General features: G+C 41.2%; 1 protein-coding gene and 1 pseudogene across 6 annotated transcripts; both read right to left on the bottom strand.

The window, feature by feature from the left end:
* Positions 1–824: 824 nt before the first annotated feature.
* AK4 (adenylate kinase 4) lies at positions 825–73,704 on the bottom strand. 6 transcript variants are annotated; one of them, XM_033114627.1, is made up of 6 exons: positions 72,598–73,704; positions 71,837–72,110; positions 31,847–31,966; positions 5,253–5,425; positions 3,325–3,443; positions 825–2,206 (listed from the first exon to the last, which is right to left on the bottom strand). In XM_033114627.1, exons 2-6 carry the CDS (start codon positions 71,979–71,981, stop codon positions 2,092–2,094), a joined length of 672 nt encoding a protein of 223 aa, XP_032970518.1. In that variant the 5' UTR covers positions 71,982–72,110; positions 72,598–73,704; the 3' UTR covers positions 825–2,091. The 6 variants fall into 6 exon arrangements, with proteins under 6 accessions (XP_032970518.1, XP_032970519.1, XP_032970520.1 ...); XM_033114628.1 differs by having other exon boundaries at positions 72,687–73,704; XM_033114629.1 differs by having other exon boundaries at positions 72,477–72,608.
* A 3,835-nt stretch (positions 73,705–77,539) lies between these two features.
* Positions 77,540–77,651, bottom strand: LOC117027901 (uncharacterized; annotated as a pseudogene).
* Between the last annotated feature and the right edge of the window lie 41,565 nt (positions 77,652–119,216).

Raw genomic sequence — 119,216 nt, 5'->3', positions numbered from 1 at the left:
AAGGGTACCTATTTTGTGTTTGCCTTAGTGTGAGAAAGGGTATTAACACAGCCACGTTTTCAAGTTCTAAGAAAGTAGGAAGCCTGTCAGGAGAATGGAAAGCAAAATGAATTCAGAGCTGATTGCAATCACAGATTGTGAGGACAGGTAGGGATCTTAAGAGACCATCCAAACTACTCTTTCCATGTAAGAATGAAGGAACTATGCGTGTGGCAGTCGAAAGAAAACCAAGAAGAGCTGTCCCTTGAATTTTACGTTTGTCAAAATATTTTCAAGAAAACTTTAATTTTTTACAAAATCATTGAGGGACACATTGGTTTGTTGAAAAACAATCAGAAATTGATTTTTTTAGGCCATTGAGCATGAAACAAGCATCATCTTTCAAAGACCACAGAAAAGGTCTTTTATTGGTGTCACCCAAGAAAGGCTCTCCGTGCTGGGCCATCTCAGAAACAGCAAACGTGGTTGAGACATACTGAGTGACCTGATGCTGCTATAACTGTTTATTTTGCTGGAAGGGAGAGAAAAGGGAAGGCTGGAAGAGTAGAGAGAGTATGGAACCAAGGAGCAGACCATTTTCCACTTCCTATAACCTTTCCCCAAAACTCCAAAGGCAATGATGACACTGAAGTCACTCCCAGGAATAGTAAAGGACCCTTCCTGGGGATAATCATGATACATGAAGAGGGATATTCATTTTTAAGGCAACAGGAATAAATTTCATTGTCCTTTCCAGAGGAGAGCAAGAATTATACAAGGTGGCCGCCAAGTCTGGAAACCAAGCAAATCCTTAATAAATGGTTTATTGATATTACTATACAGAAATAGTATTATCCATATTTCTAGACTTAATGGCCACCCTACAGAAAGAATCTTTGGAACAGGGGGGAAAAAAGGAAGATTTTGTTTTGTCATAATTGTAAAGCTGTCGTACTTAGTCCAGGCACAGCTAGTGCAACATGTTCCCTCAACCTCCCAGGCTCCATGGCTTTCACCAGCTATTTATAATATGCTTGGGTCAGTCACAGGAGGAAAACACTCTCAGCATCAACATTTAGCAGCACTTTCAAAATACAGTTTTTCTGTCTTGAATAAAAAGCTACACTATTCTTTTAGTCCAGTAATTCCATATGGTCTTATTAAACCTATACATAAGATATTATCTTTTAACACTTCTGAAGGTGAACATTTCTTCTTTTTTTTGGAGGATTTCCCAAAGACTCTGAGAATTTTATTTTTCCACAATAAAAGAAAGGAGCAGTGTCCACCTATGAGAGTCTGACCAGCACTTTACGTAGACGCTCTGCATAGCTCAGTTCCTGGTGCGTGAAGTGATTTGACATCGTCCTCTAGCTTTCAGTCTTAGAAAGGCATTTCAGAGGGATGAAAACAGTAACTATCTGTATTACTTACTAGCCTAGGAAGGGAGAAAACAGATGTCAAAAAATACAGTTTAATAAAAATAGCAGAAGCCAAATCTGTTCAATCCAGGATGTCTGAAAAGGAGAGTCTACGGAATGTGTTTGCAGAAAAGAAGGTGTCACTGCAAACAGGAAAAGTGAATTGTGGACACAGTCCAAGTCAAAGAAGTGACCACTGAGAGCAACTGGCTTCAATCCGTTGTCACCAAAGGGACACATCCCAGAGAACATGGGACAAAGCCCAGGCTACAACCCTTGGCATTCTCAGGCCAGCTGGGGCTATGGTTCAACAGCCTTTAGGGGATGGAGAGAACCAGAGACCACCACCATCACTGTAAAAAGGCTACTGTGGCAACCACAGGACTGTCAAAAATCAGCTAGCGCTGGGGTTAGACACCGCTGAAGTCCAGCCTGCACTTGCTTTCTTGTGAAGGGCTTGAGACAGGTGCAGAGACATCTTAAACATGTGTAGGTCACCCTTCCTTTGAAAGGCAGAGAAGAGCCTCTTCATCAACTCTTTCTACTCATTAGTTTTCATATCAGTTCACCATTTAAACTAGAAAAGATGTTGCAGACTATCTCCACTAGCTTCTAATTGGGGCACAGCACCAGTACTACACATACAATTGAAAGAATGACCGCATCTTCCTAGTTCTTCCACTGGGCGGGCTCAGTATGCTTCTTTGGACTGAATAGGTGTGATCTTGTTCGAGAAAAGCGTGTAAACATAAGGCCAGATTTTGTTAGTCTCCGTTCCAGAAAATTGGTGGAGCACGCCTCGGCTCCTGCAAAACAAAGTCCAACACAACAAAAGGCATTTTAGATTTCCTTTTAACACAATATTAGGGCGGATGAAGATCCTGGGTATAACGCAAGCATGATCTCATGGTCTCTATTACACAATGCTACGTGCCAAACAGCCCCTTCAAATGTATTAACACCCCCGCCCCATTGGGGATAGCTAAATAAATCATAGCTTTTGCAATTCTGGCATACTTGTCATGATGCCACCTTTTCTTCGACATCACTCTTTGGGGACAATCACAAATCTGCCTCACTACACACTTGAAAATCAAATCATTGACAAAATTTGGTACTGTAAAACGTTTATTACTTGCCATGATCATGAAATACGGGATGAATCATAATAATCTGATTAGGAACCTTTGATTGAAAGGCTTGCTAAACTATTTGAGGGCTACAGGTCAAAAGGGGATTATAGCAGAGGCTGCAAACTGCTGTCCTGAGTGCCGTCTGCATGTGGGTTTGGTTTGGCTGCATGCTGCTGAAAGTTTTGAATTAAATAAATTAATTTGTTGCCAATATAAAAATTGGGATTTTTTTTTTTTTCTGCACAGCAAGCCAGATTTCTGCTTCTCTTGAAAGACAGAGATCACTGGTCATATTGTGCCTGACTGCCCCGTGTTGACAATTGGCAGGAGCAGCAGAAGAGCTCAGTTGCAACACCTGCCTGGCCCTTCCAGCCATCTGAATTTGCAATCTGCAGCTTACAGTGTTAGCTTTTGTTAAACTCCTAGACACATGTAGGCCAGAAAGTCCCTTCTAATATACTATCCAAATAAGACATGTGGGATGTCAAAATGGAAACAATTATTTCGGCCACTTAAAAAGCAAAATGAAAGTAAGTCTAGGTGCAATTTACTACCAAACAGACAGAGACAATCAGGTTTCAGAGCTTATAAGGTTTCAGCATGAAAGTACGGGGTCTTATCCCTACAAACAACTGGAGCATTTCATCTGACCTCTGGCGCTGTGCTGGGCCTTTGGGGCTTATCTGGCCGATAGAAACACTACCTACCCTACATCAGCCCAAGGCCCTTCCCACCAGTCTCCACACCTTCCTTGGGGGCCAGCTGCCATGAAAACGCTGAAGCACACTCACTTGTATAATTCGATGACTGGCTTTGCCACATCCTTGTACTGTCGTAGTCTGGCCGCAACTGCTTCAGGTTTATCATCCTCCTGCTGGACTAATGGTTCACCCGTGACATCATCAATCCCCTACAAATACCAGAGAAACCAGTTAATACGGGCAACAGTTGGGCCACTCCACAGGTAAAAACTTTCCTGTGCAAAAAGCACATGTTCACCTTTGATTCCTACCACACAATGAGTTAGGCCTGGGTAACAATGGTTATGGTGGAGGTACTTGGAAAAAAAAATAGCACTCTTAACAGCATGTTAACTTTATTTCATAAGAACAGACATTAGACCTTTATTAACTTCTCGGGCCTTTCCACACATGTTCCAGCGCTGTTGATCAATGATACCTTCAACTCACAGCTTCAGTTCCAATACAGCCTCCCCCGGCAACAAGCAACCGTTAGACGACGTCACTCTGGCCCTCGGCTTCTTCCTAAAACTGACTTTCTTTCTAAAGCCTGAGTTCTTAATATAGAAAACAACATGTCTCAAAGAACCAACTGGAATACTTAGGAAAACACTAATCTAGGAGAAGGTAATTCAGTCCTGTCTCTGCTAACTCTCAAATTCTATCCTGTAGCTTTTCTGAGATTAATCTACTCAGGTTATTTTATTAAATCGAATAATAAGTTATGTAAGCGTGAATTAAAATAGGCATGAACCATTGATACACAATAATCAGGAACAAACAATCTGAGAACTGAAAAACTGCAATTGGAAATAAAGACAAAACAGATTTTCAATGTATTTTAGCCTCCTCAGGAACCATGCTTCTAAATAGCAAATTGGATGGATCAGAATTTTGCCTCCCATTGTCCATGGTTATTACCCACCAGGGAAGATAGTCAAAAGAAATAAATCTGTCAAAAGGCAGGCTAGAGCAGAACCAAAGTCCCAGTCAACTCAATTGAAAAATCAGAAACTGGCTATAAATTTGAAACGCACTAAAATTCCATTACAGCTCAGAGCTTTGGGTACATAACTTACACTTACGATTTATTGGTGAGCCACACAATTATCACATGTGAATCCCATGGCTGTTACCCTGACATAACAGGAGAGATGGGGATGAGAGAAGCTGTTCATCACCCACTCCCCTCCTTTATTTTACTTATGGCTGCAAAGCTCAGAAGTCATCTTCAGGACTTGAGAGGACCATCCAGAAAGAGCAGAAGGATGCTAGGGCAACAGCATCGGCTGGTGGAGTTGGCCCAGACAAGCACTTTCACTGCTGCCTTTGGAAATAGCATAAGTAGCATTATAACTGCAGGTGCTTTTAGGAAACCCCCGTCTTTGGAAAGCAAGTCAGTATTAAAGCTTCTCAAACTTTATGAGAATCTTTACAAAAGCAGGTCTAGGCACACCAAAATGTGAAGCATCTGTGCTGGACATCAGTGCATATGCAGAACTCTCTTTTTATCCCCATTCATTTTTCTTCTTTTTTCCTGTACTAGCTTCTTGGGATGGAAAAGAGAAAAGATCTAATAAAGGGATTCAAGAACCACTTACATTTTAAAAGGAAGACTTCAAAAGGCATTTAGTGCTCAGCCAAAATGAAAAAAACATTGAAACTTAACTGAACCTATGGCACCCAGGAGCTGGGAAGGCATCCTTAATGGTGGCTGCCAGGTTGCTTTTTGAAAAGACTTAATATTGCATATTCGTAATCAAAATGAGAGTACCATTTTTCCCAGATCCCAACCAGCAATCAACGTTATAAACTTTAATTTGCATTCCCTGACTACTAGTGAATGAAAATTTTAAATATTTGTTGGCTAAGTACATTTGCTTTTTTTTTGAACAGTCTTCATATCTGTTACCCACTTGTCCATGGAAATATTTTGCCTCTTTCTGGTCAGTCTGTGAGAGTATGTTGGGCATTCTTACTTGTACATGAGGTGGATTGAAGTCCAGGTTATAGACCCTCCCACTAGGTAGGTGGATCCAACGTCGGCTGAGCCGATCTTTGAGTGTTTCAAATGGAATGTTCAGAGTGATCACTATATCCAGGTCACAGATTCTGTCCAGGGCTTCCGCCTGAACTAATGTCCTAGGAAAACCTAAATGCCAAAAACAAAACATATCAAATGCAAGACATTTCTCAGTTCCCATTAGTTGTTGAAATATTATCTACCTCCAAAATTGAATATTAGAAGAAAATATGCTACTTTATCATGTGGTTCCAGCATTTGTAATATTCAAAGGGTAAGGAGTTACATACTAAAAGTAGAGTGCACGAACTAAAGATTGCTGGACTAGTCCCAGCTCCAGCCTCGGCTTTGCTCTTAACTACCTGTGCGACCTTGGGCAAGTGACAGCACCTCCATGTCCTCTTCTGTTCAAGAAGCAAAGGGTCAGAATTTGTGTCCTTTCTGCTATAAAACTTTATATTATTCTTAGGTTACTACACGTACATGCACCACACACACACACACACACACACACACACACACACACACACGAAGGTCTGACAGTTAAGTTCGTGAACTTGTTGCAAGGATGCTTCTAACCTTTTTTGATATCAGAGGGATTATTCATTATGAATTTGTACCAACTAGACAAGCAGTTAACCAAGTTTACTATTTGCAAGTGCTGAAAAGGCTACGTGAAAAAGTTAGACGACCTGAACTTTTTGCCAATAATTCATGGCTCTTGCATCACGACAATGCACCAGCTCACACAGCACTGTCTGTGAGGGTTTTTTAGCCAATAAACAAATAACTGTATTGGAACACCCTCCCTACTCACCTGATCTGGCCCCCAGTGACTTCTTTCTTTACCCAAAGATAAAGGAAATATTGAAAGGAAGACATTTTGATGACATTCAGGACATCACTGATGGCCATTCCAGAAAGAGAGTTCCCAAATTACTTTGAAGGGTGCACTAGGCACTGGAGTCAGTGCATAGCTTCCCAAGGGGAGTACGCCAAAGGTGACCATACTGATATTCAGCAACGAGGTATGTAGCACTTTTTCTAGGATAAGTTCGCAGACTTGTCAGACCTCGTGTGTGTGTGTGTGTGTGTGTGTGTGTGTGTGTGTGTGTGTGTAATGCGTGTGTATTCTTTTTAAGAGTCAAAAATCAATTAAAGTAGTATCCTTCACTCAGGTTTCAGCTGAGCCTGCACTTTAAGGTGAGCAAAAGTCCACTCTCAAAAAGAACTGGTGCTTTTAAAACTATTTGGTTACTGAAAAACTTATAAATTCAGCCTGGTTTTCCACATGTGGGAAAATAAGTATGAAAATTGAAATTTGTGTTCATAGGCATCACTTCCTTTTTTTTCTTTAAGCACAAAATCTAGGTAACTTCAGGAGTTAGGGTGACTCCAAATTAAAATATTTTCCCAGGGATTGACCTGTTTTAAATGTATGTCCATGTGTGGCTGAAGTATCTTTTTCCTCAATAGATCACTTCAGGTTGCCTGCTGTTGAAAACCTTACTGTATCTAATATCACTTAAAAAAAAAATGTCCTTTAAATTTAAGTAGAAGAGCCAGGATGGAGACCTGGTGGAAAGCATAATAGAAAGTGCAACCTTCAGAAGAGACACTTTTAAATCACTTTCGATAAGGACCTATCTCCGCCCTTCCATCATGGGAAGTATCAAGACAGCAATGTAAATTCAGGGCCCTAACACACTTAACATTTGAAGGATTCCTTTTCCTACTGCAGGAAGTCAGTGGTTCAAACATAAATATCCACGACTGTGCTGCACTCTGTTGAAATCCCAAAGTGGTGTGAATGGCAAGTTGATTTCAGAGTGCTTGCTGAGTTAAATGTGACAAATCCACCAACAGGTTGTCTCTAGGCCCTGCTTCAGGTACCAACTGCTACTGAAAACTCCCTCCAATACACCTTTAAAAGCCTTCCTTGTTGCCTATCCATGAGGCCAGGCCCCTCTCTCCAAACCCCATCCCTCCCAGGCTCCTCATTTAGCATTTTTTCCCTAAAGAAACAGGCCTCCTTTGCCCTCCCCTTTCCACACAGTAGGACTCTGGGCTAAGACATGGATGACATTCCTGATTTTCCTGGATCCTACATATTTCCCAGTTGCAACCCAACTCAACTGTTCCCACAGTTTCACCTTTTTCCTTATCTACACTTCCCTAATTTAGTCTTTTATCCAGTATCAATCGACATGAAGCCCAAAGATAACTTTGGCCACATCAACTTACTTTCAATTTGGCTCTCTGTAGGTCTCACTAACACTTCTATCTTTGAATGTGTCAAAGATACCACTACCCCAGGGCCTTTGCACTTGCTGTCCTCTGCCCAGAATGTTCTTCCTGCAGATCTCTGAATATCTGACTCTTTATAATTTGGGATATGTACATATATGTAACTTCTCAGTGAGACTACTTGAACTAATATGTTTAAAATAGCCCCATTCTCCTCCCATTTTCTATCTTATTACTCTTTATTTTCCATTTATCACTATAAACAATTTATTAGTATTTATTTATTTTCTATCCCTACCTCACTCCCTGAGAAAAGAGACTTTTCTGTCTTGGCCATTGCAATACCCTTTATGCCCTGATGAACTTGCTTATACTTTGCATCAAGGTTGCAAATCCATCAGAAGTTATCCGTTCCCTACATCTTAGAAAATTCAACCTGTGCTCTAAGGTCCAGTGCAAGTCTGGGTCACAGTAAGTATAGAAACAAGAAAAAGCACTTAGGAATTGTATCGCAATTCCACAGAGTACTTTTAAATCTGTTGAATCTAAAATTTGGGCTTGAATTTGGGTTTTTCCTTTTAATTTTTCTAATAATTTGTTTTTATTGAATCTGACAAAAGGATTGCTCTGCAATGCATTAGAAAAAATTAACACTGACTTGCAGTACACATGGTTTGTTCTAGGCTTCCCTTGGAGTTTACTTTCTGATTTCTCCATTCAGGTAAACTAACCAATGTCCCTGGTGTCTAACTTTTGATGTTGTGTATTACAGAAGGGATACAAATTAAGTTGCATCTCTTCCCAAAGGGACCTGAGAAAAGAGAGAAGCAAACCTGGGGCACGTTTCAGCTCTACCCTTAAGACAAGATAGAACAAGTTCAAACAGACGTGGGGAAAGGCTTATCTTGCAGGTTACATCTCAGTTCGCTAGCTATCATGTGCCTAACCCAAGGTATGCACATGTGCCCACCAGGCAAAAGGATTGTTCCAGCATTACAAGATAGCATCAGAAGAAACTGCTTTCACATTCTCCTAGGTGTCCTCTTATGATCCATCTTGCAATCAGGCTGGTTTCAACAGAGAAATTGGTATTTCTGATCCTGCCCAGGCTCATGTGCCAACAGCCGCCCAGCCATCCGTCCTCCCACAATGGCTCTGACTAAGCATCCTCTTCACATAAAGGCACCCGCATGTTGGGAAATTATGCTGGAAAGTATGTTCATGGTGATTTTCTTTGCAGTGAAAAGACAGGATTGTTTTCTGCTCTTCTACCATTTCTAATTGAGCGCACAGGATTTTCAGAATGAAAACAAATGTTGCCTTTAAATAAAGTATCGCTAACTACTCGATTTTTTTTGAAATCTCAACATAATTTCTGTTAGATCAGGTTATGCCTATTTGACATTTGGGGACGTGAAAGGTCAAATTGTATTTGCCTGAGATCAAGTATACCATGGAAACCTTAGCCTTAGCCTTGGGTGGGAGCAATGCCTGGCACAGTGGGCAAACATTTAAGTGGAACACTAGGGTAGTTGTTTTCTAGTTTTCCATTCCATGACCATACTTATTTGATCCGTTTGCCTTATTTTAAAATCCCAATTTAATTCCATAAAATTATATGGCTCGGGACGGCCGGACGACTCAGTTGGTTAGAGCACGAGCTCTGAACAACAGGGTTGCCAGTTCGATTCCCACATGGGCCAGTGAGCTGCGCCCTCCACAACTAGATTGAAGGACAACAAGCTGCCGCTGAGCTGCCGGAGGGGCAGCCGGATGGCTCAGTTGGTTAGAGCACCGACTCTCGAAAACAAGGTGGCTGGTTCAATTCCCACATGGGATGGTGGGCAACTGAAGATTGAAAACGGCAACTGGACTTGGAGCTGAGCTGCGCCGTCCACAACTAGATTGAAGGGTAAGTCTCTGGAGAAACACACTGTCCCCCAGTATTCCCCCAAATTAAAAAGAAAAATTATATGACTCTTTTGAGCTCTGTAAACTCAATGTGTAACCTTCCTTCTATTATGGAATGGTTTAATTGCTTTAATATCAATTTATTAAGCAACTTCTCTCGATTATTAAGTTCAAAAACAAACTGAATTTTAGAATTGGGGCTTTATAGCACCTGGGTGTATTCTTGAGCCCCAAAGATATGACAGCTACCAGACAGATAACGATGTGATGCTATCTGAGTCACCAAGGAGCAAGATTTGGTCCCTCAAGGCTCAATTCAGTCTATGGCTACACAGAGTGAAGGGTGGGGAAGGACTCTCAGGAGAGTTCAGATAAAACCATGCCTCCTTTATCTTTCCCATCAAATACCTTTTTAGTATTACACACACCCTCTACTACTGTGTTTCCCCGAAAATAAGACCTAGCCAGCCAATCAGCTCTAATGCGTCTTTTGGAGCAATAATTAATATATGACCCAGTATATTATATTATATTACATTATATTATATTTCCGATCTTATATTACAGTAAAATAAGACCAGGTCTTATATTAATTTTTGCTCCAAAAGACGCAGTAGAGCTGATTATCCGGCTTGGTCTGATTTTCGGGGAAACAGGGTAGAACCTTTTCTCTGCCTCCCTTCCCCCAACAGATCACTATAGCTCAGACTGTGCCTGCTACAGAACACAAAGAGGGCCTGGGCACGACGCTAAGTCTATCAGTCAACTTTAGCCTGACTTCCCCTACACTGTCCACCAGAGTCTGGCCCTAATGAGCTTCTTGAGATGGAGATTTAAGACTTGTCTTACTCCTGTTTTTACCCTCTGGGACTATGCCTGGCACATTCTACACTGAAATTCCCGCAATGAGAGGGCACTGAACCTTCCATATAAAGGCAATCTCTCTCACTGATTTCCAGGTCCTGCCTTTCCCTGTATAAACACCCTCTGCACTAAAGCTACAAGACAACAACAGGAATTAGAAAGATGCCTGCAGCCAAAACCACCCCAAGATCAATCTCTATGCTCTTTCCCCAGTCCCTGTTCAAAAAACGTCATTTTCTAAAGCAGCAGCTTCCAAAGTGACCCTCACTGGAGCACAGAAAGAAGATCATAGAACTTCTACTGTATTTTTTTGCTCATGCTTTTAAAGTTTCTATTTGAGGGCACATTTTATAAGGTATATATTAATAAAGTTGTACAACACGTAATTTGTACATAAATATCTATATATTGAAGACGTGAACTAAACATTTTTACTGACAAGTGTGCACAAAGACTTTTAGAGATCCTGTTGTTAAAAGACCTGAATTCTTAGGCCTTGCGTTCTAGCATCACTAGCCACTGCCCTGACAAGAACACATTGTTCTGTATCCTTTGGATAGAGGTTGAGAGCTGAGAACAGCAGTAGGAAAGAACAGGGAGCTCTAAAAGAGAACATAACAGTTCTTCCAACAATTATTATAAAAGCTCAAATCCTATTGGCTAATGTTTCCCTAACTGATGAGGCTATAAGCCAGTCTGGTCAGCTTCCCAACTGTTCCTGAATTCTGGGGCCATCTGGAGGAATGGGTGGAAAATGCAACTGTGTTCAAAAAAAACTGACCTCAGAAGGAACAGATTTCAAAAATATATTGGGTTGTGCCTACCTATTGTGGGCTTACATTTAGACCTACTAACACCACACAGAATAATTAATTCTGGTGGCTTAGAGGTCTTCTGTTAGGACAATGGCTCTTATCATGTCCTCCCAACCTCAAAATATGTTAAAGTTGAAAGAACCATGGAAAATACAGAAGTCTATGAGTAAATAAGGGAAGTTAAAATGGAAGAGTTTTATGATGTTAATATTATTGGAATGCAACCATTTCAACAGTTTTAGAAGTACCAACAGAAATGAGTCATTCCACCACTTCATGGGTTCCCCATCTGATGGGGTACATCAAAATTACCAGGGAAGATTTAAAAGGAGGGCAAAAGGTTATGGGCACCCAGATTCCACCCCCCCCCCCCACCCCAGGCTTCCTAAAATGGAACATCTAGGATCAGGACTTGGGTATTTTTTTTAAATTACCCAGGTAATTTTAGTATTTCCCCCTGATTAGGAGCCACCAAATTTCTCAGCAACGGTGGAAGTCTTATATTAAGTACCTGTTATCTGCCCATTTTGGGGATAAGTTCCACATACTTCTAAGCAGGTACAAACCACTTCGAAGAACGCATCTCCATCATCTCTGTTCATGGGAGAACTGAGAAGGGACGTCCCAGAGGCCAATCTTCCCGATTCGCTGAACCCCTAACTCAAGTCACCTGTTTATACCATTCCTGTCCAGGATCTCACCTCTAAAGAAAAGTGTGGCAGCGGAGAAAGTACGAAATATTAGTGAGAACAGTGGACCTGATGTCAAATAACCTGTTCATTGTGGGCACAAGCTTTGGAATCAGACACAGAGGGATGTCAATCCCAGCTCAATCCAGCCACCACTGTGAGAACTTCTGTAAGTTGTGTCATCTCTCTTTCCTCAGTTTTCTCAGATGTAAAACAAGGGTGTATTAATTTGCGAGGGCTGCCATAGCAAAGAACCAGGTGGCTTAAACAACAGAAGTTTACTTTCTCATAGTCCTAGAGGCTGGACGTCTGAGATCAAGACGTCAGCAGGGTTCGTTTCTTCTGAGGCTTTTTCTCTTCGCCTTGCAGACGGCCATCTTTCAACCTATGTCTTCACAGGGTCTTTCCTGATTGTATCCAAATTTCCTCTTCTCATAAGGGCAGCAGTCATGTTAACTATGGGCGCACGCTGATAACTTTATTTACATGTAATTACCTCTTTAAAGACCATAAATCCAAATAGAGTCACATTCTGAGGTCCTAGGGGTTAAAATTCCAACACATGACTTTGGGGGAAACACAGCTCACCTCACAACAAATGGTAATGTCTACTGCATAGGGCAGTTGACGATTGAAAGAGACAATCTCTATAAAATGTTTAAGATGCAAAGTGTTAAGCACATAGTGAGTGCTCAATAAATGGCTGTGGTTGTTCTTGGTAGAGGCTCCTAGAGCTCAGCTGGTTTCCCAGTTCACCTCAAAAGGCAGCTGGAAGGCGAGGCCCCCAATCCACCAATCCACTCGCCCATACTGAATCACTTATCTGAGATTTTTAAGAACTTGGGAGTTGCTGGGGCTCTGTGCTTTCTGTCACAATTACAGCTCAGGACTTCTGTCACAGACTCCACATTCTGGTCCCCACCCACTCGCAAGGGAGCTAAACACAGCTGAGACCCCAGGCACAGCACAGCTTCCCACTCTGTGGGTTATCTGCTTGCCTCTCCAGTCACCTACCTCATTGTTTAGGAGTAAAAGCTCCTGAAACCCACTTTCCTGATCCAGTTCAATACCTATCATGACAAGCTTTAATTTGGGTTCAAGTTAAATAGACTGGTAAATCAGCACACAAAGATGCTGCAGCCTTAAGCTACCAACAGACCTTGAGGCAGCAATGGGACACGCTTCCAAGGAGCTCATCCACACGCGGGCTTCCTTCACTGGAACACAGAATCCAAGTCAAGAAAGGTAGAGCCGTGCAGTCTTTTCTCCTAGTGAGTGCCCCACTCCTAGAAGCACTCAAACAGACAAGGGGCCCCTCTGCTTGGGAGAAGCTGGACTGGATGGCTCCCAAGTCCACGGTTCAACGATAATTCAGCAAACAGTCTTTATGCTTCATACATATTGGAGTTTACTATTTACAAAGCATTTATATACATTTACTTATCTCTTCGTCTTCAGTTCATCCCCATGGGCAGGGCAGGAATTACCACCCTCAGTTTAACAGATGAGTAAGTTTGGATTCAGTGAGGTTCAACGGCTGAACTTGGATTTAATACCAGGTATCAGGTCTCTGGTGGTTTACGTGCTCTTTCTATTCTCTGCTGTTGTTCCAGGGGTATAAAAAAATAATTCAAAGAATCCAAAAGATCACTCCACTTTTCTTCTGCCGAAAGAGCAGAGCATCATGGTAGCATCCTCATCACCACAGGTACTATTTGTTGAGCATCCCCAACGTGCCAGATATATTATACGCAGAAAAAAGCCAACCCTTGGCAGTGGCCTCCGAAGGCCTGCCTTGCTCCTGGAGCTCTCTCACCTCAGGTCCCTCTCCATCACTGCATCAGCCCCACCGACATCCTTGCTGCTGTTTGAAATAGGCAGGCCCACTCCCACCTCGGACATTTGCAGTTCATGTTCCCTCTGCTTGGAACACTCTTGCTCCAGATTTCCACGTATGCTCTCAGCTCCCACGCGTCATGGCTCAAACTGCGTCTCATCAGTGAGGATGTCTCTTAACATCCTGCTAAATGGAGCCTCCACCCTGCTGCCGGCACCCCTCTGGACTTTATTGTTGAGTGCTTCTGTTCCCACCAGAATGTAAGCTGAATGAGGGCAGATCTTTTAAAGTTGTTTACAACTATTATCCTTAGTGCCTAGAACAGTGTCGGGCACAAAGTAGGCAGCAAATAAATATTTGTGGAATGAATAGATGTTATCTCAAAAGTCACAATAATTCGGCAATGGTGGCATCATCCCCATTTTAAAGTTGTAAAAACGGAGGCTCAGAAAAGTTAAGTGACTTGCCCAAGACCACACGTTTAATAACTTAGGAATCTAGATGTGAACCAAGTGTTATCTGACTCCAGAATCGCACACCATGCTGTCTTCCTCCTGAGTAGAAAACTGAAGAATGTGAGAAGCAAATTCTCAGATGGGGAGAACTACCTGCCCCTGGTGACTAAGCAGTCAGCTTACAGAATGACCTGAGAAACCCCAATCCTGGTGGCTTCAGGGAGCCCACCTGAAGGCACGGACATGTCAGATTCTCTCCCCATAGATGCTCTGTACCTTGCTTTTTCCTTTTAATATATCTTGGAGATTTTTTCTGTACACAGTATATACTGCTTTCTCACTCTAATAACTGCAGAGTACTCTATGGTCTGGATGGACCATAATTTAACCAATCCCTTACTGACGGACACCTACATTGTTTGCAATCAGACTATAATGAATATCATTGCACATGACTTGAAACACATGACTAGGGAAAAATAGCTTAGCAGGTAGGAATACAGATTCTAGAGGCAAACTGCCTGGATTTGAGGTCCAGCTATGCCACTGACTCACTCTGACCCTGGGTACCCAACCACTGTGCATATAAAATGAGGGCAATAATATCTAATCCAAAAAGTTGTTGTGAGGAATAAGCATATTACTACATGTAAATCCCAGAATGGTGGCTAGCACAGGGTAAACTGCAGGGTGAGAGGGTTGGCAAAACGAGCAAAGAGAGAAAGGAAGGCAACATGGGACTGGAGGTAAAAGGGCAAATCGCAAGTCTGATCACAAAAACATGAAGGACAAAGATATGTTTGAGCTTTTATAAAAGTATGAAAGAGAGTGGGGAAACAGAATCATGCCACCACCGTCACCCAATATGATGTTTTCATGTGGGAGAATGCGTCTCCTTGACAACAGAAGAGACAAGAAAGAAAGGAGCATCCTAAGGGGAGACCAGGTTTCCTTTAAGGCAGAAGAAGGTAGAGCATTCTGCAAAGAGCTAGAGTGTGTGGAAAGGAAGGTGGAGAAAAGTATAAGGAAAGAAGATTCCAGAGGGGACAGTGGAAAAGTCAAGAATAAGGGAGGAGGGGGTGATCCATAAGAGAGAAAGGGAAGAGGATAAAAAAGAAAAAAGGACATTGAGGGATGACTCACTTCCATTAATAACCAAGCATCACAGAGATGAAAGACACAGTTGAAAATGACTAACTTTGCATAATATAATTTTCAGGGCAGATGTGGTGCCCTAATCTCTGGAGTGGCCACAAAGTCCCTGGGGATGGGCTGAGGATCCCACTGAAGTTTGGGGTGCAGTGCCCCAGGCCTGGAGCCAGGCTCTCTGTCGTACGTGTCAGGCATATGGGCAGAGGCTCCATAAAGTGAGCAGCAGTATTTATTTGTCTCCAAGACACTCAAAATATGGCTATGCTTTAGCCCACAGAGCCTAACTTAAAGGCTTCAGGGCACACAATACGAAAGGGTGGCCTAAAAGGCAGGCATGGCAGCTCCCGCATTCCTTGAATTGATTTCCATCAGTGTCTCAAATTGGGTTGAACAAATCACGAAAGTCATTCAGGTGCAATTTTCACATCGATCAGCTGCCAGAATGTGAGATAAGGTGCAATCTGACCAACACATTTTACACCATTTTCAGCAGAGCGTCATTATCCAGCCACGCTTAGTGTTAAAAATGAACATACTGTCAGAGGAGCACAGTATGAAGACTAGTGGAAACCTATCAAGCAAGAACGTCTCTTTATCAGGACCTGAGCTGTTCAGTCACTTGGGGACGGGGATATGAGTATTTTGCTCTCTAATACACTTAAGTTATCATTTGCTATCCACTTATCCAAGTTCTCTTCTAGAGAACTACTCCTAGTATGAGACTGAATTCCTCGGTCCTTTGAGTTCCTAGGATATTGGGATTTGAAAGGAAACAACTAATTAGCAGATGCATGGAATGTTAAAATATGATCTGTGGAAATCTTCTAACAGAAAATCTGTGTCTAAATCAGAATGGCCATTCTGAACATGAAAGTATTCAATGCATGTATAAAGTATTTAAAGTATTCTAAGAGATTATCTTCTCTTAGGTACGTGATTTAGACGAGGCAGGCTTTGATTACATTGGTGGGCCCAAGGAGAATTTGCCACTCTAGCTGGGGGTGTGTCTTCTTCTTCACATATGCTTGCTTGTAGTCTCTATTAAAATGAGGAGCTCCCTGAGGGCTGGCACTATGTTTATTCCTGAAGTGCCCAGGATACAGGCTCCATGTGGATATGGTATTCCTGCTGGGCAGGGATTACTGACCAAGTGGACCAGACGCACACCAAATCCTGTCAACAGGTGGCAGCATTCTAATTTTTCCTTTCGGAACTGCGACAAAGTTGTGGTATGCTTTCATTCTTACTAAAAGTAAGCCTCAAAGACATGCTTTCTAAATGACTAGCCTAGTCCAGCTTCCTTCGATAGCCTATTCCAAATGAATATATTCCATTAATTGTTGAGGAAACCAGAAAACCCAATAGGCAAAGTAAAATAAAGATCACATGTTAAGCAGAGAAAGCTTGCTTTCCTCCCTTTAACTACACACGAGACTGTTCCATCACAGGATTTCTCACCAGGTATATGGGAAACCTACCTCATGCTTCCCTACTAGGCTATCTTCATCCGTCGTCTTCTAACCCAGCCCAGAAAAGCTGCTCTGTCCTGTTGAATCAAACAGCCAATACACATTGAAAACTAAAATTTTATGTAGTTTAACTTCTCCCCAAATCTGTCATGCTGTATCACTAATTATGGTGCCTGAGGTTGTTTTTTAGATTGCTCCCCATCACACCGCCCCACACACACACATACAGATTCTCTAAATGCAGAGAGATGTCACTAAATTCCTGACTGGCATTGTGTTCCCAGCAGCGCTGGCCACTGGGCCTTGGCACCTGCTCTTCTCAGCCATGCCAAGAGCCGGAGGGAGGTGAAGCAGCTGAAGCAAGAGGTGCCCCAGCAACAAGCTGCAGCAGTAGAGGGGAATAGGGAACTAGGTCACTTCTGTTTTTCTAATTTGGAGTGCATTCACTCCAAAGGAAGGGCGCAGAGCCAGAGTCTACCGCCACATTCCCAAGCAGAAAAGCAAGCCTTCCGTTTGATGGAAATAAAAGAGCAGTTCCGAAGGGCAACATCCGCCTATGATGGCAGCCTGTGAAAAGGCCACGCAACATCCAGTGTTCTTTCCACCTCCACTAAGAACTGGGGCCAACATGGAAGAGACCACGTCTCTTCTCAGTTTGTTGAGAAAGCAAGAACCAAATTACAAATGCAAGCCATTGCTCATCACAATTTATCACTGACTGATTAACTAAAGCCGAAAGCAGGCACCTATTCTTCCACAGTCTTCCCTAACCCAGAGGCATTCAAACCATTCATGCCACCAACCAGAAACCTTAACAGCAAGTTAAAATTAATCACCATCAAAACCTGTTTCATGAAGGCCTTTTCTCATCTTATAATTACCTTATCTGTTTACATAATATTTATTTGTACATGTATCTAAGGCCTCCACATTCCACTTCACCTAGTTTTTATGAACAGATGGTGAAAAAGGAAAGCAGCAGCTGTGCTCCAGATGTCGGCAAACAGAGCTGAAGCTACACTGTATCACTTTGTGAGTTCCACATTTCCCATTGTGCGAGAGCCCTAGGACCCATTTCCTGTTCCACGAACCCTTCCTGGGACACTTGGAACCCAGCAATTGTATATCCTAGAGTTTTACAATCCGAGAGACTTACAAGTGGGTCCTGCACTCGAGAAGCTTGTAGATTAGTAATAAATCATTTAAAAACCTAGATATGCTATGGTCACTCCTTCCTGATCCACTGATAAAGAGAAGATAGATATTCCAGAAAATTTGGTTTTCAACCGTAACTCTGCCTCTTCAAAGTGGCTTAGTGAAATAAAAGATGAAATCCTATTAGGTAGGCATTCTGATCCTCTGGCATCAGCATGATGATTTTTCCTGTATTAGGACACAGATAAACACTACCTTATAACCTTTGTTTTTATACTAAAAGCATCGAGCCCTTTCTTTCCCAGTAAGGGAGGAGGCATACTGAATTAAGGAATGATCTGTCATCTGCAAATTCCTTGCTTAAAAGCTCCTCTGTTTAAGAATTCTGCTTTTTTCCTCTAAACAAATTAGGAGAAGACTGCTCCCATTGTATCTCAATTAAGACAAAAGGAATTTATAAATAATTTCATCATAGGTCTATATTCTCACCCCGAGGAAAAATACAGAAGCTGAGAATCCCCCCTACATTGGTCCAGCGACAGTCTGCAGGACATATATTTATCAGCCTTTTCTACGTGTCCAACACAGTTGTAGGTAGTGGCAATAAAGCCATGAACAAAACAGACATAATCTGCTTTCTTAGGGCTACACTGGCGGGGGTGGGGGGTGAGGGTATAAGGAAGGTGACAAACATCAAATATGCAGACAAACGTGTAATGTCATGTGATTATAAGGTAAGACGAAAGAACAACGTGCGTACACAGGATGGTACAGGAAGGATTCTCTCAGGAGGCACATTTGAATAGAGATCTGAATGCAGCAATCCACATGGATATTTGGAGGCTGAGCATTAAACATAGAGCATAGTACGTGCAAAGGCTTTTCAGCAGGAGTATACATGGTACATACAGGCAGAGAAATTACAAAGTAGTTATAGAACATAAGCAAAGCTTTGCGCTCCCCTGCCTTCAATTAAAAGGTCTGAACACATTTGAGGCCAAAAGGAAACACAGAAAAAATTTTAAACAAAATAGGACAAAGACAGAAAACATTCAATAGAGTATCCAACATAACCGGAATTCTTGAAATAGAAAAACTGACAAATGGACAAAAAAGATGTAATACAGGAGATTTTTCCCTAAAGGGAAAAAAATGAATTGCAGATCGAAACATAAAGATAGGGAGAAAAAAACCCAATCTTGAGATATTCTATTTACGTCAAATATGAAGAAACAAGTCTTCAGGAACTCTATATAGAAAAATAAATAGGCATGGGATATGGAGTATAACACAGGGAATAGAGTCAATGGAATTCTAATAGAGATGTATGATGTCAGAGGGGCAAAATAGATTGGGGGAGGAGGGTTATCACTTTGTGAGGGGGCGGGAGTTATCACTTTCACTAGTTTGAAATGTCAAACTAGTGCATTGTTTTGTACACCTGAAACTAATGAAGAAAGAAAGAAATTATTAGTATAGCTCTCAAGTTAGTTAGGCATTAAGCTCAGATTTTTTCAAAGTTACTATCCATTCTCTATTTACAAAGGTTAATTATTACTTGGACAACTGCAAGTAGATGTTTCCCTATCAGCGACTTATTTGCCAAATTACTAACTCCAAGTTTGCTTTGGTGGCCAGCAGTTTGTTGATGTGGAGGAATTTTTCCAAGACCTAAAGACTTGAAAGTAAGTTGTACCTTTTTATAATGTTTAAGCTTTCTTATATTAAATAGTAGCAATGCAATTTTTAAAAAATCATATTCAAAAGGGGCGGAAAGTCAGACTGGATTTAGGCTTGTACAGAGCAATAATCCAGGCCAGAAGAAGATAAAAAGATAAGGACTGCAAAATTCTGAAGGACACAGGACCACTCCCGGTCAGCTGAATTGTTCAACAAGGAGACACTCTCACACTTGGAAACTCATGTCCCACAGCACCTCATGAGCCCTTCTGCAAGGAGGGAGAGAAGGAGGGAGAAAAGGGAGCAAGGAAAGAAGGAAGGAAAAACTAACAAAATCCAGTCAACCAAGTGATGAATGGAAAAGTGGTGTTAAAAAAACAGTGCAGGGCCAGCCCGGTGGCTCAGGCGGTTAGAGCTCCATGCTCCTGACTCTGAAGACTGCCGGTTCGATTCCCACATGGGCCAGTGGGCTCTCAACCACAAGGTTGCCAGTTCAATTCCTCGAGTCCCACAAGGGATGATGGGCTCTGCCCCCTGCAACTAAGATTGAACACGGCACCTTGAGCTGAACGGCCACTGAGCTCCCGAAGGGCTCAGTTGGTTGGAGCGCGTCCTCTCAACCACAAGGTTCAGAGGGATGGTGGGCTGTGCCCCCTGCAGCTAGCAACGGCAACTGGACCTGGAGCTGAGCTGCGCCCTCCACAACTAAGACTGAAAGGACAACAACTTGACTTGGAAAAAAGTCCTGGAAGTACATACCGTTCCCCAATAAAGTCCTGTTCCTCTTCCCCAATAAAATCTTAAAAAAAAAAAAAAAAAACACAAAAAAAAACCAGTGCATTTCATCGCTATGTTGGACACCTGAAACTGACATAATATATCATATGTCACCTGTAATTGAAAAATAAATAATAAAACTTGTCAAAAAAAGAATATTTTATTAAAAGCAGGCTATTAAGACATTATGATTATTGTTTTGCAATGGGTTAGAATACGTGCTAGAATGTCTGAAAATCTTTTTAAAAAATGCACCTTTTTTACAAAATGCCAGAATTTTTAATCAATGAGAAAAAAAATGGTTGCAGATTATTTGGCTGCTTTCACCAGCCTACATAACAATGTTTTCTCTCATAAAAATTTGGAAAAACTTATGAGCTGATGGGCATTCCATATAAGCAACAAACTATGAAGAATGAACATGAATGAATACTTTAGTTTCATTATCAAATAAAGTTCACAACCAGGTTAATCTAACACCTTCCCCCACCAAAAAAAGCAGTGCTTTATTCAGATATAATTCATATATCATATAACTCACACATTTAAAGTTTACAATCCAATGATTTATATAGTATATTCACCAAGATATTAATCAAAATAAAATGAACAGATAAGTGGTAGTGGGTAAGAAAACCAGAGCACAGAATTCATCTAAATTTTTTAAATGTAAGACCAAAAAACGGGTAAAGATACAGAAGAAAATTTACAATAAATCTTAAACAAAAGCCAATGAAAATTGGGAAGAAGGGGAGAAGAGGTAGGAGGACGTATATTGAGTAAACATATAATTAAGAAGTTACGGTTCACTGTGGAGAGACAATATCTGCTGTCGACATTTGAAATGTGAAGGTTTTTAGAAAAACAAAAAACAATAACAAAAAAACGTAAATCTCCTACCGGCTTTCAAATCTTAAAGAGCTCCCATAGGAATTCATATCCCTGGTGATGACGAAAGGTTTATTTGAAATTCAGTTATAAGTCCTTCAGGTTCACTTTAGCTTTCGCTATTGTTAAATTTGAGGAAAATTAAATACTTTTAAAAAGTGTGTAAAGGATGATGCCATTCTTACACATTTCTATCTGTACATGTGCATGGAGAGGTGTCTAGAATGATGCTTTTCAATTGTTAACCCTGGTTATTTCTGATTAGTTGGATTTTAGGTGATTTGTTGCTTTTCTTTTCATTTGTCCATATGGTTTGAATGTTTTATAGTGACCCTGTATCACTTTTATAAAAACAGTGTAAAAAGATAAAAATGAAATTCTCTGCATTTTTTCAACATCGCATTCTACTTTTAACCCTAATTAACTTGTTCATCTTTCCAAAGTCTGGGTTTTCTTATTAGTGACAGGACAATCAACAGAATTGTATATATATTGTTTTGTTTTATATTATTAGGTAAGATTTAATGGAAGATGAGTGGTTTTAGTTATGCATTCCCCAAGTATACTTAATGAGGGATGAATATGGTGATCCTTACTTATTAGAATGACATTTTTAAGTTCTCAGCAGTTTATTATTGAAACATTAAGTTCTAACATCTATACCAGTACGTAAACACACACACACACACACACACACACACACACACACACACTTCTATATACACAAGAACTTAACATTGATAGTAACAACACATATCTACCATTTGACCACCTCGTATGTTTCAGAACTCCACTAAGAGTTTTACATTTGCATTTGTTAGCCAATCCGTGCAAACCAATGCCATACATACTCCTATTTTATGGATGAGAAAAAAAGAATACAAGAACTTTGCTTCCCAAGACTACACAGCTAATAAGTTATTCATGTCTGACTCATAAGTCCATGCTTTCCCTACCACATTACCGTTTTCTTAGTATGGTGCTTTCTGCATACTTAGTGCACAATCATTGTTTAATTTTAAACTAGCAAAGTATACCTCTGATGCTTTGGATGAAACTCTTCAATTTTCTTAATTTACCCAATTCCCAAGATACCTGTTTCATAAATTGGGGAAGTAGGCTCTCCTAACATCTAAAATTAAGATTTGAAGACAGTTTCATCCTGTGCCTTACTTTATAGACTCCCAATTAACTATTAATAGCAGTAACAAATGCACTAAGTGCATCTGAAAGTGTATGAGACGACATGCCACAAATACAGAGAAACCACAGTTTAATGTCTACTGTACCTAAATTTAAAAGTTTTTATATCTAGTTGTTTTTTAAATGTTAGTTGGTAAGAAAGTTAAAGAATTAGTTATTCACTCTTTCAAACTCAAAGTTTTAAAGTTTATTTTAACTTCCTTCCAGCCATTTTTAGTTTTAACTTTGATGCTTACTCAATTCACTGTTTTTGAATTGCATGCAGTGTTAAACTTTTGCCCTGACCCACTTTTCCAGCCTCATCTGCTCCTATTTTCAGCTCTAGGATTATCCAGTGACTTGTGGTTTCCAGAACACTCTATGTTGTTTCATGCCTCTGTACCATTTGCACATGATCTTCTTCCCTCTCTGTCTAGAATGTGCTTTATTCCCACTTTCAAAATTTAGCTCTTGGTGTAATCTATTCCAGGAAGACTTCCTAATAGCTGCCTCCCTCTTCCCCAAAAGAGGGTCAGGCATTTTCTTCTCTGGGCTATCTCTCGACCTTTCACCCCCTTCCCTTGGTACTCCTAAGATTCTATACTGCAACTGTTTATGCAGCATTTGCTCCTCCTGGACTGAGGTCAGAAAGTGGGCTATTCCCTCCTCACATGAACCAATGCCAAGCACACCAGGACACACAAAAAATGTACACTCGATTCATTCTTTCATCTCTGAACCAAATTTTTCTAGGGTGTGCTCAAATATCTGTATACATGTTTTCCAATGGCCCTTAATGTATACATATTAAAATCTAGTCATTTTGCTGAAAACTCAGGATGGCCTACTATATTAAGATTGTTCCTCATCCCAAGGCAGCAGTCAGATCAATCAGAAGAAAGCCACCCAGAAAAAGACACGAGGACAACGTCTCAGGAGAGAATCCAACCAAATGAGGAAGAAACTCAAGACCGCCATGTTTTTCCCTTAGATACTCTTGAGCTCATATTGACAAAACTGGTAAAAACCAACTTCTGATAGTTTGGATTTAAATCAAAAATGACCCTCACTGGCTAGGGTAGCACAAAGGCTGAATCAACACTAGGTTCAGATTCCAAGAGGGCTAGGTCCTGCCCACTCTTTTCGTTGCTCCACTGTGATGTCTGGACAGGGACTGGCACAGAATTGGTGCTCAATAAATGCTTAGTTGTAGGAAAAATTATGAATACTTAGAACCAAAAGAAATTTGCACAATCACTTGTGACTATTAACAAGGGGTTGCAATAGCTTTAATGCAATCAACAGCTAGGTCTAAAATCTGAACAAACTATGCACTTTAGATAAGGTGTAACATAAGATGAAAAGTGTCCAAAATTTCAAGTCAGGTGTCATCAGAATGACTTCATGACCCAACTCCACTGAGTAATTGTCTTTCCTGTGTAACTCAACCAATATTGTTCTGTTTAGAAAACTGTTACCTAGTCTTACTTAAAGTAGATACAGATACTGTTTCTTCTTTTTGCCTACCTTCCCCTGATGAAGTCATGTGTTCTTCCTCAGTATACTATTTAACCTGAAATTAATTATGTGTCTACAAATCCTTTCATTTAAGAATATCCAAATACTTAATCATGTTTTATCCAAAATACTTAATCAGGAAATATAATCAAACACAGATCTAGGGTTTTATAATCCCTTCTTCTAAGAATATGACTAAAACTGACAAGTCTGTTTTAAAACACAAATGTAAAGATGCAGTTTTGGAGAAGACTATTATTGCTTTATGGCTATAATAACCATTTTGAAATCAACCAAATCCAACAAACAGATGTCAATGCTTCAAGAAACTCAAACATACAATAAACAGATACCTGACCAAACTCTACCTTCAAAGCAGTAAAATAGTAATAATTAAAAATGTGCCTACAGAAGGTAAAATGGTACAGCTACAATGGAAAACAGTGTGCAGGTTCTTCAATAAATTTAAAATAAAACTATCATGTGATCTAACAATCTCACATCTGGGTATATATCCAAAATAATTGAAATCATATTTTCTCCTGTGTTTTCCTCTAGCAGTTTTTCATTGTAGCCCTTACAGTTAGGTCTCTCATCAATTTGGGGTTGATTTTTGTGTATGACACGAGGTGTCAAATTTCAGGGGTTTTTTTGCATATGTATACCCAAATTAAAACTGTCAAGTTATGAAAGACAAAAAATATGTGCCCACAAAGAAAATGAGCAAAACAACATTCTTTTAAGGGCTACTGCCCAAATTGTCCCTCAAATGAGAATTTTGGATGCAGGAAAAAAAACAAAAAACATTTGTCAGACATATTTACACTGTTTGGGGGCATAAATGGGTCTCCAGGAATGTGGCACTAAGACTCATTATACACACACCCATCTTTGTTCATGCTGTAGTTTTCACCAAGAATAGCATTCCTTATTCGTCAAAATCTTTCCACTTTCTCCCAGAACACAGATGCTATTTCACCTGTACGATGGTGCACTGAATATATGTTTTCGTCAGGAGCTCCCTGACATGCTTACTCTACTTCTACTCTCTCTCTCTCCAGTGATTTTTTTCTCCTTTTTTCTTTACTGCTATTATCTCAATGCAAAGTCAGACCTATACTTTATTCACTTTAGAAATACCCAGGATCACCGAAAGCAAAGAAGGAAGCCCCAGCCCCTCCCTCCCAAAGCGGAAACCAAAGCAGAGGCCTTGAAGGCAAAGAAAGCTGAGTGAAAGGCGTCCACAGACACAAAAAGAAGATCCACACATCACCCACGTTCCAACGGCCCAAGACACTGCAGCTCCAAAGGCAGCCCAGTATCCTCAGAAAAGCACCCCAGGAGAAACAAGCTTGACCACTGTGCCATCACCAACTTCCCCTGACTACCGAGTCGGCCATGAAGAAGAGAGAAGACAACCGCATTGTTCACTGTGGATGTCAAGGCCAGGAAGCACCAGATCAAACAGGCTGTGAAGAGGCTCTGTGACATTGGCGTGGCCAAGGTCAACGCCCTGCTCAGGCCTGATGGAGAGACGCAGGCATATGTTCCACTGGCTCCTGACTATGATGCTTTGGATGCTGCCAACAAAATTGGCATCACCTAAACTGAGTCCAGCTGGCTAATTCTAAATATAAAAAATTTTCACTGTAAAAAATAAAATGAAAAGAAATACCCAGGATCTAACAGGTATTTCAACCCATTTCGGTATATATAGCAAATGTCTGTCGAACAAACAGTTACAATGAGGGGCACGTCCTGAGTATGTCAGGAAGGGTGAGCCTGATGAGGCACCAAGATTTTGATTCTTCGGTCTATGTTTGGCAGGCATAATAACTGCCACAGTACCTTAGGAGCGTCCCATCCATTCCAACTATTCTCCATTCCTGAGGAACCATTCCCATTGCTTCCGATCTTCCATTCAAGGTATGAGAGTATGCATCTTCGCCTTAACAATGATCTAAGATACAAAGCTTATCTGATAATATTTTTCAGGACTGACTAGACATCTGAAGGTAAATGAGGAAGATAATCTATTACCTTATTACACATATATGCACACACAGAGTGAGAGAGAGAGAAAGTCTGATTCTTTTCTTTTTTTTCCCAAAGAGAATGTCTTCGGTGACCTTCAAACAAATCTATTATACATTTTATTCTTGAAATATACCCTGTGTTCACAAGGGCAACAGAAAAACAAAATTGCCCTTGGCGTTTCTTTAAAAATGTGATTCAGAAGATATGTGATTATTGGCTTTTTGCTGTAGACATATGTTGCCCAGTAGGATCTAACACTCTTCAGAGTGTCTGATTCAGAAAGAAAAATATGGAAGGGATAAGGTTAGAGCAGTTATGTAGCAGTGCAATGTGATAAACCATATCTGCAAAAGTAGGACAAAATACTCTAGTTCCAGCATCTGTAGCTTGGTTTCCCAGCATCTACCTTTTATTTGGATACCAAGGGCTCTGGGTGAGCACGTACCCTGGAATACCTTAGGTCTGAGATCATTTAACTCTCAGGGAAAACAAACATACACAAAACATGGCACACATTCAAGCAGTTCCCATTTCTGCTTTAAAAAAAAAAACACCAGAATTACCTAAAGAAAGCACCAGTTCGTCAGTGTGCAGCACTGCTCAGAACGAAACAAATGAAACATACGACCATAGACCAAATGACGACTCTCATTCTACAAGTATCTTTATCTCCAATGAAAAGGCTTAAATTATATTGCACTTATAATTCCAAATCTTAAGGCTGCTTTCTGTGAAACCAAACTTTTGACAACAAATTTAAAATATTTTGATACCTATACCTAAAATTATCTGGCAGACAAGTCTGTCACATCTTGCCACCTAGAGATAAACTAGGATTCAGTTTAAGAATGTATAGGTTACTGTTTAAAATGCATAAGCTGGCAGCCAAGTTCAGAAATGAAAAAAAAAAAATCTATTACACCCACCCCGCCCCCCCACACTGGCCCCAACACATTGCCAGCCAAAGTGAAGAATTTGTATTTTTTTTAAAAAGCTGGTTATTATTCCCTGACTGCTATTTCACCTTAAGATCACCTAGTAAGCAGTAAATACCTTTTCTATGAAACTAAAAAACATGGCTTTATAACAAAATTAGAAGGCTTGTGCATTCCATTCCTCTGGTAGAATATCTATCTTAAAATTAAAGAAAACTATTTTTAAAACACTGTTCTCATACATTAAATTTCCAAGGCAATTAAAGAGAAAAAAAGTGGGGAAAACCAACATGTATATAACACATATTAACCCATAAAAGAGTGTTTCTCACCCAACTGGAAAGTACACTGTGAAGGTAAGGTGGTGCTCAACTTTTCTTAGCAAGGACGGAGCTGACCAAACCACACAGCATTCAACCAACCCCCTTGGTGTACCATTGGCTTGTATCCACTCAACTCATTTCCACCCACCATTTGCAGGATGCCTCTCCACAGCCATTCGGACCAAGATGATGAGTCACCTGTCATCAAGAATTCTTCTTGTCCTGTCTACACTCAATCATCTTTAGCACACTCAACGGGCACATGCTCCGCAAAGCATGTGCCTTCCACCCTAAGAAGTTTAAGGCTGAACACAGAACTCAGCATTCCTGACACTCCTCACTTCGCCAGATGGATTTAGTCCAGAACGTTCAAGAAAAATCACAACTGCAAAAGTGACCAGATGGTTGTTCAAGAAGAAAGAGACAGACTACCTCGGTTAGGAGACTGGCATGCTTGACTAAAAACAGGCCTACGATGTAAAAGAACTTCACCCTGAGAAGAAAAGTTATGGCAAAAGCAAAGCATTGGAAAGAGAGACAAAACATTCCATCACTGAAACCGACTTTTCAACTTCTCCTAGCTAAATATTTTTAAAACTACTTTTGAACTTAATACTTTATGCAGTCACCAAAAAAAAAAAAAAAAAAAAAGGACCAGCATATCAAGTACAACAAATAATATTAACAAAATCTCATACTTAAATAGCACTTACAGTATGGCATGCATTCTTCTAAGCACTTTGCATACATTCACTTCATCCCTACAAACCCTTTCCTAATCTGTTTTCCATGAGGAATAAGACATACAGAGAGGCCAAAGGCATCTCGCCCAAGGTCACACACACTGCCAGTAAGTGGCAGAGCTGGGATGCAAAGTGGGCAGTCTGTGATAAGGGGTACAGGTTTCTTTTTGGGGTGGTGAAAGTGTTCTAAAGTGAGATAGTGGTAATGGTTGCATAACCTTGTGAACACATGAAAAAGCATTGACTTGTACACTTTAAGGGGGTGAATTTTACGGTATATGAATTACATCTCAATAAAAATATTATGTTAAACATTCTGTTTAAAAAGGGGGCAGTCTGGCACTAACGGGGTTAGTTGCTATTACACTAACCACCTTCCCAAAAAAGTGTGACATAGATGATCCCTTTTTAAAACAGGTTTTTAAGTTTGCTAAAAAAGTTCACTTTATGAGGTGACAAGCCTTACAATTAAAGAATTTAAACTCAAGAAATTACTGTTAGGTGGTGCAAAGCCGAAGTTTATCACTCATGGCAAACGCCTACAGAAGAAGTACTGGAGAGCTAGCTTTCGTGAGTGAAATGTGTAGAGTGTGGAGAAATAAACCTGGCTGGAGAAGTGAAGGGAAGGTGATGATAGCTAAAAAAACAAAAAACAAAAAACTCAAAAAGCTCAGAAGGCAATAAAAGAAAACCCAGGGCTGTAGTTGTAGTACCTGACATCAGTCACAACTCCTGTCAATTCTTCCGCCTCAACCCAGTCTCTCCTCAATGGTGCCCTCTTTCCATTCCACTGCTATTGCTTAAATTCAGGTCTTCGACGTCCCTTGGTGGAACTATTCTACCAATCTTCTAGTCACCACCACCTCCTTGCCCCAGCACCTACTCTCTCCTCTGCTGCTAAGCAAACAGTTTTGCTGAGACACAAATCTAATCACGTTACGTCGCTACTTAACAACTCTTCAATGGCCCACCCAGGCAACAGTTTCCAGTTCCACCATCTCTGTATGGAATCAAACACGATCCATCCACCCAAGGGTTTCCCTTGCTGCCTCCAGCTTGTAGGCGCAGGAAAATACTAGGCTAAGGCATTCCTCTCATCCCGTTCACACTGCCCCTCTGCTGAAAAAAATCTGCCTTCCCTACCCCCATCCATCAATCTGTACAGTATCTCTCATTCGTCTCTTTTTCCATAAAGTTGTTCCAATCCCTCCTCCCACCAATAGAACATAATTTTCTCCTTTGTGTCCTCAGGGCACTAAATATATATGCTTCTATTGCACTGTCAGTAATTAATTTTTTACACACGTGACTCCCCTACTGTGATATAAGTCCCTTAAAAAGTAGGCACAATGTCTTACCATTTTATCAACAGCACTGAATAGTGTCTGACACACAGTAGGAGCTTTTTTCATTATTGCCTAATGAATAAACACATGCCTTCCACAAGCCATTATAGCCTTTCTCTTAACAAAAATATTCAGTTCATTGGTTTTCTTCATACCCATGAGGACATAGTTTCAGACTTTTTTTAAGGAAGGTGTTACAGAAACATATGATCTACTTTATAATCAACTTTTTAGAATACCTACAAAGTGAGGAATATATTGAATAGTAGTTCACAAAGAATGTTCCACAGAACAAACCATGGAGGTTCTCAGGGCGTGTAGGGAATGAGGTAGAAGATTCTATAGCCAAATAAATTCAGAAAATACCTCATGATATCTCCTTCTGTTAAGAATTAAATCATATTATCATATTAAAGGTTCGATAAAGTCCTGAAGTAAAGGAAACTGGTTAATTTTGGCACTTTAACTTTGGGCAAGTAACGGGACCCCACTTTGTCTCAGTTTTCTCATCTAGTAAATGTGAATAATAATATCTACCTCATACAGTTATTGTAGGGATTGAATGAGATAATATCAAGTGTTCAGAACAATGCTAGGTACACAGTAAGTGCTCAATAAATGCTAGCAAGTTTTAATATTGAAACTGCCATTTTCTAAACATATTTGGCCATAAACTGTTTTCTTGTCTAGCAGTTACAAACATTGCAGGCTACACACCGAGAAACACTGATGTAAAATACTCTACCATATTAGTCATTTGGAGATTCAGGGCTCTAGACTTCAGGAAACACACAGGCACTCTGATAGTTTAAATATAGGACAATTCCTCTGGTTTCTCTGTGGCTGGCAAACATCAAGATTTGAACTGTTACAACTTTCCCCAGGCTTCAGTTTCACCAAGTTAAGATAGAAATGAGTGCATTGTGTGAATTGAAGAAAAATTGCTCTGTACTGGAAAGAAGTTTATTACAGCTAAATCTCACTATCCGCATTTCGTGTTCACAGAGCACAGTATGTCTATCAAGTTTTATTTTCTATGCACCAAGGAATCTTGCTATTTAATAAAACAATCCACCCAGTCCATCATTTTCCTTTAGTAAATCAAAAGATTTATACTGGGCAAACTTAAAGTAGAAGATTCTGTATTCCAGCTTGTTGGAGTAAAAAACTGCAATATTCTGTGTGTGAGCTTCTGCGTGCATTTTCTTGGGTGAAATAGCAAGTTGTCATCAAGCGATCCATCATGCCTAAAAAGTTTAGGAACCACTGAGCTTTTAAATCAGGCCCATGTGTTGTTTAAATACACATTAAACATCAAGCAGTATCAAAGGGTATATACAGTGAAAGTTAAGTCTCTCTCCCAACCTTAATCCTTATCCAGAGCCAATCCTGTTATCAATTTTTATATCCTTCCAAAGATAGCTTAAGTGTGTGTTTGTAAGTATATATAGTAATATTATACCATCCCTCCATTTTTTCATAAATAAAAATACATGATACACACTATATTGCAGCTAGCTTTTTTCACTTGGCAATTTATCTTAGAGATCTATCCATGTCAACACATAGGTAGATTATTTGGGTAATAAACATACCAAAACTTAACGCATCCCTACGATAGATACTTAGGTTATTACCAATGTCTTGTTATAATATTTACAAAAAATGATGAAAATAAACATCCTTGAAGATTCCTCTTTAGGCAAGAAATCTAGCGCAGAATTGCTGAATCAAAAGTATAAAGATTGGGCCGGCCCAGTGGCTCAGGCGGTTGGAGCTCCATGCTCCTAACTCCGAAGGCTGCCGGTTCGATCCCCACATGGGCCAGTGGGCTCTCAACCACAAGGTTGTCGGTTCAACTCCTCGAGTCCCGCAAGGGATGGTGGGCAGCGCCCCCTGCAACTAAGATGGAACGTGGCACCTTGAGCTGAGCTGCCGCTGAGCTCCTGGATGGCTCAGTTGATTGAAGCGCGACCTTTCAACCACAAGGTTGCTGGTTCCAAGGGATGGTGGGCTGCGCCCCCTGCAACTAGCAAGGGCAAATGGACCTGGAGCTGAGCTGCGCCCTCCACAACTAAGACTGAAAGGACAGCAACTTGAAGCTGAATGGCACCCTCCACAACTAAGATTGAAAAGACAACAACTTGACTTGGAAAAAAGTCCTGGAAGTATACACTGTTCCCCCAATAAAGTCCTGTTCCCCTTCCCCCCCCCCAAAAAAAAAAGTATAAAGATTGCTGAACTGCCCTCCAAAGGTTGCCCATTTTATACTCTCAACCATACTCAATAAAAGATTTTCAGATTTTTCCCTCTTTTGTTAATCCGACAGGCGAAAAATGGTAACTCCTAGCTTTAATTTGTGTGGCCTGTTATGAATGAAAGAACCTCTGATTTCAGATGAGTTACACTTAATGAGGATTTATTTAGTCATGGAAATAAAAGGCATCTTCAAAACTGGAACAATCACGGAATTCAACAGAGGACCAACTACTCACAGAAACCCAGCTCACCCACAGGTGCAACTCACCATCGAGCAGCCAGTGCTGATCACGCCTGTTCTCCAGCTCCGACATCATTAGGCGTGTGATCACATGATCTGGAACCAAAAGACCTTTCTCTATGTACTGCTTTGCCATATCACCAACTTCTATTAAAAAGACAGGAAAAAGAGATACTCAAAAAAGCTTCAAAAAAGTAAAAAAGCTTACAAACTCTTTCCTAACAGTTTAGCGTTCTGCCCCCTTCCTCCCTGTTGGTAATGGGAGGTAAAGTTATAGGTAGATGTTTTCAAAGTAACGCTTTAAATGTTGGCTTCACTAATGGTGGCACTGTCTCACATTTGTCTCCCAAAGAATTTTTAAAAAGCAGCCCTTGAAAATATAGAGACAGAAATAAAAATCAAATATAAATTAGGCAAAGAGAAAATAACAGTAGGAAACAAAGTGTGAGTCTAGTGGGCGGGTGGTACAAAAAGGCAGAGAAAGAAGTCCCAGAGGCGAGCTAAATGGGATACTGAGCCTTCCAACAGTTTATGATAAACAAGGAAATGCGGTCAACTACCGTGTTTCCCCCAAAATAAGACCTAGCCGGACCATCAGCTCTAATGCGTCTTTTGGAGCAAAAATTAATATAAGACCTGGTATTATATTGTATTATATTATATTATATTATACCCAGTCTTATATTAATATGAGACCAGGTCTTACATTAATTTTTGCTCCAAAAGACGCATTAGAGCTGATGGTCCGGCTAGGTCTTATTTTTGGGGAAACACGGTATATGGTTCATGATACACAGAAAACTAAAGGCAGCTGAGAAGCACAATCATTACTTAGAGACCAAAGGAAAACATTTCCACTGGTCTTCTTGAAAGAATGCTGGGTAATACAAGACCACAGATTTTCTTTGTTTCCGTGCACCTTAATATAAGCACCACATATTTGTAAAAGCAACTCGGTGTCATCAGTGGAAAGCTAAGCTCATAAAAGGATGAGAATTTTTAAGAAGTTATTTTCAGAGGGAAAAAATGCTTCTATCTTAATTTAAAATAACCAATGCGTATTTGTGGAAGTTGTGAGTTGGATTCAACAGAACCAATTATCAGTTTAAAGCGGTTAAATACCTAGGAACTGAATTTTTTTGAATCCTCTTGTTGTCCAGGGAACTGATCATGAACCTGTTAAGAACCACATTCTCAACAGGCCCGTGAAGTTCTTATAGAAACATCCATCAGAATTAAGTGACTGAGGAAAAAAGCGCAAGAATCATCCTGCCTTCCTTTTGAAGTTAAGGCAGAGCCCCTTTCTTCCCCAGACTGAGTCTCCACTCCTGACTCCAACTTCAGCACTGAAGTGTGGGCTGTGCAGAGCTAGCTCCACACCACTCCACCAGCACTGCTGGACAAGGAGCTCCGCGTTCGGCCCAGAGACACACAGTCTGTAACATGCTGCAGCCGCAGAACACTAGAGACAAGCACATGCCTGAATGTGGCTGAACGTGACTGAACAAAACACACTCATTCAACAAGTATTCACTGATGGCATACTATGTGACAGGTAATAGTCTACAAATACAGCAGTGCCGAAAAGTTGCAGCTTCCTGATAGTCAAGCAGTATTCCTTTCCTTCAGAGAAATAATAACAATCATTAACTGAGTACACACTGCGTCCCAAGCACTGTGCTTTAGGCACTTTGTGTTATTTCATTTAATCCTCACCTTCCGATAGGAGTTAACACCCATTTTTTCCCTAATGACAGCTTTACTGAGATACAACACATGCCGTAACATTCAGTGGTTTTTAATTCATTCTCTACGTTGTGCAAACATCACCACTACCTAATTTCAAAACATTTGTATCACCCCAGAAAGAAACCCTGTGCCCACGAGCAGTCACTCCGGATTTCCTATTCCCTCTAGCCTCTGGCAACAACAACCTACTTTGTGTCTTTATAGACTTGCCTGTTCTGCACATCTCATGTGAACGGAATCATACAACATGGGGTCTTTTGTGTCTGGTTTCTTTTACTTAGCAGAATGATTTCAAGGTTCATTCATGTTGTACTATATACCAATACTTCACTCATTTTCATGGCTGACTATCATTGTTCCACTGGATGGAGATACCGTATTTTGTATATACATACATCAGTGAACAGGCATTGGGTTGTTTCCACTTTGGGGCTATTACAAACAATGGCGCAATGAACATTCATGTGCAAGTTTTTGTATGAACATATGCTTTCGGGTCTCTTGAGTAATACCTGGATGGTATGTAAGTTTTGTATCTGAAAAATCGCTGGCAGATCAGGTAGTATGCGTGGAGTAACGGACAAGCATTGGTGCTGTCCTGCTCGGCCACGGTCAGGCTAACCAGCCCCAGAGACCCGTTCTTAGTCCCACCCACAAAAGAGGAGGACATGTGGAAAGGAGAAGACTCAGAGGACATAAGAATTCATTCATAACCTAATACTTGACACATGAAAAAGGTATTATTTTATTCAGTCCCCAGGGCAGAGAATTAGGACTAGTAGCGAGAATTAGAGATGGATAGAAAAAGTTGCCTCAGGAAATGTTTGAATGGCAACTCAAAGACTGCCTAGGAAAGGACTGCAGAGGGATTCTGACAACTGGGCTAGGGCCTGGGCTACGTGAATGTTTCGGGTCCCTGCAGATGGCGGGGATTTATGGTACAGGGGTACATATGGATTCAGTAATTTAATGAAGAACAATATCCAAAATGATGCCCCTCAGCCCTGTGAATACCTGCTAAACAGCTCCGTATGTACCTCCCACTGACACCTCAAACTTATGTCCAAAATCACACTTCCCCTCCCACTCTGTTCTTGTCCTGTCTCAATCAATGGCATTGCTCTTGTTGTGTTGATTTTTTTTTCACTTCTCCCATTCTTTATACCTGATTGAACATTAAGTTCTTGAAATTCTACTTCCATGGTGTCCCAAGACAACGGATTAAAACGTAATAGTGCAACAGTAACTGCTGTGAACAAACAAGAGCAAATTGTGAGGATGGTTGCGGAAGAAGCAATGCCATTGTGAGGTGAGAAGAGCACAACGTTGGTCTTGGACCCCCTGGGTAGTTAACATCAGTGCCTGGCTCATCAGAAACCAAAGTCAAAGTGAGGAAGCAGTGAGTTAAGCTCCAAGCCTAATTTACAAATCTTTACATAGTGAAGAGGCTAAAGAATCAACAGACGGATAAAGGATCCCACAGCTAAGACCAAAGTGGTCCTTTACCCACATCAATCCTTGACCTGCTACAAAATCAAAAGATTGTTTTTGGGATCTTCTGCACATCAGTCAACCAAAATAATCACAATACCTAAAAAGTCGATTCTCAATTCTTAGCTTACTTCATCTCTCCATGGCACTTGAGGTGGCTCCTTTGCATAAATACAACAGGTAGAATGAGCCTTTTAAAATGTAAGCTAACTGTAAACCTCCAATGGCTTCCCATCTCACTCAGTATAAACCCAAGTCCTCACCTTGGTCTACAAGATGTGGACAGGCCCTGTTCTCTAATTCCATCTCCCACTTCTCTCTTCATTTCCCACTCTATTCCAGCCACTAGCCTCCTTGTAGTTTCCTGAAGATCGCAAACATATGCCCACTTCAGGGACTTTTCACTTGTTGTCCACTCTGCCAGGAATATTCTTTCTCCCAGAGTTTCACAGGGATCAAGCCCTCATTTCATTCAGGTCTCTGATTAAGTAGCACCTCCAATAGGCCTCCCCCAATCTAAACAGCAGACACACACACACACACACACACACACACACACCCATCACCCACTAGTCTCTTATCCTTCTCTAGACCTTACATGTTATATATTGATGCACTTGTGAATTTACTTTCTGCCTCTCCTAACTAGATTATTAATTCATTGAGAAAAAGTGAAGTATTTTGTTCAGTGCCATAGCCTCAGTGCTTAGAATATAGCCGGCATGTATTAGATGCTCCATAAAAATTTGGTGCATGAATGAATGAATAAATAAAACACCCTGAAGATGACAGAAAAAAATTTTTCTCTGATAAAAATCCATTTGATCATCCTGCACAGCTGTTACAGAACCATGATCCCAAGATGAAACGTGGCCCTACATGCCAGATGCCAGTTTTTTCAAGGGAAGTAGGAGGCGAAGAATGATCAGTAATCGCTGAGTTGGCCATGTTAGGCTTCACAGCTGAGTCTCATTTTCTCAGCATTTCAAACCATGAATAGAGATGAACCAGGTCACGGGAGGGGAAACGAAGAGAAGGAAACACCACGGGCCAATGGTTCAGAGGCACGGGGCTGCGCGGCATAACCGGAGGAACTGCAAGTAATGACATCTGGAGAAAAGCACACCATGAGAGAGAGAGCTAGATAAGGAGGAGGAGAAGTATGAACTTTTACGGATTTTTTTAAAAAAGGTAGTTTCAGAAATGCCATTCTCACAGCCAAGACCAGCTACTTAATTTGCAGGGCCCATGCAAAATGAAAATATGGAGCCTCCTTGTTCAAAAATTACAAATGGCATGGTGGAAGCAAAGGAGGCTGTGAGAGTATTCAGCACATAAGGTGAAGGCCTGCACTAAAGCAGAAGCAATGTTAGAAAACCTTCTGCCCCTGAGCTAACCCAATGTAGACTGCACATCTCCAAGTTTAAGATAACTCTGTGGGAGACATCCACAATCATCTTAATTCAACTAATAGTTAAGAGAAAGATCTATGCGCAACATACTTTTCCAACTATTCCTGGCAGCTTGGCTCTTCTCTGGAGCAGGACAGACAGCATGTCCTCAATCTCATACAAAACCAAACTCCTGCCACAGCTCTCAGTTCCCACCATGAAAACCTGGAAAAGTCAACAGTCACAGCAAAATAGATTGTCATTATTTAACAATGTATCTGCATCTGAATGAAGACCTCACTACAACAGCAAACAGAAATAAAATATTGGTCAGAAGATAGAGGCCCGTTCCAAAAAAACAAGACCTTCATCTGCCCCTGTCAGTTTGCTCGGAAGAGAAAGCGGCGTCATGAAATGCTACTGCTAGCATGTTGGGATAAAACACATACTTGCTCCAATTTCTCAAGAAGAATTCCAAAGAAACGCTACAGACACACATATACCTTGTTTTTTTGGTCTCATTACCTATAAATCCCTTTGAGGGCAAACTGGATCCAGAAGACAAGAGTTGGACAACTGTCCACAAAACAGCAAATTCCCCAAGATGCCAGGCTAAATCACCAGAAACAGGTAACTACTCAATGTCGTTTTCATTGTGCGTGCAAGAAAATGCTCAGAACGAAATACCCCTGTAAACGAGCTTGATTCCATCCTAAGGCTGCCTACAATTAGGGGAAACCATTGCCACTCCCAGTATCTTCCCTTTTCCAGAAGGTCACTGAAAATGTTCCCCCCCACCCCCAAACGCACACACACAAACACAAAGACACACACCGACACACACAGACAGACAGACACACACACACACACACACACACACAACCACCTCGTACAAAGCATGGTCAAAATGAACCATAGCTTTGTGATTCTTCAAACTACAAGTTCTTGATCCTTCACACGTAAGAATATTTTGGCACTGAAGTAGTTACTTGAAAAAAATTAATAAAATAAAGAAAAACTTCATTCTATAAACTGTTTATACTTGATATCGCTCTGATGAATCCCTTCTAGTTAAAGAAAATAAGCTTTAAAAAAATATTGGTTCAGAAATAGGTACCAAAGACCTTTAGAGGGAGAAGTTATGGAAGAAACTCCTACATTTAAGGCACTTTGCTCAAATGACTCATTTCAGATGTCCAGTATCCACCCTTCAATCAGTCTTACTCAAAGCCAGTGTTTCTTTTCCTTCACACCAAGCAGACATGGTTTGCTTGACACTCCATGACACTTGCTCTTGGTAATTATGAAGAAAATTCTGAATCTAGTGTAATGGTCAAGAGCATATACTTTAGAGCCTTACTTCCTGGGTTCAAATCCTGACACCGCCACTTAAAGGCTTTTAGGACTTTGGTCACATTGTGTGGTTTTGCCTCAGTTCTTCATCTACAAAATGGGAATGATACAACCTAGGGTTATTTTGAAAGTTGTATGTGATTAATACATGTAAAGGACTTAGAATAATGGCTCTGCAAATTTCGCTCAAGGACATGAATATAGTATTTGCTGCTCTATGCCTGATGTTGTTCTAAGCAGTTGATAAAGATGAACCCACTTAATCCTCATAAACACCTATGAGGTCAGTGCTATTATTTTCCCCATTTCATAAGGAAGTCAACTGAAACACAGAGAAGTTAAGTAACTTGCCCAAAGTAACTCAGCTAGTAAGTGGTGGAGCTGGGACTCAAACTCGAGCAGACTGGCACCACAGTACCAGAGTTCATTTTTGTAACCACGCACTACGGTAGATGATACTGTCTCACAGTGTTTGTGAGCATTTCCTTGAACAGAAGCACTTCGAACGTTAGCACACATGTGCAATATTGTGATTTAAAAGAACTATATACTTGGTCCAAAGTGGAGCTCACAGCTCCCAAAACCCTGGGAATTTCCTAAGTGATAAGAGCAATGAGAGGATCTTTTGTTATAATACTTGGTCTTTTGTCCTCAGTTCCTGAAAATGTTCCAGAGCCCTGAAGGTAGAATGGGTGTCTTGTTCTTCGTCATAAGCTCCTTTCCACAACTGGGTTGATAGTAATGAGGTGACTTTTGGGAAGCACGTAAGGGTGGGCACCGGTTGCCAAGGGAACGAACTATAAATAGAGGGGTGCACTTTCACTCCTGCCCCGATTTCCTGAAGGAGGGGCTGGAAGGTGACTCAGTCACAAATGGCCAATGATTTAATCAGTCATGCCTATGCAATGAAAAGCCCCCATAAAAACCCCAAAGGAGAGGGTTCTGAGAGCTTGCAGGCTGGGGAACCAGACACTTCAACGTGCTAGACCCCAAACTCCACAAGGACACCAGCTCCTTTGTTGGGGACCTCACTCTCTGTATCTCATCATCTGGCTGTTGATTCATATCCTTTAATATCCATTGTAATAAACTGGTAACCTAGTGAGTAAATGGGTTTCCTGAATTCTGTGAGCTGCTCTAGTAAATCAATTGAAGCCAAGGAGGGAGTTGTGGAAACCTCCGACCTATAGTGAGATAGCAGAATGTTGCTTAATTCGATAACTTGTTTTTTATGTTGCTTGTTCGGTAACTATAGTCAGTAGGTCAGAAGCACCGGTGACAACTTGGGCTGACAGCTGGCATCTGAAGTGGAAGGCCGTCTTGTGGGATCTGAGCCCTTTCCCTGTGGGATCTGACCCCATCTCCAGATACAATTCAGATAGTGTCTGAATTGAGCTCAATTGTGAGACACCCCGCTGGTACTGGAGAACTGCTTGGTGGTGGTATGCAAACTCCTCCCCCCACATGCCAGAGCTGGAAATTGGGTGCAGAACCTTTTAACATTCTTCCGGAATGGCAAAGCCCGTGTACAGGGACAAGAACATGGTAAGAATTGAGTTTCTTTGTGAACTCTTGCAAGCTCTGCCTACCTGGTGACAGTATGCCCTGTGGGGACATACCTGGTCCTGGTCTGTATATCCACTTGGCTTCCATTAGGCGCTATATCTTCAACGAACTAAACAGAAAAACTACAGCAAGTGTTTCTGAGCAGCTGCTTCCTCCCAAACTCTAAGAATGCTGCAACCCGTACCTCCTAACTCGTCGGCCACGTCCTCTGCCTGAGGCCCTCTCTCTCCTCTGACCTATTCTCCACACCGCTCCCAGAGGCACTTCCCCCACACGTTGGCATACATCACTTCCTCCTCCAATACCAACAGTGCATACCCAGTCCTCCAGGGTGACATGGAAACTCCTTTGGATGGCATTTAGGGTCACTCTGATCTGGCCCAGAACTACTCGAACCTTACCTCCCACTGGTCCTTTACTGCCCACCTCTGACCCCTTCGCTATGCCCGGCACAAGTTGAGTGAGACTGTGGTCCCTTCCCTCAGGCAGTGTACGGACTCATGGAGGAAAAGCGGGTCAGGAGAGAGACAGTGCTCTTACACAGACATGCCCAGGGCACGGACACAGAGGTGGACACCTCAAAGCGACCTCAGACCCAACGAAAGCTTTCAGCCTTGGAGCTGGCCCTTGCAAACGTGAGCTGGAAGAACCACCCTTCTAGTTCCATGTATAACAGCCACCTCACAGCCACGCATTTTCTGCTACCTTCAGAGGAAAAATCCTCTTTTCTGTATACACCAGCACCTGGGCTGAAGCTAATTCATACAGTACCTCTGTGTAGGTTAGAAAAAAGATGTCCCCTTTGGAAGACGCCTATTCCTCTAGGCGGAGTCAGCTGTATGCCAGGGAACAGCTTGGTGGACAGAACCAAGGGTGGAGTGCAGCCCCACACACACTCGGCCAAGTGTCCTGTCCCCCTCCCTCAGCCCGTGCAGGTCAGTCTGTACAACCATATGTGATGGCACCTCCTACCTACAGCTCACTCTTCACTGTCGAATGGGGGTTGTTTGCATATCCTCCACACCAAATTACAATCCCCTTGGAGCCAGATCAGTAAGAGCCACTCTACTCGAGATACTATCTACTAAAGAAGCATGAGATACACTCTACTAAAGACGCTATCATATCTTTAGACGCTCCACCTTCGTGTCCCCAAAGTCCTTTAAATTATTAGATGAACCTTCTTCTCACTGCACCTCTGTCATATCTTGTGTCTGTTGTATTGCTCAACAGTCCTGATAACCAGTTATGACTGTAAGGCAATTAAAACTTAGAAAGACATTCTCGATCACACTGTAAGGATTATGAGCAGCAATGCTTCCTTTCTTTAAATGTTATTATACTGTCTAATTCTTTGGCAAGCCTGGAATAACTGAGTAAAACAAGTTATCGAATTAAGCAACATTCTGCTATCTGATTAGTCTACACAAATGGACATTTTGTACTTTTTGTCAATGGTTCTCACAATTATTGCTTCAGTCCATTCAAGCTGGTGCAGAAAGATTATTACCACAGGTTGCATGCAGATCTCAAGCCTCTGAACAAGATGTGATCTGTTCCTACAAGTGGATGCTGGCTGCTCCTCAAGCTATCTGACATTCTTACACACCCGCAAAATATGGATGAGTCAACTCTTAAAAGATTTCTGAGACTAAGATTCCAAAATATTCTCTAATAGAAGCAGCAGAAAGTTTGGCAGGAAGGAAACAACTTATTTTCAAACTAACATGTAGGTACGTAGAAGTCACCCCAAGTGAGAGGTTATACTAGACTAAACCACCAAAATTCTGCCTCCTCTCTTGGAACTGTCTCTTCTGGGTGTCTGTGTGACACAGATAATCTTTACCCTAAAGGTTTCCTGAAAAATCACAAGACATTAGGGATTATAAACTATTTCTGAAGAAGGTAAGAAAGATAGCTTTATAACTTATTTAATATAAAATAATACAAAACTTTGAAACTATCAAGTAAGACATTAATCCGATTTGTTCCTTTGGCTCCCTGTGGCATCAAGTCACTGACAGGTCTCTCCTGAGGCACAGTGACTTCACACAGAGTACACCCATCTTACAAATCTTTTTCTTTTGCCATTCATCTTAGGGTACAATGTTTAGCTCGTCATAGGGACAATTATTATTGGTGTTTGAACCAAAGGAAATTGTAACTAAAATGATTTGAATCTGTGATCTGTATAATTGATCATTCCCTAGGTCAAAAGAAAGTTAATAGGAAAAATTTTTTTTTCTTTTAACCTAGACTGGAACCCAAATTTATGTAAAGTACAAATGTGTGTCTCTTTACCACTAATTGTGATGTTGAAAATGAAAGAATTTGTAGTACGATTTCTTTTCTTATTGAGATATAATTGTCAGATAACATTAAATTAGTTGCAGGCATACAACATGATTTGGCATTTGTGTACACTGTGAAATGTTCACCACAGTACGTCTAGTTCACATCTGTCTCCATACACAGTTACAAATTCTTTTTTCTGGTGATAAGAACTTTTAAGGTCTACTCTTTTAGGAACTTTCAAATTTGCAACACAGTATTATTAACTACAGTCACATTACTGTACATGATAGCCCCATGACTTATTTATTTTATAACTGGAAATTTGTATCTTTTAAACCCCTTCATCCATTTTGCCCACCCCACCCCCACCCCCAACCTCTGGCAACCACCAATCTGTTCTCTGTATCTATGACATTTGGTTTCTTGTTTTTGTTTTAGATGCCACATCTAAATGAGATCATACAGTTGATTTACTCTTAATATCTGCATTTTTATCAAAGGAAAATACCCTTTTAAAAACACTGGAATGGTTTCATAATGAGGCAGAGTCTATACGATACAAGGAATCCCCACCAGGCTGAGAATCTGGAGTCTGGGCTCTTCGTTCTGCTTCCAAGTGACTGTCCACAGGACTGAACACATCAATGTACTTCAGTGCGGTCTCAAGTTTCCTCATCTGCATGAGAGAGTTGGGCCATTCTATCTCTTGTCATCTCAGACCGTGGGATTTCAATTCCCTGTATCTGGCTTTGTGGCCATGTGTGACGGGGAGAGGACTGGCTTTCCTAGTATGCCTCAATCCACCAGTGTTTCCACCACTGAGATTCCACTTCTGCAGTGAGGTGAAGGACCTCAGAGATGAAGGAGAGTCTCCCTCCTTTCATGGGCAGCCAAGTCACGGATCATTATACCTACTCTAGATGTGAGGAGTGGAGTCCAGACCAAAACTCAAGCCCGAACTGCCTGTTAGTGTCCCATCATACTTTCCCTGGAAGATTTCCTGGGACGAAGAGTCAATGCTTTTGTTAGGCCTCTTTGCTCTTTTCTCTCTAGCCAGACTGGATGTTTACATTCACTTAGTCTAATTTTGTAACTCTGGGTCCAGAAATGTGTTGGCAGTGGGTCTGTTTCTACAATAGCCAAGATAAAAATATTCACGGATAAAAGCCAAGACTTTGGGTAGGGGAGGGGCTAGCATCACTGATACAAGAAAGTGATCCAATATCGAAGCACAAGGGCGATCCAGCAGATTCTTTATCCCACCAGCAGATCAATTCTTATTGGACCCTCCATCCTGATTCCAAGGATGAGATAGTACAGTAACCTCATTTTAAGACTTTAAATAAATCACAAAACAAAAAGATGCTGGGGTTTCATAAGCCAAAAAATCTTGGATGTCCTATGTCAGGAGTATTTTCTTGGCCCAGAATAGGAATACATGCACTTATAAACACACCAGGAGCATCTGGCGTAGTACCATGTGCTGCCTTATGTAAGCAGCAGAGGAGAAAAAGCAGATTGAGATGGAGGGAACAGAAGTTGGGCAAGGGAACAAGTGGGGAATGGCAAGTAATCTGAAAGTTTTGCCAGAATCATAGATGAGTGTCAGACCCAGAGTGTTTAACCACCTCCTCAAGCGCGCGTTCTGTAAGTCTGCTCTGGTATCTACCACGCCAGGCACATTCAGCCCCGAGGGGTAGGATTACACTTCAAATCTCTTAAGCTCTCTAGATTTTCTCTGCCTCCCCTGTAACCTGATCACAACCCAATGACTAGCGCCATTCAGAGGCAAAGGAGGAATTTCACTTGTCAAGCAACATAAAAAGGAATTCCTTCCCATTGCAGAAGGCCCGGGATATGGCTCTAGCTGTGCCAGGCACCTTTTCAGCTGCCTCTCTGTGCAGAATCTTGGCTGTCGATCAGCACGAGGGAAGCTGCTGTTTCCTCCAGTGCCATCTGCTCACACAGGATGGACTGCTACTGGTGAGCAGAGAGATTCTTCTCCCTCCCACCCTCCCAGCTCTCTGGCAGTGCTCTGGTGGAGAACTACGGGAAGGACACCAAAGATGTGCTGTGCTCACCAGCTGCTGAGAGCTGGTAGCAGACAGTCCTGCGAACAAAGGGAAAGAGAAGGAGAGACACAGCTGATGCTAACACTTTTTTCTGATAGGGCTGCCAGTGGGGTCCTGAGGTCCACTGAGTAGGCAGACATGCAACACAATCATCCTTTAACACCCAGCAAGAACAACAATAATACCAGAAGACAGCCACTATGGAAAACGGCATAAACTTTCCTCACAAAAGTGAAAATGGGGGGGGGGGGGCCGGCCCAGTGGCTCAGGCGGTTGGAGCTCCATGCTCCTAATTCCGAAGGCTGCCGGTTCGCTGCGCCCTCCACAACTAAGATTGAAAGGACAACAACTTGCCTTGAAAAGTCCTGGAAGTACACACTGTTCCCCAATAAAGTCCTGTTCCCCTTTCCCAATAAAATCTTAAAAAAAAAAAAATAAGGAAAAATGGAACTACCATATATGATCCAGCAATTCCACTTCTGGGTATTTGTCCAAAGAAAATGAAAACACTAACTCAAAAAGATAATATGGACCCCCATGTTCATAGCAGCATTATTTACAATAGCCAAGATACGGAAACAACCTAAGTGTCCATGGATGAATAGGTAAAGAAAATATGGGACATACAAAATGGAATAATTTTCAACCATAAAAAAGAATGAAATCTTGCCACTTGTGACTACAGTGATGAACCTTGAGGGCATCGTGCTAAGTGAAATAAGTCAGACAAAAAAAAATACCATCATATGATCTCACTTACATGTGGAATCTAAAAAAAAAAAACCACTAAGCTCATAGATACAGAGAAAAGACTGGTGATTGCCAGAGGCAAGGGGGCAAAATGCATAAAGGTATTAGAAAAGTACAAACTTCCAGATATAAAATAAATAAGTCACAGGGATGTAAAATAAAGCATGGCGACTATAGTTAATAATAATGTATTGCATATTTGAAAGTTGCTATGAGAGCAATTTTTAAAGTTCTCATCACACAAAAAAAACTCTGTAACTATGTATGGTGATGGATATTAACTAGACTTATTGTGATCATTTTGCAATGTATACATACATCAAGTCATTATGTTGTACACCTGCTACTAATACAATATTCAAGGTGAATTACAGTCATGTTACAGTCACGTGTTGCTTCACAATGGGGATCTGTTTTATGAAATGAGTTGTTTGGCCATTTCATCGTTGTGCGAACGTCATAGAGTGCACGTACACAAACCTAGATGGCATAGCCAACTACACACCTAGGCTGCATGGTATAGCCTATTGCTTGTAGGCTACCAGCCTGTAAGCATGTTACTGTACAAAATGAAATCAAGCACAAGAGAAAACGATGCAATCAAGAGATGCGGTCAGCACCAAATGTCGGAGGCTGCTGCGGGCGTGAGCATACTGCTCCTGCTTGACGGCAAGAAAGAGCACACTCTAAAATAACGACAAAAAGTATAGCAAATAACATAAACCAGTAACACAGTTGTTCATAATCATTAGCAAGAATTACGTCCTATACATAATTGTGCTTTAAGTGCTGGACCAGTGGTTGTCGAACTACCGTCAAGATCACTACATACTTTTATGTGAAACTGAAAAATGTTTTACACAGAAAAAAGGGAGAATGCTGTAAATTGTAAAATGTGTTGTCAGTTTTATGTATTGGTATGTATACACTTAATTGTAAGGTTAAATTCCTACTGTTAACAAAATGATTCAAGACCGCGTAGGCAATACAAAGTTTATTTAACACTTCACCAAGTGAACAGTCTCCTTCAGGAGAACTGCAAAAACATAGTAGAAAGCTTTTATAGAATAAAGAACAAAAACAAAGAAAACATCTCATTGCCTGCGGCCACACACTCAACCTTGCTTAAGGTTAGAAGGCCCCGGACTGGAGGGTCGTTGAGGGACTGGCTGCCTGGATCTACTGCGTTTCTGGTCAAGGGAGCATATACGGGACATGACAGTTACGGTTTCCAGGAGAGAATTCCCACCCGTTCTCAGGAATTTTTTTTTTTTCTTTTTTTTTTGCTTTCCAGTTCCCAAATCCCAAGAAAAGTTGGTCGGGAACCCAGGTAATTGGCAGTATCAGCCATCACTTTGTGGAAACGATTCATCGTCGAGACAGAAAACAGTTTATATCTCGGGATTCGGGAAGGGGAAAGCAAAAAAGATTCCTGGGAACGGCGGAAACCCTAGTTTCAGTATGCTGACATGGCTCCCCCAGGCAGAGTGGTTCTATCTTGGGCTTAGAAATTTATTTCAACATTATTATGGGTCACATTTTTTAAAATTAAACATTTTATTAGAATAAGCTGAGCCTTACTCTGATCCCTTATATGCATTATCTCATTTAATTCTTACGATAACACTAAGAGGCACTACCATTATTCTTGGTTTGTAGTGGGAGAAACGGAGATACCAAGTGCTTGAGCAACTTGCTGGCTGGCTGGCTTCCCAGGCAGTGTGATCCCAGAGGCTGCAGTCTTAACACATGTCCCACAGTGGGTGGCTTCCCAGGCCGGGCCTCCAAAGCCTGCCTCCACTTCCTCAAGCAATTAGTCTCTTCCTCCCAGTTCCTCCCACACTGGAATCCTTTGTTCAACCATCTGCCCTCTCCCCTTCTGAGCACCTCAGGAGCAGGTCTTAATCAGCTGAGTGACTTAAACTAAGCCTCAGGGAGCAAAGGGTCCCTTCAACAGTTTTTAAGGTGAATAAGTGAATACATAAAGATGGGATTAAAAAAAAAAGGAAGAAAGAAAAGCAAAATAAAATGTAGCAAGAAAATAATAATAAACCCTGACACTTCTGGGTCGATCCCAAACGAAGCGAAACTAAGTCTTAATAACCCTCATTTCTTTCTTAGATACTTGAGGGGAAATAAGACACTTTATGTAAAAATTTAATCAGGTTAAAAAAGCACACACTCTGGGACTGCACGGTGGCTCAGGCAGTTAGAGCTCCGTGCTCCTACCTCTGAAGGCTGCTGGTTCGATTCCCACATGGGCCAGTGGGCTCTCAACCACAAGGTTGCCCGTTCAATTCCTTGAGTCCCGCAAGGGATGGTGAGCTCCGCCCCCTGCAACTAAGATTGAACACGGCACCTTGAGCTGAGCTGCCGCTGAGCTCCAGGATGGCTCAGTTGGTTGGAGTGTGTCCTCTCAACAAGGTTGCCGATTCGAACGGATGGTGGGCTGTGCCCCCTGCAACTAGCAACAGCAACTGGACCTGGAGCTGAGCTGCGCCCTCCACAACTAAGACTGAAAGGACAACAACTTGACTTGGAAAAAAGTCCTGGAAGTACACACTGTTCCCCAATAAAGTCCTGTTCCCCTTCCCCAATAAAATCTTAAAACACACACACACACACACACACACACACACACACACACACACTAAAGTTTTAAAGCATCTGCCTATGCTTTGTTCCAGGTCCTTTGTTCATGGAAAGCAATTTTTTAATCAGCAAAGGCAAGGGTAGGATTTATTTGGAGGGTTGAAGAAGGTGCCTGGATCAAAAAGTAACAGGTATTGAAATCTGAGAGACAGAAAAAGCAATTCTCCAGGAGGGAAAAGAGCAAGAAGAAATTGAAGTCTAAGCTAGGAGAGAGTCTGGCTGGGCAGAGGGAATGCCTGACAGGTGTGTTAGGGCAGTGACTGATGTCTAAGGTGCCATGCCAAGATGCTGCCGCTGCCAGGCTCTAATCCTCATCACCCCCAAACCCTCAATACAATCACCTTATATTAGGGGTCCTTTAGGAGAGGAAAATAAAGGTAAAGGGTAGTGTTCAACATAGGGTGAAGGAACGCAGGAAAGGGCAGCCCTTACAAGAAGAGACTGGAAAGATTAAGTGAAGAATTCCAGAGATGCATGAAATCTGAGAAAGACATGATTAGGGAGAGTGGCCAGTCCTGCAGACAGTGGAGTGGAGTAGAATGCTAGGTACCCATCGAGTGGGTAATGAGGGCCCATGTCTTTCTAATCCAACAGATAATGTTGGAGGACCAGCCAAGTGCCACAGACTGTAATACCCAAGTGGCACCAACCACCTCCACTGTGGGAGCACATGTTGTCCTGCGCCGTGCCCTCATTCCCATGCCTCCTGTCGTAATGACTCAACACTAACAACCAGGATTTGTGGTTCACAAGTCTCTAAAGCTCAGTCCAAGCTGGCCCCAAAACAGAAGTAGTAAGAAGGAAGAAAGCATGGATTTCACGTCGCAACTCGGGAAGTCCTACCTTACTCATGAATCTAAAGATTACCCAATAGGAAACATTAAACCCCGCACATTAAACCAAGGATAGCTTTCTGGGTAAGACAATCTATTCTCACAGTTGCCTCTATTCAGTATGAGTTCCTAGACAGCTGAGGATATTTCCCTCATAAATCAAACTGCTGCTAACGTACTGGCCTCTCGACTTCAACCTTTAAGCTTATTCTCTACTCAAGTCTCTACATCTTCTTCTGCTATCTATATATTGCTATTCCAAACAGCATATACATGAAACTGAGTGCTCCCCTGGACACATTAATTTTAGACTCATTCTAAAACTTTCACTCTTTCTCCCCCTGCCAAGTGAAAGAAGGAAAACAAAGCAGGCATATATAGTTCAGCTGCCGCAGCTGCTCTCAAAAAACTGGTACAAAGAAGGTGACATATATTCTTTTTGAGATAAGAATTTCCCTCTCTTGTTGGGTTTTGTGGTGGTGGTTTTCTTTTTCAATGCCAAGCCAGAAAAAGAGACCTGGAGTCTCTAAAAATGTGCAGTTAAGCTACCCCATCACAGAAGGCAGCCAACAAAATAGTTACGTTTTAAGCTCATTCCACTTCTCAAGTACATACTTGGATTCCACTACTTTGCAACCTAAAAACAAAATGATAACATCTTCAGATAAGCGTAGACCTAATCAATACCAATGAGAACTGCTATGGTGATTACTAGTTTATTCAGCTCCACCCATTGTATGCAACGCATCAACAACATCCAGTTTCTGTAACCTTTTAAGAGACCTATTTCTACTGCTTTGTGCAGAAAGCAACATAGAATAAATCTGTATTACAAAGAAAAAGACCCAAGAGAGAAAAAAGAAAGGGAAGGAGGAGAGGGAAGGGGAGGGAGAGTGGGAGGGAGGGAGGGAGGGAGGAAAAAACAAAAGAGAGGAAAAGAAAACGTCATTACAATAGGGATGATGTTCTAACAGAGAGCAGCTGACTTGGACTGCCACGAAGAAAGCTTTAAAAATTGATTCTGTAACGTTTTTCGGCCATTCACAGGCCACTGACTATGAAACAGATTCCCAAGATGTTTATAATCAGGTTGATATAACTAAAAGCAAACTGGAGCAGAACCAGAATGACAGAAAGATTCCATCATCGTAATTCAGCTCCTGAAACACCAGATCCCACCCCACAGTGGGTTCCTGGCGTCTGCCTCTTAGAACGTCCCGAGCCGACTCACAGTAGTTCCAGTGATGGCTCAGCCACCATCTGTGGCTCTTTCACAGTCCTGGCCATGAGGGACAAGCAAGCAATGGCTCTGTGCTGTTTGGCTTGGCTGCATTCTTCTAGACATATGCTAAGTGTTCACATTTTTTATTCTCTGGGGTTTGAACTCCAGCAGTGTTTGAAACAGGGCATTCAATACCTAAAACTGACCATGATTATCAGATTTGGACTGGCACTCTGAGACGACCTAACAGAAACATCAATGTTGGAAATAAATCCTTCCACGGGGCTCTTAAAATTCACTTCCTCTTCAAAACATCCTTGTAATTGAGGTGAAGCCAAGTCTGTCACCCCAAAATATGCCTTTCGGGATACTGATTATTTTAAGCTCGTTATTTTCGAGAAATGAACACCTCGGGAAAAACTGCTGACCTTCCCTCTAACTGCCTAAAAGGAATTTTGACAGAGGACCAGCTCCAGGAAGGAAGGGAGTTATTATAGATAACTAGAGTTTAGTATGACCTAAGTGTGACAGACTGGAGGAAACTGGCAAGTCCTCCTGTGTCCCATTGTAAAAATGGCCCAGCAAACCTTTATTTACCAAACATTCATTTTTCAATCTCCCTGCGTTGCCTTCTGGCCCTTTGAAGTCCCAAACCACAACCCTTCACCCCTTCTGCTTAGCTCAAGGTGGCATGTACGCCTTAACTGTCCCATCTGTCCTTGGGTCCCCTATTCATAAGGGACCCCTATATGTATATATGTAATAAATTTGGTCATTTTCTCCTGTTAGTCTCTCATGTTAATTTGATTAGTTAAGCCAGAAGAGCCTGGAAGGGAAGAAGGAAATTTATTTTTCCTTCCCCACCCTGCAAACACCATCATCAACACAATGGTCTGCAAGATGGATGAGTGAGGCACTCACCTGGGGCCAAAAAAAAAACAAAAACAAAACCCAACAACAACAAAAACACCTCTAGTAATCAAGATAAATAATATTTTAATGCAATATTTTGAAAATATCAACATTAATGCAAAAAATACATGATGAAAACTTTAAATAAAGACAGGATACAACCCTGCTCTTATACTCTCATTCACCTCACTCGAATGTCAATCCTGTCGGATCTGGTCTTCATTTAAAATTTTGGTATTTTGTTCATTTTATTGCATTAAACTACTATTTATCTAGATCATTGTTGTTTGGTTGTTGATTTGGTTTGGGTTTTTTTTTTGGGTTTTTGGTTGTTTGGGTGCTTCCTTAAATTTTTCACTCAAGCAAAGTGCCTCACTTGCCTCAGGATAGCCTCCGCCCAGCCAACACTATTAAGACTCACAGGAAATCCTATGAGGTAGCCCTACAGTTACTCTCATTTGTAAGTGAATACACAAAAAAAGGTTGGCTACTTTGCCTAAGATCATAGAGCTAGGGAGGCCAAGTCAGATTCCAAACCCAGCTATGTGGTTCAGAGCCCACACTCTTATTGAAAGACACCAGACTGTCTCTCAGAGATTTGCATCACTAAGGCATTCAGCATAAAGCTTGACAGCCCTGGATTTTAGAAAATAATACGTGGAGGATAATCCAAATAAACTATTATTAATGACAATTTGGGCAGATTTAGTCATAACCTGTTCGCTGATCAATGTCCCGCTGTGTTTAGGCTAAGTGTTAATTCGACCAAACTCCTGGAATATTTCTAATTATTTGTCGCTAATTCTTTAGCCATCCTCACCCTCAGAATGAGCCAAGGCAGAGAGAGTGTATCTGGCTCCTCACTCAAAGGACAGGTCTATAGATTTCAGTAGCCTGAAGTAGCTGGTGCCAATCCAGTCTGAGCTGACCCTGATATATACCCTCAAATACGGTCAGTTTTCCAAGACTAATTGAGCTACAGTGTGCATTGCAGGACAACGTTCAGAAGTACGTACTCCCAAATAATGTGTTCATTTACAGAGGGTCAATTTTAGAAACAAATTCACTACAGCGACAATGGTCCCACCACATTCAGCCAGTTCTTAGTGGCGGTGGACATTTCAGTTAAAATGGGTCATAGTGAAACAGACTGAAAAAGAATCTAGAAATAGCATACCATGGCAAGAATGGTGAGGGAACGAGGGCTATTTTTCTTGGAGGGAAAAAAAATAAAAAGACAACTTAAAAGTCGGCGAAGTGGTGCCTAGCAACTATTTTCAATTATCTGAAGAGCTGGTGGATTTAATTTATGTGACACCAAAAGACTGAAGTTGGACAAATGGATGACAGTTTATGGGTAACAGTTTCAAGGAGTTGGCTTTCATCTCAGTATAAGGGGAAAAAATCTTCTAACAATTAGACCTGTCCAGCAATGAAAGAGCCTGCCTCCAGAGGAGGCAAGTTGGCTGTCAGCTGCCACAGAACGGATCCAGCACAGAATGGCCACTTGGACAGAAGGACTCAAAATCCCTTCCAGCTCTAAGACATAAAGCAATGGAACAAATAATTAAACTTAACACAGTCATTGTTATGCAGAGTGTTTAGTTCCTAAAAACCCTAGAAAACTAAAACAAAACCATGAGCTTAATGGAAAGTAGGTCTTACACTTTCATTTTATTCCAAGCTAGAGTCTTGATTTTTAAAATACTAAGCCACTGAAGTAATGCCAGTTAAAAATCAATCTCCCTTCTGGAACAACTAAATTGTGTCCTGAGACGGTATTTATAGTTTCCATTTAAGAATACTGAGAAACTACTCATATATACAATCAATATTTTATAGCTCTCCTGCAAACTACATTGGCTATTCTTACCAAGATCCACTGCATCATGTAGAAGGAAAAAAAAAAATACAGAAGTAGTTGAGTTAGAATTTAGGAAAACAAAGCAAAGCAAAAGTCAAATCAGATGTATCAGCAGCCCAGCACATTAAAAAACCTTGGGAAAATCTATCCAATCAGGCAAACAAGGACAGGTCAAAAACTGTCCATCTTAATGACGACACAACTTTTAAAAAGCAATTTTGCATTCAGGGAGCCTTCCAAAAGAGACTCACACATAACTTTAATGTAAGCATTTTGTTTGGACAAGAATAGAAATAAGACACATTCAAAGGAAAATAGGAGAACACCACAATAAAGAGTTTTAACACAGTGAACAAGTGCCTGTAGTCTTTTGCTGAATGGTTGTGTACACACACACACACACACACACACACACACACACACTGCCTAAACCCCACTGGATTGTGCCAGTGATTCCATTCAGTGCACCATATTCACTAGGGAAGATTTTAAATGAAATCAAAGCCTTATGACTCCAGGAAAGAAAGGAACAAACTACAGAAAGAAGGCTCCTACTTGCCAGGCATTTTACAGAGATGACCCTATCTGACCCTCTCAATAGCCCTGTGAGGTAGGGATTCCTACAAAGCAAGAAATTACATTAAGTAACTCCCCACCCCCTCTGCCCCCGCCACCACCACAAATTTACAAAGCCAGTAAGAGGTTGAGCCAGAGGTACGTCTGATTCCAAAGTCCACCTATATTTCCTCTATGCCATATAGCCAACTCCTGTGCCCACCACTTGCTATGCCCAAACCCACTGGATACTTCCATCTGGAACTTCCTGCAGGTATGCAGATATGTTAAACTTGTTATCCCGCCCAACCCTGGACTGCCCTCCTTCTGCTAAGTGGGACCACTTTCCCCTCCCCCCCATCACTGAAATTCAGCCCTTCCAAGGGCTGCAGTGGGCTCTGCTCATCCCCCATCCCCACACAATCATACTAGGGCTGCCATCACTACCTCAACTTCTCCCAAATCCCGTTAGCCATCACTTTTACCCACTACCCGATCTAAACTGTTCTTGGCACTATCTTAGCTGTGCTCCCCTTTCTCTCTACTACAATTCACACTTTGCTATGAACAACAACAATCGTGCCACTAACAGAGTTTGAGGAAGGCACTGACTCCCCACAGCCTTCCTATTTATAAACTCAATCTGGAATTATAGGTAAGCCTCAAGGGACATTTCCTGCTTCCTTGCCTCCAACTCTAGGTTTCAATGAAAACACCCTTAATTTTAATCACCTACTCCCAGACATGATATGATTCCTCCATCAAAAACACCCTGCTCCCACTTTTCCACCTGCCAGTACCCTACCCATCCTTCAAGGCTCAGTTTTAATGCCATCTCTCCTACAGCTTTCATTTACTCTTTCATACGAAGTATAACAACTATTAAAAATGAACTCAATAAGAGTTTATACAAGTAACTTCTCTCTTCGCTGTTCTTATTATAAAACGTTTCATTCCTTTTTTATAACACTCAGGTTAATCTGCCTTATAAAACAACTGGGCTTATGTTTTACCTTGTCAACTCCTTAAAGGTGGAGACTATTTTTTATTCCCATTAACAGGATGCTATTGGAATACACTGATTTAACAAGTACTTACTGACGTTTAAAGTCTACCAATTTGTCTGTGGATACTGTAACAACCTCTTAACTGTTCTCCCTAGTTTCATTCTAGAATCTTCCAATCCAGTTTCCAAATAGCCTGAGTGATCAACAAAAAATGTAAAACAGACTGTGAGTCCCATATTTAAAAACAATGGCTTCATCTTGGATTTGGCAATGGTTTATTATCTATGACACCAAAAGTACAAGCAACAAAAGAAAAAGATAGATAAACCAGACTTCATCAAGAAAAATAAAAAGACAACCCACAGAATGGGAGAAAATATATACAAATCATATATCTAATAAAGGACTTGTATCCAGAGTATATAAAGAACTCAACAAGACAAGGACATTTAAAAATGGGCAAAGGATTTGAACAGACATTTCTCCAAAGAAGATACACAAATGGTCAATGGCATATGTGAAGACATTAAGCATCATCAGTCCTTAGGGAAACGCAAATCAAAAATCACAATGAGATACCATTGCACAACCACTATGGTGGCTAAAGGACAAATAACAAGTATTGAGAAAGGTGTGAAGAGGATTGGAACCTCATTCATTGCTGGCGGGGATGTAAAATGGTACCGCTGCTTTGGAAAACATTTGACAGTTCCTCAAGATGTTAAATACAGTATTTCCATATAACTCAGCAATTCCACTCCTAGATATACCCAAGAGACATGGAAATACATATATCCACACAAAAACTTGTATATTAATGTTCATAGCAAGAAACAACCCAGGTGTCCATCAACTAATGAATGAAACGAATAAACAAAATATGGTATATCCATACAATAGAATATTATGTGGCAATAAAAAGGAATTAAGTATAGATACATACTACAACATAACTGAACCTTGAAAACATGCTAAAAGAAGCCAGATACAAAAAGTCATATATTATGTGAGACCATTTATATTATATATCCAGAATAGGCAAAACCGTATAAACAGGAAGTAGATTAGTGGTTGCCAAGGAGTGGGAAGGAGCAGGGAAGGAAGAATGACTGCTAATGGGTACAGGGCTTCTTTCTGGGGTACTGAAAACATTCTGAAATTAGATAGTGGAGATGGTCACACAACTCTATAAAATACACTAAAAACATTAACTTATACACTTTAAAGGGATAAATTTTACTGTATTCAAGTTATGTCTCAGTAAAGCCATTACACATAAAAAAAAAAAAAACTAACAAAAATAACAACAACAAAAAACCCCCAATCACCTCCCATCCAGTTTTGCAGAAGCTCAAACCCCTGTTTATGCCTCAAGGGCGACATTTCCGGTCTCTTCTTCTACCATCTCCTTCTTACTAACGGTGCTCTGGAGACCTCTCCCCTCCACTTACAGAAAGCTCACTCCTACATCAGGGTCTTTTCACATGCTGTTCCCTCTGTCCCCAAATCTTCACTCATTTGGCTCCTACCCTCCATTCAGAGCTCAGCTTCGACATCATCTCAGAGAGGCCTTCTCTGACATCACCATCTAAAGCAGCCTTCCCAGTCACCTTCCTTCACTGCACTGTCATATTTCCTTCATAGTACTTATACATAGTACTTATACTCAGACCAAAGGTACACCAGGTGATCTTGATGATTTCCCCCTTGTTTATCGCATGTCGTCCCTCCTGCCATAATAGGCTATCAAAACATTTATTGAACTGAACTGCCATGAATTCAGATGGCAAAAGACTACAATTAAAGTTATGCAATAAGTCATCTTACAGGGAGGTGATAATGAATACCTTATGTACAGATTGGAAATAAGAGGAAAATCAGAGAAGAAAATGACGCGTAGCTGCAACAGCCATGGAAAAGCTTCATGGAAACAATGAAACTGAAAATAGACTTGGCGAGATGAACAGAAGTGTGAAAGGCATTACAGGAGAAAGGTGCGTCTGAACAACGCCCTCCCAGCCTTTGTCCAGGACCTCAACACGTCACCCACACACATACAGCCCACTGTGACTCATGAGAACATAATGCAGAATCTAGAACTTGAACCCCAGACTGTAAGTGCCTCATAGGTACAGACCATGTTTTATTTTTGCATGCCTCCCTATACCTCCATCTGTCACAAGACTAATGAGATATCAAGTTCAGGTATCATTCCAGAACTCTTACCATTATGCTGAGAAGCAATTTCTACCGCCTCACAATTACATATGATTTCTATTTTAGACCTTTTTTTGGTCCCTTTTGGGAGAGGGAGGAGGAAGTCAGTGTTTCCTTCTTTAGACTTTTTGTTTTGGTTTGTTTTAGGAACACAACAACAACAAACCACAAACCTCTAGCCTCCCCTTAAAGAACCTGCTGAAGCTCAGTGTACTTGTGGAGAACTAAGCTGCAGTAATTCCCTGCCACCCACTGTCCCAGTGTGGCATTTATAAGACATGACGTACATTGCACTAGTTACTGGAGTACCTGAACGGCGCGATGTCATCATGGGAAGTTTCACCCTAGATATGGTGTCCCAAGTTTGAATGCTAGCGTCTCTGTTTAACTAATTATTTCATCTAAAGCAAGTAACTCACCTCTCTGACACCATTTCTTTATTTGTAAGATGAGAGAACAACTGCTCTGCAGATCTGTGTGTGAACTAAAGGATAATATGCATACATTAGCCCTTGCAAGGCCTATCACATGCTTGACCCACTGCAAATGTTAGTTATGATGACCAGGTCACAAGAATTACAAAGTGCCAGGGTCACAGGTTGCTGGTCAAGAATAAATTGCTGAAAAGGAGGAAATCACTGATTTCTAGCTTCTTGACAATATGCAGAGCCGGAGTGACTCTGCATTATTTCAATACTATCACTCTCTCTGGCTAAGTAATGTAAGCCTGACCTGTTACTTAGTACAAGAACTCTCGGAATTTGGAAGTGAGACTGTTAAAATCTAACATCCGCTCTCTACTTGGACTTAGTAAAGCTGTACAAATGAGACCTTTGTACTACGTCTTAAAGGCCAACCTGAGAACTAAACATCAAGTGATGGGGCGGAAAGGCACAGAGTAATCCAAAGCCTCTACTACCATGTTTCCCCGGAAATAAGACCGGGTCTTACATGAATTTTTGCTCCAAAAGACGCATTAGGGCTTATGTTCAGGGGATGTCATCCTGAAAAATCATGCTAGGGCTTATTTTCCAGTTAGTTCTTATTTTCGGGGAAACACGGTACCTACTCATGCTTTCAAAAAAATCTTGTTTGCTAAAAGATAATACGTGGTTGATATAGCTAACCCAATGTGAAAGCATACTGTCTAAAACTTTACAAGAAAAACTTAATTTCCAAGTCCTTAAACCTTCTCACCACATGGACCAGACAGAGTGCTAAAGGGCAGACTAACATAATATAATACCCTTTAACGATTTACTTGGTAGATTTTCAAGGAAACAGGCAATGCCATATGTCCTCTATAAGTGGCGGATTTATAGCTCAATAGTCTGGCGCCCAATTTACTAATTTCATGATCAGCCACCATTACTTGAGTTCCAGGAAGTTTGAAGCAGAAGTTTTAAGTTTCATAAACTATGATGGCACAGTATGTGTATGTACTTTAAAGATAAGCACAAGTAATGAAAGATGAAAAAGATGATATAGAGAAGGTATAATAATCCTTTCTTTTGATGGTATAATTAAGAGACAAATAAGGACTAAAATAATAAACAAGGTGTGATCAAGCCACCAAAGCAACAATCTCTGGTGGACCACAAACAAGCTCCAGAAGAGGAGGAGTTCCAGGTTGACTGGGCAACGACCACCCCATTTCCTCGCCTGGTAGCTGGATTCATTTGTCAGAACTCCACTCACAAATCCTCTCCTCTACAAAGCCCTCCCTAATCCCACCTTCCCCTGAATGCTGGCTACACCTTGCCTCCTGACAACTCACAGGATCTACACGTGCACAACTCGCAGCCTCCATGACTGTATACTTGTCTGCCGGCCTGCCTGCCTCTCTCAGTAAACTTGGTAGCCCTTCAGGGAATAGAACTGGTCTCACTCTTCGTATCCCACAAGCCCACACTGTCTGGCACTCAAACATCTGTTGAAAGGCATCTACCAGGGCATTCAGTTCGGCATGCTTTGTACACCAAAAGACTGTAAACAATCTGATGTCCCATCAATAGGAGACTGGTTAAATAAGCAGTTTGCAAAGTGTGGTTAGAAGACTCCTGGGGGTCCATGAGATCTTTTCAGGAATCTAAGAGTTCCCCCTTTCTCTAGCTGCGTATCTATGTGTAGCCAGATGTTATTCCAAAACTTTAACCAAAACAACATAGCATACAGACTGAATGAAGAATCAGATATAAGAATCCAGCCTTCTTCTACTAAGTCAAACATTATAGAAACTTGCAAATATATGGAAACAACATTACTCTTATCATTAGATTTGTTTTGGCAAATAGTTATTTTTCACTGAAATATGTTACGTTAACACGTAATGGATTTATTATTGTTATTTTAAATTAATTAATAATTTTTTTTAATTTCTCAGTTTTAATTTCTAGTACAGTAAATATCTATAGGTATAGCCTGCATAAAAAGGCCCTTTGGGGTTCTCAATAATTTTTAAATGTGCTAAAAGATTCTGAGAGCAGGACATCTGAGAATGGCTGGTTAAAGAAATTATGATACAGCTGTATAATAAAAGAGCATAGGGCCAGTTTTTAAAAAGATTGAGGTAGATTGGTATACTAATAGAAACCAATGTCTAAGTTTTTAGAAAGTGCAAAACAAAGAATATCTGCATGTATTACCTTTTTAAAAAATTAAAAAATGGAATAAAACATTGAAATACGTAGTACAAGGGCATTAAACTCACCTTAAAGAACAGAATGTAATGGCACTGGAAAATGTTCAGTGACACACTGTGAAATAAAGCAAGTGATTTTCAAAATAGTAGTACATAATATATTCCTGAAAAACAGTCTGGAAGGATAAACTGTATATGAAAGTATTAACAGCATTTTTCCTTGCAGTTAGTGGGATTAAATGATTGCCTTCTTTCTTGGCTTTCTAAACTTTTGATAACTTACACATGCTATTTCTATAATCAGAAAAACAAAGAAAAACTTTAAATACACATGTAAGAATGTGTATGTATCTGTCTATACTTCAAATATTTAATAAGCCAAAAAGTACACAAATAAAGTAACGCCTATTAGCTACTTTCACACCAAGACCTTGATCAGGTATTTGTAAACTAAATTTAAAACTTCCTTCTTCCCCTAAACTTTTAAAAACTATCCTGGTCTTGTCGTTTTATTGCTAGTAACCTAGGAGAGTTTATTGCTAGTAACCCAAGGATAGTGTATTTGCCCAATGATTTACATGCGATGGCATTCATTAAGAGTATTATTGAACAGCAAAGAACCCAAATATTCCACACCAGATTGGTTAGACACCTGCTCCCCGGCGCTCAGGTCCGTATCCTACGTAGGACTCACTGTGGACTTCTTTCACTCCTTCACCCTTCGAGATCAACTCATTCTGTTCGGTCAGCTCTGCCTTCATGCATATCCTAAAGCCCTTCATTTCTCTCTTCCTTCATCACTACCACCCAGTCCAAGCCATGGTCCACTCCTCTCCTCATCCACACTATCTCCCTGGTACCACTTTTAATCACCTGGAGTCAATCACTTCACACAGCATCCCAAAAGTCAACATTTACAAGGTAAATCCACACGTCACTGTCTTCTTTAAAACCCACCAGTAGATTCTTAGGGCCATTCAATAAAATCCAGTCCTTTGCAGGCCCCTCAAAGGCTCATCTCTCTCAACTGACCTTCCATGTCCCCTGCTCACTAGGCTCCATACTTTTTGTTCCTCAGACAAGCAGTGCTTGTTCCCATCTTAGGGCCGTTGCACTTGCTTCTCCCTGGAACAGGGCTCCTAGATCAGTACATGCTCTTTGTGCCTATTCACCTCCCAGAGAGGCCTGCCCTAATCACACCAGCGAGGTAGCCACCGCAGCCCTCATCACTAACGCTCCACCATTTCATTGCCTTCATGACATCTACCTCTTTCTAATACTATCCTGTTTATCCCCTCACCTCTCTCTGTGACCTCACACCTCTAAGAACAAAGGGATATTTGAGTCGGTAGTCAAAAAATATCTGCTGAATGAATGGAATATTATGCAGGAATTTAACATGGTTTTTTAAGTAGCTTTAAGGAAACAGAAAAATGCTCCCAACACATACATAAAAGTGGAAGGGGGGAAGTTATTAATATAACTAACCCAAGTTAGTTCGCTGGGGTTAGTGGGGCAAAAGAAAAAAACAACTTTGTTAGATTTTTTAAATGTCAAGAGTGCTATTACGGGTAATTTTTTATTGCGTCTTCAGTTTCTTCCACAGTTTCACATTTTCCAAATTTTCTACACGGCATGACTTTGATCAGAAAAAGCTACTTTCCAAAAATGACCACACTGAAAGAATGCTCAGATTCAGCAGTGGATGTGGCTGAGGCAGACTTACTGTCATGGGAGACCTATTCAAGTCACAAACAGTTCTCTACAAATACGTGTGAAAACCCTCGGACAAAGCAACCAGGAGAGGAAGGAAGGTAACAAGGAAGGAAAGAAGGAAGGAAGGAAGGAAGGAAGGAAGGAAGGAAGGAAGGAAAGCAGAAAAGGAAGGAAGGAAGGGAGTACACCTGTGGAAGATGCTTTAAAACTGGTCAGACCCCAAGTCTCACCAAAATGGAATATAGCTTATTCTAGAAATCCTATACTGATCCAAGACCCTATATGATCTACACAAAGGTTAACTATTTAAAGTTGTTTTCGATACACTGAACTCTGTCTCTCAAGTCTGTCTAATACAACTTCATCCTCCAATTCTCAGAAGTTTTCATTCTTACAGAAGAAAAGACACATTTATACCTAATGAGTCCCCCCACCAAAAAAAAACCAAAACAAAACAAAACCCAAGCCCTCTGAACTAGGTCATCTTCTCAAAGAGAGGCTCAGCCCAGAGTCTAATTCAAAATGCTAGTCCTATCCGCACACCCCAACAAGAACTGCAGTTAATATTAAGAGCAGAGACAGGTTTGCTCTTGAACATCTCCTCTTTCAGTCAAGTCCAGGAAGCCTCCAAATGGAAATCTGCCAACTTTTGTGCACTTGAGATAGACCCAGTACAGAATGATGTGATTTAAACACACACACACACACACACACACACACACACACACACTATTTGTCCAACCCTTAATACAGGATTCTCACATCTTTCAAAGGAAGGTTTTAATCACCCATGACTCAACAAAAGAAGCTATCACTAAATAAAAGTTTTACGGAACATACTACTGACTCCATGTGTGCATGCACTCATACATATATATGCACAGGCACACACGTACACAAGCTAATATTCCTTATGACAGGACCCAGGTCCTGTCAATCTAAGAGAATTCTCCCTTCTACTTACTCATGCAATGTGCTCAAGAAAATGCCCGCCAAAGTTTTGGGGGAGGGTCTTCAAATGAGGTATTTGATAAATCTCAGCCTGCTCTGCTCCAGGCCAACAAGGCAGAGCCACTGGGTGACAGCTATCCTGAGGCTCTCTGGGATACTGATTATTTTAGGCTGGTTAATTTGAATAAACAGACATGGAAGAAGTTCTGAAAAGCAAGTAGAAGTTACCCTTTGTAAAAGGACATTTACATTTGTAAGGGAAATCTCCATTTATAGGGGCGTTTTCCTCACTGTTCCAGGTCTGCCTTCACTACCAAAGAAGAGCGCATGGACTTAAATCTGCAGAGCCATCTTGCCCAGCTTACTGTGCTTTTCCAGGTAACCTCCAAAAACTGACTCTCCACTCCCAACATCTACTCCCGTCTTTAGCTGACCGTGATATTTAAGGTGATGACTTCCACCATTTTGGCCAGCTGCTCAGTTTTCCTGGATCTCCCCCATGTCTATAGGAGTTATACGTGTTACTGAACTTTTAATTTGTTTTTCTCCTGCTAAAGTGTCTCATATCAATTTGATTATTAGACCAGCCAGAAAAACCTTGAAGGGTAGAGGAAAATTCTTCCTCCCTGAAAGATGGCAAGCCAGGCAAGAAGTAAACATTTTTGCTCTATCAGCCTCCCTCAACTCTGTCTGCGGGGTTGAGTGGAAGTTAGACATGGTAAGCTAAATTTAGATTGGCAGGAGAAAACATTGGTGAAATTAGTTTCCTGGGCAAATGGGATTCTGGTACAATTTCGTTTGAATACTCTTGTTTTCTGTTGATCTTGTTCTTCCCAGAGACTATAGAAACAGGCCCCTCATGGTTCTAGTTTTCCGCCAGCTAGAGCACACACATTTATCTGGTAGGCAGGAATAGGCTGTGGATCTGAGGATAAGGAAGAAAAATTTTAAAAATGGGTGAGGTTACCCTACTCTGTTCAAAGCAGGGAAAATACATGGTTCCCTGTGTTTTGGAATGACTGTTTCTAACTCTGAGAGTGAACTCTGGGATCTTGTGAGGGCTGCCTCCTTTGCACTCTCTTGCTGGCGCCTCTTGCATCCTTGCTTAAGCCATAAAAGGCGTAATGGTTTGAGTCACTACTGAGATCACTAGATCCTACCGTTGGCCAGACAATGAATCATTGAACTGGAAAACCTTCAAAATTGGAAATTTTTTAGAGAGCTCTCATCCTAAACAGGTGTTTCATTGGTACCTATGGAAAGACCAAATTAAAAAGTGGATACAAAGAAACATAATGGCTAGCCTCCTTGACTTGAGTATTCATTCTATGGAAAGACCAAATTAAAAAGTGGATACAAAGAAACATAATGGCTAGCCTCCTTGACTTGAGTACTCATTCTAGTAGTCCTTTCTGTAAGTGGATCAATCTCTGTGGCAACAGGACCAGAAAACATTCAAAGCCCACCAAACCTTCCCTATTCATCTCAAAAGGCTTGTAAATATCAGCCTAAGGAAACCAAAGTCCTTCTAGGAGGAGCTTCCATTTCTTTCCCTGCATATTTGAGATGAAAATACCTGGTCTTCTCCATGAAGTCCTTTAGGCCATCTTTTTAAAATGCACATTTCAGGAAGATAATTCTTATCTAAAGAAAAAAAAGGGGGGGATGGGAGCAAGATCATTTGAATAGATCCCACTTCTTTTATGGAAGCCATGAGGTCTCTGCATCAGTTTGTATGTCCTGTGTGTGGATATACTCGTGTACCTGTTGTAGATGTGTGGTATTTTCTACCTCCAGACAGTACTGCTAATTTGTAAAACAGCTCTATTTAGTTGGCTTAAAAGCAAACAAGTGCTTATATAAATATTAGGTATTCTAAAATTCCCAATATAGAAACTAACCCACATGCTTTTCAGATTCATATGATTTGGGAAAAATATTCAGAATTAAAGCTAATTTAAGTTTGTTGTCTTCATTAAAACAGATGTACTTAGAATTATCAGCAATATAATACTTTTATTCTACCTAGGCTAAAAACTTGTCAGCAAAAATAGTAACTTAGAATGCTGGCTGACTTGATCTAACATTTCATGAAATTTTTGTGGGTAACCTAATTACTGAGAACAAGTAAAATAGATGTAGGTGGGATGAAATTTGTAGATGAACTTTTCAACAATATTTATGTTTTATGGTATGTCTACTTAAGTTTCCCCAAATTTTTTGGTAACTTGAAACCTCAAGTTTTACCAAATTGAACTAAATAGTGGAAATTATTGACTAGATCATTTCCAAATAAGATAAAATATTGAAATATTAATTGTTAAATAAGTCTATCTACTTTTGGCTCTTATTACAGAGAAACTAAAAGATAATTCTGGGTTTGCTACTAAATGTCTTGTGTCACACCGAAAGAGTATACTATTAAAAATGGCAGGCTGGCCCAGTGGCTCAGGCAGTTGGAGCTCCATGCTCCTAACTCCAAAGGCTGCCGGTTCGATTCCCACATGGGCCAGTGGGCTCTCATCCACAAGGTTGCCAGTTCGACTCCCGCAAGGGATGGTGGGCTGTGCCCCCTGCAACTAGCAACGGCAACTGGACCTGGAGCTGAGCTGCGCCCTCCACAACTAAGACTGAAAGGACAACAACTTGAAGCTGAACAGGACCCTCCACAACTAAGATTGAAAGGACAACAACTTGACTTGGAAAAAAAGTCCTGGAAGTACACACTGTTCCCCAATAAAGTCCTGTTCCCCTTCCCTAATAAAATCTTAAAAAAAAAAAAGGGGGGCACGTTTCTTGAAATTATGAAATATATTTGCCAGTAAAAGAGTCTATGTTTCCAGAGGTTATAAAATGCATTCACAAATTTGCCAATCTAAAGGAAGCTAATTGCTTAGTTTTCATTCGAAATTAAGATTTTTAAGGGTTTAAAATTCCAATAAATATAACTGAAACTACCAGAAATAATAAGAGAAACAACTTTGAATGTAAGGAAAGCAGGATATCTGTTTCTAAAAAAGGAAATGAGGTACAGAGATACATTTTTGGTAAGAGAAATGAGAGTAATTTTCTCTAAGTTAGAACTTGTGGTTATGAACGGCAAAACTAAGTGTAAAAAAAAAAGTTGAAGAGAAAGAAAATTTTATCTTGTGTAATTAAACTGACTACAGTTCAACTGCTGTTATAACGGTTTTAAAAATTGAGATTTACTATCAATGGTATATTTATGTAAGCTAAAACTTAATTTTCTTTCATCTGCTAAAAGAACAAAGTTTACTTGGACAGTCAGTCTCCTCCTTACAAGAGATTGTAAAAGGTTTTTCTTTTCAAGTAATCTGTTGAGGAAGAAAATATTGTTTTATCAAATTAATTTTCTGTGTTTTATGTTGTCTGAATCACATTCTTGAATACTTAAGAAAACAATCTTCTCAATAGCAAGAGCTAGGTTTTGCTAACAATTATGTAACCCTCTATATTTGTCTTTGAAATGTTGTTACTTTAGTTAAATGAATAATTAATTATTGTTTCATTATGACCTATATGATCCTATGTAGTCAAGTGTTTTAAAACCTTTTGATATTTTTTGACCAACTTCCCAAAATTCAAATTTTAAATACTCTTTTTCCTAACCTAAAAACAACTTTGAGATTTTTCCACAAGGGCCCTTGAAACATTTCAAAGGATCTCTCTCTCCTTATAAAAGGGAAATATTAAACTACTTAGGCTGATTTGATGTGTTGAATTACATGGGAACCATTGTGAAGTAAATGATGATAAACTTCTAGGGACTACTGTATGGGTATAAAATGTCTGTAAATGAAATGAATAGTCGGGGCTGTGGGAAACTCAAGATGGCCACTTGGTTGTCCAGGCTCCAGGACAAACCCCATTTTTAAGTTTTTGCATTCCTTCATGCATCGCAGTACAATTAAGTTGGACTTCATTCAACTGGCACTTAGTACAGGTTATCAATACGTTCTTGCTGTTGTATGTTTTCCAAATGGGTTGAAGCGTCCTCCTGCTGCAAGGCTGATGCCCTCACAGTGGCAAAGAAACTGTTAGAAAACTGTGTTTTCCACTTGGGGTATACCTTCCACAGTCTAGTGAACAACTCAGTTCACTGGGCAAATCCTATGAGCTTTGATGAGGCCTTGCAAACTTGGAATTATCATTCTCACCCTTAGTCATCAGGCATGGTAGAGAGAACTGATGGAAAAACTGGATTCAAGCAGAACAAGTCTTAATTACAAGGGAACTGGTAAGATTACAATTTCCATGACTTGTTGTTTGAAATATTAGTGACTTTTACAATCTTTTGTTTTTGTTTTTAATTTTATTGGGGAATATTGGGGAACAGTGTGTTTTTCCAGGGCCCATCAGCTCCAAGTTGTTGTCCTTCAGTCTAGTTGTGGAGAGTGCAGCTCAGATCCAAGTCTGGTCACAGTTTTCAGTCTTAGTTGCAGGGGGTCACAGCCCACCATCCCATGAGGGAATTGAACCGGCAACCTTGTTGTTAAGAGCTTGTGCTCTAACCAACTGAGCCATCCGGCCGCCCAAGATCTTTTGTTTTCTAGATTTAAGAAAACTTGTTTCTCTTAAACTACCCATGACTTAGAGAAATTTGGTTAATTATACCATTGTAAGTCGAACTGAAAAATTTCTTTTTCTCTGTGGGGACAGAGTCCCAGAGAGCAGTTTCCAGGCTCTCGGCCTCATGTGGAAAGGTGCTGGCTCAGTTATTAGATGACCATCAGCTGTTATCAGATGGCCATGCGCTGGGGCTGGGTGGCCATCAGCTGTTACCGGTTAGCCATTAGCCACTAATATAACTGCTGTGGCTACGCTAGGGGGTTGGTTGGTTGGCAGAGAAGCAGAGGGCAGATTGTGGATCGTGTGGCTTCTGCTTCCAACGCAGACGCCAGCGAGAATATAGTGGTATGAACCCCCATCATGGCTCCGTTGGTGCTCCTTTTTGGCCTCGCCATATCCTGCGTTCTGGTGCAGGGAGTGGGAGCTGCGTCCCTCAGACATGAATGAATCAGACATTCTCCCTATCTGATCCCTCCAGAATTTGGAAACTCTTATTAGTATTATTATTTTCATGGTAATATACTTGTTTGTATAAGTTCAATAAGAATCTAGTCTCCTTGTAACAGGACACAACTAGAAACATTGGTTGTATTACCGAGGCTTTGAGTGTAATGTCAACTTGAGAGAGACATGCCTGGACTCAGATATGACTAGGCAGCTTTATGGGACTGAGATGGACTTTGGGAGCCCATAAAAAGCCTCTGGAAAATACGGACCTGATATGTTGTTTACAAGGCTTCCCAGGAGCCCCCCAGGTGAGTAAAGGTCACTTCCTGGCAGGCGCCAGATTCTCAAGATTATCTGGGGAACCGCAATAAAAGAGAAATCCTCCCAAATCTATAGGTACTCTCGGCGAAGTCTAATGGCAAGTCCTTGGCTTGGCTCTTCTGGTCTCGAGAAGCTGAAAAGGTCAATCTGGAGATTCCTCATGAAAAATTCAAGCAAAGCAGATTTAAAAGAGCCTAGACTGTTATTTCCTATTCTTTTCGTTTTACACAAATAATTACGGCAAATGTATTGAAACTGTTAGGGAGAAGTTAGAAAATATAGGAGGAGGAGGAGTGGGTGGGAGTCCATAGTGCCTACAGAAAAAGCTGTAACTAGCTTTGATTAACCGCCTCCAGTGACATACCTGTTTTCACAACAACAGATGACAAGAGGTGGTCTGGAGAAAGATAAGGATCTGAGGCAACAGACCTCCACCCATCTTAGGAGGTCACGCCCTCCCATGGAAGAGCATGCACCACCTTTTCCCACCAAATCAAAATGTAACTCCCTCAGCCACCCAACAAATTGTAAGTCCTCAGGACAAGGGCGCGGGCTCCCTCGTGCTCTCTCTCTCTCCCCCCCCATGTGCGGCTAGGCACATTCTCTTCCCTGAGAATGTATCACTAATAAACCCTGCTTGCATATTAAGCAGCTTGCTGACTTTTGATTCTTCACTGCATCTGCAAGAAGAACCAAGGTCCCATAACAAAAATAGACTTATTTTGCAAACAAATTAGCCTTAATTTGGCTACCTTTGGTAAAAATGAGGTTGATTTTGGAGGGAAACATTATGTTTCAGTAATACACCTTTGTGGATATTAGATTCTAGCACTGTTCATTGTCTTTTTAGGTTCTGCTCTTATCTGGTACTTGGACCAGATCCCAAATTCTTTTAATTTCCTCAAATATTTGGCTGATATCGCCAAACTAACATTTCCAATTTTCTCCCATCCTTTGACTTGGAACCATTGAGAACTAAAACAGCCCTTTCTCCTGAAGCCCTACAAACTGCAACTAGATGACTTGATATAGATTTAAGAGAAAGGGACACAATAGCTCATGTTTAGACACTCTCCATGACTGATATAAGCCTCTAAAAAAGTTTGCCTGAACACCTGATGACATGATCAGAGACATTTCAAACTCTAAAGTAAGCTGAGCTTGCCATCCAGAAATCTTCTTGACTGTCTCCTTGGCTCAGAAACTAATTGATAATTTGCTCCAATCATTAACCTTTGCTTTTCTTTTGTTTCCTTGGAGGTGCCTCTTAATTACCTGATTGTTTGCACAATATAGGCCTAACCTTAACAGCCGACCTGCAAGACCACCTCCTGAAATGAGATACAGCTGTTTAACTGAACTGACCTTTCTCAAGACTGAGGCTAGTTTAATAAGATATGGAACAATCTATCATTACTTCTGGAATGTGAAACTTCTTACTTGAAGTTTCAAAGGCAAGACTAAAGGGAGCAGAGTTTGCCACCCCAAACATGCCTCTTTGGGATTATTTTAGGTTGGTGAACTTGAAGTAACAGCAGACCTGGAAGAAACTCTGAAAACCAAGTAGAAGTTACCCTTTGTAGAAGGATATTTACATTTGTAAGGGAAATCTCCATTTGTAGGGGGGTTTTCCTCACTGTACCAGGCCTTCACTATCAATGGAGAAGGTATGGACTTAAATCTGCATAACAAATTTATCCTTGTTTATTGTGCTTTTCCTGGTAACCTCCATGACTCTCCATCCTCAACACCTTCATTTGTCTTTAGCTGAAGATGGTATTTAAGGTGTTGACTTCTGCCATTTTGGCCAGTTACTCAGCTTTCCTGGGTCTCTCCCATGTATACAGGAGGTATACATACATGTTACTAAACTTTTCATTTGTTTTTTTCCTTGTAATCTGTCTTATGTCAATTTGATTATTAGATTAGACAAGCCGTAAGTACCTTAAAGGTGTTAAAGAGAGAACCACAAGCCCAAAATGGCATCACTAGTGCAAAAAGCCCATGATACCAAACCTAGATTGAATACCAGATCTAACTGCAGTTTCAGCCTCTTCTAGTAACATAATCTTAATCAAACAGTCTGGATTTTTCTGGTCAACACCAATGAGGTAATCTCTCAGGTGGGCCCTCGCTATCCTCCATAGAAAGAAGAGGCAATCTTAGTTACAAAAATAGTCATAGGGATAAGGTACAGCATAGGGAATACAGTCAATAATATTGTAATAACTATGTATGGTGTCAGATGGGTACCAGACTTACCAAGTGATCAGTTCGTAGGTATATAAATATTTAATCACTATTTTATATACCTGAAACTAATATAATATTGTTAGGTCAACTATAATTGAAAAATAAATTTTAAAAAATCATTATCTTTGTAATGAACACCAGTATAGTAATAAAGAGAGGCGCTCTGCAAGATAAAAACCCTTTCAATTCTCCTCCCCAACACCAAAGATGTCCAGGCTCCAAATAATCTTTTTATTGTTGTTAATAGCTCCCTTGCCCCACCCTTCTTCCTATAAAAATCTTCCATTTTGTACAACTCCTCAGAGCACCCTTCTTTCTAATTGCTAGAAGGGATGCTGTCCAATTCATGAATCGCTTAATAAAGCTAATTAGATATTCAAATTTACTTGGTTGAATTTTGTTTAACCAAAGATAAAGGAAAATGTTCCCTCCCCAAAAATAGTACATACAAACTTTTACCATAAATCAGAGCTAATTAAACAGAATGGAGTTGGTCACTGGAGGCTGGCTGACTTCTGGGGAAGATGGAGATATTATAGAATTCCTGACCCATGCCTTCTATACAAGACTAGTTGAACTCCTTTTATGCATTCGTTACTTTGCCAGCTCCCTGTCCTTTAAATCTCAGTGGAAACTGGAATATGGTGAAAGCAGAAGGGACAGGGTCATAGGGTCATCTTAAATATTGCTATAGCCCCCAGCACCTAGAACACTGTCTGACACATAGCAGATACTCAGTAACTACCTATTGGATGACTCAGACAGACATCTGCTGCACTACCTTAAAACTGGATGTGACAGCGGCAACAGAATTAACAAGCTATATGCCGAGGAAAGAGATGAATTCTGCTTGGGCAGATGAGGGAAGACTTCCCAGAAGCAATGTGTATCCCATGCCTGGAGAAGCAGCTTTTCACCAGGCAGTGGCTGCAGGAAAGCCATGTGAACAGAAGTATGCCCTAATGGAGGCTGGAGCAGATGGCCTGAGCTACTTTCCAATTCAAATTCCTACCAAGGTTTTATTTCCTGGGGTTTTGTTGTGCTTCATCATCTCCTTCAAACCTTCAACATTTATAAAGGGGTACATACACAGGGGTTGTTGTGCTTCTCCACCAGGAGAAGCTAAATTAGCTAAAAGCAAAACAGCAGGTAACAGAAAAATAAATACTGTGGAATGTTTTCTTATTTACAAGGTGGTGAGCCTATAAGACTCTTAGACTTTCTGAGAGAAAAATAATCCGAGAACACCCTCCAAATCCACTACAAACAAGCCACTTTAAAAACAAATTACTGTCCTTTATTTTTCTTCTTTTTTCCCCTGATAAACAGTTTGTAAGTGAGTCCATGCAAAAACTACGTGATTCCCTACAGAAAAAAAAAAAGATAATCTAAACATTTCATTTCATAGTCACTTCTTACTCCAGGGAGAAACACTGAGGGGATGGGGAGGCGGCATTTGAAAGAGAATGGAAACTAAAATTCTGAACAAAGGAAAGTTAAAATGAAAAAAAAGTGAGAATACCGGAAAAGAGCAAGTGGAGTATTTTTGAAGCCTCTAAGAACCAGCAGAAACACGCCACGCCACTTCCCATCACATTCTCTTTAAAAATGGAAAGGGCCACTAATTCAGTCCCCGAATGGACGGCGTGAAGCCCTTCGTGCCACAAGGAAACAAATCACCAAGTCAGGTACAGAGAATGCTAAGAAATAGGCTCAACCCCACTCTAGCGTTTCCTCCCCTCACGGTGCCTCCCCTCTCCCTACCATGGACAAGCCCTACCTCGTCACAACATTCTCAGGTTGAGAGCCAGCCCTCCCTCTCACGCAGCTCTCCCAGCAAACTGCAAACCAAACACTGAAAGAATAAAATACATTTGAATTCGGTATTAAAATTAAAATAGACCTAATTGAGTCCTCAATACATGCCAGAGAAAATTCAAGCTGTGACCTGGTACAAAGAACTCTTCCTTAAGAGATAGGCGTGGCGAGGGGAGTCGTCTTGAAAATCAAAGTTAAACCTTGCGTTTACACCGTGCTTAAGAGATCATGAATAAAACCCTGCCTTTGAGATACTGAATTCCTAGCTTTTGAGCCTTCTGTTTTCCAGCACAGTCCTCCTCCCACCTCTTCAAATGAATCTGCGTTTTTGTAATGAAGATCCCTGGATAAGTAGCCCACCACGGCCAATGATCACCTTGGATACTGAGAACAGCAGAGATAGTGCAGCACCCCGTTTGCAAGAAGTTTTCATAAAGAGGACCTGCTTAATTATGAGCATCTGCATCACGAGGGGTATGTCCCTCGAAGCCACACAACAGCTACTTCTTGCTTTTTAATGCCAGTTCATTAGGAACTGGTGTGAACGTGGGGTGGAAGGAGAGGGAGAAGGGCCATCCTGAAAGACTCAGAGATCAGGCTACCTCTATCCCCAAATTCACCACGCAAGCCCAGGGAGGCATAATCAAGAAGCCATTTCCAGGGACGCTGGATTCAAAACGTAATTTATCAGATCAAGTCTCCCATTAGTCTCTAACAGCCAGGCCTCGGCTTGGGGAGGAGGGGAAGTTCGTAGTGAGAGTTTACCTTAGAAGGAGGCAGCGAACAGACAGGCCTTTCAGAGCCACCCAGGGCTCTGCGCGGAGGCCCGAGGCGGCGCGGAGGGGCTGGAACAGCGCGCGACTGCGAGCCCCGCGGCGCCACAGGTTCCCCCGCGCGCAGCCGGGCCGGACTCCCACAGGTGGGCGGCGCGCGGGGGAGAGAGGAGGGGGCGCTGGGGTTGGCCGGAGGCGCGGAGGAGGGGGTGGCTTTGCCTTAAGGGAGCAGGGCGAGAGGGGAGCTCGGCGTTGTCAGCTGCCTAGTTCTCACTCAGCTGGGTGGTTACGGCTTTTCCCCAACGCAGGAGGAGCCCGGGCGGAGAGAGGAGCCGCGTGCACCTCCTCCCCTCCTCCCAGGGAGCCTCGGCCTCCTCCCCGGGCGCGGTTAAGCCGCACGGCTGCGGGTCACCGACTGCATGCGCCCCGGCACGTAGGAGCCTGCACAACCACACGCGGGCGGGGGAAGGGCGCCCGGGGGCCGAAGAGACCCGGCCCCTCTCCGTTCGTTCGTCTCCCCGGCCTAACCGGATCCCGCGTGGATTCACCCCAGCCCCTGGCCCCCACATCCCCCTCACCCGTGTTGGCTTTGATGTTCTCCCGCAAGAAGTGGCCGCTGGAGAGATGCTGGAGGCCAAAGTTCTGGGCGATCCTCTGGCACACGGTGCCCTTGCCCGAGCCGGGCGGCCCAAGGATGACCGCCCGCAGGAGTTTGGAAGCCATTGCCTTCGCGAGGAGTGGGGCGGCCACACGGGCAACCTGGACAACGGCCTCGGAGAAGCCCCGGGAACTTTGTTTCCTCTGCCCCTGCTTCTGACACCCTCCGCTCGCGCGGGCACTCGCTGGCCGCCCCTGCAGGGGAAGGAGAGACTTTTGAGACAGCCCCTCCCCTCAGCCCCGCAGCTGGGCGGCTAGAGGCGGAGTAAGGCGCCACGCTACACCTCCCCGCCTTCCTCGCCCCCACGCCGCTAGCCTGGAGAAGTTCCACGCCCCCGCCCCTGGCGTGGTCAGCCTTCGCGGCTCAGAGGTCGGCCCGGCCAGTCCCACCTCGATCTTGCCCTCTATCTTGCTCCCCATGCTGCATCTGAGGAGGGGACCGGGCGGCCCGACATTCCCACGCCAGTCCCCACCAAGAGGAGAAGCCGGATGCGCGGTGACTCCAAGCGCAACCCCCATCGCCCCACGCCCCACCGAGCGGCCTGGGGTCCGAGCCCCTACTCGGGTTGTCACACGTAGGCAACGTTTAGTAGGCGCCTCGGCCCCTCCCCGGCGCTGTCACATCCCCGGGAGTCGCAGCAGCAGCCGCTGCCCGCCGCCCGCGCGGCAACCCAGCTCCCACCTCCGCGGAGGATTGACGGATGCGCTCCCCCGCCGTGAGGAGCCGGAGTCCGGCGCTTCTCCACCCAAAGCAGTCATATGAACACACACCTCGGCTGGGACGCGGCTCCCCGACAGGATTCCAGCCCAGATCCCGCTGGGCGGCGCCGACTCCGCCCGCCCCCACACCCGGCCGGGCCGGCACGCGGGACTAGTGCCTTACGTAAGCCCGGGAGAGCGGCTCCGCGCTAGGGGCCGGTGTGCGCCCTCTCCCCTGCCCGCCCCGCTGCTCCCACCCCGCCTTCCCTAGCCCACGTGCTCCCCAAGACCCTGCGGCGGCGAAGGAAGGTGAAGAAGACACAAGGGTCAGAAACCCCTTTTTTGTGGTCGATTTACTGTAAGGGGAAGGAAAAATACAACATGTTGAGTGCCTACTGTGCGTCAGGTTCTGGACTTGGTGATTTCCTTAAGCAACTGGCATTCCTCTTACGTATTTTCACAGATGAAGAAAGTAGGCTTGGAATATGGCCATTCATTCATTGAACAAACATTTATTGAGCGCCTACTGTGCCAGACACTGTTTTAGGCACTTGGTATATAGCTGTGAACCAGAGATGGAATCCTGCCCTCGTGGAAGTCACATTCCAGAGGGAGTTTTGAACCCTCACCTGCCTGACTCCAAAGCCCAGGCTCCTTGGGGAAGAAGGACAGAGCGGATGATTGATCACTCACCTGCTCTCAGGATCTTATAACCAACTGATTCGGGCACTTCACGGTGCAGGTGTTGGCACTACACTTGAAACTCACCAAGTCCAATTGGTGTTTATCTCCTTCCTTCCCTCCCATAGATATCCCAATTCACGTGATCTTAAATCTGTTTCCACCCCACACACAGCCTTCGTTTCCCACTAAGACTAATGTGCTAACCATCCGCCCATAAGTCTCTGGCTGCTGCCGGTCCATCCTCCATGCAGCTGCCAGAGATATTGCTAAAATGCAAATCAATTTCCATTATTTTCCCACCTCAGATATTATTGTCCCTTCTGAATACAGTAAAAAATCTTCAGCAGGGGCACACAGCCTTCCACATAACTTTCCACCCGCTCCCCTTCTCTGCCTTGGGAAATCCATTGCAGGGTTCTGAGAGCCACCACCATGGCTCACAGATGAGGAGGGACCTAAATTCCTGGCACACAGCCCTTGTCCTCCACTTCCTCCTCCACATACACACACACACACACACACACACACACACAGTCAGCACCTAGGCTCTGGCTACCTGGGAGCACACCTGGGCCACCAATGCCTGGGCAACATTTGTTCTACAGGCTCATCCCTGTCTGAAATATGAGTGTGCTGTAGACTTCAGGAGATTGTTACATTGAGCCCCTTCAAGCCTTCACCCAGGAACAAAGAGAAGAGGTTGAGGGGGCGGGGGCTGAGAGCTCTCCCTCTTCTTCCTGCCACATGCCCTATAATATATAGCAGTTACTTTGTGCTGGTTCTCCAACCTGAGCATGCCTCAGAATCATCACTCCGAGGGCTTGTTAGAACAAGCACCATCCCCACAGTTTCTGATTCTGTGGGTCTGACATGGGCATTCTAACAAGTTACCAGGTAATGCTGAGGCTGCTGATCTGGAGACCCCTCTTGAAAACTGCTGCTTCAGTAAAATGAGCATTGAGACACAGGAGATGTGTGGTCTCTTAATTCCTCTGCCTGCTGTGGGACCTTAGACCCCTAACCTCTTCTCTTTCTAAAATAAGGAGATTGAATTTAGTACATCCCACAGTTCCCTTTGTATCTATCAAAAAGTGATTCTGTAAGTTCCCACAGGAAATATAGCTTCCAGCCTCCAAAAAATTAGATGAACTTATCCAACCTTGCCCTATCACCCGGTCTGTTTGCCTACTTTTGAAAAGTCTTTACCTTATAGTATCAGGGAGCATGTTGGCCACTCACATGGTCCCAGGACTTTGTGCTTTAGGAGTGTAGGAGCTTTTATTATGAAACAGAAAGAGGAGTTGTGACATAGGTAAACGTATTAGAAACCTAGCGGAGAATGGAACCCAGCATTTCCCAAAAGAGGGACCTTCCGGTGCACAGCCAGCCACATCCAGGTCCCACAGTTCAGCTACTGAATGGAAGCAGTAGAAGTGGAAGAAATGGGTTTTGGAGTCAAACACCCCTGGGATTAAACTGCAACAGTACCTTGCTAAGTTTACACACCTCTTGACCTCTGTGAACCTTACTTGCTTATCTGTAAAAGGAAGATAATACTTATCTCATAGACTTGTGGTGAGGCTGAAATGAGATAAGACATATAAAGAATTTACCAAGGTGCTGGGCATATATGTATTTCATCATGAACGTCATCACCATTATTAACCACGGGACAATTATTTAGCCTCTCTGATCTCAGTTCCCAAATAGTGAGGAAAAAATGAGCTAATGTGACAAAGAACCTAGCAGGCTCCCTGGCTCTTGGAAGATACTCTGTAAATGGTAGCTATTCTTATGACATACACTCATGTAATCAACGTCTTCCTATTTCCTTTACCCCATTCTTAATATTTATCACAGTCTACAAAAGAATAGACATCTATGTGCTTGTCTCCCCTGTAGACAAACTAAGCTCTGAGGGCAGAGGCCAAATTTTATTCATCTTTCTATCCTCAAAAATACACAGCACTTTACCTGTAATAAGTACTCTGTTAAGCTTGCAGAGAAGGTAATGTTCTCATTCCTATCTTACAGATGAGAAAACTAAGGTTCTGAAAGGTTAGGTGGACTGCCCAAGGTCACAGAGTTAGCAAGTGGTGCAGCATGGACTCAAACCAGATTTTCTTCTTCTGAGCACTGAGCTCTTGATTAAACTTCAGTCATTTCCCTACTACTTTCACAATTTTACCATAACCTTGTCTCACCTGGGCTCTTAACTGCTTATCATGTTTCTTTATATTGATTCAATTTGTTTAAATATTCATTTGAAAAGAAACTATGTATAACTCACTAACCACAAATAACAGGATACACTAAAATGATATGAAAAAAATAAAATAAGGTTACCATATTCCAGCTGGAATCTACTGACTTTCTACCCATTGAATTTCTGAGTTTAAAATGTGTTTAAAACAAAAGTTAAGGGGGTAGTAGACTGGAGTGGGGGTGGTTGTCACTTTGTAAGAGATGTAAATGTCTAACTGTTATGATGCTTTGTACACATGAAACTCATAAAAAAATGTAAAAAAAAACCCCACAAAGTTAGGGGGGTTATTTATCAAGCGTTAGAGTGGTGTTTAAGACATACAGCATCTAACTGAGACTTTCTGTTCATCTGTAATTGCATAGCTCAAAATAAATTAGAAAGGGTATACTTTTTTAATATTCAGTTTAATATTATCTAAAGCCAGATCCATGTACCTCCTAGAATCATCTCTAGCACCCCATCAATTATCTCTTGCATCATCAGTGATGCATGTCACATACTCTAATGTATCTCAAAGTGTACCTTTGAAATGTAATTTAACTCACAGCACATTTTTTAATGATGTGATCACCCTATCCACAGGTCACAGATATGACACTGACCACACTTCAAAGTGAAATCCCCATTCTTCTAACTATCACCTCTTGGTCACTGTCTTTCTATGTAATTTTAGGCTACTTCTGTAGCATTTGATGGAAAAGGTAGCGTCTTTGAACATAGTGGCTTTATCTTTTTATCATGGCCTCTACTCAGCTAGGTATAGCCAGACATGGAGAGCAAATATTATTGAATGACTGACTCAGTGCTGAACAAACGAGTAGAAAAGTTATTTCTCTCTTTGCCCTCTCTGAAGCTCTGGATAGACAGAAGAAAGGCTAGGGACTTGACATGTCAAGATTCAGAAAAAAAGCTGGAAAATAATGGGAAGAAGACACAAGGTATCTGTTCCAGTGTGCCGAGCTCCTTTCTCCCTGTATGCACTCACTAAATACTCAAGAAACCAAAAGATTTCATTGAAAGAAGAACAAATGGTAGGGGCGACCGGTTGGCTCAGTTGGTTAGAGCACAGTGCTCTTAACAATAAGGTTGCTAGTTCGATCCCCACATGGGCCATTGTGAGCTGCGCCCTCCACAACTAAATTGAAACAACTACTTGACTTGGAGGTGATGGATCCTGGAAAAACACACTTAAACAAATTTAAAAAAGAAAAAAAGAACAAATGGTAAAGGACTAACGTGGCATTATTTGTGACAATAGTGTGTTTTTATAAGTGAAAGAATCATCTTATCCCAAATTTTACTAGCCCACCTGATTATTAACCTATAACATCTTAACAGTTATTGAGAAGAGGCAACAGCATTTATTTTACAAGCCTCCTCTCTCAGACAAAAAAAAAAAATTCCCAAGCAGTTAAAAAGAAAACTGGGAGGAAAGGAATCAACATTCTTTGTGTTTACCTGGTATAACCCATTATTTTCCAGGAGCAACAGACTATTTACAAATCACTGCTGGAAAAATAGTCTAAGATAGAGGTGCTCTCTCAGGAGATGAAGACATTGAACTCCCACCCTCGATCTTTTCACCAGGAAACACTAGAAAGCAAAGTAACAATTTGTTATGCTCTCCCCTCCAAATGTAACGGTAGAATGATGATATCTTTCTTGGAACTTTGCTCTGATTTATGCATCTCTAGTGGGGATGGACAAGACTGTACACCCTTCACCTCACTTCCTAACCACAATCAACCAATCAATACAGAATTCCTTCTAGAAGTTGCCTTGAGTTAATAGGCATGTCTGGAGATAAGGTGCCTTTGGGTGTGTCTTTCCCGGTGCAAAGTTAACTGCCAGGAAAAGTGCAGCTTTCTTCCTGCTCCAACTGGATAAAGGGACTAAAACTGAACTGAGTTTCTTCTGCTCAAGACTAGCTCATCAAGGCTTGGTGGGTAAAGAAGTTGAGTGGATAAAGGGGAAGTCTTGTGGAAGTCTTCTAAGTTTGGTCTTCTGATAAAGGCAGCAAAGATTATTAGCAATAATTGCACCTCGGATAAACCTCATTGGCTACAATACTGCCACTGCGCAAAGCTAGCAGCAAAGATTATAATTAACATTTATTGAGTGTCTGCTATGTGCAAGCCAGTTCTCTCTCTCTCTCTCTCTCTCTCTCTCTCTCTCTCTCTCTCTCTCTATATATATACATATATATACATGTATATATATGTATATACACACACACACACACATATATGTGAATATATATAATTTATTATTATAATGTTAGATTAGATTGTTATATGTAACATTAGTTCTTACTTTAAAGACCTTAAAACTGAAGCAAGACATCTTGTAACTTGCCTGAGGTCCCATAGACATAAGTAGAAGATTAAGGACATAAATTAAGCATCCTGATTCTGCAGCCCATTTTCTTTTTTTTTCTCCCTTCTTCCCCTTCCCCACCCACTCAGGTTCAAGCCGTTGTTTCTCAGTCTAGTTGTGTAGGACACAGCTCCCTGGCCCATGCTGGTGTTATGAGCCTTGCGCACCCCACCTCCGGCTGAGGCAGTCGGTTGCTGGCCACTGACCCCTCCTAGCAGCACACGGTAGGCAGCTCAAGCCAACCTCTGGCGGCTCACGGCAGCCCAGCTCCAGGGAGAGCCCTTGTTCACAATTGTAGCTGGAGACGGCGCAGCTCCCTGGCCCACGTGGGAATCGAACCGGTGACCTTGGCAGTAAGAGCATGGCGCTCCAACCACCTGAGCCACTGGGCTGGCCCAAAGCCCATATTCTTTAATCCCTGTGCTATGCTGATTCAGAGACATCTGGAATAACACTGTTGTTATCTTTTTTATTTTACAGATGAAGAAACTAAGATACTAAGAAGTTGGGTAATTTATCACCCAGTGTCATTGAGCCAGTAAGTAGCAGAGCTGGGATTTAATCCCAGGCATCAGGGTCAAAGCACGTAACACTAAACTCTACCCAGTCTCCCCAGTGCTTGAGTAAAGAAGGTTTTAAGCCTGTCAAGAAGGTTCTGCATCAGATTGCTGGTGTACAGAGAAATACTAACAGGAAGGAAAAAGTTACTCATGTCCAGACTGGCTTGGCTACCTCAACAGCCAGGTGAGACAACAAGGGTCCTATGAGAGGTTCTTTCTACTCGGCCCTTCCTCTCAGGCATCTCCATAGGTTTTAACTTCCATCCTCCCTCCTAAACCTGCCAGGTCATCTGTCAGCCAGGTCATCCTGCTGCCAAGTTATTGTTGTGTCCCAGGTGTTGGTCTTGCTACCAGACCCCTTTGATGTGAGGTTCGGCTCACTGTCGATCTGGCTCTCAAATGGCGTTCCCACTTTGTTCTTCACCCCGTGACCACAGGCCAGCCTACCACCAGCAGGGTCAAGGTCCAGCTATCCTCCCCCGCCACAATCACCACCTCTCTATCACACCAGTTCCAAACTTGGCTCCAGATCCCCAGCCCAGGTCATAGATCCTATTGGCCTGAGGGTTCACTACGGACAAGTCATTCTCAGAGACAAACCAAAAGTGTACAAAGCGAGTATAATTCAAAAGGTGTGTCTTGTTGGAGAGTTTCACAGAAGACCCACAGCAGGATCAAGGTCAGAAATGCACTGAACAGTTGTAAAGCAAACTGATTAAATAAGTGAATCCCAACTATAGAGAGGCACTTTAGCACAAGGGTTAAGAAGAGGAAGTCTAGAGACAGATTCACAAATTCAACTCTTGGCTTTACCACTTATGAGAGAGATGTGTGTGACTTGAGCAGTTCCTTAATCTGTGCTTCAATTTTTCCACCTAAAAAATGGAGAACAGTAGTAGTTTCTACCTCATAGAGTTGTTGCAAACTTAAGTGAATTAGTATACATAAAGGGTTGGAACAATGCCTGGCACGTAATAAGCACTATATAATTGTAAATTTCATTATTATTGGGTCTTCAACAAAGGTCATGTACTTCAGGGCACTAAAGACAGATTCTTGGGAGAATTAAGCCATGCCAGACAAATGTATTAATCCACTACCAAGGTCGTCTTCTGAGCATGCTCACGTTATTGGTTTGTGTAATTTGTTTTCATATAAAGACTTTTTGTATTTGGAAACACCCATCTTGTCCCACTGGAAGCTTCTCTTCTTTGTGCTAAATATCCTGAATTAGCTGTTCTTTGGGTAATATGGTTTCCTGCTGGAGATTAGGACAACAGTGTGTCTTCTGCTGCTTAAATAAGAAATACCAGAAAGTTCATCCTCAAAAGATTTATAGATAGGTAACATATAGAAAGAATTTTCCCTTTTTAATAAGATACAATAATAGCTACTGTGTATCAAATATTACTATGCTATCAACAAGACTACGCAAATCACTGGTAGTTCTTAGATGATCCACAGAGAATCGCTAAAGAGGATGATACAGAATTTCTGCCCATGAAATATTCTGAGTTCCCTTCATAAAATAGCACTCCTCATCCTATTATCTCAGGAATAGCCACCTGACTAACACTGGCAAATGAAAACAGAAGCTTTCAGAGCAAGGGCTGCCCTTGTCGCTTTCTTTTTTGCTACAATGGTCTTGAGTCCCAAAATAAAATATCTTGAGTCTCAAAATAAAAATGACTCTACCTCCATAGAAGAGACCAAACCGTGATAGACATGTAACATGAACAAGAAATATATTTTTATTATTGTAAGCCACCACGATTTTTTGAGGTCATTTGTTATCACGGCATACGCTAGCCTATCTTGACTGTTTATAGCCTCAGTCTTACATGCTGAATGATATACAGAACTCTTATTGATTATAATCATATAATGTGATTCAAAATCCCTTCCTCCTCTGAGTCTCCTTTGGATGAATATGTTCCTTCTAAGATGAGATATGCAGCAACACATGACATTCCTAATGTAGTCTGATGAGCAGTCTCTTGATTATATTTATCCTATAACAGGATAATATCTCTCCATATTTCAACCCATGGTTCTTCTCCCTCTTCCTTCCAGTTAAGGAATTTTATGCCCATTGCCTTATGAAGAAATAATGCAGCAGAAGAGAGAAACCAAGAGTCTTTTCTTGGCTTTGAGTTTTAGGCTGGGCTCCTAGAAGTGGAAAAAATGCCTGTGCTTGGATAATATAATTGATTTGGGAGTCTGAAAATTGTTGAAGGCTTTTTACTCCCCATACCCTAGACTAGGAAAAGTCCCCCGGGATAGGGAGAGGGGAAATACAAAGGAGAATTTAACTGGAAACTGTTCCTTGGGGAAAAAAAGGGACCTGCACTCCCGTTTATTTCCCACAACTGATCCCCAACATGGAAGATGAAAGACACAGAAGATAGGTTGGAAAGAGCGAAATGCAGGGAAGGCTTGTGTCCTCTTGCCCAGGTAGCATCTAGAGAAGTGGCCAGACCCCAGAGTGAAGTACGTTACAGACTGAATCTGGTCCACAAGCAGGTCTTGTTTGGCAATCACAGGATCCGTAAACAAGCTGATTTTGAATGACTTTGAGCAGAGGTTCTCTAGGTTCTCCAGCCTTCACTCCCTGTTGTCTTACACCGGGTCTACTATATTGATTTGCCTCTAAAGGCATTTGAGTTTAAAATCCCTGACCAGACAGATAGACATGATAAAACTTCACATGGTTCCCCGTATACCTCAGCAGAGTAATTCCATTTACTCAAGAGAGTGATGCAAGAGAAAGGAGAGAGAATCAGAACAAGAGGATCCCAGTAGTCAGGTACAGTGACAAGTCACCTGTGACTAAAAACCAAATGTAAACAACAGTGTCTCAGTGAATGCTAACGTGGATGGGTGACCAGACTGGGATGGGTCCTCAATGTTATGGCACTTCCAAAATCCTGCTCTCCACCAAATCTGGGGCAAAGCAGAGACGCTGAATTGATTGCGATTAAGTTTTTAATCACTTAGCAAAATAAACATTTTGGGTTGGACATTGTGATTAATCCCCCCTGAATCTATTCCTTCACTCTCTGCCATTGAGTACCAGCAATGAATCTCGGGTAACTGGCCTTGACTTAAGTGACATACCTGATTGGTGCAAGAGTACTTTAATTATCCCTTAACCTAATTAATTCAAGAATAGATAAGTGACCAAATTCTGAGGGATTATGAGTAAAAGCAATTTTTATGGAAGTTTCTGGGAAGGTTCATCGTAATCAATGGAAGCCGATCAATCTTTCTTTTAAACAAGATGTTGTTGGAGCCCAACCGTTGTTGATGACCACCCTACAGTTATGAGGGGGACCACCCTATAGTTGTGAGGGGGACCAGCACTAGTTTGAAGCCAGTGGTGTGGGTGACAGAGCAGAAAGATAGAAAGAACTTAGTTCTGGATGACATAATGCAGCCTCTAAACCAGCCCTGAATTCTTCCCTACTTTTGGACTTCCTCTTACATTAGCCAATAAATTCTTTATTGTTTAAGTCAGTTTGAGTTGGATATTCTATTGCCCACAGTAGGCTCATAATAAATATTAATTTTATTTATAGAAAAATTGAAAAGTTATGATTTGCCACATCATGGTTGAAGGACTAACATTCTTTTTGCTAAAATTTCACATAACCTAAAATTGAAGTTCCTTTTTTGGCAAGCCCAGTAAGTATTCACTCATACTGATATAAAACCCCAAAGACAGTTTTTATAGTCTTTCATGGATAATCACTGGAAACTAGATAATTCCCACTCTATAGTTCTTCATTTATTCAGTAACAGTAATTATTGAGTACCTCCTGAATGCCAGCCAGAGTCAGAGCTGAGGACACAATGGTGGTCAAAAAAGTCCCTGTTTTCATTGACTTACAAATTATCAGGTACAAGGAATTCAGGTCAGAAGTGGTTTAAACGCCTCTGCCAGGAACACTTTAAATGAAAGAAAAAGCTATGGGTTAAGTTCTTAGATGGAAAAAGAATTCAGCAAGGAAGGCAGCTCCAAACGCTAGCCAAATGGAATCCAGGTTGAGTTGGTTGTCAAAAATGTCAGGAGAGTTAAATGTTAAATGGGAGCCTCCCAAGGACGCCTTGTCTTAACGGAGACGATCTGTTGGGCTATAGTCAAGGCTTTTCTCCTAAGGGCTTCCCAGAAACATCACTTTGCTTTCCTTCCTCAACATACGTATGTATAAATAAGCCACTTTCGTTTTATTCATTCAACAAAAAATATGAGTTCCTACTATATTTCAGGTTGTAAGCTAGGTATAGGGGATACAAAGTTGAAAAGGATCCTTGCCTTGCGTAAACTTTAAATTTAATGTGGGAGTCAGACATATAACAACAACAAAATAAGACAAAACAAAAAATTTGAAAGAATGGGTTCTAGTGTCAAGGGAACTTAATCTGAAACTGAGGTCCACCATTTACAAACTGGGTGATTTGAATCCATTGGTTAACCTTAATTCCCACACGTCTGTAAGGAGAACAATAATATACCTATTTCATATGTTTTGGTGTTTTTTTTTTTTGATGATTAAATGCTTTCTGAAAAAATCATACATCAAGCACTTAGTAAGCACTCAATAAATGTTAGCTATTACTGCTGTTCATTCAAACACTGTCATTCAAGCGCTGTTCTAGATGCTTGTGATACACCAGTGAATAAAACAAAAAACTTATCGTCCTTCTGTAGCTTACATTACTAGTTTCATACAATATAATAAATATAATGAAGGTTTATATGAAACTCATCGTTATAGCCCCAGAATCTGACTTTCCTAGCTTGGGATTCTCCCAGATCCTGAGAGAAGTATTAGGGTACAAGTTGTTTCTTTGAGAGGTGATCTTAGAGAGCATGGTGAGGGAGAGGAAAGGTAAAAAAGGAAAAGGAAGGAAGCCAACATGCTACACGTGAATTAGAGGGTCACCTCTGTGGGCAATTGGGGCTCATTCTTACAAGGACCCTCTGAATGATGATGTAGAACACACCTCAGCATTGTCTCAGGATATGAGTCCACTAGCTTGTTCTTCATTGGTAGTAGGCTGCTACTGAGGCACCCCTCAAACAGAAAGACACAGGAAGCCATTCTCATGCATAGGAACTCTCTGCTGGTGACCTCACAGGAGGGTTCAAGGGATATGGATGAGGAACTAACAGCTCAGCTATACTAGTAGAGTGCCAGGGATGTGGTAAGCTCTGGATAAATGCGTAAAAGAAAAAGAAAAGGGGAAATCACTTACATCTGTCTGAGGGAGACAAAGGAGCCTTTCCAGAGAAACTCATAATTCCTGAAGTTAGATTTTGAAGATGTGTCTGGTAAGGGGACAAAAGCATATATATATATATATATATATATATTGCAGGCAAAGGGATTAGTATCAAGGATGTGGGGTATCGAGGAAGAAAAAGGCTTAGAGTTACTACTAGAGGTTAAAGAGGAAAGGAGTAAGGATAAGTAAAGTAGGAGCCAGATCACAGAAACATTTTTATACAGCCCTAACTATTTAGATTTTATTTTAAGGGAATGGAGAATCATTGGGTTATACAAGTACAGAAGTGATGTGATTGATTCTGAATTTTAGAAAGATGAATTTGTCCTCCTTGCAGGCACTAGAGTAGAATGGATTGAGTCTAATATCGGGTAAACTAATGAAAAATATGTTAACAATATTCTAGGAGAGACAGTGGCAGGGGAGAGGAGAGAAGAGATGAATATAAGAATTAACTAAGCAATAAGATAAATTCATTAGATGTAGGGGAAGAAAAAGAAGTAAGGATGATGTTCAGGTTTCTGGCTTTCATGACTAAGGGAAAATGGCACCCGTCACTGAGCCAGGAAACACAGGAGGAAGAGGAATGGGTGGAGCGGGCGAGGAATTCTTTTCACATATACGAGGTGTGATAAAAAAATGCAGTGAATGTTTAAATAAAAAAAATTATTACAGTAAAAGACACATTGCCATTAATCCCCCTCAAAATACTCCCCCTCGCTTCGAACACACTTATCACACTGTTCTTGCCACTTTCTGAAGCAGTTCTGGAAGTCCTCTTTCATGAATGTCTTTAGTTGCACTGTCGTGGCTGCCTCACATTTTAACTTTGGGGAAGAGCCAGAAATTACCCGGTGCCAGATCCAGTGAATAAGGTGAGGACACACTGCAATGTTTGTATTTGACAGAGATTGCCCTATGCCAGAAGGGATGTGTGACACGGAGCGCTGTCATGATGGAGGATGAAGTAGAAACGCTTACGAAAGAGGACTTCCAGAACTGCTTCAGAAAGTGGTAAGAACGATGGGATAAGTGTGTTTGAAGTGAGGGGGGAATATTTTGAGGAGGATTAATGGCAATGTGTCTTTTACTGTAATAATTTTTTTTATTTTAACATTCACTGTATTGTTTGATCACACCTTGTGTGTGTGTATATATATATGTATATATATACATATAAATTTTTGTAATTTCCTGTGACTTTAAACTTTTCTTTGTTAATAACTCAATTTTACAATAGCAAAAAAAAAAATCTGATTTAAAAATGGGCAGAGGGTCTGAATAGACACTTTTCCAAAGAAAATACACAGATGGAAAACAGGCACATGAAAAGGTGCTCAACATCACTAATCATCAGAGAAACGCAAATCAAAAGAACAATGAGACATCACCTCACACCTGTTAGAATTGTGCAAAAAAACCCTCAATTCTAGGAATTATCATTATAATTGTTAGTCATACACTGATGATCAAAATGAATAATGCATAATTTTTTTGATCAAAATTATTTAAATAAAAATAGTATTATAAATGCCTCTTTTACTAAGATAAATTATAATTTGAAAAATTGGTTCATGTCAATGTTATTGCTAGACTGAGATAGAGTTCCGCATTAATTCCACTGTATTTTCCGTTTTTGTAGATATAAGTGTTGAGAAAACTTGTTCACATAAGTCAGAAGTTGGGAATAGAAGGAGTTTTGTTGCAGCAATATCATTTAATTCTTTGAACTCCTTCTAAGATATATTCCAAAAACCATGGAGTGATTTGTCATTAAAATCTACTTTTTAGTCATCTGTTAGCTGAAACTTGATTCTTCCTTCCATTCTGTTGCAAGCAGAGAATTATAAGCACCTAACTTACAAAAGGGTTTGCTATCTAGTCGTGAGAGTCATTCACTTTCTGGATATCTGGGAAGTTTATCAAAAAGGCTTTCTCAAGAATTTTCAAATGATTGTTAAATCATACCTATTACTTTTCCCCCTAGAGGTATTTTGATTAACCTGATATGTTAAAAAAGGATTAGCAAATGAAAACATTATTAATTTCAAAATACCTTGGGTAATAAAAGTTTTGGCAAGGAATTTTTCTCTCTTAAATCAAGTGATTTAAATGCATTTTAAGCTCATTTGACTTATGGGAAATATCTACCTAACATCTAACTGGCAAAGTCAGCCATCACTGTCAAACCAACCGACCAAATCAGATTTTTTTCTGTGTCAGGAAAGATCTGACTACATTTTTCTATTCAAATAAACATGTTAAGACACATCCCCATGACAACCATCTCACTTCTGAATTCAGAGAGAGAGAGAGAGAAGAACCTTACTGAGAATTTGTTCCTGAATGAAAAGAAATATATAAAATGCCATTGTATTTAATGTTGTTTTTTTTTTTTATCAATACCCTCCTTTTGTTTGGGGAGGTTTGTTGGTGTATGTTTTTGCTGTCACAAGACTCTTATGAGAGAAGTGATAGACTCTTTGACAACATTCAAGAGATGGAAAGGCTGCGGTGGTGAAATAAAATGTCATTGTGTCCGTCTTCTATAGTATAACCGGATTCAGAACATTCCAACAGGGGCAAAAACAGTCCATTTCAGATGCCACCTTTCATTCTTCACAGGAAGTGTATGCATCAGGGAGAAACACAAGCCCTGCTTTGGGTGCATGCTGCCTGGATCAGAAAAAGGTTAGCCTACCTCAGTATTTTGAATGCTCTCTTTGGCGCTCTGGAGGTGTTTACACCCTGTGCAGGGAACAAAATAAGATGAGGACAAGTAAACCTTTTTTATTTTATCAAATGGGACATGGCTGGTTATGGGAGTTGAGAAAGGAAAAACTGCATAACACCTCAACACCCGGCGTTTTCCCTGAGAAATCTTTTCTAGCAAAATTACATGGAAATCAGGATCCAGGAACCGATTCCCTTAAAACTATCTCTGCCATCATACCTCTTGGAAAGTCTTTGAAAACCGTTTGATTCATACCCTTTACACCATTTGATCCTCACAACAGCTGTAAGTTCTGTGCTTAAAACAGTTATTAACTAACTCTCGTTTAACGGATAAAGAAACTAAGGTGCAGAGACATTACACCAATTCTCCACCGTCACTTGAACCCAGTTTAATCGACCTCCTGGGTTCTTTCAGCAGAGCCACCTGCTTCTGCTCCAGCCAAGCAGGATAACACCCCCTCTCGCCACCGCCCCCCAACAACTGTTAACCTTCCGACCTGGAAGTCCTTTGCTGCTCCTCTCTGCCCCCTCATAGAACACGGGACTCAAATGACATTCAGGTTTCTATCAATTTCTCACTGAGACTCAAATAGTGTTTTATCTCTGGCTCAAGCTACTTTTTTATTAAGAAAAGAAATTTAAATACATCTAAAATGAAAAAATATTTTATAAACCCACCTCTATACCCATCACCTAGATGCTACCATTACTATTTTACCCTACCTATCAGGCTTGTTTTCAAACAAATCTTTGGCAGTTTACATTTCCCGCTGCTCTAAAACAGGAAAATCCCATTGTACCTTCATCCAAGGTGTTTTCAAAGAGTTAGGCTTCTGACCCACAGAAAAACATATATATAAGTTTTCTCCTCTCCACTGGTTCAAGTCATTCGTTTAGTCCAATGGTATCCAACCTAAAAGTACATCAGAATCACTTAGGGAATGTTTAAAACATACCAGCGCCCCAGCCCTATCCCAGACCAACTGAATCAACGTCTCAGGGAGTAGATACAGGATTTTATCTTTCAATTAGCCTACGAGTAATTAATGGGTACCAACGAAGTGGCAGGCACCACTGTAGGCATCAGAGTGAAGGAGGAAAATCCCTTCTCTCACGGAGCTCCATCCTCTTGTCTCAATACAGAACTTTTTCCTGCACAGCATGTTTCAGCCCCTTCCACCTAACTCTCCTTCCCTCTCAGACTTCCTGAGTTTTGTTCAGGACCCAGAATATTCTTCCCCTTCTCTGACTAGAGAGTGCCGACCCATGCCTCAATGACCAGTTTACATGGAGCCTCCTCTGGATTCTGGCCTGACCCCCGTACCTCAGTTCATCACATTCTTCTCAGGAGTCCTAGAGCTGGTTTTTCATATCAAAGTTAAGATATAGCACATTGTGCTAGGGTTTCTAGTTTCGTGTGTGGGATTTCACTAATTATGAAGAGGCAGAGATTTTTGTGTTTGACCTGATAACCTCATCGTGGAGGAAAAAGTACCCAGAATATGGCACAGTTTCAAACAAAAGAACAAAAGGACAGTTGATATTATGTTGACTCTAAGGTCGTTGCCACCTCTGTGCATGACATGCTTTCTGAGCCTCATTCTGAATTCCTTCCAGATGTTTTGTTTCATGGTTTGGGGAATGCTCTGTCTTACCCAAAGAGACAGAAGCTAGACTTTGCAGTGGGCAGACCCGAAATAATGAATGGGTCTGGAAGCTTACAAATTGTTTTCTTGGGTTTTCCTAAGTCCTCCACTGAAAACTCTTCACTGATAACAAAACCAATAAAATCTGTAGTGAGGAAATGTCCTAGAGAAGACATGCCATGAAAGAGTCCACTGGGCTTGACTGAGATAGTGTAGGCTTTGAAGTCTCATCTCCACCCCTACTATCTATTTGACCTAGGCAGGTTACTTAACATCTCTCACTTTAGTTTCTTTACTTGTAAATCAGACAAATATTCTTACCCCCTTCTCTCCACATTCGACTGTAAGCTACATGAAGAATTACGTTAATAGCTAACATTTACTGAATGCTTACTACATGCCAAGCATGTTCTTAACTCCTTTACAATTCAACACACAGACTCTTCATGGTACTATAATCTTCCCTGTTTTATAGGTCATGAAACTGAGACACATTAAATGAGTTGCCAGTGATTACAGCGCTAGTGAAGAGTGGATTCAAATCCAGACAATCTGGCTCCAAGATCTCGCTCTTATCCACGTCCTAGTGACCTTGTTTGCTTTATTCATCCTGTATTTCCAGGTCCTAGAATAGAAACTGACACATGGGTGCTAAAATTGCTGTTGAATGGATCAATCAATACCTTCTTGCTGCATTGTTTTAAGGAGAAAGGGAGTACTATTTATTATTTACCACGTTTCAGGCTCTTTTAAGTGTCTTATCTGACTTAATGCTCGTGTGCTATTATTAAATCCATTTTAGTATAGCGTACACAGAGGAGGAAACCTAACTGAGAGAGGTAAATCAACTTGCCCAAGGCCACACAACTGACAAATAGCGTCTAAGCCTCCTTACCCCAAAGCCTGAGTTGTTTCCTCTATACCTGTGGTCTTTAAACATTTTGCTCACCTTGTACCTATTTATGTTGACATCTAGAATTTTTTAAATCTTTGGTTTAAGTCATTCAAAGGCTGTAATTTCTTGGGTGTTATAAATATTGACATTTTAAAACCATTGCATCCCCCTTTTTGAGGTGGGTGAGAATAAAAACCCCTTATTTTTTATTCTTGGTACCACTACCACAATTTACAAATTGTGCCCAAAAAAAAGAAAAAGCGACAACCAATAAAGACTTCAGGAAGGTACATCGAATTCACACTATGTTGCATTACTCATTAACTGCACTTTTTGCAACTGTGGCTAGGACAGTCCCTGAGCAAGAAGGGTTTCCTGTTTAAGCTGCAGTAACTTTTCTGGCTATGGATGATCATCATTCCATTCCTTTGTGGCAGATTTTTGTAGTTCCTCTAATGTATGTGGGATGACTGTCTCAAAGTAACCTGCAACATTCCTGACAACTCCTTCTTCCCCTCCTGCTAAGAACTGTAGCCCTCTCCTGCTGAGTTTTTAGAACCCTCTACTACCATATCTACCACTTCTAGGACCAGATTCATAATCACCACCATAGGGACTGCCCCCTCTATTGGTCCATAACTTGATAGCTGTTGTCCGCTATAATTTTCAAAATCTTTGTAGTTCCCACCACCACCACAGTTCCACTGCCAAAGTTTTCTCCTTCTTGTAACCATTATATCCTGCAGCAGGACCACCATATCCTCCACCTTGGTTTCCACATCGTGATCCACCGCCCCCTTCACCACCATAACCAGAACTGTATCTACTGTAGTTGCCACCATCACCTGCAAAATCAACTATAACTGCCATTATGTCCTTCATAACTTTCCACGCTGCCATCACCTCCATAGCTGACTCCACCGAAATTACCACTGTGGCAGAAGTTCCCTCTGCAACCCATAACATTGCCAGATCTCCTCCATGACATGTGTGATCCAGCAGACTGCACTTCTATTTTATAAAGAGCTTTTTTTCACTTTGCAATTATGTCCATTAATAGTGTAGCATTTCTGAACAATTTTGTTAACTGTATCGTGATCACCAAAAACTACAAAAGCAATCCTCTTTCTTCCATTCCGCTTGTCTTCTATAATGTCTACAGTGTTGGTCTTACCCTACTTTTCTAAATAGTCTCTCAAATTACATTCTTCTGTATCTTCCTTAAGGCGACCAACAAAAATTTTTCTTCACTGTCGGATGGGCACCAGGCTTTAGGGAGTCCTCTCTAGAAACAGACTCTTTAGTTACATTACACGCCCATCAACCTGCTCTAGACACATTGCTGCATCCACCTCTTCAATGTTAGGGTAAGTTACAAATTCAAGCCCTGGAACATCTTGTTTGGGGGTCTCATCTGAGTCTCATCCTCTCAGTTATCTCCTCTTTTGTATTTCTACCTCTCCCTCTCTACTGTTTCCCAGTCGGATTATACAATTCCTTTTCACGTCTCTCAGATATTGAGCCCTCTCTCCTTTCCAAGCTCGTTCTCCTTCCCTTCTAAAAAGAATTGTTTTCATTCCATATCTCGTCTCCTCTTATCTGCCATTCACGCCTTAGCCTATTGCAGTCTGACTTCTGCTCCAACCACCTCACTGAAATACCTCTTATCAAGGTGACCATTCAGTCACTTACTCTCTCAACCATATTTATCGAAGGCCTACTTTATGCCAGGCACTGGGAACACAGCCACAAATAAAACAAACTAGCCATACTTACAGACTTCCCGTTCTAGTAGGGGTAACAGACTCCTAACTAATAAATATGCTAATGTCAAGCAGAAATATATGCCATCATGAGAAACTCATCGGTTAAGGGGCTCGAGTGAGACAGGGGTGGTACATAAGATAAAGTGGTCAAAGAAGGCCTCTTTGAAATGATGGCATTTGAGGCAGAGGTCTGTCCAAAGTTAGGGTTGTAAGACATGCAAACATCTGGGGGCCGGGGGCGGGAGTAAGTGGAGTTTAAGAAGGGAGGGCAGCAAGTGCAAAGATGCTGAGGTAAAGAGACAAATGAGAAGGGAGAACGGATTCCTACTTCTTAAATCCAGTCAAAGGGCATTTCTCAATATTAACCTTATTTGACTCTACAACATTCACCAACTATTGATTTCTCCCTCCATCTTGAAAATCCTTTTGCTATTCGCTTCTACCATGCCATTCTCCTCTAGTTTTTCTGCTTTTTCTCTGTCCATCCCACTTCACTTTTGTTCTTGAGAGCCTCAACCTCTACCTAATTGTTTAAAACTCCCTTGGGAAGAATTGACAAGTGTGATTGTATATATTTAAAGTGTACAACATGGGAGGATCTTCTCTTGACCAAGCACTTAGATTCAGCTCCTTCTTTTCCAACATGGAAGAAAGTTACATTCATTCCCTGGGCCCTAAATAGCTATTACAATGCCCCTATGATAAAACAAAAACAAAACAAAAAAAAACCCCACCAGATCAGAACCTGCAGATTTCCTTATCATCTTATCAAGTATAGAAAGAATTATCCTGATGCACCAATTGGTTATTTGTCCCTTCAATGTTTGCCACCAAGTTCCTCAGGCCTAAATCGGTCATCATATCTCAAGCTGTGCTGACAAAAGTTGTATAGAGTAAGACGTTGTCCAACCAAACCCGGAACCTTGGACAAGAGACTGGCTAAGAGCACATGGCAGTGCCCTCTTTGCGATGAAGACTAGCTTCAGGCACGTGCATTTCCAAGTCTCTGCCATGTGTTCTACCATGGAAAACAATGGAAATGCACAGTAACTGAATATCTACCTCATCAAATACCTGACCATAAAATACTCTTGCTTCTTCCTGCTACCAGTGAGGTCTTCATTTTTTCATCTAATCTAATTATAGAAAGATTAAACTCTCTGTGACTTTCAAAAAAATAATAAAGTATATAATGTGATAATTGGATAGACATTGTGGAATGGTATCAAGATCAAGATAATTAACATATCCATCAGCTCATACAGTTAACTCTTTCATTGTGTGTATGGTGAGACTGCTTAAGATCGCTTATAGTCTGAGCAACTTTCAAGTACACATTCCCGTATTATTGAAAAGTCACCGTGCTGTATATAATAAGCTCCTCAGAACTTGTTCTTCTTGTAACTGAAAAATTTGTACTCTTTGACCTGCACATCCCATCCCCCACCCCCTAGTCTCCCGTAACCACCATCCTATTCTTTGTTGCTAGGAAATTAGCACCCCCACCTTTTTTTTTTTAAAGAGTCCACATATAAGTGATATCATATATTTTTTGTCTGGCTCTGTCTAACTTATTTCACTTAGCATAATACCCTCCACGTCATCGATGGTGTCCCAAATGGCACCTCATTCTTAAACATGGGTAATATTTTTCTGTGGCTTTGTCTCTGACTTGCTTTTCTATTACTCTGTATTCACGTGGTAAATGATTTCAGTCATGATTTTGGCTTCAACTACCACTCACAGGTGGATGAAACCAAAGTTTATATTTCTCATCCACACTTCTTTTCTGAACTCTGGACTCATATATCTAACAATTATGCATCCCTCTATTTGGATATATGCCAGGAACTTCAAAGTCATTCTGTCTACAAATGAGCTCATCATTTTCCTCCTTAAAGCAAATTCTTGCATACTACTCCCTATCTAAATTGGTAAGAGGTACCATCAACCTAGTTGCCTAAGCCAGAAACCTAATTGTCTCTGAGATTCCTCCCACTTCCTTTCCCTCCATGTTTGAAGAGTCACAGGTCCAGTCTCTACTATCTACTATTTCCATGCCCAAAGGCACTGCCTAATGCAGATCCACCTCCACCATTACCTGCCATTTTTTTATTGACTTGCCAGCTTCACCACTGGTCTCTCTGAGTCCAGTCGTTTACTCCTGATCCTATTTTTTTTCATTCTTCCCTACTTTATTAATTCCTACGTCTAAAATTCCCAAATTCTATATTGATTTCTACCTGTGAACCTCAGGTTTATATGTTCAATGTTCATCCAAGACTGAAATTCAGTGTCCTTATATGAACCAGAACTATGAGGCTCATACTTGATATTTAATTCTTTATTGTAGCCTGTACACAATTAATCATAGGTCCACCTTACCTCTAAATCTGCTCATTTCTCTCTTACCCCATCTCCCTTAACCTAGCAAATCTTTTTTTCATGTTCCCTGACCTTATTTTCTGCACTGACTCTGGAAAGATCTTATGAAATGCATATCCAATTTTGTCACTTCTATAATTAAGAGTCTCCCCATTTCCGTTAGTATAAATCACGAATTTCTTAGTGAGGAACCTTTGGCTTTTCAAGATCTGGTCCCTACCTACCTCTCCAAGCTCATATTCCATTAGTCAACACAGGCACCCTATACTTCTGCTACTCTAAATCAGTTACAATCACAAGTTTAATATATCGTGTTCTCACTGATCTCCAGTCTGTTGTATATACTGTACCTTCTGTACAGTCAGTGCCAGCAAATTCTATTCAATCTTGAAGTCATAGCTTAATCTCACTAGCCTCTTCTCATGGTCCATAATCACAGCTGTCACTATGTTAGGTGCTTCCCCTCTGTGTTCTGGGTTGCCTGAGTGCTTGCACACATCTCTGTCCTTCACCTATGATTTTAAGTCTACTGATTTCTCTTCCCCTCATTTGTAAGCTCTTTGAGGCCAGGGTCTGTGATTTACCTCTTTACCCTCAGACCCTAGCTTTGGTCTAACACACAGAAAGCATTCAATAAATGTTCTTTCAGAGGTATGGAGGGAAGAAAAAATAGCCAAACAGAACTGTGCTAAGGAGGCATGCAGAAAGTAGGAACAGATGAGTCCAACACATAAAGGGGAGAACAAACCAGATGTCTCAAGGTCACTCACTTCCAGCCTTGAGCTGTGATGAATCTCTGGGACAGGAAAACTTGAAAATCATATTGAGAGAAGACTTTTGTTGTGATTCGTCTCATTATCTCACTCCCTCTTTCCTCTGGTCTTCAAAAAGAAAGATATACTTAGACCCTGAATGAGGAATAAGCCAATGGTTTTTCAGGTGCATTATTTAACTATTTGCCTATTAGAGGCAATAATCTATGCACAATGCACAATCTATCTTCCTTTTCCTCTTCATCTTATTATCTGCCTTCTCATGAAGAAAAAAAAAAGCAACAAAAGTACAGGAAGAATATGTGGTTGTTTAATTTGGGCCTTTTTTGTATCCTCTAATAACCCAGAAAACTGGTGATTCTTAGTCCTTGCTGAATTATACGGGATATATTATCCTTGCCCATTCCTGCAGGAGAATAATGGTGTGGGGAAGGAAGAGAAAGGGACATTATTTTTTCCAAGCTTTTTCCCAAACAAAAAGGAAAAAGCTACTGCCAAAGGCTATGTGTTTTGCTAGGCACTGAATCTTTCTCTCTGGCAATATCTAAAATCCTCAGGAGAACACAGAAATTTGACTTTTGGAAATCTCTCCACTAACTAAAATTATGAATAAATGGGAACACATACACATGACTCTTTTAGGCCACTATTATTTGAAGTGGCAAAAGACAAAAACACTAGAAACTACTGGAATATTTATTATAGGGGAATATATAAATAAAATATGGTGCATGCAAACTGTGGATATTATGGATAAATAAGTTAAATCTAAATGTATTTACCTGAAGGGATTTGAATGAAATATAGGTGAAAAAAGCAAGTTATTTTTATGAGTTTATAAGTCTTGTTTAAAAATGTATGACAAAAATCTCTAAATATGTGAATACATATACATATATACACACATACGCGTATATACATTGTATGTGTATATAGATACACAACACACACCACACACACACACACACACACACACAGATAAGACAGTGAAAAGATATATACCAAAATGTCACATTTGTTATGGGGGCACAGATTAAGCAGAAGAGTATATTGTTGACTGATTTACACATGGCATTATTTGGTTTGTTGCCTCAAGCTGGCATTTCTGCATGAGCGCGTGCACACACACACACACACACACACACACAGTTACACACACACTTTAACAGTAAAAGTCCTCAACTCTTGCTTTAAGTCTAAACACCATTTCACAAGTAGAATCCCTTTGACTCCTCCTACAGGTCCCCCTAGTGAGCTTGTTATAATAGCACACCTGGAGAAAGAAAGGGGAAAATGGAGACTAAAACCCTGTCGCTGAGCTGCATAAATCTTTCCTTAAATTGACCAGCCTGCTGACTGACAGCACTGTGGGCTGTGGAAGCCCAAGCTCTGGAATGGTCCATCAGAACTCTGTGTTCTAGGGAAGGAGAAAAAGAAAAATGCAGCCTGATTGTCTCTTGGCTCTTAGCCAAAGGAGTTGCTCGTGGTGGGAGTGGAATTTTTCCATGGCAAAGGAAGAGGAAAAGTCAGATCACATTTCCTACAGGCAGAGCCCTATTTATTCAGGAAGATCTTGGGGGCCTTGCTGTTCCGTAGCAGGAGCGTGCTCATTGGGTCATGCCTTGCTTTTCACCATTAGAAATCTTTTCTTCTTTCCTTCCTTCCTTCCTTCCTTGCTTCCTTCCTTCCTACCTCCATTCCTCTCTCCCTTCTTTCCTCCCTTCCTCCCTCCCTCCCTTTTCTCTCTCTTTCTCTCTCTCTCTCAATCTCGCTCTCTCTCACCTTCAGGTTTGAAGGTGTTTCTCCCTAAAATGCAAACGTCCTAGAGAAGCGCCATGTGTGACCATTACCAGATTAAGAGCACAAGGAAGTCAGAACAAAACAAACGTGAAGAACTATTCATTCAGCAAGGAAAGTGACATCCTCCAAAAGAATCCACCGTTGCTCTCTTTTACCTCACAAAACAACTGCATCAGTAGCTTTGGGGCCACTCGAGAGCCCACAAGTGGGGGCTCCTTTCTTTTACCTCTTCTACCCCTCTCTCCCAGCCAGGGTGTTTGGATAGGATTCATGGACATTCAGAAACCACTTTTGTAAAATTCCACTTCGGAGCAAATTCTATGATAAATGTGGCACCACAGAATTGTGTACTTGGAAGGGACTTAATAGCATCTACTCCCACCTCTACTGATACTAATAATATTTGACACCACTTTCTGAGCGCTCACTATCAGCTACGTGCTTTGCCACTTCATATAATCCCCATAACATTCCTAGGAGGTAAAGCCTTCCTTTTCCCAGTTTAGATGAAGACACAGGCTAAGTAATTTTCTGAAGTCACACAGGCTGCAAATTATTATGACCAGGACAATCAACCTCCAGATTCCACCGTCTTTGCCCAAGGTATACTGCCTCTCTTTATGATGCCCCTGAAAAGTGATTACAATCTCTGCTTGGACACCTCCTGTAATGGAAGGCTCACTATTTTTAGAGGCAGTCCATTGCTAAGCATGAGAAAATTCTTTTTTGTTGTTTTCTCCTGGCTGTCTTCTTTTCAGCCCTCTTAATCAGAACATATCGAATCTCTGTTATCTGTTCTTAGTTCTTTCAACTGTTCCTTCCTGTTTCTCACCATGTTGGTCCGACTTCTCCATACACTTTCCTGTTTCTCAGCTTCCCAACTTAACTGTCATGGCCAGAACTGAAAACATTACCCAATTGTAAACTCTGTGATGGAAGAGAATGTATCTCTCTTGTTCCCCAAACAGAGTCAGACTCTTGCCTCATTCCGGATGCTTTCAAATTTGGCTAACGCAGTCTAGCTCACTGCTAGCTTTATCGGCAGTCCCCCCCACCTCAACACTGAAAACCCACCCAGAGTTTGCTGTCACTTAAATGGCATTAAGACTTTCTGAAAAACACTGGCACATAGCCAAGCAGGTCTTCCCCAAACTGTTTTTGTAAAATAGGCTTGTTTTAATTTTTTGCCTCTGAAGACAATGTGTATAGTGCAAAGCGCATAATCTTTGGCGGCATACACGTATATCTGGGCTTTACCATTTACTGGATGCGTAACTTTGGATCAATCACTTAGCCCCTCTGAGCCTCCATTTTCAGCATCTGTAAAATGGGAAGAATAATATCTCTTTCACAAAAATGTTCTGAGGATTAAATGAGATAATGGATGCAAGGAAACTAATGCATAAAAATATGCTTGACAAATTGTTAATTTATTCAATACAAATTTCTTTCTTAAATCCTTACACTATATGTATGTGCAGCTTAATTACTTAAGGACATTGCGTTCAGTCTGAAAAGCAGTGACAAAGAAGAATATATGAAACTCCAAGTACTTATATGAAGAAAACAAGACCTAGGCACTAAAACAACTGGCAAAAACAGAAGATTAAGGCTGCTCTGCAGAAGATCACTCAGTCATATCTCACTAGCAATGTGCCAAGCCCAGAACAAGCAACACACAGCCTACAATTATGAAACACTAATGGCTCAGAGAGCCCTGAGGTAGGATGGGTGACATCGTGATGCCTCCTGACCAGGCTTCCACAGCATCAGAAAGATAAATCCAAGGAAGTCAAGAAAGAATTAAGGTGAGTTTTTTGGGGGATTTAATCCATTCTCTTATTCAATAAACATCATAGAATGCCTAGTATATGCCAGGTGCTGTGCTATGCTGAGCTGCTGCCCATAATGAAAGGAGAAAGACATGATTGCTACCCATGAGCAGCTCCAAGTCTAGTCAGGAAGACAAGAATACAAATATTCAAAGAACAGTGGGGTAAGTGCACAAACGATATGTGCAAAGTCTAGTGGAGGCACAAAGGACCCTCTTGTCTCTCAAATCTTACATTTGAGCAAGAGACAAGATGCCCCTTAAAAAGCAGTGAGCTGAGACACAGGAGACAGGGGTTCTAATCCCTCCTGCTTCTCTTTGGATCTGCACAAATATGTCCACTACTTTGGGCTTCAGTGTCCCACTTGAACAACGTGTTTCTTAAGGTTCGCGCAGTGACCGAAGCAGTGTGTCTAAGTTTCCTCATCTGTAGAATGGGGATAGCAATAAAATCTATCTCATAGGAGTCAATGGCTTAATATTTGTACTTTTAGGACAATACCTGATTCCGCATAAACACTACACACCTGTTAAATAAAATAAATATAACTATCCCAATTGTTGGTCACCGGGTCCCTATTTTAAACATCTTAGTGAAAGGAATGAAAGGACTTCTCAAGGATCCTGCAAGCCCCAGCGGGGAATCTCATGTGATCCGACCATGCTGCCCACCACCCTCTTTTTTGCAGTCACCTCCCAACACTTGGGTCCCTGATTTAGCTCCTGGTTCACTATGACTCTCCCAACGCTATTCCCATCATAATTCTGTGATTTCTTGACCCGCGTAGATAATCCTGCTGGTGTCCTGGCCTCTGCATCCCTAAGGTCTCAGGTTCGTTCTCCTACCTGGGGAGCACGTGTGCCTGGGTCAAACTTTAAATACAGTCATTGTAACTTTTGACAGAGCACAGTTTATTTTTATGTTTACTGAGGGAGTTCCCACGTATTCTTAGTTTGTACAAAGCTGTGCATAAAATACAGATTTTTTAAATATGTCTCTAGTTTTCCTGGTAAAGGGACTCAATGAGTCATAGTGTAGTGAGTTGGGATCACAGAGCTACTTACAAATTAAGTGAATCAATTCCGTTCCTAAAGTAAACATTTGATTTTAGATTTTTCTTAGTTGAAAGTTGCAGTCCTTGGAGCTTACACAGGTAGTCTCTATTTAACATTCAATGAATGGATGAGGGTGGAGAAAGACTTTGTAGTGAGTATCTCAAATAGAATCTATGTTTGCCTCAAGAAAGGTATGCTTTTATTTTTATAATGGCAAGAGACAGGAAATCTTAACATTTAAGTAAGTCTTCCTTCATTTCTAGATTCTCCTATCCTGTGTTTACCAATTAATAAAACATCCCTCCACTCACTCTCCCTCATCTTCACCAGTCCTTTCCACACTCCATCACGGGAGGCTGCTTCTCCTGTTGGTTTCATCATGCAGTCCTCTCGCCATCTGGACAGAGGTGGCTCCTCTAATCCCAGCTCTTGCTTTGCTGGAGTCTGGGAATCTGAGATTGGACTGCTTCCTGAATCTGCTAGGAGCCCTGGGCCCCCACTCTACCCCAAGCTCCGATTCCAGTTTTCCAGAATGCTGATCAGCTGACTCAGTCTCTGCAACTGCAGGAGGCACCAAATGTCTCACTTACACTTGAATTCCCCACTGGGCTGAGAGCTCTTCTCTGACTCTCCATCTATTTATCCGGGTCCTCAGACCTACTTAGCCCTTGCTGGAATCGCAACTCTGTCACTAGTTGTGAGTCCCGGGACAAGTAACATATGCTTTCTGAATATTCATTTTCTTTTTTAAAATGTTCAGTTCAAAATATTTTACTTATTTTCAAGAACAGTGCATAGATTTATGCTTCTTTCTCTGTGATCAATGGCATAAATTAAGACAACAGAGGAGTGTTCTTCTATATAACTTTCAATAGGGATTGAATTTGCAGCCTACAGCTCATTCAGAGAATGATGCCATAGCGAACTAACCAACTATAAACAAACAAAGAAAGAGCAGAAAAAAGGAAAGAGGAGAGAGAGAATGGGAGACAGGGAGAGAGGGGAGGAGAGGGAGAGGAAGGAAGGTTGGAAGCAAAGAAGGAAGGAAGGAAGGAAGGAAGGGAGGGCGGGAGGGAGGGAAGGAGGGAGGGAGGGAGGGAGGGAGGGAGGGAGGAAGGAAGGAAAGAAGGAAGGAAGGAAGGAAGGAAGGAAGGAAGGAAGGAAGGAAGGAAGGAAGGAAGGAAGGAAGGGACGAAGGAAAGAAAGAAGAGAGGGATGGAGGGAGGGAGGGAAGGAGGAAAGAGAAGAAATAATGTCCATTTTCTAAGTCTCCTCAGGGCTGTTATTAGGACAAAACAAGGTGATAGTTACAGGTGTGAACATAGCTTAGGCTATAGATAGAGACACATAGATATTCAAGAACGTTCATTCTCTTCTCCTCCGGCGTTTACTCATCTCAGCTTCAGGTGCCATGTTCATTGCTTCGGGCCTCCGTCAGGCTCCATGAAAGCCTGAGTTTCCCGTACCCTCAGAGACAGTCCTATGTGTCTGCCAGCCTGTGCCATGCCGTCTCCCTTCATCTTCCTCCTCAGCCTGTGTCACTGCGGTCCCTGTATGCACCATGGTTGAGCCAGCATGGCCCCCAACAGTTCCAACTGTTTAGACCATCTTCCCTATGCCTATACTCCCCAAATATCATTGGTACTCGGAGTTCAGTCTGAGAGCCCGGCGCAGCGGTACCACCTGGAGCTTGTGAGGAAGGCAGAATGTGCTGCTCTACCCCAGACCTACTGAATTAGTTCCCCAGGTGATTTGTGAGTGTACTACAACTTCAAAAACACTGCACTAGATTATTCTTTAGGGCTCAACTCAAAGTCATCACCTCTGTGAAAGTGTCATGATCCTCCTATCCAGCTTGTCCATTTACCTCCATTTGGGCACTGTTATTTACTTTCTTCTCTGCTCCCAGGACCCAACCACTCATCCATCCATCCATCCATCCATCCATCCATCCATCCATCCATCCATCCATCCATCATCCATCCATGCCTTCATCTAGCCATTCCTTCATCCATCCTCTGCAAACACTAATTGAGGGCTTATCTTGGCAAGACACTCTCCTTTACTGATGAAGATAAACTGATAAACCCTATTATGCACCCCTTTCTCCCCGAGAGCTCTCAGTCTTGTGGAGCAGGGAACTACTTATAGACAATGACAAGATATAGATGAGTGCTATTTATTCAGCCGCCACAAACATTTACTTTTTCCGAAGAAGCTAGGGAGCACAGAGGCACACACCACTCAGCCAGTGGGGTCAGGAATACTAACCAAAGACACTGACATCCAAGGTGAATGCTAATCCTTTTAAGTCTCAGCCTACACATTCCTCATCCAAGCAGCCTTCCCTGATGTTTCCCTACTAGGTTCAGGACTCTTGCTCTCTGTGCTATCCCACAGGAACCAGCCTGCCAAAATGCCACAAAAACACATTCCCAGCCTAGGGAACAGAGTGTGCAGTAGTCTGCAGGCTAAAAATATCACTGAGCATGTAATGTATATATGTTAATACATCCCCTGCATTGCAATGATTTCTGTCCATATCTGTCTGCCCTACTCATCTGTGAGTTCCTAAAGTGCAGGAGCTACGACTTGTTGGTCTCTGCATTTCCAGCACTTAGCCCTAAGCTTGGCATGTAGTACATGTTCAATAAGTATACACACAGGACAGACAGCAACAAGAAGACTTATGTTTAAAAAGGGATTTCTTCTGTATTTAGTTCATTGTCCTTGAACTGGTATCTTGAACTCCCTTCTAGAGCAGTAGTATAAGACCTCTAAGGGAAAAATTACAGATTATGGCAGTTATATGAGTCCTGTGTAAACAAAAATTGTTTTTAAAAAAATTTATCTCATTCATTGGTAAAAGGCAAACAGGTGAGGAAGGAAAAGTTCAGAGGTGGCTGAATAGTAAAGCATGAGCATATGTTTTTGGTTTCACTGCCTCTCCAGTTTCAAGTCCAAAGGCACATATGTTCTTCACTGGAGACTCATACATGTGACTTAGTTACAGACCCTGTGGTACATTTCTTGTGCTTATAGCGCCAAGGTGGGTGCCTCCTCTGCTCTTTGCTGAGCAGGGAGCCTGGGGTCAGCTGACTTATTCTGGTTACATGACCTAAAGTTAAGAGAGCCATAACTCCTTTAAAAACTCTTTAAAAATTCTATTGGAAATATTAACTTTAGAGGCAAACAGATATTAAAAAAATCTTCTAGTTCACCAGTTTTTGACTCGCAGCCTTTGACTCCTTTTTTCTTTTTAAAAATGTTTAGTTCAAAATATTTTGAACTAAAAATATTTTAGTTCAAAATATTTTAGTTCAAATAACTTTTGAGTTATTGCTAGAAGTCCATGAATCTATTTGGCATCCCAAACTGGGTGCAAAATGAATTACGGTAACCCCTTTCACAAATAGGTTCTATTTTTCAATGCATGTAGTGTAGTGGTTTAGAGCGCTGATTCTGAAGGCAAACTGCCTGGATTTGAATCTCAGCTCCACCGTTACAAGCCTTACGCCTTTAGGTATGCCTCAATTTCCCCATCTGCAAAATGGGTAATAATTAACCATATCTGGCTTAAAGGAACTAATATTTGTATAGTGCTTAACATAGCATCTGGAACACAAGCACTATATACACGTTGGTTAAACAAAACAGAAAATAAAGCTGGTTGCAGTATCTATTACAATGCTAATAAATAATTATTTGTACATATATTTATCATTTCCTGTCTCTCCCTAGTCTGTAAAGACATAAGAGGGCTGTGGCCTTTTTCTTAACGATATTGACAGTGCTGGCAGTGTAGCTGGCACATAGTGTTTGACGGGTACTATTCTATGGGATAGGCTCTTCACCTCTTTCCTCACTGCATCCTCCTGCTCAAGAACCTACTCTGGCTCCCTATTGCTTAAGGCACCAAGTTCAGCTTCTCTGCCTGAATTTCAAGGCCTGGATAACCTGGCCACATTTGGTCTCTGTCCCATTCATCCTCAACAAGGGCAATATCGCCCCCAAGGGGCAAATATTGGTTCCTAGAGGTCGAAAACAATCTTACTCATTTTATGTGTATAGCACATAAACAGATACATAGCACATAACAGATATACAAAATATCTGTGATATTAAGATTTCATTAGAGGGGGGTCATTAGGGAAAATGTCTTAAAAGATTCCTGGGTAATAATGACCAAAAGGTCAAGAAACTTTGATCTAGCCTTATTTCCCTCAAGAGAAGAAGCGCTCGCAGCATCAAGTGTCATGGAAATCGCTTTGTCTTTTCTCTGGTTGTCAGTTTCCTCAGGCGTAACATGAAGGAGGTCTGCCTGTCACCTCTCAGGGCCTTTTCAGCTCTGACAGTTGATGGCCCCAAGAGTCCAGTGCTCACCACGATGACACATACGTATGCACCCAACGCCTTTGTCCCTTTCATAAGTGGATTTCATTCCCACCTACTGCTTTTATTTACTCTTGTTGTTCCCCTCCCACATACTCCCAGAACTTCTGTCTTCTCCTCCTCCTCCCCTTTCTGAGGCCCCACCTCTTTCACATGAAGCCTGCTCTCGTGACAATCCCTCCCTTCCACCTCCAATCCAGGTAGTACTGGCGAGGGGGTGGAGCTAGGATTTGAGTGAGGGCAGTTCCTCACAGCCCTAGGAGGTGAGACTTCTAGCTGGTCCCCAGCATGGTCTTTGGCATAAGTATGTGCTGAGTGAAGAATAAATGAATGAATGAATGAATGAACGAACGAACTACATTTACGTGTCTCCTTTCTCCTCTGCAGCCCTTTTCACAATGTCCAAAGCAGTAAAACAAAAAAAAAACCTCATTGGGCAGGGAGGGTTGCCCTAATTTCCCCAGGAAACATTGGTAGAGGAGTGAAGAGGTGAGTTAGGGAAGTAACAGATACAAATAAAAGGTGGGATATTAAGCAAGTCACTACTATAGACAAGCAGAGCTTAATTAGCCTGGAGGATTCCCGGAGCCAGTGCAGTCATATCACAGAAGAAGGAGCTGGGGTACTCACTTGTCCACCAAACTCAGTAGACAGTGGTTGAGAGCTGTTTCCAGGGGGTGTTAACTCCATGGTAGTTCCAGCCCGCAGCAGGTGAGGGCATAGTGGTCACTGGCATCTAGAGAATGCCCTCTGGCAAAGAGGGCGTTCAATATTATTTTATATTAGTTTCAGGTGTATAGCATAGTGGGTAGACATTTATATAATTTATGAAGTGATCCCCCCGATAAGTCTAGTTCACTACCACCTGAAACTATTCATACCGTGTTTCCCTGAAAATAAGACTGGGTTTTATACCGTATTTCCCCCAAAATAAGACCGGGTCTTATATTAATTTTTGCTCCAAAAGACGCATTAGGGCATATTTTCAGGGGATGTTTTATTTTTTCATGTACAACAATCTACATTTATTCAAATACAGTCATGTCATCTTCTGGAACATCGTCATAATGTACTATATGTGTCCATCTGGCTGACGATCTTAACTGGGGCTTATTTTCAGGGTAAGTCTTATTTTCGGGGAAACACAGTAGTTTTTACATTATTGACAGTATTCCCCATACTGTACTTTACATCCCCATGACTGTTTTGTAACTATCAATTTGTGCTTTTTAATCTCTTTACCTTTTTTACCCAGCCTCTCAACCTTCCTTCCATCTAGTAACCATCAGTTTGTTCTCTGTATCTATGAGTCTGTTTCTGTTTCTTTGTTTATTTTGTTCTTTAGATTCCACATATAAGTGAGATCATATGGTATTTGTCTTTCTCAGTCTACTTATATCACTTAGCATAATACTCTAGGTCCATACATGTTGTTGCAGATGGTAAGATTTCATTCTTTTTTATGGCAGAGTAATATTCATGGCATGTATGTACCACATTTCTTTATCCAATCATCTATTGATGGGCATTTCAGATGCTTCCATATTTTGGCTATTGTGAATAGCACTGCAGTAAACATAGGGGTGCATGTATCTTTTCAAATTAGTGTTTTGGATTTCTTTGGATAAATACCCAGAAGTGGAATTGCGGGGTCATACGCTAGTTCTATTTTTAATTGTTTGAAAAACCTCCATACTGCTTTCCATAGTGGCTGCACCAATTTGCAATCCCACCAACAGTGCACAAACATTTCTTTTTCTCTACATCCTCACCAACACTTGCTGTTTTTTGATTTATTGATGATAGCCATTCTGACAGATGTGAGGTGGTATCTCATTGTGGTTTTAATTTGCATTTCTCTGATGATTAGTGACGCTGGGCATCTTTTCATATGCCTGCTGGCCATTTGAATGTCCTCTTTGGAGAAATGTCAATTCAGGTCCTCTGCCCATTTTTTAATTGGGTTATTTGTTTTTTCGATGTCCAAAGCAGTGAAATATAGTTTTTTATAAAGAACTGTGTATGAGTTCTTTATAAATTTTGGTTATCAGATATATCATTGGCGAATATTTTCTTCCATTTAGTAGGATATCTTTTTGTTTTGCTTAAGGTTTCCTTTGCTGAAAACACCTTGCCTTTTTTTAAAGTTATTTTTTCATCTTTCTGTCACATCAACCCTACGGGATACCCCTTTGATGTTGCACAACCTGAGGGTGGGGCTCAATGTCCATTCCTAGAGTTATGAAATGTCCTGCCTGAGAGATAGGAGGGCAGGAGTGCTTGGGCGGTGGTAGTATCTGTCTCCCTTTGACAGATAAAGAGACCATAAACACCCTTTAATCAGGGATAGAATGAATGAGAAGATAAGCACTCATGCAGAGGCCAGAGCTCTTTTCACCGCTCCAGGAGGTGGTGTGTATAGGATGTTGTGGTCTAGTTACCGGTCTGTTCGCTACTGCTCTGGCTCCTTTCTGTCTGGTAGAACTGACCACACCTGAATCACTCCTGTCCCCAGGCTGCCCCTTGTGCAACTCCATGAACACAGGCAGAGGCAAGGAAACAGCTGTGTTTGGCAAAGGGCCCTGTGACACTTCATCCCACTTGGAATTAGGAAGAAAAGACCCTGAGCTTTAGACTACTCTGCCACCAACTTCCTGTAAAGCTGTGGCCAAGTCATTTAGCCTCTCGACCCTCATTTGCCTTGTACATGAAATGGTTCAATTCTCTTGTTGACACTGAGAGATAAGCTAGGAGAAAGTGTTTTGTCAGACTGTAAAGGGCTGTAAAAATATAAGATAATATCACTATTGTCGTTAATAATATCTCCTTTCTCTGAACTCCTAATGTGTTTGTGTCAGAACCACACAAATAGCACTTAGACTTTCTCCCATCATTGTATTTCAAACAGCATGCCGTTCCCTGCAGGTGTCATGTTCTGTCTTATCTCCATGCCTATGTGTCTCTGCCTCCGCTCATGCTGACTCCTGCTTACCTCCTACTCACGCTTCAGGACTCTGCGGGGTGCCCATGGTTCCCTGGGTTCCTCTCTGTTGCTTGCTGCCTTCTTTGTCTCACCCACTGAAGTGGAAATTCTGGCAGAGCAGGGGAACTGTATTAATCTGCTAAGGCTGCCATAACAAAATACTGAGTGGGTTAAACTACAGAAATTTATTTTCTCAAAATTCTGGAGGATGGAAATCCAAGATCAAGGTGTCAGTAGAGCTGGTTTCTTCTGAGGCTTCTCACCTTGGCTTGCAAATGGCCACCTCTTATGTCTTCACATGGTCGTCCCTCTGTTTATTGTGTCTGGGTCCTAATTTCTTCTTCGTAGAAGGACACCAGTCATATTGGATTAGGGCATACCCCAAAGACCCCATTTTAATTTAATTACCTCTTTAAAGACCCTATCTCCAAATATGGTTACATTCTGAGGTACTAGGGGTTAGGCTTTCAACATATGAATTTGGGGGGACACAATCCAACCCATAACGGCTACCTTGCTTTTATGTCCATATAACTCTGGACTGACACATAGAACGTGTGCAATAAGTGCTTGCTGAGTCAATGAATGAAGACCAGCTATGACTTACATATGTTTTCTCAACCAGAGCAGAAGCTACTTGCAGACAATGATAGCACAATAGACTTGGAATTGGGGGACCTGGATTACTCTTATTTGCTTACTGTTAGTATAGGAGGAGAATCTTTTAGCAACAGCATTGAAAGATGACCCTTAACCTAGATTTAACATGCCTGTTCCTCTCCTGAAGCCATTAGAGATTCAGAGCATTTATTTTTCACAACGCCTAGAGCACTTGCCAAATTCCAGGCTCCTACAATTTCAACCTAAGAAAATGCCATTTGGTGCTCAAAAATTTATTGTTGGCCTCCCTTTGCTTGCTACATTCTCTTCAAGTGAGAAACCATATTTCCTTGCAGGGTAAGTAGTTCTTCCATACCCACTTAGTAATCACTGGAAAATCTATTGTGTTTACAATTGTAGCTTGATTTAGTCATTAGTGTTGATTCAGCCTAAATGTTTCAAACATTTTGGAACGGGAAGGAGCCTTAGAAATCATGGACTTTGGGGCTTTGGAGCTAAGTCTGAATCCTGCCTCCTTGGACAACCTCAGGTTTCCTTATCTGTCAAAAGAGAAGAGTAATATTTCACAGACTTATTCTGAATACTAACTAGGATAACAAGGGTCTTGGACATAAGAGAACTGAAACACTGTTAGTTTTCTTCCTCTGTTCATTTTATAGATGAGCAAATCAATGCCCAGAGGAGTAGAAAGCTCTGAGCAATATCAAATCACCAGTCTTTGAACACTAATTTGAACCCTGATGTCTTTTTTAAAAAAAATAATAGTAAATAATAACAATAATAATTGTATTGTGGTGAGAACACTTCACATGAGATCTAAGTGGACAATACAGCACTGGTGACTATCGACGCAGCAGATCTCTGCAACTTGTTTGTCTTGCTTACCTCGCATTAACTTTATTAGCAATGTCTTACTCACCTCTCCCCCTGACCCTGGCAACCACCATGCCACTCTTTGATGCTATGAATTTGACTATTTGAGATCTCCCATATAAATGGAATCAATGCAGTATTTGTCTTTCTGTCACGGACTGATTTCACTTAGCATAACATCCTCATGATTCATCCATGTTGTCACATATTACAGGATTCCCTTCTTTTTAAAAGCTGAATAGTATTCCATTGTACGTATCCCCGATGTTTTGATTTCCAGTCCAAAACTATTTCTTTTGCCTCCATGCTGGATGTATAAAATCTCTTCACTAGCCACTAAGGAAGTAATTATTTTTAGGCAATGAGCTGTTATCTCACCTGGCGAGTCACCAAGTAGAAAACAGCAAACATTTGACAGAGAAATGCACCAGCTTTTTATAAGACACTGGCATCCAACAGTAATTTAAGGGATCGCATGGACAAGTAAAGACAGCTTCCCCTGGAATGCTCTGCCACGCATGCTAGTCTGGCCGGTGATGGAAGTTGAAAAGTAAGGCCTATGGGTGAAATAATGCAAAGTGCGTTTCCCCAGAGTACACTCACTTATTCACTCCTGCCCTCAGCATTATGCTCTAGATGTTTCTGGAACTGTAGGCAAAGGATTAGTGCCTCAACTTGTGCCTCAACTTGCGGACAGCAGCCTCCTCACTAGATTTCCAGCCTCTTTTCAATTCATCCTGTTGACATCAGAGTTCTCTTTCTAGAACACAGATCTGATCTTGTCACTGCTCTGCTCAAAAACTCTACATGGTTCCTGATTTCTACAGGATGAAGTACAGACTTTTTAACACAGGGATAAACAAGAGTATATTTTAAAATACATGCATATACACATCTGGCCAGTTCATATGTGTACAAGTTTACAAGAGCTGCTGTAACAAAATGCCACAGACCGGGTTGCTTCAACAACAGAAATTTATTTTCTCATGGTTCTGGAGGCTGGAAATCCAAGGTGTGGACAAGGTCCATTTTTCCTGAGGTCTCTCTCCTTGGCTTACAGGTACCTGTCTTCTAGTTATGTCCTCACAGGGTCCTTCTTCTGTGCATGCCTGCCCCTGGTATCTCTGTGTGTGTTCAATGCCCTCTTCTTATAAGGACACCAGTCAGATTGGATTAGGACTCACTCCAGTGGCCTATTTTAAATTAATCACCCTTTTAAAGGCCCTAGCTCCAATTACAGTCTGAGGTACTCGGGGTTAGGGCTCCAATATATGAATTTTGGAGGGACACAATTCCACCCATTACAATATGTGAGCATTAGATGTATTTTAGAACTACACATTCTAGAGAGAGTTTGTTGAAGAGGTATTATAAATTAAATTATTTGGTTAATTTTATATTTCAGATGCAAGTTCTCTTTGATGGGAAGATCAAGAATTTGGAATTACTAAAAGTATAACTGGCTTGAGATGGACACCAAGAACTACCACAGGAGAACTCCCAGAATTATGGCTGCTGCTAGGTCTCAATCAACATTTCCAGGTTCATTCTCAACAAGATTGTCATCTCAACTTCCATCTATTTCACTTAGTACCCCCAGGCCAACAGCTAACAAGCATTCCATCATGGCATTTTTTTTTAATGCAATGAAATCAATTACTCCAAAGCCCTGCCCCTTCCACACCCTAGTTTTCAGTCTCAAGAAGCATCATTCTCTTTCCCAAGCATATCTCTCACTCTTGCATCTTTACACATGGTGTTGTCTCATCCTTGGCTGCCAATATAGTCATTGAATCCTGGTGTATATATTGCAGATATTAATGCCCTCCTTTATTCTCCCATTGCACCATGCATGTCTTACTACTTAGTGGATATCAAATGTATTTTAAAGGTCAGTTTTCCTGTCTCCCTCACTAGACTTTATACTCCTTGAGGGCAAGAAAAATGTTCAGTCACACAGTAGGTACTTAGTAACTGTTAGCTAGATTAGTTGGTCTACAATTCTGCTTGATGGCACAAGTAGTGGTCATACACCTGGATGGATCCAAGGATTGAGTTTGCCTTAGCCCCGTGTTTTTTTCTAGAACATCTGCAAGCCCAGCCTGACTCCAAGCCAAATAGAGGAAAGAGATCCTTCCATGATGAAGCTCCAGGACCCTCAGGTCTACCCTCAAAGGAAGCCCAAAACAAAACCCAGCTTTGGAAGTTGAATACTCCAGTTCTCCAGCCCACTCTCCTTTCTCTAAGCCACTTTGCCATCTGGCCCCAGTGCTGGGAACCTCTCAGTCCAGGTCCTGGGCTGCAATAAAGAATGAACAAGAATAATCTGGTTTTGAGAAATGTACATGACATTTGGTAAATGAGATGGGCAGAGGAAGACATGTTGATATGTACGTGACAGGAAGAGAAAACACAAAATTGCTAATAATTGTCTCTGGGAGGTAATATTATGAATGATTTTTCCTTTTTCTGTAGAATACATTGCATTGTCTAAATTTTCTGCAAAGAGCATGTGTGACTGGTAGAATTGAAAATAAAGATATCCATTATGACTAGACTAAAGCCTCATCATAGCATCCTAGGTGGGGTCCATAAAATTCAGCTGTGTTAGATGTGGGGTCTTGGTATTCTGAGGTTACTGAAATGACCAGGGCAAACCAGAATAGCCAGCAGGAGGTATTTGGGGTCAGCTGATGGTATCCAAATCTGTCCGTGTCCTGGCTGTGGTTTGGCACTTCCTTCTGGGGGGTACACAACAGCAGCAATTCACAAATTATTCTAATGAGCTGACCCTCATATCGTCAACCCAATATTGGGGACAGTGGGCACTCTTTGCAAAATGGAGCTTTCTGCCTTTCCATACACACCCCCCTCAGAGAAAAGATGGGGAGATGTTTCGGGAAGTGGCAGGCAGAGTCAATCACCTCATGTCTGAATTTGTGTTATGGGGGACGGCCATTACCTTGGGAGTTGTGGTGACCACAAAGTGGTATCACTCAGATCTCCCTTCAAGGAAGAACTTGCTGCCCAGCTTCAAAGAGTGCTGTTGGCTGACAGCTTCCAGTTCTCAGCACTTTCAGGATCTTTTTTCAGGAGCCCCTAGCAAATGACTAAGCATGGTGAGGAAAGGAGGGCCTGGCTGTTTTTCCCAAATGGGACTCTCCTAGTGGACAATCTTCATTCTGGAGTTTTCCAGTGGGTCCTCCAAGAATTTTTAAGGTCTGCATCACTGTCTGAGGCTCTTCCTGCACAATCCCACTTCTTGCCCTTTTATCTTTTATAGGTATTATCTCCAACAAACCTATTACACTTGTAACTCTGGCTTACTGGACCCTACTGACAGAGTTTTATACACACACACACACACACACATACACACATACACACACATTCACGGGTAAAGGACCCATGAGCATGACTAAGCCATCCAAGCAGCAGAAAGATCTACTCATTTAGCTAATGTATGCTAAGTACCTACTCTGTGCAGAAACATTGTGCACTTAGCAAAGCCCTGTCTAATAAGGAAACAAGAAAATAGATGAGCAAAACATATTGTGATATCTTTCTGCATACAAGCATGCCTCTAATTGTTTAAGTAAATGAAAATCTCTAATGAGCTCCCAGTGTTCTCACCCTACTACTGTTGTCTTTAGCTGAGTAAACATTCCTCTTGCAATCTTATTTATTATTTTGCTTTGCAAAGTCTTTTGCTACTGACACAACACAGTTAAACTCGAATATACATCCAATTGGGAAATTTCAATAAATTCTAAATTGGGGATTTGAATTCATGAGTTCCTAAATAACAGTTGATTATTATATTGTCCTTAGTATTCCAGTTGCTGGTGTTGCGTTGGTTTGGGGCGCTGAAATGACTGATGATCAGCAGATCTAATAATGACAGTAATAACTGAAGTACAAAAATAATAAGACTGAAGCCATAGTCACATTAAAGCTGATAATAATAATAACAATAAGCCACTACCCATACATTAAAGCCTTAGATCACTAATTGTACCTGTAACCTAAGAACCCACAGCAAGCAACTGCTGAGAGCAGAACCAACAACATGACAGAGGAGCCGATATTCTGTAGCATCACAGCGGGATTTTCTCTGTTCAAAGAAACTCTAAAAGGATTTATTGCCCACTCTCAGGGAGTTGACAGCAAGGTAGATGCTGGGCCACGTGATAGTTTTCTGAGTCAATCACTTATAATAGGGCCTGAATTTTATCTTTGACACAGAATTATCCACGTATACCAGCCTCTGGCAGCATCATATATATATATAGAGATATCTATATATAGATATATCTATCTATCTATATCTATATCTATCTATATCTATATTTTATATATATATATATATAGCTATATCTATATATATATCTGGGTCCTTGTTCTCAGGACTGTGTGGAAGTCCAGCACCCCAAGATTTCTGGGGACTCTTCCTAAGAGGGTGCCCGGAAGTCCCCTTCCATGGCTCACTCAGCCGCCCTGCTACCAGCTTGATTCCTCTTGACCATCCTGTACACCATCAAACCTCCTGAGACTGCTCTCCTTTGTGCCCCTCTGCACGCCTGTACGTCCATGTTCTCCACCTCCTTCATTCGCCATAGCAGCACCACATACTAGGCTGTTGTGATTTACAAACTCTTACTGACTGTATAAGAATAACAAAAGCAGGTACAGGGCAGCACAAACAGCAGTCAACTAAAGAACTCCTCTAAATCAATAATAAAAAAGACAACCCAGTTTTTAAAAACGGAGGTATTGATTTCAAAACAGAAATTTCAAAAAAGATTATGAATCATCAGTAAGCACACAAAACAGTATTCATCAGTGTTCATGTAAATACCATGTAAACCCATGTGAACACCTCATGATTCACTAGAGAAATTCAAATGAAAACCAGGAGACCCATGAGACACCATTTCTCACCCACCAGGAGGCCTACAGTTTAAAGGAATGACAAATACCAAGGGCTCACAACATTGTGGAGTACCAGGAACTTACAAACACTGCTCGTGGGAGTATAAGATGGCAAATCACTTGGTAAACTGGCAGCTATGGTAAAGAATATACCACCTTAGAACACAGGAGTTCCACTTCTAAGCATGTACCCAAGGGAAATGAAAATATAGGTACACAAAAGATGTGTACAAGGATGTTCATAGCATCTTTATTGCTAATAGTGAAACCTGGAAACAAACTAGATGTCTGCCAGCAGGAGGATGGATAAACACAGTGCGATATTTTTGTCTATAAAAACATAATAAGAGTAAGAAGAACCTACTGATATACATATCAACGTTGATGAATCTCAAAAACATATTGAGCAGTACACAAATGAGTAAATACCGTTTGATTCCACTTATAAATTTCATATGAAAAACAGAACTACCGGCAATCAACAGTGAAAAATATTAGAACATCTGTTACCTAGGGTAGGGTGGGACAAATTGACAAGAAAGGAACACTTTCTGATAATGGAAAAGTTCTCTATCTTAATTAGGGTGATGGTTACAAGAAGATAAACAAATTGACAAAACTCACTGAACTGTACACATAAGATCTGTACGAGTCATTGTATGAAGATTATACTTTTAAAAAATCCTAATGCTTAGGCCACAACATAGTCCAATTAAATCAGAGTCTCTGGGGTAGAATCGAGGCACTCATAATTTTTAAAAGCTCCCCCTCAGGGGCTTTACCTTCCACAACTAAAAACACCACCATGGTGATTCCATTAAAAAAAGAAAAAAACAAAACAATAAACTTTCTTCCTGTATCTTTTAAAGGAACCAACTCAAACCAGAGCTAAGTTAAAATAATTACTTTTTCTCCCACTCCATTCATATTTTTTAATGGACCGTCATTGACAATGAAAAAAGAAGGGAACTAACATTTATTCAGCACCCACCATATGCCAGGCACTATACTCTGCACTTTGTACACATTATCTAATCTTTGGAACAATCCTTTTGGTAATTATTATCTCCATTTTAGGAAAGATATCCTGAGAGTCCAAAAAAATAGGAAATATGCCCCAATTTTTTGAAAAATGCACAACAGAGGATAAACTCAAGTGCATTTGACTTGCAACGTTTTATATTATGCTCACACAGCCACTTTTTAGAAAATCTGACACAGTAATTTGGAAAACTACATTGAAAAATAAAGCCTCGGTTCTTAGTTGCTATAGAACATTAGCTTTCAAATTGTTTATTCGGTGAAAATCATACCTTTAAGATTTGGTATTTCTTTTCCTACCACACATAAAGAGTGTTGTGATTTGGCAAGCAGTATGTGGCTTTTACCACACTGAGTCCTAGATTTCATGTCTCAGCTGACCATTGTGGGGCAGACTATTTTCTCATAGAAACAGCATTATCATTGGTGGTTGCATTCCCGAGCTATGTTTTCAGCACCAAATAAAAGGAAAAAGCAGTGATAAAAACTAATATATACCTTCACAATCATTTTGGACAATCAAACTTTGCTTTCTGTCATATAAAAGGATCACAATCTTTCCAAAGAACCTAGAATAGCAATACAATTTTGAAAAATACATACAAAGTCAGAGGACTTTACTTGCTTTTCAAACTGACTGCAAAGCTACAATAATCAAGAGACAATAGACATTTAGCTAAATGGAAGAGAATAGGGAGTCCAGTAACACACTGTCACATACTTGGTCAATTGATTTTCAAAAAAGGTGCCAAGTAATTCAATGGGGAAAGAACAGTCCTTTCAACAATAGGTGCTTGGACAATTGGATAAACAACAAAAAGATGAAACTCAACCCTGACCTTACACCATATGCATACATAACAACTTAAAGAAAACATAGGATGAAATCTTTGCAGGCTGGGATTAGACAAAGAATTCTTATATATGACACAAAAAGTATGAACAATCAAAAACAAAATCAACAAATTGAACTTTATCAAAATGAAAAATTTTGCTCTTCAAAAAACACAAATAAGAAAATAAAAATATTTACAAACCATATATCTGATAAAGCACTTGAATCCAGAATATATAAATAAATTTTATAATTCAACAATATGAGAAACAACTCTATAGTTGAATAATCACTGCATCAAAGAAGATATATAAATGGCAAATAAGAACATGAAAAGATGCTTAATATCATCGGTTATCAGAGAAATGCAAATTAAAACCAAAATGAGATACTACTACACACCTTCTAGAATGGCTAAAACAAAAAGACTAAATGTTGGTGAGGACATGGAGAAACACATACATTGTAATGGAAATGTAAAATGGGACAGCCACTCTGGAAAATTCTTTGGCATTTTTAGAAAAGTTAAACATACACTTATCAATTGACTTAGCAATTAAACCTCTAAGTATCTACCCAAGAGAAATGAAAATGTCCATCTACACAAAGACTTGTATACAAATATTCATAATAGTATTATTCATAATAGCCCCCAAATTGGAAACAATGTCTATCAACTGTGAATCAATAAACAAAATGTTGTGTATCTATAGAGTAGAATATTACTCACAATAAAAGCATTATACTAAATGGAAGGAAGCTGACACAAAAGACTACATGTTGTATGATCCCATTTATACAGAAATTCTACAAAAGGCAAAGCTGTAGAGACAGAAAGATCAGTGGTTGCCTAGGGCTGGGGATGGGAACAGAGATGGATTGCAAACAGGCATAAGGGAACATTTTGTAGTGATGAAAATGTTCTAAAACTGAATTATGCTGATGATTGTATAATGGTACAAACTCACCAAAATTCAACAAAGCTTACACTTAAAATGGGTGAATTTGATGGTATCTAAATTAAACCTCAATAAAGATATTTTAAACAAAACAAAACAGAAAGCTATTGTGTCTTCATGGCACCCTTTTGGGCTCCCCTTTGAAATATCTGGTACCGGCATAACTCTGGTAAAACTCTCCTGGAGATCTCCTCTCTTCACCCTCATAGGAGACCCGAAGTGGATGGTTCAGCCAGCAGCTCTAACCTTGGGGTAGGGATCTTTTTTCTCCTGGTGGAGGTTAGAAGGAGAAAACCCACCAACAGGATCATGTATAGAAGAGAATGATCAGGATGGCAGAGACCTTAAAATCATATCCTAGTCATTCATCATTCTTCTAGCAAATGTTTTTGTTTTTTTTTGGTTGTTCCTGTTGACAAATAAGTGCTGTGGCTAACGAATATTATATCAAGATTGTTGCTCTCATGGAGGTTATATTCTAGTAGTGTGAAACGGACGGTGGATGGATGGCTATATGGATCGATGCAGAGATAGATGGATAGATAGATAGATGATAGATAGATAGATAGATAGATAGATAGATAGATAGATAGATATAGATAAAGGAAAGTAATAAGAAAACACCTTAAGTACTCTGAAGAGAGTTAAGAGTGTGGTATCAGAGAATGACTGAACCAGAAGAGGGAGCCAGTCGTGCAAAGAACAGGGAGAGGAGCATTCTAGACACTATTTTTTTTTTTTTTTTTACTGTTCCTCACCCCTAAAGGCCTTCTATCCCTCCTTACTCAGCTGAAAACTCAGGATCAGTAAATGTAATCACTTACAGTGAGCTCCCTTGATCACCTTGGTTAAATCCAACTTCCCACCTACACTGGTCTCACTTTACAACTGTCACCAGAAACCTAAGCAGGCCCTTACTGTTCCCAGCTAACATCCTATATTTTCCTGATCCATTCACTTTCTTACATTCTACATTCCTCCACTCACTTTCTGCTACAGGACTGTTTTACATATATTCTTCTCTTCTCACTCGCAGTTGGTAATGGCGCTTCTTGCCTCACTGAGAAAACTGAAGAACCAAAAGAGAACTTCCAGCCACTCTTCCCACATCTACATGTGCAGACAGGTGTACCCCCTAGACGCTGCTTTACCTTCCGTCCGTGAGGCTGCACTCTCAGCGCCCCTATGTAAAAACTTCCCCTTGTGTATTACATCCCACCCTCTTGCAGACTCTCAAAGACACAAGACCAGCCAATCCTTCCTCTCTATCATCATGAATGTTTCCTCTACTGGATCATTTCCATTAATATAAGAACAAATCATTTCAAGCACTTTAAAGACAAACAAACAAAATTCTCCCCTTGACTCTCTTTCCCTCATTTGGTTGCCTTCTTAATTTTCTGTAACGCTTTGTAGCCAAACAGTTATGTATACTATCTGCCTTGAATTCCAACTCTCCTGTTCTCTCTCAAATTTTCTCCAATTTAGGTTTTGTGCCACTACTGATCTGAAACTAGTCTTTTCAAGGCCAACGAAACAAACAAAACTAGAACCTTACCATAAAGGAAAATGAATGAAGCAGCCTTGAGTGAAAGAAAAGGTGTGTGTATGTAGGGGACCCTGAATTCTAGCAGCTGGCTTGACTACCTGTATCATATGAATTCCTTAGATAATTTGTCTTCTTTCCCTCCATTTGGGTCATACATTCTTTCCATATATATTTTCCTTATTTTCTCTGGAATCTACTGTTGCCCATCTTCTTGAAGTAGTCTAAATATCACATTAACTGTTCACCATCTAGGGGAAAAGAGAGTAAAACAAAATCATGACAGTGAGAAAAAAAGCTTTCATTTATGTTTTATCTCTGCAATCAGTGTGAAACCTCAGAAATCTAAAAGTCTCTTTAACTCAACCAGGAATAATGTTAAAAGTCTGAGAAAGAATTGCCCCCCAAACAATATCCCTATTCTAAGATGAATATAGCTGCCATTTGTGGTAATTCTGCAGCTATCCTTCTTCATAAATAGCCTTGTCAGGAATTTTTACATATTAACCTCAGGCAGCTTAGAAAGTATCTGGATGCAATGCTCTGCTTGCTGATCTTATCAGCAGAGACAACCCTGACCTAACCCACTGAGGTGGCTTCAACAACTTTTGTGAGCAAGGTGGGTCCTACTGGAGACAGCACCAAATGAGGGAGACGTTTGCCAATTGTCCTGGTCAGATAGTTAATACAAGAAATCTCAGGAAAAATACTCCAGATCAGTGCTTACTTAGCCAAATGCAAGTCACAACCCATTAGTGGGTTGTGACATTAGTTTGGTGGGTTGACAAATTTTTAAAAGATGAACTAGAAGAGAAACTATCAGAGGTTATCACACAGACTCAGGGTTTACATAATTTGTGAGACTTTGAGTTTAGTTATGAAGAGGTATGTCCTGGATCATAAAATTAAAATTCTAAAAATTAAAGCCATTGGTTTAGATCCATCCGTTGTGCAATAGACAGTATGGCTGAGTGCACTAATCAAAATTAGAGGACATTTGAAAAATGTCCACATCATGTTATATCCCTAGACATGAGCAGAAACAAGGGAAATCCAGAGTACTTTTGAGAGGGAATTCCATAAACAACACTAGGTGAAGAGCTTAAAATTCAGTCTCTAAACAAAATTACTATCTGAAAGGCTTTAGACTTGCAACTTCTTTTGCAAACTTGATCTCATTTGAGTCTCTTATCCATACTTTGTAATGGGCAAAACAGGAAGGTGGTGAAGCAGGTTTCAATGATCCATCCAGTTAGGTCAGGAGCCCAGACGGCAGCAGGGAGAAAGAATCTATTAGCTCCACAGCCCCAGGGAGAGAGTTGGCAAGGGTGAAAAACCATGTGTGGGTCCCAGCCAAGTAAACTGGGATTCAGGGCAGAACTCCAGTTCCAGGAGGGAGAATGGAAAGGAGGAAAAGGAACTGGGGCCGCAGCCTAGTTATTAAATAGGGCCCACAGGTGGCCAGGCCCATCTCTGCTACATGGATTCCAAACTCCTACCTGCAGAGTTCCAGAACCCCATGACTGGCTTTTGAAGAGGAAGCAGAAGAATATCAGGTGAATAAGGAGCGGGGTGGAGAGGTTATGAAGCACTTAGAAAGGCATGAAGAGAGTAGTGGGAGTGGCAAGTTAATCAATAAGATAGGCCTGAGTAAGTTTGCCAGAGAAAATACAGGATTCTTACTTACATTTGGATAACAGATAAACGATGAATACATTTAAGGACAAGTATGTTGAATATAATATTTGGGACATATTTAGACCAAAAAAATTGTTGTTTATCGGAAATTTAAATTCAACTGGGCATCCTATGTTTTTATTTACAAAATCTGGCATACGCTACATGTGGGTCTTGTGGAGGATGAGGCCGGAAGGTTTGGCAGAGCAAAATCACAAAGGGTCTTGTGTGCCATACTTGGCCTATAATGAGGAGCTGTCAAAGTTTATAAGCAGGGGAATAATATAATCAGTTTTGCATTTTAGAATCATTATTGTAGTAGTCCTTTGGTGAACGACAGTTCAAAAAGACAGTGTCATGCAGGGTCTCTGGTCCCACTCCCCACACCAGAACGCAGGATATGGCGAGGCCAAAAAGGAGCACCCACGGAGCCATGGATGGGGCTTCATACCACTACACTCTTGCTGGCGGCTGGGTTAGAGACACAGGAAGCAGGAGCCACACACGATGCACAATCCGATGTCCACTTCCCTGCTTGCCAACCAACCCACCCAACCCCTTGCCAGTGTAGCCACGGCAGTTATATTAGCAGCCGCTAATGGCTAACCGGTAACAGCTGATGGCCACCCAGCCACAGCGCATGGCCATCTGATTACAGCTGATGGCCATCTAATAACTGA

Source organism: Rhinolophus ferrumequinum, chromosome 9 (assembly GCF_004115265.2).
Source record: "Rhinolophus ferrumequinum isolate MPI-CBG mRhiFer1 chromosome 9, mRhiFer1_v1.p, whole genome shotgun sequence".
NCBI lineage: Eukaryota > Metazoa > Chordata > Mammalia > Chiroptera > Rhinolophidae > Rhinolophus > Rhinolophus ferrumequinum.
This window is presented reverse-complemented; position numbering and strand designations above follow the sequence as displayed.

Bases quoted from the DNA above. Each gene is read 5' to 3' on its own strand.
- AK4 (XM_033114626.1), bottom strand. From the start codon at position 72,434: ATGGGGGTTGCGCTTGGAGTCACCGCGCATCCGGCTTCTCCTCTTGGT. The intron at 5,426-31,846 runs GTGAGTTGCACC...TTTGGCATTTAG, and splicing joins TCAGCACTGGCTGCTCGATG to GTTTTCCTAGGACATTAGTT. The intron at 3,444-5,252 runs GTAAGAATGCCC...TGGTATTTGTAG, and splicing joins TCAATCCACCTCATGTACAA to GGGATTGATGATGTCACGGG.